This window comes from Crinia signifera, chromosome 1 (genome assembly GCF_055691185.1).
Source record: "Crinia signifera chromosome 1, ASM5569118v1, whole genome shotgun sequence".
Classification (NCBI taxonomy): Eukaryota; Metazoa; Chordata; class Amphibia; order Anura; family Myobatrachidae; genus Crinia; species Crinia signifera.
In genome coordinates, this window is record NC_139217.1 from 314,894,795 (window position 1) to 315,038,973 (window position 144,179).

The 144,179-nt window shown below is 44.1% G+C and overlaps 1 protein-coding gene across 1 annotated transcript; it reads right to left on the minus strand.

The window, feature by feature from the left end:
* Positions 1 to 11,974: 11,974 nt before the first annotated feature.
* Positions 11,975 to 80,996, minus strand: TUT7 (terminal uridylyl transferase 7). Its single transcript, XM_083186497.1, has 29 exons — positions 80,808 to 80,996; positions 73,532 to 73,991; positions 72,485 to 72,663; positions 65,180 to 65,296; positions 64,574 to 64,751; positions 64,395 to 64,483; positions 62,746 to 62,797; positions 61,058 to 61,127; positions 60,487 to 60,613; positions 58,523 to 58,642; positions 51,444 to 51,584; positions 50,822 to 51,002; positions 49,057 to 50,120; positions 42,012 to 42,162; positions 41,592 to 41,678; positions 38,545 to 38,645; positions 38,415 to 38,472; positions 35,387 to 35,490; positions 34,381 to 34,470; positions 34,116 to 34,229; positions 33,802 to 33,879; positions 29,848 to 30,025; positions 28,792 to 28,839; positions 28,614 to 28,705; positions 25,828 to 25,943; positions 24,443 to 24,762; positions 22,931 to 23,007; positions 20,277 to 20,334; positions 11,975 to 13,623 (listed from the first exon to the last, which is right to left on the minus strand). Exons 2-29 carry the CDS (start codon positions 73,977 to 73,979, stop codon positions 13,556 to 13,558), a joined length of 4,506 nt encoding a protein of 1,501 aa, XP_083042623.1. The 5' UTR covers positions 73,980 to 73,991; positions 80,808 to 80,996; the 3' UTR covers positions 11,975 to 13,555.
* Between the last annotated feature and the right edge of the window lie 63,183 nt (positions 80,997 to 144,179).

Genomic DNA, 144,179 nt, shown 5'->3' on the forward strand with positions numbered 1-144,179 from the left:
GTCAAGAATGACACCTAGGCAGCGAGCATGAGTGGTAGGAGTGATTGTCATTCTCAACAGCTATAGCAGTGGCGTAACTCCCGGAGGCAATGGAGTCTTTGATCAAAGCTCCATTAGGGGCAAAACATGTCCAAGGGTTGTCCGTGCAGTCATGTACCTAATGGCAATTTCAGTTACATTCCTTTTTAATTGCAGCAGGAGCCAGGATAGCCAGAATCTGGACTGCAGGCCAACTCTTTTACCAGCAGCAGCTGTAGCCTAACAGCACATCAGCACTGGCAGGAACCCTTCATTTCTACAGCCACCTATGTTAGTCATTTTGGCCAAGGAACACTGGCGCAGATGTATTAAGCCTTAACAAGAGATAAATGCAAGAGTGATAAGGAGAGATAAACGTCCAGCCAATCAGCTCCTTACTGACTTTTTTCAAACACAGGCTGTAACATGGCAGTTAGCGGGTGATTGGCTGGACGTTTATCTCTTCTTATCACTTCTGGATTTATCTCTTGTTAAAGCTTAATACATCTGCCCCATAGTTACCAGCTGATCCTGCATTACATCATCTGCTTTAAAAAATCAGCAGCTATTTTGGATTTTTTAGTTTTTGTTCATTCAGGCCAACATATTAGCTTATTTTTTATCTGCTTTTGGAATAATTGTCTATACAATTCCACGCAGTTTATCTGGATGTTTTTTTGAGCACACCTCACATGTATTCACAAGCAGAGCAGTAATCACTTCATTCTGCCAAAACCACGAGAAGATCTAATCTATACCAGGCATTTTATAGAAAGAAATACCCTACACGTATAAGTTCATAATTAGAAAAATGTAATTTCAAGCCTCCATCTTTTTATTTTTTATTTTGAACCGGGTATATTTGGGATAGCATAATGAACATCTGCAGCACCCGTTGTGGTTTTATTCAAAATTTATATTATCATCTATATGTATCTGTGTGTTACCAAAACACTGCCACATTAGCCACACATTACTAGCTTTCGAAACATTTGCAGGCTTGCTAGTATTTGTATGTACAGATGTGTCTCCATACAGCTTTGTTGCAGTCAAACAAGCCTTTTTTTTTTAGGCCAAAAATGGTAAATGAAGCCTACAATATATGTAGGAGACATGGGCATGTAACATTCAATGCTATTGTATAATTAAATGTAATGTTTTATATGGTCTCCAAGTGACTTTCTGCCATGGCCTCACAATTTGTTATATAGTGGCACACTACCGTACCTTGTTCATACAACGTATACAATATGGGTGGGGATTGGCACTGGCTGACTAAATGTAAAGATATGTAGTGGAAAGAATGTGATTAGACCAACATAAATACAGCTTAAACCAATATGATCTGCGGTGTCCGGATGGTGGTGCTCCCCAAAAAGTTCAACAACGAACTAATTAGTAGATGTGTCAAAGAGATGACTACAAAGGAAAAACGAAAAGGGTTTTTGGGGCACACTTAATGAATGATGATTTGAATGATTTAAAAATTTACTTTTATTAAATGGTTAAGCTAAAATAATGGTACAGTGGGTAAAAATAGGAAATCATATAAATAATAAATTTGTTACGATAACAAGAAATAAAAAGTTAAAGTGTAGTTTTGAAATGCGAAATGATTTGTGATTACTCCCTGAATCTAGTACACATTAGGCTCAGAAATTACACACAATGAAAAGCCTGCAAGGTTCCAGTATCATTCATAGAGCTTATCGATGCTTTTACTGGAGTAACCAATATATAACGCTCGACACAAAAATTAACCCCCATCCGTCCGGATTGACTGGTGTTCCTTGTAATAAATATATCCTCAATACGTGATAATCCTCCTGATTGTATACAGAAATAGCCATGGTCTAGGTCTGGGACAGCCAACTCCAGTCCTTGAGAGCTACCAACAGTTCACGTTTTCCAACTCACCTTGCAGGAACACAGGTGTACTCGTTACTCACTAACACATTTTAAAATATCCACAGGTGGAGCTAATAACTTCACTTGTGATTCTGTGAGGAGACCTGAAAAACATAAAATGTTGGTAGCTCTCGAGGACTGGAGTTGGATACCCCAGGTCTAGGTAAACTCTGGGTAGAAGAATGTATTGGAGAGAATTTTGAGTTAGAATTTTTAGATACGGTGCTCCTCCAACCAGGCAGTAACGTTTCTGCTGTCTCTGTATATTTACGGCTCCGGGTATTTCCCGTTGGTCCCCCAAACAGGTACTGGCCCAGCCAATCACTTTTTAGCTTCTGAGTTCGGATGGATTTCAGGCGAGCCAGTGATGTATGGTCGTAAGCCCCTTATAGATGAGAGTACCCCCTCTGCCCTTTATGGAGGAACTCAGATGTACTTCTGCTTTTTGTTGTGCGTAGCGCGAGGCCCTCTGATATCCAATTGTATTTCAGAGAAGTCACGGGAAACATGGCAAATGAGAGAGTAACAGAAAATAAGCATGTGATAGTGAAGAATATGGGAACTGGTTAGTCTCCCTTCTACTGTCCACCATCTATCAATGATATCGAATGGTGGATGAGAGTGACAGATTTCAGCAGTTGCCCACCATAAAGAAGACTCATATAAATTATTTTATTGGAAAAGGAGAAGATGTACCCAGGTCTCCAAGAGGAGTAATACATTTGGTGTCAACATAAATTTGGTTGCACATCAAATTGCATACAGGGGATATTTTTCTCAAGAGTGTACTGGTGAGTTTGAGAGGCATACACATCATTTGTCTAGTTTGTTTTACCCCCCAATTGTTTGACCAGGCTTAAACAGAAGTCAGGTCAGCACATTTACACATAAAATTCCAGCAGAAAAAGGTTATAACAGTTGTGTAATTAACCAATTGTGATTTACTTCAATAGTAATGTCTCTCACACACTAATTGTTACAATGTCCCTAGAGTAGAAAAGGGGATTTTTGTAAGAACTTACCGTTCGAACCCCTTTCTCTGAGTCCAGTCCGGTGACACAGCTTCACCTTGGGATGTAGTAGGGTCCGCAGGAGCCAGGCACCTATAGCTAAAGCTGTTCCCTTGACTGCAGGCTCCTCCCCTTCTGCATTCCCAGCATGCTCCAGTTCAAACTTAAAAAGCACACTAGGATACACAACTCAGTACAATGCTCAACATCTTAAATGCACAATCATCTTACCATAACATGACACACATGCACGGCATGACTTACTGAGCGTAGGGGAGGGATCGCTGTGTCACCGGACTGGACTCAGAGAAAGGGATTCGAACGGTAAGTTCTTACAAAAATCCCCTTTTCTCTTTCGTCCAGTCCGGTGACACAGCTTCACCTTGGGACGTTCACGAGCCGGTATTATGGGAGGGCACGCTCAGACCGCCAGTTCTCAACACTGTCCGTCCAAATGAGGCGTCCTCCAACGCGAACTCATGAAACCTGTAAAATTTGGTAAAGGTATGAACAGAGGACCAAGTGGCAGCCTTGCACAAATGCTCCGCTGTAGCCCCATGACGCACTGCCCAAGAGGAAGCAACTGACCTGGTGGTATGTGCATTAATCCTGGAAGGAACAGGTCTACCAACCTTGGTGTAAGCAAAGGAAATTACTGACCTAAGCCACCTGACAATAGTCTGCTTAGAAGCAGGCCAACCTCTCTTATGCACATCAAACAAGACCAACAACAGATCTGTCTTGCGAACATTCTTTACCCTGTCCACGTAGATTCGCAAGGCGCGAACTACGTCTCACTTTCTCAATTTGTCCCTATTTTTGCCCCCCTCTGGGGGGAAAAATACCGGAAGGACAATCTCCTGGTTTAAATTAAAGGAGGAGACCACCTTTGGCAAAAACTTAGGTACTGTTCTAAGCACAGCCCTATCCTCATGAAAAATTAAGTGTGGAGATTTACAGGACAACGCCCCCAACTCCGACACACGCCTAGCCGAGGCAATGGCCAACAAAAAAGTAAGTTTCCAAGTCACATACTTAAGGTCAGCCGACCTTAGGGGTTCAAACGTAGAACCCTGTAACACAGATAAAACTAAGGCTAAATCCCACGGCGCCACTGGCTGCCTGTAAGGAGGTTTTCAACTTGTCACACCCTGTAAAAAGGTCTGGACTTCTGGTAGAAAAGCTATTCTTTTCTGAAAAAATATGGATAAGGCAGAAAGTTGTACTTTCAAAGACTGCAGACTGAGTACCGAAGAGAATCCATCCTGTAGAAACTCCAGCAATCTAGCCACTCTGAACCTGGAGGTGTGTACCTTCTGACGCTCACACCACCTGATATAGATCTTCCACACTCTGTGATAATTTGCAGCTGAGACTGGCTTACGAGCCCGTAGCATAGTGTGAATCACTGCATCTGAAAGACCTTTCTTCCTTAATAAGGAGGTTTCAAAAGCCAAGCCGTCAAACTGAGCCGAGCAAGGTCCTGGTGAAGAAACAGCCTTCGTCTTAACAGATCTTGACGTAGAGGAAGAGGCCAAGACTCCACTGACAACCTCAGAACGTCTGAGAACCATGACCTCTTGGGCCAGTTTGGTGCAATCAGAATTGCACTCACCTGCTGTGACCTCACTCTCCGTAACACCCTCGGTATCATAGGAAACGGAGGGAAGACATAAACCAGGTGAAATGGCCACTGAACCGTCATGGCATCTACCGCCCAGGCGACTGGGTCCCTGATCCTGGAACAAAACTTTGGAACCTGACAATTGTTCCTGGACGCCATTAAGTCCACCTCTGGGAGCCCCCAGCGATGTACAAGTTCTTGGAATACCTCCGGATGCAGAGACCATTCCCCTTCCCGCAGGATCTCCCTGCTGAGAAAGTCCGCTTCCACATTCCGGATCCCCGGAATGAAGACAGCAGATAGAACCGGAATGTGGCTTCCGCCCAAGCAAAGATCCTTGAGACTTCCCGCATAGCCATCCTGCTGCGAGTCTCGCCCTGATGGTTCAAGTAAGCCACAGTCGTAGCGTTGTCTGATTGAATTCTTATTGGCAGGCCCTTCAAGCAATCCTTGGCCTGCAACAGAGTCTTCCAGACAGCCCGCAATTCCAGAATATTTATAGGGAGTCTGGACTCCTGCTGTGACCAGAGGCCCTGCAGCCGAAGATGAAGAGTGACTGCTCCCCAACCCCTGAGACTGGCATCGGTAGTCACTACCACCCAGTCCCAGGACCGAAGAGACCGCCCGAGCTGCAGAATCTCTATGTCCATCCACCAGATTAAGGATTCCCTTGTCTCCTGGGAAAGAACCAAACTTTCTTGCTTCATAGTTTTTGCATTCCCCGACCAACAGGATAGAATGTTCCACTGAAAGGTTCTGGAATGAAACCTGGCATATTGCAGCGTTTCGAAGGTCGCTACCATCTTGCCCAGCAGTCTCACTCCCTGCCAGACAGTGGGCCTCTGAGCTCTTAGTAAGAGAAGGACTAACTGGCGGATGTCCTTTGCTTTGGACTCCGGCAAGAAAACCCTGTGTAAATGGGTGTCCAGAATTACACCCAGAAACAACAGTCTCGGAGACGGAATCAGATGGGATTTGGGTATATTTAGCACCCAACCCATTTCCTGCAAGAATTTCGTTGCCACAGACAGATGTTCCAATAACTTGTCCTCTGACTCTGCTTTGAACAGCAGGTCGTCCAGGTAAGGGATAATCACAATCCCCTTGAGTCTTAGTGACGCAGCCATGACCGCCATCACCTTCGTGAATACCCTTGGTGATGTCGCCAGACCAAAGGGTAAGGCCTGGAACTGTAAATGGGTGTCCCCTATTGCAAATCGCAGGAGAGACTGATGCTCCCTGGCAATTGGAATGTGGAGATACGCATCCTGGATGTCCACTGATGCTAAAAATTCCCCTGGCTCTATGCTGCCAAGCACTGAGCGCAGTGACTCCATCCTGAAATGATCCACCCATAAGTGTTGGTTCAAGGATTTGAGATTAAGAATGGGTCTGACTGACCCGTCTGGCTTGGGTACTAAGAACAGGATTGAATAAAACCCTTTCTTGCGTTCCTGCTCAGGAACTGGGACCACAACTCCCTTTTCCCTGAGAGCCAATGCTGCCTCCAACAGGAGTTTGCGTGCTCTGGCCTCCCTTGGCAAAGGGGTAGGTAAGAATATCTTTGGAGGATTCCCCCTGAAATGTATCCGGTAGCCCTCTGTGACAATGGACAGAACCCACGGGTCGGATGTTGGGATGTCCCACAAGTCCCCATACTGCAAGAGGCGACCCCCCACTCTGATGCCAGAACGGGGAGCCTGAACCCCGTCATGCGGAGGACTTATCCTCTCCCTTGGCCCCCTGTTTCTTGCTGAAGGGACCAAATCTGGACTTGGTAGTTTTACCTCTACCTGACGGAAATCTACCTCTTCCTGCTTGCCCCTTTGCAGAGGCTCCGCCCCGAAAGGAGGAGCGAAAAGCAGGCTTAAACACCCCAAACTTAGAGCCTGAGGGCTTAGCGGCGGTAGGGAGAAAAGTACTCTTTCCACCCGTGGCCTGTTTAATAATGGCTTCTAATTCAGGACCAAAAAGAAGTTCCCCTTTAAACTCAAGGGTTTCCAGGGCCTTCTTGGAATCGCTGTCAGCCTCCCAAGCTTTTAGCCAAAGAGCACGCCTGGCTGACACAGAAGTGGCGGAAACCTTGGACGCCATTTTAGCGCCCTCCTCCCCAGCCTCAGAGATGTACTCAGCTGCACACCTGAGTTTTTCTGCTAGGATAAAGGCCTCAGAGTCAGGCCGCAGCTGATCTCCCAGGGCCTCAGCCCACTTAATCATAGCTTTTGCTACCCAAGCAGAGGCAATAATGGGGCGGAGCGTGAATCCCACTCCCTCAAATACTGCTTTCAGGCAACCTTCCACTTTTTTATCCACCGGGTCCTTAAATGCAGCCGAACCCTGTACTGGCAACGCTGTTGTCTTGGACAACCTCGCCACCGGGGCATCCACTAATGGGACTTTCTCCCACAATTTAACATGCTCTTCCGGCATGGGATACATGTTTGCATATCTCTTGGACATAGACACCTTTTTGTCAGGTGCTTTCCAAGCCTCTCCTAACAAAGAGACCATACCGGGGTCTGAGGGGAAAGTAACAGCTTTTCTGGGCATCCTTTTAAAAATGCACTGAGCCTGCACTCTATCCTCTTCTGACAAGTCTAAAGCCGGTCTAACAGCCTGTATAAGATCCTCAATGCCAGGAACCGAGACATCAGCCTCTTCCCTATGATCAGCAGAATCATCTGCACACACACCATCATCATCTGAATCAGCCAGCAAAGATGGTGCAGCAATCAGCTGCCTAGAGGAAGGACTATCAGGAGTTCTAGCAAACTTTTCCATGAGTGCATTCATTTTTTGCACCCCCTGAGCGGTGTCCTGAACAACCCGCAACAACATGGGGTCCCCTTGCGCAGGGGCAATGGACCCCACTGAACACTGGGAGGAAGAACTGGGACCAGGAGACCTCAAACTGTTCCTCTGCCTATTTAATGCCTCTACCAGGGCATTCATAGACCTTCCCAAAGACACAGCCCACGCTGGCTCGCGCTCAGCCTCTTGAGCAAGTGACCCCCCAGGCACAGACTTACAAGCAGGGCAGGCCACCCCTTGGTCCATCTGTTCACATGAGTAATTAACCCCGCAAATAGTGCAGTTTAAAGACATGTCCAGCGCTCCCCCCCCCCCACAGCAACAGCATCATCATCACACGTGTCAGCCATGACTAACACAGTGCAAAAGGTCGAGCAAAAGTACCCAGCAGTGTAAACAGTGGCACTTATCTGTCTGTTGGCTGTGTTCTGTGACTTTCCAAGTCTCAGCAGGGGCAGCGCTTCCAGGAGACGTCAGACTGTGTGCAGCAGCGTTCCAAAGCCAGTTTTCAGCTCACACTGTGTGGAGAAAGTGGCGCCTGCACACAGAGAGGAAGGGACCAAGTCCCTGCTTCAGCAGGGTAGGAAACCTTGTTTGGCGCCTTTACCCCCTTCAGCCGCTCCCCTAGTGCAGTCTCCTTACCTCCTAGTGCCTCCCCTTCTTCCTGGGATCACTTGGAGTCGTCCAGCAGCGCTGGACACCTGTAACAGTCTTCACTTCCCCGGAGGGATTTCAGACTATAAACCCTTTCAAGATGGCGGGCGCCATCGCAGGAGGTCCTTCCCCCACGATCCCCTTCTGTAAGGAGCCGGTTCCAGATCGCTCCCAGGGCCCAGGCAACCCCCAGCAAAGCTAGGGTTGAGCGCTGTGCAGTGAGTGCAGACAGACACCCCTGCACACAGAGCACTGGTAGGACACGCTTCTATCAGCCTCTGCTGCGCTCTCAGTGTGCTGCGCTTCTGTCAGAAGCCACACACTGGAAAAAACCTGCACTAACACTAAGTTAATAAAACAATAAAAAGCTCACTAACTAGTGAAAAATCAAGAAAAAAGCCGGCTGCAGCAGCAGCCTGTCAGCCAAGCACCCACTCCTGTGGGCACCTAAAACGAACTGGAGCATGCTGGGAATGCAGAAGGGGAGGAGCCTGCAGTCAAGGGAAAAGCTTCAGCTATAGGTGCCTGGCTCCTGCAGACCCTTCTACATCCCAAGGTGAAGCTGTGTCACCGGACTGGACGAAAGAGAAATAATGAATAAACCTCAATAGAGAGCCAATATGGTATCGGTGTAATTATGGGAGAGAGAGATATTTTGCAAGTTAGTGCTGGAAAGAGGGAAATCTATCTATTTAGAATGTGCATAGTGGGCTGCAGGGTAAATTGGCTTCGTCATCGGCTATAGCTAAGTCCCAAGGTAAAAATACCCCAGGTTATGCATGCACTAACATAAGAAATAACAGTGCTGGTTTTTAAAGCAAAACTTTATAGTACCTATTCCCCGTTGTCGGGATTATTAAGGGTAACCGCAATAAACATGGTGTCCGTTGCCCAGGGTATATGAACCGGAGGGGAAGGTTACCTGGAGCCGACCTTGATAGGGGAGGCTGTGAGAGATCCACCGTTCTAGCACCGTGAGGACAGCCTGCCCGAAGCCGAAGTGAGACGCGTCAGTAGCGGCACCCGCAGCCAGAAGTTGATGAATAGTATAGACCGAATTCTGGGAGGAAGTGCCGGACCGGGACTGGAGGGTAGGAGAGAGTCAGAGGCATCAGCTGACACGTGTTTCGCAGCGAGGGCTTGGTCACAGTGACCTCCTAGCTCTTCCTGTCCCATGGCGTGCAGTGGAGCTTCCCTCCCTCCAGCTTCCTCTGCATCCCCCCTGGAATGCTGGGTACAGGCTGCGGAGTTGCGGACACAATTTATAAGGTCCCATGGATTGCAGCCTACCTGCTGCATCCAGGCCGGGGAGTTGCTCCCGTAGCCGCTGACCTCTGGGAGTGGCCACGGCCGTAGATGTGACCCGGCAGCCACAAAACCTCCCCTCTACTGCCACTCCCCTGTCTGGGACCCCCACTGTCAGCACAGCTATCTATCAATGGTGCAGACCCCAAGGACTTGGCTCCGAAGCTCTGGCAGCCCAGGCCTGCTCACTGCATTACCTTCCGGCAACCATCTTGGATCCTTCCCCACACAGAGACTGCAGCCTCTGAAGAAGCCGACCGGCTGAACGCGCATGCGCAGTGAGCGCCGGGTCATTTGTTATGGCGGTACCACCATACTTGCACCACTGTATATACCTATTATTTAAGGACAATCCTCCCACAGTGTGACCCAGATGAATCAAGCTTCAAAAAATTATAAAGTGTGACAAACCAGCTCCTACCTGTCATTTTTCAAACCCATTCAGTTAAATGGCAGTTAGGAGCCCATTGGCTCGTTATCATTCTCCATTTTATCACTGTTTGAAGCATGAAATAATTGGCTTTAGTATAGCTAGGCCCCTTTATAGCTAATCAGATAACATTTTCTTTTAAATAGTATAAGTCTAATTATATATCAGTATAGTTCTAGGAACCTTTATCTGTACTATTGCCTTCCAATATAGTATAACTCCGTACACACTATAATAGGAGGGGGGCAGGATGTGGCCCGTGAACCAATCCTGCCTGGCCCGCTACCCTCCACCAGTGCGCAATGACAAGGCCTGACTGTCTGAGCCACTTGTCATTGCGCTACAACAATCACGATGCCGCTGAGGAGAGCTTCGACGCATCACGGGGACAACAGGGATTCCTTTTGTGATTTGGGTGTATGGGCAAAGCCAGAGTGTCTGCCTTTCTCCCACTAGCGCAGGCAAAAGTTTTCTTTTTTCTTTTCTTTTGATACAGACATCGTGCCAGTGTCCATAGCCCCGCCCCTTGCCGTTATTTACTATGATTTACAGGTTGAAGGAGAGGGGGTTGAGGCAATATGATGCACTTATCATGTAATTGAGTCATACTGTCCTCACCACAGACCCACAAATTGCAAGTCCCCCACCAGAGAATTGGCCCATCTTTAAGTGCTGCTTAAAGATGAAAAGGGCCTAAGCCCAGACATCAACGACTGTTGCTGTGGCATCCTCCATCATGATGTCAGTGTAAGTGTGTGCACTACATGTTTGTGTGTAGATCTGTGTTCTATTTATGTGTGTGTGTGTGTAAGTAACACAATAGTTGCCGACATCAGGCCCAGCGACAGGGAGGGAGGGGGTTCGAAGGGGACAGCTGCACCAAGATCTGATGATATGAGGCGCACAAAGACAGCCCCTTGTCATGTATTTAGACATACATGTTCATCTGACAGGGTAGGGGTGCTTATTGACTATGCTCAGGAGTGTGAATCTAACTATATTGAGCTATACCGTTTATATATATTTAAAAAAAACAAAAAAAAAAACAGAAAGCAGGTACCATTTGCAGCATGGGTGAGTAGCTTTTGCCATTAGGGGATGCAGACAAAATCCCGACATGGACGAAATCCCGACATATAGAATGTACAGGTGAAACAGTCAACATGACTTTCAGTCGACCGTTCGACATGGGTTTTTCAGTTTTTTGACCGACATGTGCCGACAAGCGGTATTTCCTGCCCTACCATCTACTAGGGCGTGGTGGGAGAATAAAATAGTGCCCGAAGCATAGCGAGCGCAGCGAGGGGCTGCGGTTCACTTCCAACTGTGTCCATGTCACCGTGTCGACATTCGGGTAAAAATAAAACTGTGAAAAAACCCATGTCGACCTCGCGACCGACAGTCATGTTGACCGTTTCACCTGTACATTCTATATGTCGGTATTTTGACCTTGTCGGGATTTTGACCCATTCAGGATTTCATACCGAATCCGCCATTAGAACCCTGGGCACCTGTCATACAGCTCTAACATTTCAGTGGAGGGGCAATAAGTGAAGGGGAGAGAACTTTTAAGAATGCAAGGTTAAAACAAGTATGAATAAAATTTCCCGTCGCTTAAGTTCCCTCACTTTTCAGCATATGTCATTAAGCACTTAATATATAGTATATGTGAATAAATTACGCTGGCACAAATAGATGATACGGTCACAAAGCTCGAGTTCCTACATTTTCATAGATTAAGACCACATCAGGAGTTTCCCTCCTACAAAAACATATATTATGAAGGGGAAAGGGTACTTGTGTAGTTTCACGGCGCCGTGCTACTTCCGGGTTCTATGCTCGGCAAACTATCTAAAATAAAGTAACTTAACTCCATGCCAAAGTGGATAGTTCATACCCCCACTATCCACGTTGGCATGAAGTTGATTTTAGAGCCACTGAGCCCACAGCCGCAAGGGGACTCAGGCGCACGGCGCCATGAAACTACACAAGTACCGGGGAAAGTAGCTTGGATTGATATGAAAATCCAGCACACTTATCAGGCATTGGCACAATTACATCCTTATCTACAATCACTATGTAGACAGCACAGAGTAAAGCATAAAGTCAGCCCTCTTCATGAATGTATAATAAAAGTTTTTATATATTTGTTACACATTACTTTCCTTATGCCATCTACTGCAATAAATTCTGGAAAAAAAAATATACAAAATGTAACTTATGAAGGAAGCACAAAGATTTAATCAGTTATTTCCCCAGACAGTTTTTTTTTTTCCTTTCAGCCAATGAAGCAAGATTTAACAAGAAAACTAGAAATGCAATTACAAATGTTCAAAATAAAAGTTATAGGGCATGGAGGAAAAAAGCAAAATTTTAAATAAAAATCTGTGGCTAGTTTCCAATAATGCACACAAATTTGGGGTACAATGTAACCAACTGTTAAGGCCACTGGTGATTGCACTTAAACTTTTCTGAACAGAAATCTGAAACAGCCCGCCTCAATTAGCTAAAAGATGGACATCTCCTGACCAGTTCTAGCCACTGCTATTTTAAAATAGGCTAAGCCACCCCGAGGCCATATTGCTAAAGAACAGTTGTAAAGGTTTGCATGCATTTTATTCAGTAGCAGCAAATGTGGTAATATTATATATATATTAAAAAAAGTCTTTAAAAATTGTACTTTTTTTTGTGGTGTTAAAATAGTGAAACCCCCCACAAAAAGATTTGGGTAAGAGATCTAAAATTAAATTGAAATAAAAAGGCCAGATCTAAAATTTGTATCTATAACACCACAATATATCATAGTTTTGTGAAATATTTAATGTAATAGTACAGTATCTGGGCGCCTATATTTCCACAGTACTACTTAAAAGGAGATAACGCCATGAAAGTTTGATTTATTGCATGTCTGACTTAATGAAAAGCTTCCTGCAATTGATTTAAGGTTTTCTCCATTTTATTTTACCCTAAACTACACGCCAATTTCTTTTGTCACATTTGATGGACAAATTAAAACAAACTAAAAAAATAAATTAGCAGCAACATTTAGGAACAACTCGCATTTAAGGTCACGCTTCATGCAAATAAATCGAGAGCACTTTGCAGGATGTAGAGAAAGGATACATACAAGAGAAATGATCACACCAAAGAGGGAAGAGGAATTGCAACAATTCTATCCAATGGGAGTATTTACATAAAAGGAAAAAAATAACCAAAACTATCCACAGATCATAATAAAATCAGGTTGTAAATACAGCAGCTGTCCACAAATTGTTTAAGCCTTAAACAATTTTACACAGATTCCCGACAAATCAATAAATATAATTTACCTTTCAAAAATATTTCATTTTTTTGTAAAAAGAAAACAAGGAATCTCTATTACATGGTGCAATATATGTAGAGCATGTTAAAGCTGTGCTGCAATTAAAATAGTGTAGGTGGTATGGGGCATCCCAAATTGTCCAACTTCCTCCTTGTATTTAAGAGTAAAGGATTCTGGGGCGGGGGGGGGGGGGGGGGGGTTGTTAAAATTCTCAAATAAAAATAAATTAAGAACAGGTGCCCATTAAAACACAAGGCTCCAAAACCTTTAAGTTTGTTTCCTATTGAAATTAAAAGATAAACAAAATTTAAAAGAAAATAGTTCCCAAATATCAGTCATGTCCAAAATCATTTCACTGCTGCTGTTCCGTGAACATGGATGCTTTCCTTGACGTAAACTTCATTTCAAAAACAAATAGAGAGGCATATACATGGACGGCCTAAGAATCCATCTCTGGCAGTATGCTTCCACTCTTACGATTCCTGTTGTGGCCTCTTCTGTGAGGCTTTTCCCTGAGACATGTATTTACTGGAAAGGCTGCCTGAGGATTACAGAAAAATTGAGGACATGCTTTGTTATCTGCATTTACAGGACGTAAGCTATACCGAGGGCTAAATACAATACGGTCAGAGTAATTCCAGTCTTCAATATATAAAAAAAATTGCAACTAGGTTTACACAATGGACCCGATTCTGGTTCACTCGCAAAAGCAAATTCTCTCTCTCTTAATGGACAAATCTATGTGCACTGCAGGTGGGGCAGATATAACCTGCGCAGAGTTCGATTTGGGTGGTTTTTTTTTTTTTTTCAAACGGATATCTATATTGCAGTGTAAAAATAAACTAGCGAGTATTTACTCTGTCAAAAAATTTTTTGGGGAAGAGGGGAAAGGGGAGTGAGTTCCGCACTGATATCCTTTTGGTCGCCTTTAGTAGGCTGTATCTGCTTTCTCTTTCAAATTATTGATTGGTTTTAATTATTTTATTCTTAACAAGAGTGGTGGTGCTACCCCTCTCTAAATTTTAGATATACAAAAAAAGGGGAAGGGAACAGTAGAGATTGGGGGGGGGGTGCACACTGCAGATAATTTGATTAAGGCGTCCAACTGATAATAAACATGTGTAAAAGTTAGCTTTTATTAAATATACATTAAAAGAGAAGTGGTATCCTAATTACTACTTCTCAATTTAGAACAATAGAAGTGAGTAAAGATTAGAAATAGTGGTTTAAAAAGATCGTGATGTAGAGGCTCTTTAGATTTTATATGTGATACTGTCTCCTAACTCCTCTCTGTTCAAGGAGAGAAGAAAAAACTTTACTAGTCAGTTGCCTGACTGATGTTTTTGCTCAGACCGATTGTACTGTATCTGGCTATTATTTCTTTTAATATGCCAGTAAGTCCTTACTGCACTGATTTAAATAGGTTAATATCTGGACACAAAGCACTGATTCGGCTGTGCAGATATATTATCCTTGGATTGTATTGGTGATACACACCAACCAATTTTCCTGAACTTTTCTTTGATATGCTGGATATCTCAGATTGATTCCGCACACTCCACTCTATTTTTATAATCCAACTTATCAGTGGGGTGCAGATGACGTAGTCATATAGTCCTTTAAGGCTTTATTAGTGTGTATTAAGTGTGATTTTTATTGCACTTTATTGTGTTTTGTGCATAGAAAAAATATATTTTTTAGTTTGGCGATTCTATATACGTGCTGGCTGGACTGAATGTTGATTGTGCACACTGTGCGCCAGACAAACGCTGGCTGTTCTTTATATTACAATAGAAGCTTATCTATTGAAGGATGGTATAATGTAACAGTGATTAATTGGATGGCATTTCTCTCTTGCACTGAATGCACATTATTTCCTTTTGACTCATCCAATTGTGCTTTTAAGCAGATTTCCGTGTCAGGTACACACTGATCAATTTTGTCGCATTCAGCCTCTAATTATCCAGGCAAGCGCCAGTCATTTTTTCTAATACAATAGAAGCTTATCTATTGAGGGATGGTACAGTGTAACAGAAATTACTTAGATGACATTTATCTGTTACAAATGGATACACACTGTTTCCTACTGACTCATCCACTTATATTTCATTTATTTCACACTTAATTGATATTATTTGCAGATAGATTTCCGTGGTAGATACACACTTTTCAATCTTACTGCGTTCAATCTGTTAATATCCAGAGTATCAGTGGTTTATTATTTTGTTATGTAGACATATACATTTATCAGGTGTTTGTTGGTGCGTACACTTTATACCGTATGTCCCATTTCACAGTATATTAACACTGTATTAAATCACACATGCATAGGTCTGAGTCTAGCTAATTCCTTTATAGTGTCCGGCACATTCAGAAAATTGTTATCATATTTTATCCTTTGTTCAATGTATATGACCTCTGCGGTTAAATGCCGCTATCTTATACTGTTATACTCAGCGGTCATATCATGCAGGGATAACGTATGATTACACTCCCCTCATAGTGCAGTTTATATGCACTTCGTGCTTGACGGGGATAATTGACAATTCTACACCCGCACGCCCGGCCAGATAATCTTAGCCGTGTGCAGTGTGAGCCGTGCAGACGCTGGCGGCTTCCTTAGTATTAGTCCTGCGGCACCAGCGTGTGTGTCACATTTGTATCGGAACAGCAAATTTATCAAAGAGACAGTTTTGTATCACGTTATTTACAAGGTAACATTCCTATATTGTACAGAGCTTTTCTACATCACGCGCCTATGCGCATTTCACCGGCATAGCCGGCTTCCTCAGGACAAGCCGAATTGTCCTTCAGAGAGGGTATTTATGCTACTTCCTTGGCGACCGTTGTCATGGGGCGTATCGTGGATTTTCTGATGTTATCAGCGATATCATTGTGAATTGGATCGTGTGTCCACATTAATTCCTATTTATTTGTTTATCATGGTAATAATGTTTTATTTCATTTGTGATCATTCTGAAATTATCATTTTATGCTCATGTATTTAGATTTATTTAAATCCATTTACTGCTTCATCTTTTTTATTATTCAAATTTATTATCCATTTGCATGTAATTTTTGTTTTATATATTTAGCATTTTAGGTTGTCACTTTATTGGTTATAGATGGCTCATTTCGTTTTCCCATGTTTTATCATATTATTCCTGTCATTCATTTCAAGGGAATATTTGTATTTTTACTATGTGTGTCCCTTTTAGGGGGAATATTTTAATGGTTCTTGTAATCCAGGTTATTATTTATAACTGTTCCCTCAATCCAGTTATTCAAGAGGGTCATTTAAGAATCTTTCATGCATTGAATAATCAGTAAATGAATTCATAAAATTGTATCAATGGAGTCCCATGTTAATCATTTTCCTATTTCCATTATGGTTCCTCCTTCCATACAATTAGAGAGTTGTGGGATCTTTTTAATTTTTTCTTTCATTTTCCATTATTGTGGAGCATGAATTTATTCTACATTGGAGTGATTTAGTGTAGTGATCAATACTTAAAAATCAAAAATTGGTGACAGTGTTAGGGTCTCCTAATTTGGTGATTCCACTGAGTGGTTTTCCTCATGGAATTGTTACTGTGTGTTAATATTTTGATAGCACTATCAAAATATTAACACACAGTAACAATTCCATGAGGAAAACCACTCAGTGGAATCACCAAATTAGGAGACCCTAACACTGTCACCAATTTTTGATTTTTAAGTATTGATCACTACACTAAATCACTCCAATGTAGAATAAATTCATGCTCCACAATAATGGAAAATGAAAGAAAAAATTAAAAAGATCCCACAACTCTCTAATTGTATGGAAGGAGGAACCATAATGGAAATAGGAAAATGATTAACATGGGACTCCATTGATACAATTTTATGAATTCATTTACTGATTATTCAATGCATGAAAGATTCTTAAATGACCCTCTTGAATAACTGGATTGAGGGAACAGTTATAAATAATAACCTGGATTACAAGAACCATTAAAATATTCCCCCTAAAAGGGACACACATAGTAAAAATACAAATATTCCCTTGAAATGAATGACAGGAATAATATGATAAAACATGGGAAAACGAAATGAGCCATCTATAACCAATAAAGAGACAACCTAAAATGCTAAATATATAAAACAAAAATTACATGCAAATGGATAATAAATTTGAATAATAAAAAAGATGAAGCAGTAAATGGATTTAAATAAATCTAAATACATGAGCATAAAATGATAATTTCAGAATGATCACAAATGAAATAAAACATTATTACCATGATAAACAAATAAATAGGAATTAATGTGGACACACGATCCAATTCACAATGATATCGCTGATAACATCAGAAAATCCACGATACGCCCCATGACAACGGTCGCCAAGGAAGTAGCATAAATACCCTCTCTGAAGGACAATTCGGCTTGTCCTGAGGAAGCCGGCTATGCCGGTGAAATGCGCATAGGCGCGTGATGTAGAAAAGCTCTGTACAACATAGGAATGTTACCTTGTAAATAACGTGATACAAAACTGTCTCTTTGATAAATTTGCTGTTCCGATACAAATGTGACACACACGCTGGTGCCGCAGGACTAATACTAAGGAAGCCGCCAGCGTCTGCACGGCTCACACTGCACACGGCTAAGATTATCTGGCCGGGCGTGCGGGTGTAGAATTGTCAATTATCCCCGTCAAGCACGAAGTGCATATAAACTGCACTATGAGGGGAGTGTAATCATACGTTATCCCTGCATGATATGACCGCTGAGTATAACAGTATAAGATAGCGGCATTTAACCGCAGAGGTCATATACATTGAACAAAGGATAAAATATGATAACAATTTTCTGAATGTGCCGGACACTATAAAGGAATTAGCTAGACTCAGACCTATGCATGTGTGATTTAATACAGTGTTAATATACTGTGAAATGGGACATACGGTATAAAGTGTACGCACCAACAAACACCTGATAAATGTATATGTCTACATAACAAAATAATAAACCACTGATACTCTGGATATTAACAGATTGAACGCAGTAAGATTGAATAGTGTGTATCTACCACGGAAATCTATCTGCAAATAATATCAATTAAGTGTGAAATAAATGAAATATAAGTGGATGAGTCAGTAGGAAACAGTGTGTATCCATTTGTAACAGATAAATGTCATCTAAGTAATTTCTGTTACACTGTACCATCCCTCAATAGATAAGCTTCTATTGTATTAGAAAAAATGACTGGCGCTTGCCTGGATAATTAGAGGCTGAATGCGACAAAATTGATCAGTGTGTACCTGACACGGAAATCTGCTTAAAAGCACAATTGGATGAGTCAAAAGGAAATAATGTGCATTCAGTGCAAGAGAGAAATGCCATCCAATTAATCACTGTTACATTATACCATCCTTCAATAGATAAGCTTCTATTGTAATATAAAGAACAGCCAGCGTTTGTCTGGCGCACAGTGTGCACAATCAACATTCAGTCCAGCCAGCACGTATATAGAATCGCCAAACTAAAAAATATATTTTTTCTATGCACAAAACACAATAAAGTGCAATAAAAATCACACTGAATACACACTAATAAAGCCTTAAAGGACTATATGACTACGTCATCTGCACCCCACTGATAAGTTGGATTATAAAAATAGAGTGGAGTGTGCGGAATCAATCTGAGATATCCAGCATATCAAAGGAAAGTTCAGGAAAATTGGTTGGTGTGTATCACCAATACAATCCAAGGATAATATATCTGCACAGCCGAATCAGTGCTTTGTGTCCAGATATTAACCTATTTAAATCAGTGCAGTAAGGACTTACTGGCATATTAAAAGAAATAATAGCCAGATACAGTACAATCGGTCTGAGCAAAAACATCAGTCAGGCAACTGACTAGTAAAGTTTTTTCTTCTCTCCTTGAACAGAGAGGAGTTAGGAGACAGTATCACATATAAAATCTAAAGAGCCTCTACATCACGATCTTTTTAAACCACTATTTCTAATCTTTACTCACTTCTATTGTTCTAAATTGAGAAGTAGTAATTAGGATACCACTTCTCTTTTAATGTATATTTAATAAAAGCTAACTTTTACACATGTTTATTATCAGTTGGACGCCTTAATCAAATTATCTGCAGTGTGCACCCCCCCCCAATCTCTACTGTTCCCTTCCCCTTTTTTTGAGTATTTACTCTGCACAGAAACAAAATAACACCCAAATGTAACTCTATACATTAGAGAGAATGTTTGCATTTGCAAGTGAACCAAAATAAGGCCCAATGGGGCAGATGTATTAAACCTGGCGAAGAGATAAACTGGAGAAAAAGTGGAAGGAGTTAACGCACCAGCCAATCAACTTCCAACTGTCATATTTCAAACACTGCTGATTGGCTGGTGGGTTATCTCCTTCCACTTTTTCTCCACTTTATCTCCAGTTTATCTCTTCGCCAGGCTTAATACATCTGCCCCAATGTATTCTTGAACCACAAATGTTCAATTATACAATCTACATTTTGGGTAGTGGGGGGTGGGGTGGGGGGAGAAAGATTTAATCCAGGATTTTGACTGTTGGAATGTCCCGACAGTAGGAGTCCCTGGGCGTTTTTAGATCAAGGATCAGTGAAATCGTCAATCTGCGTCAGTTTCTGACAAAACCGATCTGACTTTTTAAAAAGTTGAACCTGACACCCTTCACTGGTTACAACAGCACTGAATGGTTGTGTGCCGATATTTCCGCAGTGAGGCAAGATCGGCACAAACTGAAAACTCTCCTATATATCAACGGTTACTATGAACAGTCTTATGTCGATCTTCTAACTGTCGACATTCATCACGGAAACATGGCAAAACAACGTCAGGTTACACTTAACGGCATTGTTCCTGGTTGTCCAACAGTGTCTTCTGGGTCCCAATGGTTATTTGACAGACATTTCCAGCATTTTGGCAAGTATGTCTCAGCTATTGCTAACTATCCCTTCATTCTAGTGACTTACCCTAAACCTCCCCTTGCAGCCTGACCCTAATGTCAAAACATCCCTATAACTGACACCATAATGGACAATGTTAACATCATACCTGTCAACTCTACAGTGTCAGTATTCTGAATGTCAACAATGTTCTGCTTAACTTATTGACTACACCACCCATCTGTCACAAATTCAGTCACAATAGACTAGCTTACCTGATTGAGGACTGAAAGACATCTTCTGTTTCTTTTTTTCATCGTTTAGTGGTACAACCTGAAATAAAAGGGCACAGAAGTTAATTTTACACAGTACTATGGTTTTGTAATTTTCTTTTTTTCCAGTCTGGAGCGGAAAATCTGGTGATCTTCAACTCAGCTCCTAACTGCCATGTTAGTGTTGTGTGAAAATGGACAGTTAGGAACAGATTGGTTTGTAGTTGATTGATCTCAGTCAATTTCCCCGTGGAAAGGAGAGTAGAACCCCCACTTAACATTACTGATCTATGTAACTGATATCAGCCCCCCTGTACCAACCTCATGTGCATACAAGATTCCACATACCAGTAATGCCCAAGATAAGCCATTCATGTAATAAATGTGTGCAAATAAAATGAGCCTTGGGGTTTTGGGTAGGGCAAAGCTATACAATTATGGGTATTTTGAAAGGTGCCGGATGATGGCACAGCTGAATTTTGGAACAGCTGAATTAAATCCAATACACATCCATGACTGAGGAAGCTGTAATTTAATTGCTAAACAATTATAAAATCAATATACAAAAATACAATGGAAAACACATACCTAAAATATGACAAGAGTCAAGAACCAAGGTTCAAAAAGCAACTTGTTTTATGCAGATAGCAAACTGAACCATCACTGATAATGTTCTCAAGATTAAATTCAATGGCAATGGGAACATTTCTATTGCTCTTATACACAAAGAAAAAAAGCATGAAACAAGCGGCCAGGAAATTTCATGCAGTGAATTGTGCCATCCTAGCATACTGAGGAAACTGAATGATCACAGCCAATATATCAGATGGCACCAATTACCTACCTGATTCAGAGAGGTATACAAACCCAATGGTGCAGCATCTGACTGACAGGCTGCCACATTTGGGTACGGGATGTGGGCAGAGGTGGCCAAGTGTTTGCTAAAATGGGGAGTACACAGTTTTCTGAAAGTGGGGAGGGCAGGGTCTGCATCCTCCGCCACCAGTCAAGCTTTGGGCTTACTCAAATGATAGGTATTCACAATGGTTATCCCATGCTGCATCTTTGGACTCAGCGCTCTGATTGCGGATACTGTCAGGAGTCCTGCTTTATTCTAAGGGTGACTCCTGCTGCTTAAGGGTTTTTACACATCGCAGTTGTGGACCAAGATGCAGCAGTGATCTGTTCCGTATTCATCTCAGACCCGAAGTGTGGACTTTTAATATTCTCTGCTAATAACTTGCTGAATTAGGTTAATTGAGGTTTTCAGTTTCTGCCTTTGGTACAACTAAGGCCCTTATTCTGATCGGTGCGGATATTCCCGCATTCTTACGGTGCGGTCCGCACGCCACGGTGTTTTGCCGCGTGCGGCCATCGTCCGTAGAAACGCCCACGTGTCCTCCGCATTCGGACGGACTCACTCTTTAAGAACAGGGCGTGTTTACGGACGACATACAAAGCATGCGTGTGCGGGAGAAACACTCCGATTCGGCACGGTATTACAGAGTATTACAGAGTATGCTCGGGAATACCGCATCCGAACGGGAGCCAAGCGGTGCTACCGCACGTAAGCGGAGTATTTACGCCAAACAACCCACTATGAAGTATCTTCTGCTATACATCACATGACCCACTTATTCAATTACCTATCCTCATAAAAAACTGCTTATTTGGAACATGTCGAATACACATGTGTATTGCTAGTATTAATATTCTGTCATGTCCATTGTTAGCAGTTTTAAAGTGTCTGACAAGTACAGGATATGTGGGTGTTTAGGAAGGGTTCCTTGAAGCAGCAATGGTTTCAATTAAAGCACTGACAAGCGGCCTATTAGTGAGTAATGAGTAAAGGAGTAGATTCTATTGGGTTCAGGTGTTAATGGTTGTAGTCATTAGGCGTACGTTCGCCTAGCGCATGAACGAGTGGTGTCCGCAAAGCAATAGTACACTTGTGGACACCGCACATTTCTGCCCTTTTTGATCGCGTGCATTCGGAGTGGTTTCCGAATGTACGCCCCCCAACATAAGTGTACTCCCCCGTGTCCGCCCATGTTTCCTCCCCGTTTTGCCCACTTTGAAACTACGCCCATGTGTCATTCCGCATGACGCCCATAATACGCCCCTATTTCCCGAATGATAGCGGTGAACAGTTCTGGACGGGATCTGGCCGAACTGGTACCGAGTCAAGGCGTGGCACATGCGCGTTGCGTTCTCCACGCATGCGCAGACGCCGTAAACACGCGATCCGAAAGTATGCGGTAAAGTCCGCGTCAATCAGAATAAGGGCCTAAGTTATGATCACTGAGTTTTGCAGATTATCCTCAATGTTTCAAATTGCAGCTATATACAGTATACACATTCAATTACATTTGTTTTTCAGAAACTTCCCAACAATTTGAACCTTGCTGCTTGGCTTTGTTTTATTGTGAGAGTTTAATAATTATGAATATGACATATTTATGTATATTTGACAAAACAGCCACAGAGTTTTTTTGTATTTAGTACAAGTGCACAGTGACCAGCACTGTATAGTTATTACAATGGTTGGTTTGCCTAAGTAAACAGTCCAATCCATACTAAAAAGTACTAATACAAAGTGGCACAAGGGCTGTAAGATCTCCCCACATTTTTAATATCTGTACAGTATATTCCATTACCTGGATAAACCTTGCTTGTGGTTTCTGAGGACTTGAAGCAGATGGAGAGCCAGACAGTACATCAGACCTGGGACTACCTGTTAAAAACAAAACTATTTCATTACAGACACAAAATAGCTTGGTGCTGCATAAAGCCCTGTACACACGGACAACGCCACCTCAGTACCGAGCAAGATGCTTAAGATGTGAGGTGAGGAGCATTGTGCTAGGCCAGGGCTGGGCAACACCGGCCCTCCAGATGTTGATGAACTACACATCCCAGCATGCCTTGCTTCAGTTTAAGCATGGCCACATAGAAAAACTAATGCAAAGCATCCTGGGATGTGTAGTTCATTAGCATCTGGAGGGCCGGTGTTACCCAGCCCTGTGCTAGGCAATACACTGCAATCTAGCAGGACTGTGCATGCGGGATAGCGATGAGAGAGGCTGCACATGGCCATTGCTATGGGGCATACACACATCTCTAAGCAATCTAGTCAGATTGCTTAGAAATGAGGCTTAAATTGCCCCGTGTTTACACCCTTTCCTATAGAGATTCTATAAAAAGGACAGCTGGACACAAGTGACATCATCTGAGTGGGACTGGATGGGAGTACGCAACTCCGGCCTCTGGGTCCTTGACATCATTGCGTGGCGGACTTTTCTTTCCTTTAAAATGGTGAATCAATTTTGTTTCCATTTTACGCACTGTCACTTTGACTGTGCCCCGAAACGTTGGAATGTCCTAATAATACACATTAGAATTGGACTAGGAGTCCCTCGGCTTGCTTGCGTCTTGCAATACAATCCATAGGGTACCAGAACATTCTAATAATTATTTAATTAGTTGTGAGAAGTGCCGCTATGTACAGAGCTCTGTCAGCCCCATAGAGGTGAAGAGCAGTGGTAGGCTTTTATTATATAGGGGATATAGAGATATATAGATAGATATAATACACACACACACATACACACACACACACACACACACACACACACCCCCCCCCCCAGACAGGGTTGGATTTCACAACTGGTCCATCCGCCTAAGGTAACAATTAGGCCTTTATATAGCACAACAACAGACAGTTTAGCACTCAGTCTGTTGTGGTACTGTCATGATGAAGGTGATGCTTGTGTGGCCGAAATGTCGACCTGCTATGTATGTATCAAGATAAATGATTCTGGAGGAATAAAGAAACCCTCAGTTTTTTTATGCATAACAAACAAACCCCAGTGAGGGCAATTTTTACCTTGGAAGATATCTATACATATTTGTACCCGTTGCAGATTGGGTAAATTTCTTTACTCCCAGTTGTAAGAGTACAAAGAGGCCACACAGCTGGGTGTTATTTGGTTCTAAACAACAAGAATAGTTTCCAAGGAATCCATAATATAGCTTTTTGGTAAGCAGGTTTATGCAGCCCTGACCGTAATAAAGCTTTTGAAAGGATTCCACATGAATATGACCAATTCCTTTTCAGACGCAACGTGTCTAAAGATAAACTGTAACACAAAACCAGAAATTGGACCCACCTGTTGCCCCTTTGTATTGAGGGCAATCTTTCTTGATGTGACCTTCCTTTCCACAAATGAAGCAGCGCTTCTCCCTCAGCTCGCGGTCATCTTGCCTCTTCCACCTTTCAGTGGAAAGTCTAGGCGTCCACTCTCTGGCTTCATGTGGGCCTCTGACTCCCTGCTGGAGCTTTTTAGGAGTGGTGTACAGCGGCCTTCCCTCTATACCAGAGCCATCTCCTTCACTGCTCCTATTTGCTTCTTTATCCTCCATTTTTCTTTGTTGTCGGTTCTCTGGATATCTTTGGTTTATAGCATGTTCATTGTTCCGCCTCCTCACTCTGAAAATATGTAAAATAATGTAAGAACGGATGTATGCTAGTAACGTTTGAAGGCATGTGTGTGTGTGTGTGTGTGGGGGGGGGGGGGGGGTGAAAAGAGACCAAGTTTAACCTAACCGTGGAGTCCAGAAGGAAACAAAATCTAAGATTTCATAACAATCTAGAGCTCCACTTTTTTTTAGAGAATATGCCTTATGTCTTACTGGCCCATCTTCCAGCTGGCTTTAGATGTTGTTGCCTTGTCACCTGTACTTCTAGACAAGTGCTTTCATTAGACCAAGAGATCTCAAAACAACATGTACAAACTGATGAAGATTGCCTGATGAATAAGGTACTGCTAGGTCTGAAAGATTGATGACCGTACCATATATTCCAGATGTAGTCCCACCAGTAACTAATGTTTTCTACAGTGAAATAGGCTTCATTCTCAACACATTCCATCTTTCTTGCATCAAAGTCACAGCAAAAACCACTCTGTGCTAGAGACACATAGGGGGGTGTGCAATCTGGGATCACGGCTGTCGATCCCTGCCGACAGCCGTGATCCTGGCCCGCTTGCGGTCAGATCGACCGCATAACGACAGACTGGATTCAATGTCCCGCCTACCGATGGGCACAAAAGGGGCTTGGCCTCGAAAACGGCCGTGGATTGTCGATCTGCGGCCCAGATAATGAAAATCCATGGCCGTTGTCGGCAGAACGGGCCCGACAGTTTCTGAAGTCGGGCCCGTTCTGCCGTGATCCCGCATCAACACTGTCGTTAATGACAGCATTGAATAGGGACCCGCCGCTATTTCCCACGTCGGAAATAGCGGCGGCACATTACATATCCCCCTATGCTGCAATTTTAACTACACGACAGATCCTGGTGTGAGGAAAACCCGCAGGTGTGCATTTTGTACAGAAGGGCTCTACTGCAGAAATGCCATTGATTAATGTATGCTTGCAACGTAGTTTTTCTTATACAAATATATGGCAAATGCATCAGTAAGACAGGACACACCTGTATAAGTGCTCCTGTATTAGAATCCACAGCTGGTATAGAGCAACAAAACTAAGCCTTACTTTCTCCTCATAGGGCAGTCTTTCATAAAATGTCCAATTTTGCCACAAATTCGACAGCATCTGTCATTTGGAGCGACTTCACCTTCAGTCAAAACATCCGGATCAAAGAAATATTCCTAAAAGTAAAAATATTTTTTTTTTATTGGAAAGCTTGGAAAATACCATTATATATAGTGGTCTACTAGATTTCATAGAGATTTTTATGTAAACTATAGAAATGTTTTTTTTTTTCCAGTTTGTGTGAGATCTAGTTGTGACCTAAAGGAAAGTCAGTAACAGTCCTCTGCCTCAGTAGTTCACCAAACTTTGACCCACGGCATCTTAGATTAATCAAAATTTGTTTTCAAGGCGCCACAACATAAAAAGTAAAAAAAAAAAAAAAAAAAAAAAAAAAAAAATATCTTAAAATAAATTGTGCCTACATTCAGTTAAGTGATGGTGTACAGTTGTGCTTCTTATTGCCACCATGTTTTAGGATTAATAGCCACTAGCATTGTCTTTGCCTATAACTTTTTCCATTAATTTAATTTGGTCCTGGGCTACCAAACCAAGGCACCGATGAAAAGTTTAAACTTAAAAGCTTATTTATGCTTAATCCAAAACACTTTCAGGAGTCAACTGGTCAACAGGTTTTTGACCAAAAATCGGTAGGCATTGTATAATGTTGACCCAGGCATGTCCAAACTGTGGCCCTCCAGCTGTTAAGCTACACATCCCAGCATGCATTGCTATATTTTTAGCATTCCCTAATAGCAAAAAACTGTGGCAAGGCATTATGGGACTTGAAGTTTCACAACAGCTGGAGGGCCATAGTTTGGACATGCCTGTATAATTAACCAGTCCAAAGTAAAACCTGTACGAATGGAAGACACATCTGAAAGAATATCCTAAGACAATCCAAGGTAGTGGGAATAACAATGGGTGACTTTTCTCTTGACTGATAGGACATGTAGCAAGATGAAAAATGTGAAAACAGATCTGAAGCAGCCAAAACCACCAAACATCTGGTCAATAACCTAGTATGTATTGTGAAAACCATTAATTCCATGATGAACTTTTCACTTCTATATCTTAAAGTTACACTAATCTGCCATGGTCCATCAAAACTAGTAATGGTATTTCTACCTAGGAGTATCTCATTTAGCACAGCTGTTTATACCCAGTAGAGGCTTCAGAAAGGGGTGAGTTTCGGGGGGTGAATGGAGCACAGTTCAAAAATCAAATAGGGGAGGCACAGCAACTGCCATTTCAAAAGAACTTACTGGCAATTGGTGTGACTTCCCTATTTGTATTTTGGATTGTGCCCCACCACTGGAACAGCCACTGCTTATACCCCCTATTGCCAGGTTGACCCGGGTCGAAAAACAATCCAGAGCAGTGACTCTGGAATCCAAGCCAGGTAGAGAGCGTTACCGTGAAGCTGGTTGGTGGGCAAATATTTCTTGGCCAATGAATATACCAAGAACCTCTATTATTGATTGAATTTGATTAATAATATGGAGTGTGCATCTGCACCACATGTCTTTCTTTGCAGAACTACAAGTCCCAGCATGATAGCACCTCAGGTAAATCGGGTGTGCATTCTAAGATTCCCCCCCCCCCCCCCCCCTAAGCTAACATTGTGTACACCTGTACACCTGAAGGTTGGGACTCCTTCAACTTAGAGTAGCACCCCGCCCACCTGATCTGGACATTAGTTCACCAGTTTGGTCCCTGGTAGCCACAGACTGCAAACTGAGGGCACAATGAAGGTAAGACCTAAAAATTTACACTAATTGCTAGTCTTGGAGATGGATTTGGGGCGCGGCTCCCCTTGGGTTGGTGTAACCGAGTTGCTTTCGGGGTGGCACACCCTAACATTTATTTAGCACTATTTATTTTCACTAATATTATACTTCCTAGCACTACACTTTTTAACCTCTAGCTCCTGCTTCTTTCTTATTAACACACATTTATAGCTTAGTTTTTCACTTGTGTGCTGCCCTGGGGTGACTGGCTTATGCTGGCCTTTTTGGGGTTCCGTGCCCCAGATTCTTAGTATTAGGGACCCACCAGAAATGAGGTTACCGTAAAGCTGGTTGGTGGGCAAATATTTATTAGCCAATGAATATACCAAGAACCTCTATTATTGATTGAATTTGATTAAAAATATGGAGTGTGCATCTGCACCACATGTCTTTCTTTGCAGAACTACAAGTCCCAGCATGATAGCACCTCATGTAAATCGGGTGTGCATTCTAAGATCCCCCCCCTAAGGTAGAGAGCATAGTTAAATCTGCAGAAGGACTTTGGTAATGGGACACTTAACGGGTGACCTGGGTCATTGGACATGGATCACATGACATCCATATGGAGAGCCATAGGGTTAAATGTCATCTCCAAGTACTGGCCGAGGGAACGCCCAGCAGGAACCTAGGTCCAGGGTGCGTTGCAAACAGGGTTTCCAGCCACTGTGACACTACTTTAAACTCATGTCCAGTGACCCATGATATTAGTGTAGAAAGGTTGTTAACAAGGGAATGACCCTGTTATCAAGTGACAGGGTGGGTGTATCTTCCATCCCAAGTCCTCCCTCTGGTACACTACTAAAACTTCTCAGAAGGCATGAGTTAAAATGGTGATAGTGCCCAAACTGTTTAATCACCAACATCCCTGGGATGTTTAGCTTAGCGAAAAACCATAACCATTGAAATGTGTAGTAAGCCCCCTCCCCCCCAAAAAAAACAATACAACAAGCAAAAAATAAATGTACATTTACACTCTTATTACTAAAGAAACAATATTACCATTGTCGACGGATATTCTTTAGGGAATCCTTTTACTGGGGTGCCAAAGACACGTCTTCCATTAATAAAAGCTTTCATTATAAAATTTGTCACTATGAAGGAAAAAAATAAAAAATATGAAATCATACATTTACAAGAAACATTTCTAGAACACTGTGCAAGCATTCTGCACACTTACTCTTCCTGGATAACCCAGCACCAAGGTTGTGGTTCAAGTCAAAAGGATCTACATTTAGAAAATGTAAGAGAATAAAGCAATTATTTAAAATTTACAACAACTTTCCATTAATATTTTACAGAGATATATATAGATATATATATATATATATATATATATATATATATATATATATATATATATATATATATATATCCAATGTATAAAGAGCGCACTCACCAGACTTAGTACTCAGTTAAAACTTCAAGGCTTTATTGAATCCATTAAAAGCTTCATGGCATAGTCGACGTTTCGGGTCTACATATGACCCTTTTTCAAGACAGCAAGACGCCCGGTTCCCAGGGAACCGGGCGTCTTGCTGTCTTGAAAAAGGGTCATATGTAGACCCGAAACGTCGACTATGCCATGAAGCTTTTAATGGATTCAATAAAGCCTTGAAGTTTTAACTGAGTACTAAGTCTGGTGAGTGCGCTCTTTATACATTGGATATCTATGGCACACAGGAATTGTGGTCTGAGTTTTTGTCACCCCAGCAACTATGCAAAGGAGATTTGAGAGTGCTGCTTTCTTCTAATCAATATATATATATATATATATATATCCAGTTCTAAATGATACTAAAATGTAGGTTCAGGATTCTATTGCATTAACAATCTTGAGGATCAATATGGCCAAATCTTACATTTTTACATTTTTACTATGTACGCATTTCTAATTAAAGGAGCCCATACACGTTTTAGGCTCTGTTCTGTACGTTTAAAGTACACATCGTATCGGATCGCATGCATTGTGCATGCACTGCGATCCGATACAATGTGTAGCTAGTACAAAAAGTATGTGCAGCACATACTTTTTGTACCGTACTATGGAGCTCGCATCGCATGGTACAGAACGGAGTCAGACACAACGGAGCGTGTATGGGCTTCCTTAAGAAGCGATCAGACATGCACAACATAGCATACACACAACGTAACATTGTTGTGTTACTTTATTAGTAGACCTGACCAGTTAGCATATTAAGTTACTTTGAATAGACAAATATGGTGAAAAAAGTACCTTCGATAACAATATACTTTGAGGTCCATTGTTTTTTAAAAGTTGTCAACATGCTTTTCCTTCTGATAGAGATGACATGTTCTTTAAAATCAAAGTCTTCGGTATAAAAGCGCAGTAGGCCCAACCACAGTTCACCTACAGATTCCTTGTTTTTCCCATACTCTGGCCAATGCTTTCCCTTAAAATAAATATAAAATTACATACATGTATACACTAAAATCAATATATTTATCTGAGAATGGTTGTGATCACTTATACCTATGATCTAAGTAGTCCATGTACTAAGCCATGGACAAAGTTGAAACAGATAAAGTACCAGCCAATCAGCTCCTAACTGCTGTGTCACAGACTTTGTTGGACAAATGAGCGATCGACAAAGATCAAAGACCTGTGGCTATCCAGCTGTTGTGAAGTCCCAGCATGCCTTGCCACAGTTTTTCTCTTAGGGATTGCTTAACTGTAGCACTACATGCTGGGACTTGTAGTTTCACAACAGCTGAAGAGCGACAGGGTGTTTACACCCAATATAGACCATTAAGTCTTCAAATATCCTTATGATCGAAAAAATAAAAGCCTTTCCTCTACAAAATAATGGACACTCTCCTTGGTTTAGGTTGCCATCTCAAAGGACTATAGATAAGATTTGACACAATGAGGTAAATTTACTAAGATGGGAGTTCTATGTCAGATGGCATGTTGCTATGGACAACCAATCAGAATCTACGGTAGTTCTTTACTTTCACGGCGCCAGCATGGCGCTGCGCTACTTCCGGGTTACGCTCGCCACAAACTAAGTAAAATAAACGAAGTTAATGCCATGCCAACATGGATAGTTCATACCTCCACTATCCATGTTGGCATGGAGTTGATTTTAATTAGCGTAGCGAGCCACCGAGCCCGCAGCGTGGGCGAGCGAAGCGAGCCCCGCAAGGGGACTCCGACGCGCGGCGCCATGCTGGCGCCGTGAAAGTAAAGAAGTACCGAATCTACTTTAGAGGATAATAGATAATATTGAAGTGGCTGTCCATAGCCACTACCCCTCTAAAATAGAACTGCCATCTCATATGTATATGCGCAATAAATAAAATTAATAATTATTTTATTTTTATTTTTTAAAGGGTGATTACTGCAGAGTCCGTTTATCCCTGATACTCGGTAACCCCACGAATGCACAGAGTAATGCATACCTCTCCATTAACTGATTCCAACATGGTCCTGTTGCCGCAGGGGGGCCTTGAGTGATTTGAGGTTGGTTAGGATTTGATCAAATGCTGCATAGCAATGGGTGATCACTGAATAATCACTGAATAGATGCACATCATCTATACAGTGCAGGCAGGTGAGCCAGGGCTGCCCAGCCGCTCTGGAAGCGCTGACATACACCAAAAATGCAGAAAACAGATGCATGCCACCTCCCACCCAAAGCCAGACCCGTTCTGAAGAAGCATCGGTGCAAAAAATCCCAAAGGCTCCACAAGCTGGGAGGTATGGTGAGGTCTTACTGCTGGCTATAAACACACGAAGAGGGGGGTGGTGGAGCGCTGGATAATACAATTAAGCAGGTTATGACCGTTAGGGTAATACAATTAGTTTATTTTATCTGATAAAAAAGATATAATATTAGTTAAAAAGCAATTGCACATATAATAACAACAATATCATTGGTGTACAGCCTGATTGGGTCTCATACAATATGGAAACAGATATAGTACAATTTCTCACTTGTTCCTATGGTAACTCTCACGGGTGGATATTTCACAATCTCCCAGATGGTATTGGGGAATACTGGAATGGCGGGTGTCCATAAACCTGACCGGATAAACAGGACCTGATCCTGATGTAATTGGAATACTTGGTCTCAGTCCTTGGTAGGCAGTCCGGTGAATAGCAGGTGGTGGTGTCCCTGAAGATGTCCAGTTTAAGTTGTACCAGATGGAAAGGCTTGGGGAGTGGAGAGTTGGTCCAAGTGGAGATATTATTGTTTGGAGTCCAATTAGGAGGGTATCTGTTGGAGTCCCAATGTCAGACTGAAACACCTGGCCTGACGCGTTTCGTTGTCCACAGACAACTTTTTCAAAGGTATGGTGATATGAGTTTGGTGAGGGTTTATATAACTCTATACAGAAAGTAAAACATATGACCTTTCATCCTGTTACCCAATTGGTCAGTACAAATAATCATATAAAACATTCATAAAAATAGTCCTATCTTCTAGTGGACTAATAATAATCAATAGGAGGCAGTATTTATTTGTCAAAAAATTTCATCAGCAATATGTACATAGTATAAAAAGCGGTCAAAAAGGTGTTATGTATCTCACTTCCGGTCGTTGGAACGCACGCCGCGTCCAACTTCCGGTTTCTGTGGAACGCACGGGACGAATAAGTCCCAATTACATGGAGAGAGATATGAGTATATATAATGGAGTCTATTTCAATGCATGTGCCCAGATGAATAGGAAAGGTTAAGTTCCCCATTATGTGTGGTATAATGAACGTGTGTATATCGATCACGTATACAACAAAGCCCCGGACTTCCGGCCGCGAGTATGTCATTTGTATACGTGATAGATATACACACGATCATTATACCACACATAATGGGGAACTTAACCTTTCCTATTCATCTGGGCACATGCATTGAAATAGACTCCATTATAATTACTCATATCTCTCTCCATGTAATTGGGACTTATTCGTCCCGTGCGTTCCACAGAAACCGGAAGTTGGACGCGGCGTGCGTTCCAACGACCGGAAGAGAGATACATACCACCTTTTTGAACGCTTTTTATACTATGTACATATTGCTGATGAAATTATTTGACTAATAAATACTGCCTCCTATTGATTATTATTAGTCCACTAGAAGATAGGACTATTTTTATGAATGTTTTATATGATTATTTGTACTGACCAATTAGGTAACAGGATGAAAGGTCATATGTTTTACTTCCTGTATAGAGGTATATAAACCCTCACCAAACTCATATCACCATACCTTTGAAAAAGTTGTCTGTGGACAACGAAACGCGCCAGTCCAGGTGTTTCAGTCTGACATTGGGACTCCAACAGATACCCTCCTAATTGGACTCCAAACAATAATATCTCCACTTGGACCAACTCTCTACTCCCCAAGCCTTTCCATCTGGTACAACTTAAACTGGACATCTTCAGGGACACCACCACCTGCTATTCACCGGACTGCCTACCAAGGACTGAGACCAAGTATTCCAATTACATCAGGATCAGGTCCTGTTTATCCGGTCAGGTTTATGGACACCCGCCATTCCAGTATTTCCCAATACCATCTGGGAGATTGTGAAATATCCACCCGTGAGAGTTACCATAGGAACAAGTGAGAAATTGTACTATATCTGTTTCCATATTGTATGAGACCCAATCAGGCTGTACACCAATGATATTGTTGTTATTATATGTGCAATTGCTTTCTAACTAATATTATATCTTTTTTTATCAGATAAAATAAACTAATTGTATTACCCTAACGGTCATAACCTGCTTAATTGTATTATCCAGCGCTCCACCACCCCCCTCTTCGTGTGTTTATACCTTGTTTTCTGGGGGCTGACCTCCCCACGGTGTGAGCAGCCAAGCTTTAACAACTCACCCAGAAGCGCCTGAAATATACTTTTCCACCCAGGTGGTTCAGTATATATACACTTTTTCGTCTTACTGCTGGCGGCTGCGGGTAATGACAGCTTCTCTAAGTCTTCAGCAGCCCAGCACACAGGCAGAGTTTTGTGATCACTCTCCTGTGTGTAAAACAGCTGTAGGCAGAGTCCAGAGTTACACAGGAGGCTTCCTTATTCTGCACAGAGAAGTCTACATATGCTGTACTATAAAATTGCTCTAATAAAATGGTGAATACCTTTGCAAGAAAACAGACCGCAAAGTAAAATACAAGTTCTTTGAGAGTAGTCATACATACACTTACCAACTCTTCCAGCTTGGCAAAGAAATACACATTCCAGCCGTCAACAAGTATTTCAGGTTTATGGCCATCTGTGTAAATCTAGAATAAAGTGATAGGTTAAACGTGTTCAATATGGTTACTTTCAGAATACTTAAAAGATCTACAAGCAGGACATCGGGAGTCCATTGACCACTACTACAGAAGACTGCAAGCAGTCCTGCTTCTAATTTGCCAAGCTGAAGAGAATAAAAGACAAAGACCAGAAGGAGTCCTCACATTAAGGATGGAATTCAATAGCAGACCAAGATTACAGTATTGTACACATTTTGGCTCACCTCTTGGAGGACAGGAATAACAGGGGGGTTCCTCTGTTGGAGGTAGTACAGCACCATAAGTGTATATGCATATGAAGACAGACTGCCTCGTGAAGCATCTCCGATGTCACATATCTTCAGAAAAAAAAGGCAAACAAAAACTTAAGATTAGGAGAGGAAAAGAAAAAAAAACCACCACAAAGGACGGACATGTTGAAAGGAGAAAACAACAAAAAAAATAATAATAATAGTAATAATAAAAAAAAACCACAGAACCACCCTGTACCTTGGTGAACACTTTCATAATGTAACAGAGGTGTTTGACTCTAGGGTCAATCGCAGCATAGGATGCCAAAAGGTGAGTGTTGTGAAGAGCCTGCACAACAAGAAACACTGGTTACACCACACAGATCTACCCTTTAATTCAGTAAATGAAACAAACAGATTTGGTAAATGGGGAGAAAAAAAAAATAGCCACACAAAACCAGGCATCTGAAAACTCCTGCCAAGAGCATGTCATTATGTGAAAAAAAGACTACAAATAAAAAAGGCCACGTTGCTCATTCCATTTGTGGTGCCATCACCAGCCACCAGAGGGTGGCCCATGGAGCTTAGTTTGGGACAGGGACACACACTATGTACACTGCACCCTCCATATAATGCCCCTATAATCAAGGCAATGTCTCCTGTGTATATACTATGCTGCAACCTCAGGATTACTTGTCATCGCAGGACATGGAACAAATAAAAGCTGTAACCATGAAACCATCAGATGGTCCCACAGTGCTCAGAGCAAAGGCACCAGGGGACATGTATATGGGGCTGAAGGAGTATTTCAGGAAGGGTAAGCAGTGCAGTGTCTGAAAAGGAGGCAGCATGTGACCGGCTCAGATGCGCAACATATATAAAAGGTCAAGTACTTGCCCATCCCACACCCTGCACAGGCAATAGCCTGACCCGCCCCGCCCTATAATCTGGTCCTGGTGCCTGTGGATTTTGGTATAATCCATTACAAAATAACTAACAACCCTCAAACACCAGCACCATGAAATTAAGAAATAATGTCAGATTGAAGTCACCATATGAGAAAAGTTTAGGAATCACATACAACTTAAAATGGCAGTGTGAACAAAAGGCCAATTACGTCACCATAATTGTCTAACCTACTATTTGAGTTTAGAAGCTGTATATAGTGAGGTACATTCCATGTAAAAACATTCTAGCTCGAGATATCTGGAGAAGGTCACAGGGGAACCTTACTATTAAAATATAAATATACATATATACATTACCAGTGTGTTGTATAAACTGATGTCTCCTTCAAGGCTACTTCTTACATGATAAAACTTTACAATTGGCACTTTAGCTGTGGTAATGGAAAGGATATTCCTCAACCCTGTAAAAGCAAATGTGTAAGCAGAGGCAGCATTCTGAAACATTGTAAAAGTATGGACCTCAACAAAAGATTTTAGAGCCCAAATTATTTTTTGGGCACTTATATGTTAGTTGGGCGCCCACTAAGCTATTTGCTTAGTTTTCCGAGTCCGCTCGCCACGCTTCGGGCTCGGTGGCTCGTCACACTATACAAAATCAACTCCATGCCGACATGGATAGTGGGGTATGAGCGTACTTACTATAGTGGGCACCCAACTAACATATAAGTACCATTTTTTTTGTATAGTGGAATAGTGATCTCACCATAGCAGGCCGCCAACTATTTACTCAATAAATAAAACCAAGTGTATTTCAACTTATATAACTTCTCATTTAAAATAACATTTTTCACTTTGATTTGTCAACTTTCAAAAGAATATTGGCAATGATGTCAATATTTGGCTTTTAAGGGAGGAACACTTATCATGAGGTGTACTCTATGGCAAATCCTTAGTCCTATCTGCCTTATATCTACTGTAATTCAAACAATGGAGTGTATTTTAGTAACCGAAAAGAAGTTCAAAAACAGATAAACACTTAGGGCTGTATTCAATTGTTTAGTCGCGCCTTATCTCCTTTCTAAAGTGACAGGAGACCGTGAGGCAATATTCCAATTGATAATTTTATTTGCACTTATCGCACTCACTATGGTCAGGTTTAGCTGCGAATAGCTGCTGAACCAGATCAAACTAACTAGCATGACATGAAGAGTCCTGTTTGAGCGCTTAAAAGGATGACTTTTGTGAATTTCAGCTGGGAGTAGCAAGCGGAAATTATGTTAGAGCGCCCACCGGCAGAAAATTGAATACCGCTGTAAGTCGCGCATGGGAGTGGGTACAGACGGCAACAATCGAATACGTAATTAATTGTCATACTTGGTGGAAAGCCTATATCCAATAAAATAATTTTTGATGTCATTTTAAACATTGCCACACCTGGTGAGTGCCCATTCCTTAAAGAAACCTCCCCCCCAATTAATACCCATTCATGGGCAGAAGTTGTTGGCCCATGAACAGCCAAAAGCAGTTCAGAGCTTGTGCCGTCTACTAAAGCAAATGAGATCGTCGGAGGGCTGCTGTTCATCTTCTTTCGGTAATATTTTGCATCAAATATTTAAGGCTTTATTAAAAAAAACACCAAACGGTAAATATAAATAGGATTTATACTAGCGGTATAATGAGGTATTCCATGTATACATTATCCTGTGCACAAGCGCTCTCATCCGTGACTGCCAGAGCGATCTCTGAGTCGGGAGTTGAATTCTACACCAGCACCAGGGGATCCTGCAACCCGCTTAATGGGACTGGTAACTAAGGACCCCCTTCCTGCAGATCGGCACATTGCTATCCAAGTGCCGGTCATGTTATAAGTGCAGGGGAGCGGTCCTTATTCTTTCTCCTTTTCTCAATTTCACACTGCAATGATGGCAGCGGCACATGCTGCAGCTTGTATTAGTGAAAGGCTATATACATTTGCGCCTAATCATTTGTGGCATTATTTGTTGTAAAACTATTGTTTGGCGTTATTTATTCATTGAGTTGTACTACAAAATGAGATTTATATTAGTAGCTGACACATTGAATTCTAAATAGCAGGCAGCCGCACAAGTAGTTATTACCTCGGTCTTGTACATATCTAATTGAATGGTTTCTGACACCGTGTGCTCATTATTGGTGTTTGTCAGGACAGCAGTTGCTGTAGCAGAGAGATATGCAATTATTGGTTTCTGCGCTGAATTGGCGGTGGGCATATCTATCTAATTGAACATTGCGTCGCACCCTCAGAAATTACAAGTTGTAGTGTGATAATTACTGCTGAAATTTGGCATATACTTTGGTGAATGCTGTTCTGCTGAAATTGTGCCGAGTGAATACACAGCAAATCTGAATGATTCTGGCACGAACATGTGTACATTTAAATGACGATTCATAACTTATTACAAATTCCCCTCTCATACAGGGGACACAATATATCTCTCAAGATTCTAATTGAATGGTTACCATCTTGAAACGGTTTTCAAAGAAAATACATTGTTGCTAATCAGCCAAACTCAGGAGAAGCCAGCCAATTAGTATAGAATCACCAATAGGGGAACCAGATAGGCGCCACCTTGCAGTGACATTATAATTATAATCATGAGAGGAGATCTGTAGACTTGTTCAGTTGTATATATGTAAAATGTACATACTTTGTTGGTCTGTTTTTTCTGATTTATTATTTTGTTGACCTATGATTAAATCCTTATCTCAAATTGATTGAGTAAACACCTGTAATATCAATGGTGTATTGGTATGAAGGATATATGATGGTCAACCCAGTACAGAATTAACAAACCCATTAATACCTATACCAGTTTCACATTAATTAAACCAAAAATTTGCAGGGACTTGGGCACTTAAAATTATTTTGAAATCACACTGGACTGTATAGCCTCATAACTAAAGGTTCAATATTTAAGTTATTATACACGGCTTTAAAAAATAATAAAAATCTAAAATTAAATGTAAGCATCTTAATTGAGCAACTTCATTTTGGGGATTAAGAGTGCACCCCGACTTTCTTTTCTTTTCCTTCTAATTAAATGTGTTATAACTCGGGGGTGCACCACTGACCATCACACATACAATGTAATAACCAATGGTTCAGGTTGGGCTGTGATGCTAATATTGCATTAATTCTGTCAATAAAAGTCAGTTATGTCCCCAATATATCCAATCTCTAATTAATATTCTTCCGGATTACTTAGTGCAGCTTCCCCAAACCAACTCCTTTTTTGCTATTTATATGGTACAGCAGCCGACAACTTCCATAGAAGTTGGTGCATCGTCTATTTGTTACAATACTGAAGTCATTAGCAGGCATTCAGGTGTAAAAGATAGAACATACCTTGATGCTTTTTAAGATGTCTTGCCAACTCTTCAATAGTCCATATGCAATCTAGGTCCTATAAAAGAAGTGGTAGAGGTTATGGGTTTGTATATTACAAATTATATTTACAGTGCCATTTCAGAATTACCTCAGCAGTTTCAAGGCCATCAAATGTCATGCAGATATCTAGATCACTCTGTTTAAAACCAAAGCCGTTCTTTGATGACCCAAACAAGCTAAGCCTGGCACCTGTAAAATAAAAAATAAATGTAACAAAGAAAAACCCGCACACTTTTTGTGATCATGTTTTCTGTGGAAAGTATACAGTGCATGCAAGATATTAGCGGAGAACTGCCGGAGACAATGAAGTACGTTGCACAAAGTTAGTGAGCATGTAGCATCCACTCCCCAAAACATACCTACAAGGAAGCGCTGCAATTGCAGGGGGTTGGCTGTAAAGGCATTTTTATGTGCAGACGCTCCCCACCCCCTTAATAAAAAAAAAAAGCCAAACTGCATTGGTGACTGTGGGCTGCAGTATTATACAATGCCAGCGCATGGTGATCCTGGACTTTCACCTGCATGCTGAGTGGCGGGACTGAGCTCGTGGTCAGGGGATAATGCTGAGCGACCAGAGTGAGGAGCGGAAACTTGCCAGTACGCAGCCTAACCCTCCCCCTAGTGCGTAACCCTAATGTCCACCCCCACAGCCTGACCCAACAGCATAACCGTAATAACCCATCACAGCCTAACTCTCCCTCTAAGTGCCTAACCCTAATGACACCTCCAGCAGTAGAACATTGACATCCCCCATAGTGCCTTACAGCCCCTGCAGCCTAACCCTCCCTCTAGTTGCTAACCCTAAACCTTCTGTCCCACAGCCTAAACATCCCCCCCCCCCCCCCACCTGTGTTTTAGCTCAGATTCTGATCCATGGTCCCATGAGCATTGGTTCGGAGCCTGAGACTGCAACCTTGTATATATATTGGACCACCTAGGTGGAACAGTATATACAGGCGCTTTAAGGTGAGTCGCTTGGCAAGCTGCTCACATCGTGGGGAGGTCAGCCCCCAGAAAATGGAAGAAAACAAACAGGTGGTGGAGTGCTAACACAAAAATTGTATGTATGACCAATTGGGTATCACAAATATTTTATTTACTAATAAAGATTAAAAATATAATATAATATTCTTAAAAAGCAAGGTACTCTTTACCTAGCACGGCGCCCACGATGTCCATCGCGGTCATCGGGGGTAAAAAATCACGGGCATCGCGGCCATCGCATGCACTAAAAAAACGGGTGCGACGCGATGCCCGCGATTTCCCATAGGATCAATGTTAAAAGTGTGATTGGACGCGATTTTACTGTTCAATGCCTCAATGCCCGCAATTTTTCCATAGGAAACAATGTTAAATGGGCCACAGAGCCCTAATAGTCCCCCTGAAGTCTTAAATGGCCCCCACAATTGTTAACGCCACCCCACGATCAACGTGTACCCGAAGCGTGGCGAGCGCAGCGAGCCCGCGAGGGGCGGCGGTACGCGTCCTCCGACCTTTTCATACCCCCACTATCCACGTCGGCGTGGAGTTGAGAATAGAATAGTGTGGCGAGCGCAGCGAGCCACCGAGCCCGAAGCGTGGTGAGCGCAGCGCGCCCCGCGGATACCTGTGAAGCCCGCGAAGGGACGCGTTTACCTGTGAAGGTATCCGCGTGCGCTCGCCATGCTTCGGGCTCGGTGGCTCGCCACACTATTCTGTTCTCAACTCCACGCCGACGTGGATAGTGGGGGTATGAAAAGGTCGGAGGACGCGTACCGCCGCCCCTCGCGGGCTTGCTGCGCTCGCCACGCTTCAGGTTCACGTTGATCGTGGGGTGGCGTTAACATATGTGGGGGCCATTTCAGACTTCAGGGGGACTATTTGGGCTCTGTGGCCCATTTAACATTGTTTCCTATGGAAAAATCGCGGGCATTGAACAGTAAAAATCGCGTCCAATCACACTTTTAACATTGTTCCCTATGGGAAATCGCGGGCGTCGCACCCGTTTTCTTGTGCATTTGATGGCCGCGATGCCCGCGATGGGCGCCGTGCTAGGGTAAGAGTACCAAAAGCAATTGCGTATTTCAGAATGCAATAAAAGTATACAGCTTAGGATGGGATATACAGATTACTTAAACATAGATGTATGCAATTGGGGGTATCTCACTTGTTCCTAGGAATACTCTCCCCGGGTGGAATGTGACAAAGGTCCTTTGAAAAAGTTGTCTGTGGACGACGAAATGCGTCAGCCAAGCGTGTACAGCCCATCTTTTTGGGATTACAAAAAGGAACTCTCACTTGGACCAACTCTCCATTTCTCCACACTTCCAACTGTTGGACATTTACTGGACACTTTAAGGGACACCACCACCTGCCATTTCATCTGGAGCTACCGCACCAAGGACTGAAACCCAGGATCCTATAAAATCTGGATCAGGTCCCAAGAAACTCCAGCAGGTTTATGGACACCCGCCATCCCAGTTCCCATTCAATATATGTGGGAGATTGTCACATTCCACCCCGGGAGAGTATTCCTAGGAACAAGTGAGATACCCCCAATTGCATACATCTATGTTTAAGTAATCTGTATATCCCATCCTAGGCTGTATACTTTTATTGCATTCTGAAATACGCAATTGCTTTTAAGAATATTATATTATATTTTTAATCTTTATTAGTAAATAAAATATTTGTGATACCCAATTGGTCATACATACAATTTTTGTGTTAGCGCTCCACCACCTGTTGAGACTGCAACCTTGGCTGGGATAAGGTCTATTCCAGTGTCCCCTGCTAGATGAAGGAGAAACACTGTATGCAAAAGGACTGCATACAGTATCGTATGCAATCCCGCTGAGAAGTCGCATAATTGTATGGGGGTCTTAACCCTACACTCCCACTGCTTAACCTCTCTCTCTCTCACACAGCCTAACCTCACTAGTGCATAACTATAATCACCCTTCAAAGTAACCATACCCTACTGCAGCCCAACCATCCTTTTATAGAAGTCTCCAGATCTTTTTTTTCCCCCCAAATACCATACCGTAGGCATGTGAAAGTCAGCTGACCAGAGTGACTACTAGAAGAGAGCAGGAGAGTACCTGTGACTGGGGCAGGACAATGCCATGTAGGGTTATGTAGAAAATCTATAATTACCCTGAAATTCACGCCTGATGAAGTCTTCCAGATCCTGTCTTATAAGTTCACGGGCCTTATCTTCTAAAGTAGTAGGAGCAAAATCCTCTGCACAATAAAATGGAAAGAAATGGAAAGATGAGCATTGCTGAATTCAATTGCTTTGGTCTAAGCTTTTTGCAGTGTTTTCAGATGCACGCTCTACATTCTACACCACATCATAGCCAGCATAAGAACTTGTACTTCTAATTGTTTCCATAAACATTTAATATAAATACATTCACAGTTACTAGGTCAGCGTTTCCAAACTCCTATGTGATCCTTAAAAGTGAGCATTAAAAAGGTCCTTGAGAAATTGAGTTGGGAAACCCTATACTAGGTCCCTTTAAAAAAGACGAGCAACCATAGAACAAGCTCCAAAGATGTACCAAAATAATTTACCATAACACTGCATACAAACTTGATCCAAAAGCTGCCGGAATTTAGAGGTGAGGGATGGCAAAGGCTCTAGTTCAATCTTTTTGAAGTCTTCTGGACAATCTTTCTTTAGATGGCCTTCTCTTTTGCACAAGTAACACACAACTGTGGGTAGCTAAATTGAGGGGAGAAAAAAAGGAGGATATTCCACATCCATTGTATAGTTTTTTAATACACAAAAAAAATATACTGTTTATACACCTCTCAAAAAAAAAAATGTACGTTTTTAATCCAAGAGCAGGAATACTTAAGATTGTTCCTTATTTTCCAAGAGAAAATGAGATTTATGTCTTACCTGGTAAATCTCTTTCTTCGAGGACATCAGGGGCCACAGCGTTACAGTGGGTAGTAAGGAGATGGGAGAGCACCAGCACCCTAGAGGTTAAACTTGAACTGCCTCCCAGGCAGCCGGGCTCCTCCCCTCCTCTACCCCGCCTCCAGGCCAGGAAGCTCAGTTTTTTTTAACAAGCCAAGGCAGGAGACAAGATAGAAGGAAGAGAAGCACCGCACAGAAACACATTCTGAACATGTTAGTACCCTCAACCGAGGGATAATATAACATAATCATAACTTAACCATAACGGAAGTAAAGCAGGCGCGGCAGGGAGGGATCCCTGTGGCCCCTGATGTCCTCGAAGAAAGAGATTTACCAGGTAAGACATAAATCTCATTTTCTCCTTCGGGAGACATCAGGGGCCACAGCGTTACAGTGGGACGTCCTAAAGCAGCCACCTATGGGTGGGGACGCGCCTGTGCCGCAGCCAACACACTCTGGCCAAAGGCCGAGTCCTGGGAGGCAAACGTGTCAAAAGCGTAAAAACGCAAGACAGTAATGGCGGACGACCAAGTCGCCGCCCTGCAAATTTGCTCAACTTTAGCACCGCCTCTTACAGCCCAGGACACCTCCACAGACCTAACGGAATGTGCCTGAATCCCTGCCGGAACCGGGAGGGAGGTGTCCAAATATGCCTGCCAGAGCGACTCTAGCGGGCAGTAGTTTGCGTAGAGGCGGGCCACCCTCTCATCCGAACACCATATAGTACAAAGAGAGAGAGAGAGTCTGACTAGTGCAACAGCCTAGAACGGTGCACATAGCACATAAATACGCCCCGGCCGGACAACGTCCAAGGAGGACCAAGCCGTAGTAACAACAGACTGTCTAAATGCCGGAACAATAATGTCCTGGTTGACCTGAAAGCCGGACACCACTTAAGGTAGTTGAGAAGGGACGGTAGGAAAAACCGCCCGGTTATAACCAAGAACCAAGGACTTACAGGACAGAGCTGACAGGTCAGAGACTCCCCTGGCCAAAGCTATCGCCAACAAGGAAACAATCTTCCAGGCGAGTCAACACAGGTCCACCGACCGCAAGGGCACAAAAGGTGGGCCCTGAAGAAGTCAGGATTAGAGAGATCCCAGGGGGCAACTGGGGTAACTAAGGGAGGCTGGATATGCAAGACATCCTGCAGGAATGTACAGACATCCGTCGACAGGGCCACCCGTCGACAGAACAAGATGTGCAAGGCTGAAATCCGAACCTTTAAAGATGATCAACGCAACCCAGCCTCCAGACCCTTCTGCAAGTAGGACAGAACCCTAGCCAGGTAGTAAGTCCCGGAATCTGAAGCGTAGGGTTCGCAGCAGGAAAAGTAAGCCCTCCATATGCGATGGTACACCCCATCTAGGGAGGTTTCCTCGCCCTGAGCATGGTGGAGTGAAACCCGCTGGGTCTTACCCGGGAGGTCTCAACAGCCACCCCGTCAAAGCCAAGTGCCTCAAAGCCGAAAGAGAGAGGCGGACCATGAGAGCATGCCTGTGTCCAGGGGTAAGCGAATAGGAGGGGCTACTGACTGCAGATCCGAAAACCAGATCCGTCTGGGCCAAGGTGGAGCAACCAGAATCAATGTGCCGCCCTCCGGCTTCAGCTTGCGAGACATTCGCAAAAGGAGGAAAGTGGTGGAAAGGCGCCATCAGTGTGGACGGCCACGGAGCGGACAGGGCGTCTACCAGGCAAGCCCCCCCCTCCGGGTCGCAAGACCAGGACCCGCACAGTGGTGGTTTGAGGGTATGGCGAGAGGCTGTCAAGGCCACCTCGGTTGGGCCCCACCGTTGTACCAGCATCTGAAACATCACTCTAAGGAGGGTCAAGTCGTCGGCATCACAGGTCTGACGGCCGAGGAAGACCGCCACCCAATTCTGGACTACCAGGATAAAAATTTCTGAAAAAGCAGGGATCATCTCTGAAAGATGCCGGATGCTTCTGTCATAGTGGGCTGACAACTAGTGCCACCCTGGTGGTTAACATATGCCACCCTTGTCGCAATGTCCGACTGGACTTGCACCGGCCAACCCCTAAGTTAGGGTTCCGCCAAGCGGACTGCCCGGAAGATTGTCTTTAGTTCGAGGACGATGATGGAGGGCTGGGCCACTAGAGTGGTCCAGAGACCCTGGAACGACCTTTGAGAAGTGACCACCCCCCAAACACGGGAGGCTAGCATGCATGGCTCCAGTAGCGAGGTCCCGTCCAGAAGCCCCCAGGAAAGGGGGGCCCTGCTGGAGACCAGGCGAACTTCTGGGCATGGATATTGTGGGAGGAAACCGGAGTACCAGGAGTAAACCCATGCAAGTCTGGGGAGAATATACAAACTCCGCACAGTTAGGGCCATGGTGGGAATCGAACCCATGACCTCAGCGCAGTGAAGCAGTAATGTTAACCACTACACTATCCGTGCTGCTCCTTGGACAGTATTGTAGAGGGTTGGTATGGAACTGAGCCTATTCTGCCAATTCGAAGGCCGATCCACCAACCCCAGGGACCCCACGCAGGCATGCACAGACACCTGCCAGGGGGACAGGAGATGTCTGATCCTGGACTGTAGAGCCAGATGGCAATCCCCCAGAAGGGATATCCTCTGCCGAATGGTATCTAAACCGGCCCCCATATTTGGCACTGGCCCAAATAAAAAGGAACCCTCAAAAGGGACTTTGAGTTCAGGCCTTCCAAGAGCACAGACACTGGTATGTGTGTGCAGCTATGGCCGAGGGTGACCCTCTGGAGGCGATTGGTGTAATTTCCAGAGCCGTCACCCCCAGGTAAAGTGTCACCTGATACTCAATAGAAGGCAGCAGGGTTTCCTCCGACACCCCTTATGCAGCGTCCGCTGTGAGAGAAGTTGCTCACGCAACTAAGGCCTTAGCCACCCAAGCAGATGCCTGGGGCAGGAGTGCGTCCACTTTAGGGACAGTCTCCCAGGGGACTATGTCCTCCTGTGGAAGGGGGTAAAAGGAAGGGGAACCGCCGATGGCAAGCTAAACTTCCTGTTAGGAATCTCCCAACTGATGACCTTAGTCGAGTTCACAGATTTACAGAATAAACCCAGAAAACACCTAGGGAGACACCCAAAGGTGTAGGCGGCTCAGCGGGGTCGTTTAAGGTAAGGACCTATTTGACAGCTGAGACCAAGGTCGGCACCTCAAGACGAGGTGGGGGGGATTCACCTTATCACAGGCCCCCCATCTTCCATACCGTCGTCGACGGTCCCCTCTAGACAATGCTAATCCCGGGTGTCCTCCTCTCTGTGTCTGCTGACGGAGGAGTCTGGATGACGGGGGTATCTGCGTCTACCTGCAGGTACAGAGCGCTTCCACTGTGCGGGGAGCTACACCCGCCAAGGATGGGGACGGCATTTCTGGGGACCTTGTCTGGAGGCAGATAAGCACTCAGCCAAGGGATGAGGCTGCTACTGCTACTAGCTGCACCGGCAACGGAGTAAAGAACGTGGCCCAAGCAGGCTCCTGTTTTCTAGAGGAGGCTGTACCTGTGGGCATCGCCCAGGCATTGTAGCAGCCTGCGTATAAGCCGTACTGTACTAGTAATGGGGGCATAGGCCAACATTACAGGATGTACAAGACATCCGCGCCGGAGCCCCAGAGTCACTGGGACTGGTACTCCTGGAAGACGTTGCAGTATTATAGCACTGTGAACCGGCTGCTAAAGCACAGGTAAGACAATGTACTACAAGTATAGAAGGCATACAATGCCATAGAATAGGCGGGTAGCCTATATGGTACCGCTAACACAGTATTCTCTGACCAACAGAGATAGTGTTCAAGCCATACACCGTAAGCTGGTACTACGTATACCTTGCGGTGGCGTAGACATTTGGCCCATTTGTACGGCTAACACAGCATACTTCTGTTTTAAATTTTGCATTGTGGGAAGAAACCGGAGTACACGGAGTAACCCCACTAAAACACGGAGAGAACGTACAAACTCTGCACAGTTAGGGTCATAGTGGGAATTGAACCCACGACCCGAGCTGTGCTGCCCCCACAGTACGCAGTAAGCTAGTACTAGGCACATATAGCAATCATTGGCAGGCAGCCTTTCTGACAGGCAGTGATAGTGTTACACAGTGCACAGCCAGCCTGTGATATACATACAATGCAGTGATATAGACAGTGCAGTGATAAACAATAGACAGCTGTCGTGATATAGACCGGCAGTCTATACGGTACAGACAATGCAGTATGCATCTGAGCCAGCTTGTAATAGACATACAAAGCAGTGATATAGACATACAGTGCAGTTATATATACACAGGTGCAGTGGATATACTGGCAGTCTATATGATACAGACAACGCAGTCTGCATCTGACAGCCAGCTTGTATCTGACAGGCAGATAACTGCAGAGTTTGGGTCATGTTGGGAATCGAACCCATGACCTCTGCACTGTGATGCAGCAATGCTAACCATTACACCATCCTCTCTGTCCTTTATGCTTCCGACAGGCAGTGATGGTGTTAATTCACAGGATACAATGTTGCACTTGGCTCTGCTGTGCCCACAGTTTGAACTCTGTCTGCTCTGTAACCTGACTCCTGGAGGAGATTATTACAGGGGAGCCCAGGCAGTGAAGGAGTGGAACCCCAGACTGGCTTGATAAGCTCTCTGTGTCCCTCCACACATGTTAAGTCAGCATGACCTAACCAGCAATACATGGCCATATAGTACAGTGTAACACAGATTAAACTGACAGGCAGCTAAACTGTTAACAAACAATGCAGCATACAAGGGCAATGCAATTAATGGCACAAGGCTCCTTTCAGAGCACAGTACTGTACAGTATCCCGAAGGAGGGGTACAGGGGGGACATGCCCAAATGACCTGGCAGTGAAGGAGTGGAACTCCGGGTGGCTATGAGCTCCTCCGTGTCCCTCCTCACATGTCGCAGGCAGGCAGGAAGGGATCTCAGTGGCGGGAACTCTCTGTGTGATAAACACAGTTCCCTGCCTACTGTCCCCGGGTGGAGAGGCTGATGTGGGGGGAGCCTTCTCCCCCTGCTGACAAATGGCCCCCAGGGAGGTGTCCACATGCGGCGCAGGTAAAAATGGCAGGGGTCCGGCGCTACCGGGCGGCCCCGCATACCTGGCGCCGCTGCCCACAAACCGTTTCCCTGGTGGTCCAGCGGGAGCGGGTGGCGAACCAGCCGTCCGCTTGTCAGCGCAGTCGGCGGTCCCCCCCGCCGAACTGCTGCAGCCGCAATGCCCAGCAAGCGCAATCGCGCGCGCTCCCAGCGGGGAGCGCGTTACCTTTGTCAGGTCCCCGGAGTCCGGTGGCGGCTGTGGCTCCCCAGTGCCCGGGGGCCGCTGCAGGTCCCCACCCTCGAGTGGCGATGCAGCTCCGGACCCGGGTGATGGAGCAGCAGCGCAGGTGTCTGTGCAGACCCCCAGTGCTGCTGCTCTGTCACTGACACAAGTCAGTGTAAAAGAAAAATGAAAAATAAAATATAAAAATCAAGTTAGGCTGCTAAATAGCAGCCCCTCTATTAGGTGCATCTGGCTCCTGCCAGCACCCGAAAAAACTGAGCTTCCTGGCCTGGAGGCGGGGTAGAGGAGGGGAGGAGCCCGGCTGCCTGGGAGGCAGTTCAAGTTTAACCTCTAGGGTGCTGGTGCTCTCCCATCTCCTTACTACCCACTGTAACGCTGTGGCCCCTGATGTCTCCCGAAGGAGAAATTTGAGATCGCAAAAATGTAATCGCGATATATATATATATCTATCTAAAAACACACAGAAAGAGAAGGGGCGCTCTATGGTGCATGTAAAAGATTTTTAATAATGAATATATATATATATATATATATATATACACACATATATATATATATATATATATACATACACATATATATATATATATACACATATATACACACACACACACACACACACACATATATATACACACACACACACACACACACACATATATACACATACATACACATACACACAAACACACGCAGTACATAGCAATATAAACCGGGTAAGAAGAAGGGTTCCCGGTTTGTTGCAATGTTGCTGTGCAGTTTCAACGGGTTAACCGGGTCGAGCAACCTGCTTCACGTTCACACTATGTGCAACTGGAGCAGCGCAAGCTCTAAGCGCTGCCTCCTCCCCCACCCCCAATGATGCTCTGACACACCCCTACATGGCATCAGCAAACTGGCAATATTACCAGTTCGCTGATGAGATCTGAACAGACTGCAAATACATGGTCGCATCGGGACTGAACCGTTTCAAAGTCCTGGTGCAACCCTGCATTTGGGGTCTGAAAGCAGTATCACTTATTCATGAACCCATGTTTTAAAAGGAGTTTGTATATGCCAAATGGATAAAATACAGAAATATCCTCATACAGCTTTGCTTCAGTTATGCCAAACAGCCCCCCTTGGCACACCAGTTCGCATGAGAATCTCCTAGTGTCAAAAGTCTTTTTTCCCCAAAATGTGCCTTCGTCTTAAACCAATGTGACTAGGATGCAGAAGGAGACTGTTGATTAATGCGACTGAGTCTCACACTATATATGAAGTGCTACAATATAACAGCACCTTTTAATACATGTAAAAATTATTGAGAGAAGTATATGTACTCTGAAAAAATTTTAGATTACTAATTTTAACAACTAAAATTATTAATATTATGGAATTACCTCATATTACTCTTACCTTGCCTTTTGTGAAAGTCGGTTTATTGAATTCATAAAACAAACAGTTGTCAACTGCCATCAATATCTTAGGGTCTTCAGGTTTCAAAATGTCAGTGTCCAAAATATCTACTGTGCCTTCCTTTACAGAATAAGCAAAATCATGTCCAGTCTGATCATCTTCAGACAATACATCACCTACTGAGCCAGTGTAATTATGCTCGAGCTCCTCATCAGTTACAAAACTATCTAAATGCTCTCTGTGGTTCAAAATCAAACTAGTTTCTTCATCGTCTTCATCATCAGCAGAATTATTTACTGCTGCCAAATCTGGATTTGTGAACTCATTGGGCGTTTCCTCCAGTTCATCTGTACCTTCTGTGCTCTCTTGATCCAAATCAACCCTTCCAATATATATGCCACTGCCTTCCAAACCAAAGTCTTCACCCTCAGCCACAACACCACCTTCAAAATCAGACAAACTGTCTGTTTCTTCATTGCCCGCCACTGGTGCCTCTCCATTATCACTATCTTCATCAAATCCTTGATCAATTAAGATGAATTTGCTTGGTCTTTCATCCTCCCTAAAAGAATGGTCATCCTCAGAGTCTTCATGAGGGCTCTCTGGTTCTTCACAGCTATGTAATGAGTCCTCAGTGTCACCTAAAATAATTTCCTCCATTACACAATCGGCATCTTCATGAGTAGTATCTGGACAGGTTTCATAAACTAGTTTTTTCTTCACCATGTTGTCCAACACTTTATGACCTATACTACCATGGGCCTGACTAATGACAGAATGTCCTGAAGTGCCATCATGGTCATCCACGGTCAAGTCTTCCAGTTCTCTACTTATTTTCTCAGCCATGATTAAGGGTGGTGATTTTGTAGATGCAGTACCAGTTGGTGCACCTTCATGGTCAGCAGCTGTTCCAGACTCAGTAGGTTTCTTAGTGTTTGATTTCCCAGATTTGATTTGGGGCATGGCAAAATATTTATATGTTGCCTTCAGACAGTGAAGCATGTACTCATACACCAATTGGCTGTTCATGGATCTTGCAATATTCCGCTTTACAGAGTATGGATCTGCATTTCAAAGAAGAGTGTCAAATTTTGTACAATGTACATGGCAGCCTGATTCTGAGTCACATGCAATACCTGTATGCTTAGTACTAAAACCCCTGCAACACATGCATTATACAGGTGTACTCACAAAAGGCACTGTTGCAATAGGTACACAAAAGAAAGGAGGAGCAATCCTGGGCAGTGACTGGGTGGAGCTATTTATGCAAGAAAAAGTGGTTCATTCAGTGGGGGCCTTAAGTGAAGTGTCACTGGTGCGTTATTGCGAGCAGCTGCGTTCAGCTGCAGGCATAGGAAACCATTACTGGACTGCACCTGCCACAGGGGTGCCGCATCTGATGGTGGTGTATATATTGACATACTAATTAGTACAGGTGTTAAAAGTGGATGCATTAGTTATTGCATTCAGTCGCATGAATGTACAAAAGGGAAGGTGTAGGCATGTCCAACGTTGGCCCTCCAGATGTTTTGAAACTACACATCCCAGCATGCTTTGCAATAATTTTAGCATTCTCTAATAGCAAAACTGTGGCAAAGCATGCTGGGATGTGTAGTTTCACAACATCTGGAGGGCCAACGTTGGACATGCCTGGCGTAGGCAGGTCCAAACACTGGCAGACAATTGACTGACAATATACGCTAATGCTTTGCGTGCGACTCAAAATCTGGCCTCGTGTTGAAAAAGACAAGCTCAGCAATTTTACCTTCGATAGCGATTCTTTTCTTGGGCCAGTCCTTCAATTCTCTTAAAATCTTCTCTTTAACACGAATACTAATAACAAGGTCAGCCATATTGAACTCCAGGGCATAAAATCTTAGCAGATCAACCCACAGCTGACCTACAGAGGCAGAGCATTGTTTTTCTGCTTCAAAGACAAGTGGAGCCTAAAAAAGATTATATTAGTGTAGATGACATAAGTTGCCATGACAAAACAGGGATTTCTATTAAACATGCAATATGAAGAGAAGGATTACAAATACATTTACCCTTCAAACATTAAGCAGTGACTTTTGAAGTATCTGTATAAGCAGGTACTAATAGATAGATAGATAGATAGATAGATAGATAGATAGATAGATAGATAGGAGAGCCCAGATTGGAAGTGAATATTTGAGCTTGGTGCCAAAATAGAGCAAAGTTAACTCTTCTTAAGTTACAAAACCTTTATGTTTAATACATTAGAACAGATACTATTATATAGGAAATTATGCATACCAAAATATGTGACATTACCCCATTTTACAGATAATGGAATACTTACAAGAACTAAAAAGACATCATGCACACCTTCAGGAGGTTTTAACTTAAACATTTAAATTTCTCACCTTGCCCTTAGTAGAACAGTCTTTCTGAAGTACCTCGCCATGCCCTGTAGGTCCCGTAGTGCTGTGTTCCCAAATCACATAATTGCTCACAGGTTCTTGCAGGCTAAAGTTCCCTAGTTTAGAAATTGTAAATCCTTCCAGCTAAAAAAAAAAAAAAAAATGGTTTGGGGGAAAAGTGACCGAATCCCCATGGGTATAGGAGTGGAGGCCCTGACAACTTAAATTTAGATGCAAAAAGCACAGGCTGATTTCTGTTGTACAGGCAATAAAAGGAGTTAGGGGAGGAAATTCAATTCATGGAGATGAAACATTGGGAGTGATCAAGCTTCACACAAGGGATTCACAGTGCCTAATTACAGAGTACATATATAGGTAAAAAACAGGAAAGAGTGACTTACAGTAGAATACCATAGACAAGTGCAGGGTACATAAACATAGCTTAAGTGAAGCAATATAACTTCACGTAAGTACCATGACTAATTTTGGAGGGAACAATCCCTTCTCTCTCCTCAGTTCCCAACAGTGTGTCAATCTGTAATGGTGCCCATCACATCTAGTTCAAAACACATGCGCTGTGCTAGAGCAGAGTGCGTTTTGTACTAGATGCGATGTAGTACAAAAAGTATGTGCTGCTAGAGTGCACATCGCACTGGCAAAACACACCATGTATGGACACCTCAAGAGCTATGTAATAGACTAGATCATAGACCTGGCCCAGGTGGGCGCCACCGCCTAAATCTGAAGTGCTTGCAGAGAAGCACAGTGAATTGCCCGCTATCTCACTTGCTTTGCACAGGTGTTTCATTCTGTCCTGGGTATCAGATAAAATGGAGTAGCATTTGGAGAAGGTAAAAGCTCTTGCAATTGTCCCATAAAAAAAAAAAAAGCAGGAATAGCAGGATTGGACAGTTGCAACTGGAGAGGCAACAGACATGTCAGACTGTGAATTGTTCTTAGAAAAGGGGATTTTGTACTTACCGTTAAATCCTTTTCTCAGACTCCATAGGTGACACTGGAGAGTTACAGTGGGGAATAGAAGGCGACCACAGGGAGCTTGGGCACTTTAGAATAAATTAATAGTGACTAACTCCTCCCCTTCTACTTCCTCTCCTAGGCAGTTAAGTATGTGCCCGGAGGGAGCTGGAAGAAAGGAAAAACAACCCACTTCCGAGAGGAGGTCAAACATAACATAACAAGTCACACACACACTCACATAAAATGAACATATAGTTTGAAGAATAGCATTCATAACAGAATGAACTCATCCATAAAAAAACTTAGTAAAACTTAGAACTCAGACTGAGTATAGTAGTCTCTTTAACCTCAGGTAATTGACCAACCTGAAAACCAAACAGTAAACCGGAGAGACAGCGTCGGGTGGGCGTCCAGTGTCACCTATGGAGTCTGAGAAAAGGATTTAACGGTAAGTACAAAATCCCCTTTTCTCTTTCCTCCACTAGGTGACACTGGAGAGTTACAGTGGGGACGTCCCAGAGCTCCCAACACGGGTGGGATGACGCTGAGAACCCCTTAACACAGAACGGCCAAACCGCGAAGCGGCCGCCGCAAAAGTGTCAAACTTGTAAAAGCGGACAAAGGTCCTCTGACCAGACCACGTAGCCGCTCTACATAGATCCTGTATAGAAACTCCACGGGCAGCCGCCCAGGAGGTACCCACCGACCTTGTAGAATGGGCGGAAATTGAAGAAGGTGGCACCCTAGAGGAGGCCACATAAGCTTGACGAATTGTCAATCTGATCCACCTGGCCAGGGCCTGCTTGGAGGCTGGCCAACCAGGACGCAAGGAGTCATAGAGGACAAATAAGGCATCCGACTTACGTACAGACTCTGTTCTGGCCACGTAAATTCGCAAGGCCCGGACCACGTCCAGCGCCCTAGACTCCTGTGAGTCCTCCCGAAAGGCCGGCACCACAATAGGTTGGTTAATGTGGAATGCCGAGACCACCTTTGGGAGAAAAACACTAGAGGTGCGCAGCTCCGCTCTATCCTCATGGAAACGTAAGAAGGGTGCCTTACAAGAAAGAGCACTGAGCTCCGACACCCTTCTAGCTGAAGCCAAGGCCAATAGTATGACAGTCTTCCAGGTGACGTATTTTAGTTCCACCTCCTCCATGGGCTCAAATACAGAGGACTGGAGAAAAGCCAGTACCACATCCAGGTCCCATGGAGCAGTAGGAGGTCTGAAGGGAGGTTGCAGCCGCAACACCCCCTGGAAGAAAGTCTGTACCTGAGGAAGAAGAGCCAGCTTCTTCTGGAAAAAAATGGAGGGCGGATACTTGAACCTTCAAGGACCCCAGCCGGAGTCCTGAGGCCAAACCCTTTTGCAAGAATAGCAGTAATCTGGCCAGTTTGAAGTTCACCGGAGAAACCCTCCTGGATTCGCACCAGGCCACATAGGCCCTCCAGATGCGGTGGTAATGCACCGAAGTAACCTGCTTTCTGGCTCCTATCATGGTTGGAATCACCGCCTGCGGGATCCCTGCCTTCCTCAGGATGGACCTCTCAACAGCCATGCCGTCAAATGAAGCTGCTGTAAGTTGGGACAGGCGAACGGACCCTGTGTTAGCAGGTCTTCGCAGAGAGGCAGAGGCCATGGCTCGTCTACTAACAGGCCTGTTAGTACCGTGTACCACGACCGGCGAGGCCAGTCCGGGGCAATGAACAGCACCGTCACCGACTCCCGTCGGATTCTCTGCAGAACCCGAGGGATGAGAGGCACTGGAGGAAAGATGTAAATGAACTGATCCGTCCAGGGTGCCGTGAGAGCGTCCACAGCCACCGCCTGTGGATCTCTTGTCCGAGCGCAGTACCGGGGCAAATAATGGTTGTGTCTGGAGGCCATCATGTCTATCTGCGGACAACCCCACCGACGGGTCAGGGTCTGGAAGACCAGAGGGTTCAGACACCACTCTCCGTGGTGTACGTCCCGCCGGCTGAGGTAGTCCGCCTCCCAATTTTCCACGCCTGGAATGAAAATGGCGGACACGGCCCCTGCGTGCTCCTGCACCCAGCACAGAATCCTCTTTACCTCTCTCATCGCTGCACGGCTGCGGGTGCCTCCCTGCTTGTTGATGTAAGCCACCGCCGTGGCATTGTCGGACTGCACCCTGATGTCCCTGTTCCGGAGAACCACTTCTGCCTGGAGCATGGCGTAATACACTGCTTGCAGTTCCAGCACATTGATGGACATCTGTGCTTCCTCCGGGGTCCACAGTCCTTGGAAGTGTAGGCCCAGCGTGACCGCTCCCCAGCCCCTGAGGCTGGTGTCCGTGGTGAGGAGCGTCCAATTGTGTATGGCGAACCTCCTCCCCTCCTGCAGATTGCTGGAGTTGAGCCACCACGCCAGTGACGCTCGAGCCTGATGGGAGAGAGAGATCCTCTGCTGTAGAAACAGGTGTGAGCCTGTCCACTGGCGGAGCAGACACAGATGGAAGGGGCGAGATCGAAACCGCCCGTACTGCACCGCCTCGAACGTGGCCACTATCCTTCCCAGCAGCCTTGTGCAAAGGAGAACTGTGACTGTTCGATGCTGCAGCACCAGTCGAACCGCTTCCTGCAGGGACAAGATCTTGTCCATGGGGAGGAACACCCTTTTCTGGACAGTGTCCAGAATCATCCCTAGGAACAGGATCCTCTGCGATGGGGTCAGCTGTGACTTCTGGATGTTGAGCATCCAGCCATGGGACTCCAGGGTCCGACGTGTCAGGTGGATGTTGTGCAGCAGAACCTCCTTGGACGGAGCCTTCAGCAGAAGGTCGTCCAAATAAGGGACAATGGTAACTCCCTGAGCCCTGAGTATTTCCATCATGACAGCCATCACTTTGGTAAATACCCGAGGCGCAGAGGAGAGGCCGAATGGGAGGGCTCGGAACTGTAGGTGATAGTTCTGGACAGCAAACCGCAAGAATGCCTGGTGAGGAGGCCAGATTGGGATATGCAGGTATGCATCTTTGATATCGATGGATACAAGAAACTCCCCTGGTTCCAGGCCTGCAATGACAGACTGGAGAGACTCCATCTTGAAGCGAGTGAACCGCAAGAAGGGGTTGAGCTGCTTCAGGTTCAAGATGGGTCTCACTGAGCCGTCCGGCTTGGGAACCAGAAAAAGGCTGGAATAGAATCCCCTTGCCTTTTCTGGTTCCGGGACCGGGATAACCACCCCTTGATCCCTGAGCTTTTGGATGGCGGCCTGTAAGGCCCTGCCTTTCTCCTGAGAAGCTGGCAAACCTGTGGGAAAAAAACGTTGAGGAGGAGGCAACAAGAAATCTATCTTGTAGCCTACTGCTACCAGGTCCTTTACCCATGCATCCTTGCATGAACCGGCCCATACCTGATGGTAAAAAAGAGAAGCCGGCCTCCCACCCTGTGATCTGGACAGGAGCTGGGGGAGTCATGCTGAGGGCTTTGAGGTAACCTTTGCATCAAGTATTGGAGCATTGGCTGACCCTCTGCCTCTTCCTCGGAAGCCTCTGGAGCTAGTAGACGCTCCCCTAGACCTACCCCTGAATCTGGGGGTGGGCCGAAAGGACTGCCCTCCAGTAGTAGGAAATGACCTATGTGGGGGAGGGGCTGCAGTGGGCAGGAACTGAGACTTACCCCCTGTAGCCTGTGAAATCATTTTGTCCAGCTCTGGACCAAAGAGGGCCTCCCCAGCAAAGGGTAATGCCTCCACCGCCTTTTTGGAGTCGGCATCTGCATTCCACTGTCTCAACCAAAGAGTACGGCGAGCAGAAACTGAGAGAGCAGAAATACGGGCCGCAAGCATACAAACGTCTGAAAAGGCTTCAACCAAGTAACCTGCAGCCTCACGTATGTGTTCCACTAAGAGCAACATATCACTTGCCCCTGGGTCTAGAGAGGAGGCCACCTGGGATGCCCATACCTCCATGGCCCTATTGACCCAGCAACCCACCTGTGCCGGACGTTGTAAAAGACCAGCGGCTGTATAAACATTCTTTAAAGCACTCTCTAACCGCCTATCAGACACATCTTTAAGGGTAGAGGCACCTGGGATGGGTAACACTGTCTTTTTAGACAAACGTGATACCGAAGAATCAACAGCAGGTGGCGTCTCACATGACTTTCTAGCATCCTTAGGAAAAGGATAGGCAGTGAAAAATCTCTGAGAAACCTGAAACTTTTTGTCTGGGTGTAACCAGGCTTTTTGCAAGTGTTCATCCAGCTCCTCTGAGGCTGGGAAATATGCAGACTGTTTTTGCCTTTTAGCAAACACTGAGGGACGCGCAGCCGGTCTCACCTCCTCTGCTACATTGAGGGTTAACCGGACTGCTTGTATTAAGTCCTCTTAACCCTGAGAAGGGACATCAGTGTCCTGCATAAGCGGAGCATCAGGCTCAGCATCAGGCTGAGCATCAGGGTCATGAAATTCACCCTCCTCTAGAGCTGGCATGTCATCATCTGTATCATCTAACAGAGGGACCTGAGGAAACAGCCTACTAGCAGAAGCCAGTCTAGGGGGAGGGGGTGAAGAAGTGTCTGCATGCAATGCTCTAGACAAACTCTCCACAGCAGAGGTTAACTCTGCCTGCTGATCCCTGGCTGCATCCCTATCTTGTCTGGCAGAAGATAACTCAGAAGCTAGCTGAGAAATTACTGTAGACAACTGTGAAGCCCATACAGGAGGTTCCTGCCCCGATGTAGTTGGGGTGGGGGCTGGGGATGCAGTACATGAGGGACATAAAATGGCGCCCTCCGCGTGTGGCGCGAACTTATTGCTGCACTTTTTGCACGCAATCTTTTTACCAGCCATCATACACTCCGCAATCTTACACAGAAAGGAGAGAAAGATGGAATACCGGACAGGAGAGGAGGTATAGGAAAAGAGGCAGAGTCTGCCACGAGGCCGCTACGCGCACTGTATATAAATATAACTTGCGCCGGCTAAGGGACCTTTTTGGACACAGTCCAAGCTGCCCTGACCTCCTATGTCCCGCTGTGACTCACTGAACCAGGGTCACCGGCACTTCACAGACGCTTCGAGGGAGCCGCGGATCACGCTGCTGCTTCAATGGCCGCTGCTCCTACAAAGAAGGAGGAAGCGGAAGTACCCAGCATGCCGCGCTCTCGCTCCTCAGGAATGGCGCTGTATTTAAAAGTGCGCTGCCGCGGCTTTTACACTGAAGCCCCCGCTAGCGGGGAATCAGTGTTATACTTACCCCTGCCGTAGCTGTCGGGTGCGGCATGCTGAGTGGTCCTCGAGGCGCGCTGCAAGCAGCGGCGACGGGACCTCAGGATCAGTGGATCCTGCAGCCAGGTACCGGAGGCGAGCTGCATGCAGCTGCGACCGGACCTGCCGACAGCGCCCGCGTCGCAGGCAGGTAGGGACAGGGAGCTACCTGCCTGTCCTCTTTGCTGATTGTAGCATCATTATATTAAAAAAATCTATAAAGCTCAGGAGTGAGCCTTGAACGCACCCAGCTCCCGCAGGGCACATGCTAAAACTGCCTAGGAGAGGAAGTAGAAGGGGAGGAGTTAGTCACTATTAATTTATTCTAAAGTGCCCAAGCTCCCTGTGGTCGCCTTCTATTCCCCACTGTAACTCTCCAGTGTCACCTAGTGGAGGAAAGAGAAAAACCCTGCATCGCAAGGCACTACAGCATTACTACCCAGTGTGCAATGAAGACAGGGAGAACAAGCTGCTGCTCCAGACTGTTAAAATGGAAAATGGTTGGAGTGTTCCTGTGGGCTTGCCATATAGGACTCACACTATGGTGTGCATACCCAAATGCCCTATTGCTCAAAAAGCTCATGTATAACAATGGAAGACTAGTATTAGAATACTATTCTACACTCATTCAACAGCATCTCGGTTGACAATCTCAAAGACCTGGCATCACATAGATAGAAGCAGTAACCAGATTAGAGTATTATATGCAACTTGGCTTACTTGTCTATAGATCGTGTATGATCTTGGAAGACCATTTAAAAACAAACACTATGGAGTGGCCAAATTTCTTACACCGTCATTCTACTACAAACTCCTATTTCATACAATGTTAAGTACAGAATGATTTTGGATATCCGTTTGTTGCACATACCCATGAACCCAGATAGACTGGAAGAATGGGTTCCTTTCTTTGCTGCAGGAAGAACACAACCATGAGAGCTGCCGCGTATGGTGGTAAGCCACCTTCTTCGGGTCTGTCAATGCCGCACAACTGTAAACAAAACAACGTTTCAGTAGAACTCTTTAATTAGGAATTTTTAAACCTTCACATCACTTTTTTTTTTTAGGCCAATAGTAGAATATCAAACACTCATTTGACACATGCAACGATGCCACATGCGGTCATAGGAAAATTCTAGTAAAAGGGGACTACAGGCAACTTCAATAAAGTGTTTTACTGTACATGCTTAAAACCAAGTGTGTGTGTTAAGAGACTTGTTCTCAATTAGTGTCAAAGGTTATATGTATTAAAAAACCAAGATACTTGTATTTTTTGTTTTTATAGATGCGGTTTCCATGAATATAGTAATATCAATTCAGAAGCTGACCATGGGCCAGATGCACTAATCTTCAACAGTGAAAAAGTGGAGAGTGATAAACAACTAATCAGCTCTTAGCATCCATGTCACAGACTGTGGGTAGTATTCAATGAAAATATTCTCTATGTGCAGCGAATCCTGTGTAGGATTCGCTGCACATTTGCCGGCATTCTCCAGGCAGGAGGATTCGCTGCCAGCCCTCCCTCTCCCCCTATTCAATGCATCAGGGGCTCGCTGCCCCTGTTGGTGAATTTGTACCCCCCAGCGAATGCCGCAGTAATGCCGGTGGAAGGCAGGGAGATGGAAGCCTCCCTGCATGTGCCAGACACTGCACACAGCAGCAGGGGGGAGAAGGAGGGCTGGAGGGGACACAGGCAGCAGAAGCTGCCTCCCCAAGGAGATAGGGCAGGCGTTGTGGTTGAGGGAGCACTGCGCTGGTCCCGCTTGTGCATATGTAATGAGCGGGACAAGGAGCAGTGAATATTTATGAGCGGCTCCCCGCCCTGCTGACGTCATGTGAAAAAAATGTAATTGAATATATATATATTCAAATAGCAAGACCCTTCAAAAAAAAAAAAAAAAAAAAAAAAAACTTTTTAAAAGAACACATTCCAGTTCACCTTAAAAAGATGGTGAATGCAAAACGGTGAAAGCAGTTCTCCATTCTAGCATTGAATACACTCTCGGCGAATCACAGTGAAAACCCCATTGAAATACTCCAGCGAATTACAGCGAGCATGAAATGGAGAACTGGCCGGCATTCACGGTTCGCTTTCGGCGAACAGTGAACATTGAATAGGGTGAATCAGATTTTCACTGAAAAGATTCACTGCAGAGTGAAAACAGCCCGATTCGCTAAAAAAAAAAAAAGGTGAATCCTGAGCATTGAATACTGGCCTGTGCTTGAAAAATGGCAGGCAGGAGCTGATTTGTGAGTTTTTTTTTATCACTCTCCATTTTGTCACGTTTGAAGCTTAGTGCATCTGGCCCCATGTGTTCTCTTAGCAGGAAGTGACGGGTTTCTGAAGTCTCAAATCACTGATATATCAAGTACATGGAAAAATGCAGTTGGTGATGCATGAGTCGGATATTTGAAACACAAGATGGTGTAGGCTACAATGGGTCTTTTGCTTGTTGCAAACAATTCATTTAAACCAACATGATGTTACAAGTTGAAACTCACTCCTACAACATTTATGTATTCTAGAGCAGTAGTACAATGTGTATGTTAAACACATACTTGTAGGTTTAGCGGTCATCACACACTTACATGAGTTTGATTAAATAAAATGGTGATGATGTTGTAAGAATACATGCATGTATGACCCTTCTTACATTATAAATATAGTTTATAAAAACCTGTTTTACCGGGTTTAATCTAAAATATTATTCTACTTTAAGGCGGAAGAACTGACAAACATGGTCTACATTTTGAATATAAAGATTTGTAGAAACCTAAAGCCAAAGAACATGATTTTTTATCCTGGTACAGGAACCACGAGTTAAGCATATTTACCTTTGCCCAGTACCGGAACGCCACCACCAGAGGCAGAAGCCTTGACTCCAATGTGCCCAATATAGCCAGCAGGTTGGTGGTGAGACAAGCATTTTCATTGCCTGCACTCACTTTACACAGAAGGCCACTAATGAGAGGAATAAAACATAGAGGTTTAAGTACATATTTAAAACAGGTTAATTGTATACAAAAATAATAATAAAAAAGGTGTATAAAAAAGTATTACAGATTATAGCTTATCAAAGGTGAAAGCACCCATTCTTATGGCATCACATACTAAACAGTGAACTTGAGTATTTCTTGATTTGGTTCTCATCTAAAAATATCAGAGTTTTCAAAATGTATTTAAAGGTTTCCCATTTTCTAGGGCAAACATGCTTGTTACCTAATTATTCAATAATCATTACAGTGATTGACTGATTGACTGAGTGCACAGTTATTGTACCCAGATATCATTAAATGATCTATATAAAAAAAAAAAAAAAAATCACAATAAAAAAGGTTTACGGACATCCATTTTAAACTGGACATGATCAAAACCAAATGTGTGTGGTGCAACTACTATTCAGACCTTTGCTTTTCTCTGCAGACTACTACAGGCACTCTGGCGTGGAAATCAGCATCAAAATCAGTGAACAAATCTGAAAGAAGAAATATATCAGGAGAAGAGCAAGGAAAGCATATATATATGAAACGGTAGCTAGCAAGCAGCGGCACTCGACAGGGTTTGCTAATATGTCAAAAAGTGGTTTTATTGCTCCAACGTTTCGGGGCTCCAAACTGCCCCTTTGTCAAGGTGTACAAACACATATATATATATATATATAATTTTTTTTTTTTTTTAGAAAGAAAAAAGAGAAAAGACAAACAAAAATAATTAGAAATGAGGCATTTAGTATAAAGCTGGGTACACACTGGCTCATATGGGCTGTAGCGATATAGGTACAGATATCATGGGCATATCGTCCAGAGTTTATGGTGAACATAATTACCAATGCATGCGGCTGCGGGTGATTACCGACCCCGTTGGCTGTACATGCAGCTCAATCTGGCAATCGCGTCATGACTTGTATGTATGGAGCGTGGGGCGGGTGAGGTCACTGACATATCATTTAAGATAACGGTCAGTGTTTATGCACTGTATCGTTCTCCTGCGCCACCACCAATATAATTAACTACATTAGCAGTCACAGGAATTGCCCAGGGTGTACCCAGCATAAAGGTAACATTCACAAATTTCTTTACGATGGTAATTTACATTTAACCTCAGTGCCCTTCCAGAATAGAAAAGCCTTAAAATAAACTTCTTTACTTCAATGAAGTGTACAGCTGGTCAATGTTGTGACCATGTTGTATTATTTTGAGCACTCCTGAATATATTAAAGAAATTACCCTTCCTAGAACAAAAATGTGCTTCCTATACAAGCAACAGTCTGTTATTGTTGGCATCTCCTCCTTGTAAAAAACAAAGAAAACAAAACCTAAAACAAGTACATGGGGTGCAGTGTTGAGGATCAGTAGGTCATTGCTTAGTCAGCCAAACCTGGTGAAATACATTGGGTGGCCACCCACAGTTGGCATGGCAAATTGCTAGAAAGTTATTGCTGCTTAGTAATCTATGCCAGTTTCAGTGTCCAGAGACTGGCAAGATAAGCACTTCTAGGCTTTGGTTGGACAATAAATTGAAATATCTTTAAAAAAGTACGATACATTTAAAAAAAAAAAAAAAATCTGTGTTCCAGCTTCTCCAAGCAAGGATACAGACTGATTGATTACACATTCAGGAAGTCAAAGTTCTGTGAATTGTAAGTATGTAGGAATTTGGCTGACATTATGTACTAAGTAACGTGGCGCACTAGAAATGCTATTGTGGGTCATGTTTTACACTACTGAATTTATGCCCAACCTCTGAACAAGTAACACATTTAAATGGTTTGTACAATGGTTTTTCGTATTTCATCAAAAACAGAAATCAAGTTCCTATTTCAGATCCTTGAAAGGGCAACTTGCATACCCCCCATAGTAAACCATTATCAGTCTATATAGATATTGGTAAAGTTAAACCATTATAAGTTACCCAGACTCTGTTCAAAAACCCTATGGTCTTTTGCATTAGTCTAACACAGGAGGTGGATAGCCTGAAACCCTGCAGCCACAGGTCTGTTTTAGGTAAGAGGTATACTTTATGAAGCATTATAATATGATGGACTAATGGTTTGGGTAATGCCACATGTCGGAAAAACCGTAATGTACTCTTACCGCTTTGTTTCAGACTTTCTTGAACTAGCAAAAGAACATCTGGTTGAGCCATCTGTAAAGATAATCAGCAAAATACAGAAGTGAAAAAAAAAATCTAAATACCACAAGGATACAGTATGACCAACAGAAAGCATTTTCTCTATTAACCTTTATAAAACAAACAGTGTGGAACCAATGACATCAGCGCTGATGTTAATATAAGTGGTTTTCTTTAAGCTCGCCTGACCAGGGCACTTATTAGTTTATGGGACACACAATTAGCTGGAGTACCAAGAACCTACTGTAGTAGTGAATGTTCTGCACACAATACAAGAACAAAACATTGGTCATATTTGCACAAACGTGATAATTCCTACAATATCAAGCAGAACACATGCCCATTCTACTAAGGGTCCTGAAGCTAATTTGATTGAGCCTTTTTAGACCATGCTTTCTATAAGGTGGGGATTGGACATCTTGCAGCCTAGCAGAACTAAGTACTTTATTAGATTAATAATGTAACTTATGGTAGGCATTCACTCGTCCATTGTGCGATCTTTGTAATGACCAGGTTACTTTTGCCAGTGGCACGGTCATGAGGTGTAGCTGGGTATTGAGGAAATCAGCCTTAAAGTCCATACACACTGGGTAGTTTTGCCCATCGTGTATGGACAGTGATGGTGGTAGGGGTTGGAGAAAAGAAAAAAAAAAAGCTCAATGCATACACTGAGCGATTTTCCCGGGGTGGACGACTTTCCAAAGTAGGACGCAACAGAAAGCGGTCCACCCAGTTGCTCATCTGCTGGTGATACCAGCAAATGAGCAGCAGCCATCGCCAATAATGCGGTAGCGTGCATCAGTACTCACCACTGGCCCATACACACTGGGCAGCTTTAGAACTTAAAGCAGCTCAAAGAAATAACAGATAATAGTTTTCAGCCCAAAAATCTCACAATGGGCCTTTAGTTAGTACATGCAATTGGATCAGTAGGGATGTTAGCCTCCTGCCAAAGCACTAGCCTCAATGTGGCAACTTCAAAAAAAGGTAAAGGAAATGGAAAGAGTTTATCTATTGAAACAGAACATTCCTACAGAACGATCCTTACTGAAAAATGAATGATGCTACTTTAGTATATAAGAATGTTCAAATTACGTCAATACCCCAGGCAGTATGTTTCCTGTATATCATAACTATCACGTAACAATTTAAGTGAACCTTAACATTGCCATAATTAGAAAACTGTATTACTTCTGATCCAGTTCAGTAGTTGGATGATATTAAGTCTTTATACATACAGTTATGTTTCTTGAAAGTATGTATCTTTGGAGCATTGTATAGATAAGTACTAATTTATAGACAAACTATGAATAGAGGGAAAAGACCACCCATACCCACATGTAGTGAAGAGAACCACCATGTGGCATTAACCAATGGTCACGTGACTACAGGCCATTTATTTACATTGCACAGTAAATAGAAAATGCAATCTCAGTTATATGGATTATGCTTCCCCCAAACAGATAGAAAAAAAAGCTTTTTCTGTGTGTGCAAGAGAGATTCATTAATATTGAGCCAGTGAAATGCTTGCCCAAGAAGCTAGTCCATTATTTTACTTTGATATAGACATGCAAACCAAATGTGAACAAGCTCAACATTGCAATAAACTTACATCGGCAGGAAACTGAATATCTATGTTCAGGTCAGACTTTGTAAAACCCATTCTGCTGCAGGAGGATCCATAAAGCCTCAGAGAACATCCTATGAAGAGCAGAGATAATGTAGTTATTAACACATGTGGGAGGAACGGGTGACTGCCGGATGTGGAAAGTCTAGTGAAAATTACTTTACCTGGGAGTTTCTCTTTCATGAGAGATTCCATGGCAGTTATAATGGACTGTCTCTTAGCAAAGTCCTCTTCATGCAATCCATGCTCCTGTACTATTTTACTAATCGCAATATCTATTGCTTGTATCTGTGGCAGTGTTGGTGGCGGCAGAGTGGTCAGCAATTCCTCTTCCCTTTTATCCTGCAGGACAAGCCGTCTTAAATGATCATTTAACCAATACCTTTCACACATTTAATACAACAATAAAACATGTGTTAAATAATGTAAATCACAGCGATAAGAAAAAGTATTAATTAAAATAACACTGGCCACACCACCTGCAGAATGGCACAGTACATGTTCCAAATGTAATCTGTATACACGTGTGCTATTTTAGCAATATCTTACAGCTGACTTTTTTTCATTACACAGAGGCTATGTACAAGTCGACGTCAACTGTTTACTGGTGTAACAAGTTAGGCAAGAGATACTTTTTTTTACATTTTTTTTAAATACAACTTTAAAAATTGGTATACAGGCCAAACAGACCCCTCTATTTAGCATCAATACAGTGATATTTGGAATATCTACATACTGTAAATAGCAATGATGCAAGACCACAGACTCACCTTTAGATTTCTCTTGTGCCTCTTTTCTTTAATATGTTTATGAGCAGATGATATAGAGTCAACAAGGGCATCACAGAGCTTGCAGGTATAAGCAGCTGTAGGATACTTCCGAGGACGCTTAAGTTTGGAAGAAAAAAAAATTAAATGTACTGTTCACAAATATTAATCTGATCAACTACAATACTATAGTGATAACATGCCACAACAGATTCTCTGAATAGCAAATAAAATATTAAATCTATCAAAATAGAAAATCCCACCGATGCAAGCATTGGTAACTGTAAATTAGGCTTATTTTCGTGCTAGTCATACAGGAACTAAAAAATATTTGCTTGTGTTAGAATCTAAAAGTTATATGGAAAGGCCAACTACAGTGAAATTGTTATAGTTCACTAAAAAACAAAAAGCAGAATTCTTAAGTAGACACTGCTGCCAGGTAACAAACATACATAATTTGATGGCCAATTAAGAACCACTTGGCCTATCTAGTCTAACATTATGTATATATATATATACACACACACACCTCAAACCCTATTTGATATTTATTGATTTGCAAAGATATCCTTATGTCTCTATCCCAGGGGCATGTTTACATTGCTCTACTGTTAAGCCTCTACCACCCTTAGCACAGGCCATTCTACTTAACTACCCCATCTGTGAAGTAATGTTTCACCTGAACCTCCCTCCAGTCTCAGTGCATGTCCTCATGTTCAAATACTTCTCTTCCCTTGAAAAATGACTCTACTGTAAATCCATTTTGTCTTTGTAGCTTCCAATATATTGCCATTAATACTATATTTAGCCTTTGGATTTTTGGAGACACAAGAGCATGAATTTGTGATGTATTGGCATTAACTGTAGTTGCCACATTATTGACCATTCCTCTAGTCCACCAATCATTTGTTTTAACCCAGTCTGGTGTGTCTACCCCGTCTCATCTTCAAAAACGGCATACCTTCCCCCTTCAATAATAATAAAACTTGTGAATTTAATCGAGAATATTAATGTATAAAAGAATACCTGAACAGGTTTAAATTAATAGCGAATGCCCATTTATGGGGACATTCAGGTGAATACCTATGCAAAACAATTGTATATCAGGATACTTGCTTCTTGGATGCATGTGCTTTCAAGTTATTCCATTTTCACATGGCAAATGTTGGGTCACACCCAGGATTTGTACACGGGTCCGTCCCAGGAGAGACCCGGGCATTACAGATGGTGTAATGGTTAGTAGTGTTCATTCTAGCACCCGCTAACTTTGAAGACCCCTGCAGTTCCTCTTCCCTGCCTGGGGTGTCGCTGTCTGCTGTAGTGTTTCTAGCACAGTGTGGTCTGTATATCAGCACTGATATGCAAACCAGACCTGTGCTAGAAACACCACAGCAGACAGCGACACCCCAGGCAGGGAAGAGTAACTGCAGGGGTCTTCAAAAGATAGCGGGTGCTAGAATGAACACTAGTTAGCATTACTGCCTCACAGCACTGAGGTCATGGGTTCAATACCAACCATGGCCCTAGCTGTGCAGAGTTTGTATATTCTCTCCGGGTACTCCGGTTTCCTCCCACAATCCAAAAATATACTGGTAGGTTAATTGGCTCTCAATAAAATTAACCCTAGAATGTCTGTGTGCATGTACATGTGGTAGGGAATATAGATTGTAAGCTCCACTGGGGCAGGGACTGATGTGAATGGTCAAATATGCTCTGTAAAGCGCTGCGTAATCTGTGTGCGCTATATAAGAAACTGCTAATAAATAAATAATTTGCTATTATAAGCCCCCACAGCGACCCGGCAATGAGCCCTTTTGCTGATGTTCGAAAAAGGGCAGAGCGGTGTCGCGTCATGAGGGTCGGGAAGGAAGCAGTGTTTGGAGCTGATGCTTCCTCCTCCGGATTACCCATTTACCATGCTCAGAAACCTGGGTGCAACCCGGGGTTAACAGGTCAGAATGCTGGGATGCAGTAGTACGGAAGCCTCTGTATTTGAGTAGACTGCAGGAGAATTATAGAGTATGAAAACTCACGATGTTGGTATGAACTTCCCCAGTAAATGCTGAAATTACAACTGGGATAGCGTACTGGTAACAATGGTACCGTATGTTGAAAGGATCAGTGCCAGCTGGTGAGGAGTCTACCTATCCAGTAAATAAAGATGGTAACCCGATGCTCACAGCGATGGAAAGCCAACAGTCATGCTGGTATCATGTGCTGTGCATTGGGCATGAGGTAAAGCTTGAAAAAGAGGGTCACCATAAACAAACCTGCAGTCCTAATGCTGGGTACACACTAGACTTTCCTGGATCATGGCAGATGGTACAACTGATGGCATAATATGTTAGTCTCTAAACACTAGTAGTTACACTCTAAATTATATTTTGCTGCCATGCAATAAATCATACAGTTGCCACATCCCTAAGTATCTTCAGATGAAAAGATGTGAGGAACAATGCTCAGGAGCACACAATCGTGCATACACACTAGGAAATGTTGGACAATTTGTCATTCCAATTTGGCTCAAAGCAAATCTCTCAATATACTATATGATCTAATGCACAAGTTCTCGAACTCGGTCCACCGGACCCCACACAGTGCATGTTTTGCAGGTCTCCTTGCAGAATAAAGTAAAATAAATGATATCCACCTGTGGATCTTTTATAATATGCCAGAAAGTAATGACTGCACCTGTGCACCTGCCGGGTGAGCTGGAAAACATGAACTGTGTGGGGTCCTTAGGACCGAGTTTGAGAACCACTGATCTAATGGGTTTCCAGGTTAAGACCTTTGAGTGACTAATTTACAGGGAAAACAGGGATGAGCACACTAAAGATATTCTATCACAACAAACATGTATTATAATATTTGAACATGGGGAAGGGGATACTGGGACAAATAACCTGTGCACTAGTACCACATGTAGTTTTTGATATGGTATTTCCTATAGACATAATTAATAATCCACAATTTAAGTGTATCAGGTGCCTCGGCACTGGTAAATGTTGTGGAGGTGCTCCCCTGAGAGTAATTTATAATGCAAACGAAAGAAGATAAAGTACTCTCTTTTTTGGGGGGCACGCTTTCAATTAAAACTTAACGTTTATTAACAAATTTATTGTAAAAAGATTTTTAAATGACATAACAGGACGAACACACATTGAACATACAAGATAATAGAAGCTCTTTTATCGTGAGTTCTATATTAATTGTGGATTGGTCAATATTGGTAGGCTTACCAATCTAGACAAGTTCTGATTGGGAGCTGCCAATCACACAGAAAAAGAAAGAAAAAAAAAAGGGTGGAGGTACCACGATATTTAGAGTGGACCGCGAATATTTATGTTATATATTTTACAACAAATATAAGTGTTAGTTGGGGCCTTTTTCTCTTACGAATATATTATGAAGAGGTAAAAGAAGGAATTTCTTCTAATGGGGTAGGATTTAGCAATGGGATTTCTCTGAGAGAGTACTCTATGTAGCTAGAGGTTGGTACACCAAGAGACAGGAAACGGAAAGAAAAGAGAGAGAGAGAGAGAGAGAGAGAGAGAGAGAGAGAGAGAGAGAGAGAGAGAGAGAGAGAGAGAGAGAGAGAGAGAGAGAGAGAGAGAGAGAGAGAGAGAGAGAGAGAGAGAGAGAGAGAGAGAGAGAAAAATAGGGTTATTAGGTGTTAGTACATCCCTGCAGTTTGTTTGTTAACACGGTGACTGCTGCTAATTGCTCTATCCGGACTGGCTCAACCAATCCTTGCAATTGAGCGGGTCTATCCGTGTGACAGTTGCAGATTTGGGTGTGAAACAGTTAAGGTATTCAGTCACTCAATGTTAGAGTGGGTGACCCCCTGGTTGGCTAGTGCCCTTTGCAGGGAAGTCTATCCACAATCAAGGAGGATTCAACCTGAACGTGTATGTATAGGTTAAGAGCAGATATGTTGCACTATTAGATGTCCGTACACACTGCTTTCTCCCACGTGCTTTTCAGTATTGGTGGGCGATGAGCGGTGTACTATACCTTTAAGTGCAGCTGGAAAATATCAGGGATATAAGATAAAGAAGTGGGAGAAAGAAAGAGCAATGAGCAAGAAAAGATTGTAAAGTAATTACTGTACCAACAACAATAACAGTAGGAGTTCTTCAGTAAAAAATGATCCTATATAATTACAAGAAATGTACACCAAACATTCCTACTGCAAAAATTCATATAATTGCTATCAAACAGTTATCTTTCTAGTAATCCTCTCTGAGGATACTGAGGAAGCGGGACCTCCGCGAAACAGCTGTCTATCCCACATCCAGCTTACACCACTTGTCTTTGAGGAGGTACCAGACTCCTCACCACTGTTCTTCGGCCTTTTGAGAAGGGATCTGGGAATCCTTTTCATCTCAGCCGACAGATATCTCACTGGCTGAAACACAGCAGCAACTTGGGTAGTGGTAAGACCCCTAATAGGGACTGATTCAAATAACCATTTTTGAACATCACCCTCTTTTTCTGCAAAGTCATATTATGTATAAAAATGTCTTTGAAATTTATACTATAACAACAACTTGATTTATTTTTCTCAAAAGAGAGATAACCAACAATTACTAGAAAGATATCGGTTTGATAGCAATTATATGAATTTTTGCAGTAGGAATGTTTGGTGTAGATTTCTTGTAATTATATAGGATCATTTTTTACTGAAGAACTCCTACTGTTATTGTTGTTGGTACAGTAATTACTTTACAATCTTTTTTTGCTCATTGCTCTTTCTTTCTCCCACTTCTTTATCTTATATCCCTGATATTTTCCAGCTGCACTTAAAAGGTATAGTACACCGCTCATCGCCCACCAATACTGAAAAGCATGTGGGAGAAAGCAGTGTGTACGGACATCTAATAGTGCAACATATCTGCTCTTAACCTATACGTACACGTTCAGGTTGAATCCTCCTTGATTGTGGATAGACTTCCCTGCAAAGGGCACTAGCCAACCAGGGGGTCACCCACTCTAACATTGAGTGACTGAATACCTTAACTGTTTCACACCCAAATCTGCAACTGTCACACGGATAGACCCGCTCAATTGCAAGGATTGGTTGAGCCAGTCCGGATAGAGCAATCAGCAGCATTCACTGTGTTAACAAACAAACTGCAGGGATGTACTAACACCAAATAACCCTATTTTTCCTTCTCTCTCTCTTTTTCTTTCCCTTTCCTGTCTCTTGGTGTACCAACCTCTAGCTACATAGAGTACTCTCTCAGAGAAATCCCATTGCCAAATCCCACCCCATTAGAAGACATTCCTTCTTTTACCTCTTCATAATATATTAGTAAGAGAAAAAGGCCCCAACTAACACTTATATTTGGTGTAAAATATATAACATAAATATTCGTGGTCCACTCTAAATATCGTGGTACCTCCACCCTTCCCCCCCCCCCCCTTTTCTGTGTGATTGGCAGCTCCCAATCAGAACTTGTCTAGATTGGTAAGCCTACCAATATTGACCAATCCACAATTAATATAGAACTAACGATAAAAGAGCTTCCATTATCTTGTATGTTCAATGTGTGTTCGTCCTGTTATGTCATTAAAATTTTTTTACAATAAATTTGTTAATAAACGTTAAGTTTTAATTGAAAGTGTGCCCCCCCCCCCCCCCAAAAAAAAAAGAGTACTTTCTTTCGTTTGCATGTATTATAATATGTAATGTACAATGGAATACTGAAACAATTCTGGGGTAGAATATATAGTTGTTTACTATAGGATGAGCTACAGCAGGATGTCAGCCAGGAAAGTGGTGCACTGTGCTTCCCTGCATAGGGGAGCATGAACAGCACTTAGAGAGGCTGGACTGCCCCAAGCTCTACCCTCTCTAATTAGATGCCGTGGGCATGTACACAGCATCTCTTCATCAGCGATGGCCACTAAACAGAACTTTTTCTACTTGCGGGTGGGGGCGGCAGAGGGCAGGCTGTATTAGCAGGGTGCCAATATAGCAAAAAAAAAAAAAAAAAAAAAAAAAATCGGGCAGTGCGCAGCACAGCGCCCCACTGAAAAGGTTTATATTTGAACAGCTTATGACACAGTTTTTCATGCTAGACACCATTTGATCATGCATATTTATGCAGAGTAGCCAAGTCCTGCTATCTGATGAGGGTGGACAAAAAACAAAATACACTGCAAATTTTGCATCTCATACTTCAGGGAAACACCCTAGTCTCAAATAAGGCCATTAATAGGCTCTTTGTTTAAAGCTAAAAAACTACAGTACAATATTACAGTTACGCTTCAAGATCTAGAAGTATTACCGTATATACTCGAGTATAAGCCGACCCGAATATAAGCCGAGGCACCTAATTTTACCTAAAAAAAACTGGGAAAACTTATTGACCCGAATATAAGCCTAGGATGGGAAATGCACAGAGCAGTTACTAATACACTGGCCACAGGGAGATATAATGGTAGCTCAGGTCTCATTCTAGGGGCATAAGATAAAACCCATGACACTGAAGTGTCCCAATCACCAGATCATTGGGGTTCCACAGGCAGGAGTCTGTGGTACATAGTCAACTATGACCTCTTAAGAGGGAAGGGGAGGAAGGTCTGGGGCAGAGGAGGGAAGGAGATAGGCCCCAACAGGGACACTAGTACTCACAGTGACCTGGTTGCTCACTCCGGATCCTGCAGCTTCATAGTGCTGGTGGCTGCTGCCCTGTTTCTCCACAAGTCTTGGCTGTCCCCTCCTCAGGGTGGCCCTGTCGGCATTGCAGGGTGGCCCGGCCCCCAGAGCACCAGTACTAGTGTGGTACTAGATAGGGAGGCAAAGCTGCTTCTTATGCAGATATCGGCAGTGTAGGTGAGCTTCCATTAGCGGTGCTGGGGCTGCAGGATTGACGGATGTGGCACTGTGTACGCACAGTCAGTCAGCGTTTATCAGCCGCGCAGCTCCGGCACCGCTAATTCAGGCTCACCTACACTGTCAGAATCTGCAGAAGCAGCTTCTTCCTCCTCCCTACGTGTAAGCAGGCGGCTGTGACTTTATTTCCTGCCCCGCTCCCCACACTCCTTCCTGGCGCACGCACCGAGCTGTGAGAGGGCAGGAGAGACTAATTACACTTGCAGGCTCTAACCCCGGCACGGCAGCACTGATTTCAAACAAACTACCGTATACACCCGAGTATAAGCCGAGGAGGTGCTTTTTCAGCATAAAAAATGTGCTGAAAAAGTCGGCTTATACTCGAGTATATACGGTAAGTCACATGTATTCCTAAAAAACGATCACTGAGGAATGCAAGACTGTAATTGGTGCAATGCTTTTCTCACCCGTTTCAATCTGTAAATACAGTCCCGCTTCAAGCGCTCCTCTGCTTGCTGTAGCCCCAGCAGCTCCTTCTTGGATAACGTTGACTCATCTACTATTGGGCTTTCCAGGCAGTCTTCCTCATCTTGCACTTGCTGACGTGGAGATCTCTCCTGTTTTACTTTCCCATGGGTCAGTGAATCTGTAGGTAAGGCGTTACACCATGCAATTAAGTTAATAATGAATATTATGCGGTTATGAAAATTCTAAAAGAAGCATTTATGGAGAACTTACAAAGCCAGTAAGAGTTTTTATTTTATTGACTATGTAAATTCTGCAGAGAAGGCAAATTACCAGGTTTTAATAGTATCTTTGGATATTATTAGTCAGAAAAAGGTCAGTGGCTGGTGCCTAGTGGAAGGCCTTGTACCTTCAGAAAGCTAGGAAATATGTATACATAAACGTTACTTTCCACTGTTTTTTTTCTGGGATTGTACCCATGTGTGTTATTTACTTTACCTTACTGTGTTTTTAAAAGTATATGATGTAAACTAGATAGGTTTATATGATTTTCTAGCAGTGCATAAGTAGGTTGTATTGAGCCATTGGTCAGGGAACAGTGGTAAATTACCCCAAAAAGGGTTAAAATCAAATTCCTGGGAGTAGTGGACGGTCGCGCTGCAGAGACACAGCCGCGCATGCATATGAATCTATATGCATGCCCGTCTGTGTCTCTGGTGCACAACAGTCCATTTCCCCCAGGAATTTATTTTCATTGCATATAGGTAAATACAGTATATGGTACGTCTACTGGCCAGCAATGTATATATTCCTGGCACCACTGCCCACCAATGATTATTTATTAGCCAGTAATACACCCATTGCAGAGAGAGAGCCTGTTTGCAGGCTCCGTACGGCTCCCCTACCCTCTGGCTTGTGCTTCACCCCTTGAACCCATTTTACATATGCCTATGAATAGGGGAGATAACTCAATCCTCCTAGGGGTGAAGTAGGCACTTTTCCTCATGTCTGTGCAAATCTCAGTATACTGTATGATAAAGTGAAATTACCGGAGACTTCAGGACGAACACCATGAAAATCCCTAATGGCAGCATCTTTGTGATTTTGTCTTCGTCCAACTTGATTACGTCTCTCGCCAAAGTCCTGCCGCCTGCTGCCATCTCCTGGCTCATTAGTCGAATTGTTCCTTGATCGGTTATAGGTTTGCCGTCTGAACTCCCTCCAGTTATCACAATTGCCTCGCTGCTCTTGTTTGACACTATCCCTATGATTAGTGCCCTCTCGCCCACCAGGGCTGAAATTTTTGATTGCATTCTGATGTGGCCCGTTCCTTGGATTGCTGTAAATTATTGGGATAGGTTTTGGCTTCGGAGGGTCTCTTTCTAGCTTCTTTCCATAGCCATCATGGCCCAAATAAGACGGCTTGGCAGGACTTCTCTTTAAGTCATCATCAGACATTGTTCCCCTGCCTCTGACTTGCTTGGCAGAATCTCCCATTTTCACAAGTTCCTAGTAGAAAAGGGAAGAATAATAAAATAAGAAGCTTGTTCATATCTATGTACTCTTTACAAAGGAAGACACAAATGCTTAGCAGCAATGTTTCATTTTTATGGCATTTTAGAGTCAATTTAATGACATTTAAACCACACCACTGTTTTAACACATGGAGCTGCTCTCACCTGTTAAACATTTTACGAACGAAACAAAAAAACAAAACAAAGAACCTTGAGTTGATGCAAGTCCGTAACCTGGAATGGTGTACAAGAAAAGGTTTGTTGAGCTACTTCCCTATAAACATTACGGTTCTTCAAGCAAAGGGGTGAACTGAATACTGTTCGCAGAGAATAGCACCAGAAGGGAGCTCCCGCAGCGATCCTAATCAGCACGCCACTAACACGGACTAGTGGATTTCTGCTTCACCCCTCCTAGGGTGCGAGCAGAAATCAGACAAAACTAGGGTTGCGATGCAGTTTTATGCTCTAGCGCAGGACAAACAGCAACAACGCAGGCACTAAAATCAGAAAATGCCATTACACACAACTAAACACCTGCGAGTACCAGCATTGTCCCACCTAGCAGCACGCTGATTAGTATAGCGGTGGTAGATACAATTCGGCAGTCCGCTCCCACGATGAGCACCTGGTGCAATTCAGCTGCCTAAAAATGTGTGATCCTGTGAGATTCAGTTTACCAAAAATAATGCCTGCATACTGTTCCTACATATGGTAATTCCCCAAGTAACCCCGAGACACTAACTGGTTCTGCTCGCATGTCAGGGGGGTGAGAGAAGAAATCTGCAGGTCATGGATTTACCCCACAAGTGCAAACATGAGTGTTTAAAAAGAATTGCATTGCGAAAGGAAAAAATTGTGAATATATTATATTATATATAGCCATAGTTGTCAAACAAGTTTTGTTTCTGCTTAAAGCTATGCTGCAACATAATGCATATATTTTGCCAAATCCACTAAAATTCTGGACATAGTATGAGAGTACATGTACGAAACACATTCTTCCATAAAGGGACATACACACGTAGTCATTTCAGCTCATTTTCTAGGCAATCTGACTAGATCGCTTAGAAAATTGAGCACTAATCACTGTGTGTATGGCCAAGAACCACAGCGATGTGCATTCTTGTGTGTTGCCATCGCCCGCTCAGATCTTGACTAGTCAGATCGCATTAAATTAACTGAGCAGCTCAGCTCACATCATTGCTGGTGCATAGCATGTGTGTCAGCTATGTGTGTGCTGAGCAATCTGTGCTAAACTGAAGTCATCCCATGTGCATGGGGGGGGGACGGACGACTTTCTAGTGTGTATGTTTGGTAGAGAATTAAGCTTTAACAATATCCAATTAGCTGCAGTAAACTCCATCAGCTAATAGATTTGTTTGGGGGTATCTAATTACACCCAATAACCCAGCACTTATTGTGGATTATGCGATCCCCTTTGAACGAAGGGGATAGCACGATAATGACCATTGGTCACATATACAGCTATCAGCCTTTTTTTTCTTCGCCGCTGGAATTTGCATAGATTTTGATGTTGAATCTCAAAAGGGTGCTTAAAATACTACGATCTACCCACGATAAATGTAATGCCTGTATACCCAAGGCCAGATTAAGAAGAGACAGTAGGCCAGGTACCCTGGGCACCCCTCTCCATACCTCCCAACATGACCCATGCCAGGAGGGACAAACTGCTCTGCTGCTGGACTTTCCTCTTAATGTATGATTGCCATCACCTGTTTTTGAACAGGTTAACTCAGTGGTCAGGGAACTTGGTCCTCATTACCCCACGCAGTGCATGTTTTGCAGGTCTCCTCACAGAATCACTAGCGAAATAATTAACTCCACCTGCGGACCTTATAAAATGTGTCTGAGTAATTAGTACACCTGTGCACCGGTTGGGTTACCAGCAAAACATGCACTGTGTGGGGTAATGAGGACCGAGTTTCCTGACCACCGGGTTAATAAAAAAGGTGTTTCTCCACAGGTGATAGCAATCATAAATTAAGAAGGAAGTCCAGGAGCAGAGCAATGTGTCCCTCCTGGAGAGGGTCATGTTGGGAGGTATGCCCTCTCTGAGAGTCCCCCACTGCCGCCATATTAGATCATTATCACCAATCCATTAGACTGGGACGCACAAGCATCTCACACGCACGTGTGTCCCAGTCAGTGGGCGGCAGGACCCTCCGCTTAGGGGAGGTGGTGGACGGCAGTGGGGAGCGTGCGAGCGCCTCATGCGCACCCTTCCGACGGCTGGCAATCCCAGCCCCTGCAAGCATGTGAACAATTAAGATGGGGAGTGGGGTATAATGGTATACAATGCAATTGTGAATAAATAAAACAGTAGTTCATATTGTACACCTTGGTGAGGGTGTGTGCTAGAGCAGATATTAATGCTGGGTACACACTATGCCTACGGATCCGCTGACTGCTCCATATTACCAGGTCACTCTATATGCCCATCAGATATGACAACTGTGCAGGCAAATGAATTTGCCCACCTACCAGTGACAGTCATTAGTTCCTCCAGCCAGCATATGATAGTCGGCATAAACACAGCCAGACATATGTGCAAAATATCAGCATCAGCTGTGCTGCTGGGCCAACCCAATGTCTGGATAACATAGATCACAAACCAGTACACAGCTGACAATCAACTAGATATATTTTTGGACAAACAAATATTTAAGTGTGTACCCAGCAGAGAGTAACCCCCCCCCCCCCCCCCACACACACACACACACACACATACACACACACACAAAAAAATAGATGAAAAGTGCTTATTTGAAATGGTGAATGCTGTCTTAAGTGTCCTTACCCATCCAAATCCTCAAGGTGTGTACACATGGTAGGATTCTGGCTCCTGCTCTGATTTTGACTGCGAATGTACACATAGACAGTCAAAATTGCCTTGCCTGTACAGTCTCTCTCTGCTTGCGATACCAACCTTGCTACACCGCACATCAGTATCACATGCTGGGTTAACGCAATTTTGGCTAACTTACTATATACGATTTTGATCTAGTCAGCCAAAATCACACCATGAGAATACAGCTTCCCCAGCTCTATGTATATGTTTTGCGCTACACTCCTTCCTCTGTATAACTGGGGATTCTAGTTTGCTTAGGAACCACTTAGCACCAACTGAGGGGTAGATTTTCATAGCGGCGCGTTTACTTCCCGTTTCACCTCATTAGCGAGGCGAAGCAGGAGGGGAGACTGACAACATGTATTACCATCTTGTCCACCAAAGCGGGGGAGCGCTAACTCCCCTCTCCGGCGATGTCCCCTCCTGGAGACAGCGCCATCTCCTTCCCCCCGGGCTGGCTCACTGCGCATGCGTGGGATCTCGCTACTCACGCGCGATCCCCAGTGCAGCTCAGAGCCAGCAGCAGGGACAGCGCTGTCCCTTCTGTGGTCATAGGGCATCGCCGCCTGCAGCGGTCAAAGCTGCAAGGGGTGGAACGGTCAGCAATGCAGACGTTCATAAATTAGGCAGGTGCGCTGTACAAAATATTGTCCCTGCACTATGCCTCCACACCGCCGCACGTTAGACACCCGCTCAGCAGGTGTCAGATCAGGGGAAGCGCTATCCCCTGCCATAATGCATAGGGATAGCGCATATTCCCCTGATTGCCAGGTCATAAATCTACAGAGTCACTCACAGACGCAGCTGTGTCTTATGCCACTGATTTTTCTGTCGTTTAAATACTGAGGCACCCGTTGCAGAGTCTTGGTGCTGTGAATTTCTATTTTAATTTGCCTTGGGGCATATCCCCATGGTAGGTGCAGTTTCTCCCTCTGACCATAGCCTACTGTGTGAATAGTAATGTGCCTTTGTACGCCACCTACAGCGGCTGTTTAGCAACCCCGTTAACTCCCAGGAGCACAATCTAAATACTGCAGACCCAGAGACTAAATCTGTCCTGCATGTGACTCAAAATCCGCCCCAGCACTCATGAATGCCACAAGTAAGCGGCATCATTTAGGTTATTTGCAGTATTGTGATTATTGCAATAAACTGGTTATTTGGAACAACTTGTACTCACACTTATACTAGTATCAAATTGATGACATTGATGTACTGCAAGTCAAAAAGTAGAGCATCCAATCATGGTGCATTTCTATTATGAGGTGAATGGCCGGTTTATGGGTGATCACATGGGAACTGGGATAAATTCACAAGCATATAATAAATCCTGTTTCCCTAGCAGATATAAGTGAGTATTAACTAATGCTGTGTACACACGGTGAGATTTGACATTAGATTGATTATATAGTCAAAATCGTATGCAGATCGCACAGGTTTTTTACCTTGAGAGCACGATGCGTGTTCCGGGGACAGCACAAGTCGAAACCCAGATAGACAGGGCTGCAATGGCTATATAGTGCAGATCTAATGCAGATTGTATGAATTTTATGTAAATAGTACAGAGATAAGATTCAATTGCTATGCAATCTTTGCTAAGTTGAATAGCAAGGGGATCTCAACGTGCGTACATACCAGCTGTTTACTGTAGTTCATTTGATACATGGACTACAGTAAATACTCCAATGATCATGTGTCACAACTGCAGTCCAGCTTGCAAGTGTGAAGATTTGGCTCAGATTATAGTCAAGGTCTAGACAATTTCTAGCTCTCATGGTATGAAAATCTATAAACCCCAGCATGACTCCAACTTTGCAGGGAATGCTGGGATTCATACCTATACCTGGAGAGCCACAGGCTGCCCATGCCTACTTTAGTCATGCACCTTAAAATTTCCATTTAACGAATAAGGACAGATCAAAAAGATGGAAGGCACAGATGTGTATTGCTTAGCATTACTGCCTCACCGGCCCTAACCAGGGATTTCCCAGAACGACCCTAACTGCGTGGAGTTTGTATATATTTCCTGTGCTTGTGTGGGTTTCCCCACATAGGACCTTATTCTAGTTGACTCGGACGGATGCGTATTTTCGGATGGCCACAGAGTGTTCTTAGCCCCGTCTACCATACGGATCGCTCACACCGCCCGAATGCGGTAAGATGCCGAGCGAACGGACCGCGAGTGGATGTTTCATGTGAACAACTCCCCCATCTATGGCAACCTCCCCCATCATCCGATGGTCGCCAACCATCGAATGATGGACCAAGAGGTCAGACAGTGCCGAGTGCTCCAGGCCACTCAGACATTTCTCCGTGTGAAAGCAGGGATATGGGCGGGCAGCTGGCATCCGCTATGTCAGCTGTCCGCCCCCCAAACTTGCGTCACAGCCGAATTACCATACGTACGCCCTGCGTTTTCATAAGAACGCCCATGAAATGCAGGGTGTACACATATGGTAATGAGCCCAAACAGGCCTTCAAGCCCCTCTCCACCCCCTGCTCGGATTGTTCTGACCGATCATTTTCTGTACGGAATTCACGCCATATTCGGACGTGCGTGGCGTTCGCAGAAACGTCTCTGGACAAACACAAAACATTGGCCGTCCGACTCAATCAGAAGGGCCATACTCCTAAAGCCCCGTACACATGGGGGAGATATATTGCTCAGCCATATATGGCTCAGTTTCTCCTTTTCATCAGTGACAGGAGATGGTCGCTGATGAAAGGGAACCTCTGCCAGCGGTGCCGCAGAGGTAATCAGCTGGTCGCACCAGCGATTAGAAAGGGGCTGAAAATGGGAACGCGCACCCGGCGATTTATCGCCGGGGCACACTCCCATCACTGGCAATATGGTCGCCTGCGACCATATTTCCAGCGATTTCAGCCCCCATCGCCCCCGTGTGTACACAGCTTAAAAGATATTGGTAGCATAATGGTTCCCCACCCCCCAGGTTGGAGATTGTAATCTCCACTGTGGCAAAAATGTGAAAAAGGTAAATAATCCTCGGTCAGTAAAGATATTGCAGATATATAGCACATCTAGGCATTGCCCAAAGTAACTGGACACTGGCAATGCTGTGGTACCATATTCTACTGCAACCTGCACAGCTACACACACACCACAGAACAGTAAATAGAGGCAGATTGCAACATTGCATATTGGAGGCGTCTCTTGCTCTTCAGGGACCAATGATGCCAGCTGTTCTATCAGCAACAACTAAAGTCTTAAAACGATTCCCACTAGAAATACCAGCTAGCAATGGCTTATTTCTAATTGCAAAGAAAACCTCTGAAGTGCAGATAAAGCACGGGGAATGGATGTATGCCACACAATGTGTTAGTATGATGCCAACCTGCTTGTTAGGGATAAATACAAGACAAAGATAGGCAGAAAATACTTGAAATGTAACCACGTAACAGCAGTTACTGGGGATATAAGCATGATCCATGGATCACACAGGGCTTCTCATAAGAACAGTGCAGGTTTAAGGATATGCATATTTGAGCAGTTATTTGAATCTGTCTGATCAAGGTACTAATTAGGCCACTTGCGCTTTCCTTAGATATCCTTAGACCCTGGACTGTTAGGGGGCATATTTATATACTGTATGAGGCTCTGCACGGACTGTCTGAGACCTAGGTTGACCAGGTCTCCGGGATAATTTGCAGCTATGATGGCTTGCAGCCAGGGAATGTGTATTGAAGAAGGGGAACGTCCTGGGGGCTCACAGCACGGGACAGGGAGCAGCGGCGGGTGTCCCTAGGGAACGGGCAGCCGCTCACCCATTGTGCCTGCTGCACAGAGCCTGTGCCCGGCTGAGAGGCAACCAGAAGCAGATAACAAAGGGGAGCAGCCAGGACGGGGAAACCGGGGCACTGCGGGGCAGGCACCTGGGAAGCGATATCATAGCGTCAACAATCACAACGGAGTACCGCACTGACCGGGCCGATCCTCCGCCGCTCAGTTGCCTGACGGCCCCGCTGCCCTTCCTCTCCCGGCCGGCTTTTATTTGCTTCTGCCCCCCTTCATCGTGCACTTCGGCTTTTTTCCACCCGGAAGGACGCAGCCGGTGACACAGGAAGAGCTCCCGGCGTCTGCGCGTCCTCCTTATCCCCGGCCGCCGCTGTGCGCATGTGCGCCCCCTGCTGTACTACTACCCCGTACTACGTGCAGTGCGCGGCGGCGGCATGTTTTGTGTGTGGGCTGTGGGGGAGTGGGGGGAGAGGTTTACGGCTGTTGAAACGCCTGTGTGTAGCGTGTAGCTATCTGTCTGCCTGTACCAGAGTAAAATGCAGGGGCTTCGTTTCTGGGTTGAATAGATTTGTCTATTGGGGTTATTCAGACCTGATGGCTGTTGTGCAAATTCACACAACGACCGATTATCAAATTACTTCGCAATGTCTACGAATCTCAGTACACATGCGCAAAGCTAAGCAACAACAACACAATTCTGTGATTTTATTTTTATAATAAAGGTGTTTGACAGGAAGCATTTGGGGCTGGCAACCAGACATTTTCTGGGAGTGTCAGGGAAAACAAAGGTGTGCCCAGGAGTTTTCAGGGAGGGCATGCGACGCCCGCTTCGGCCTCTATCTGCTTGTTTATATTGCACAGGTAGAGTAGGTTCTGGGTTATGTACAGACTGGCAAAATCGATACTTTCTAATCTTTTGCGGCCACAACTTACACTATGGAACGTACGTAGCGTAACCCGCACCTGGGTCCACGCCACCATCTATTACCTTTAGTAAAGTTGTGGTGAGTGGAGTGAGCACCAAGCCCAAAGAGTGGTGAGCCCGCGAGGGGGCGATGATGCTATTAAAGCAGCTAATGTAACTGGCATAAGCTGTGGCTGCAAAGATGAGTACCTGAAAATCATTCAGTGGTGAATGAGTTGCATATGGATTTGAAGTTGGTCGCCAATCAGCGTGATTTCTGCAAGCCAATCACAGCCTTACAGATACAATAAATACGTTCAAAATAAGGTTGGACAATCATTTATTGGATAAAAACATCCATGGGTACTAATATGAATCATATTCTGTCTTTTACAAGGGATAAGCTATTAAAACATAGGTTGAACTCGATGGACGCAAGTCTTTATTCATCCTTATCTACTATGTAACTATGTAGCCTTGCACAGTGTGAGTTTTAACTCTGGCATGGTGGCGGTTATCTGACCACAGGCTCTTCAATTTTGCACAGCAGCAATCCTGTTTTTTGGGGGCCTCTCCTGAGGCCGGTATTGTCCCATGGTTGGGGGTGCAGTTGGGAGTCCCCCCTGCCTTGTGTTGCAGAGCAGGGAATAGACTTTTTCACATTGTAATTATGGGGTATTGTCTGTACATTTGAGGGAAAAAATGAATTTATTCCATTTTAGAATAAAGCTGGGTACACATATATACAATCTCATTTTTCTTGCGACCGTTCGATCGACCATATACACGTTCGACCGTCCAAAAGCCACGACCGATCTGCGCGTACACACCTGTCCAATTTTACTTGCGACGTCCGACGTACTCCCGTCCAAACAATCGCAAGAAAAAGATTGTACCACCGTACACACTCTCCCGATCTGGCTATTCACACGAAAAAAATGTACACAAAATTATCATAATGGGCTGGATTAAAAGAGCATACCAAAACAAAGAGGCGTGATCACAGAACAAAAGAATCGTTCGTGTAGTACAGTGAATAGAGCCGTGACTATTCAGATCATTGCTAGCTGTACAGGTATACGTACGTACGTTCGTCTATCGGTGCATTTGGCCCTTTTTACAAACAATTTCATTATCAGCTTGAGGAGAAGGAAGGCTTGTGCGTGCATTTTTGCTGCTATGGCCACTAGATTGCAGGCTATTAAAAAAAGAAAAAGGATCAAGAATCGGAGCTGCTGGACCAGGGACTGGCTTCTGAGGAGAGACACCTTCTCCCACATGCCATTGCTACAGGAGATACGGGAGAACAACCCTGATGACTTCAGGAATTATCTCCGTATGGATGACGCCACCTTCATGGAGCTGCTGGCACTCTAAATAACGAGGGATGGGTGAACACTTCCTGTTGTTTACATGCTGCGCTGTTGGAGGGATGACGCAGCTAGTCTACGCCCAGATGGGCGTTCAGGTTTTGGTAGTATGATCGCAGGAACGGCCTGCATATCGATCGAACGTGCGTACACACGGCACTTTTGTTCCGATATGTAGCCGTCCTGTCAGATGATTTTTAAGCAGCAAAGAACCTTCGACCGACCAACCGTGGATGGCCAAGAGCGTTTTTGGCCGTTTATCGATCTCACAGAAGGAATCGGGACTGCGTACATACATATACAATCAAACGGCCGTTCGTCCGCAGAACGGAAGAACGGCCCGACGATTGTACATATGTGTACCCAGCTTAAGGCTGTAACCAGGACCGGATTTCCCACTAGGCACGTGCCTATGGGCGGCACCTGCTGGAGGCAGCATGGCACAGACAGACCCCTGCACCCATTTGAAAAACTTTTTTTTACAGTGAGGCCCACGTGAGTGGTCTCCTTATCTGCTGCCGGTGTATAATCTGAGCACTGAGCAGGAGACAACCCACACACACACCCGCAGCGCCTTCATCGTCACCATGCTGCTGGTTGTAGCACTGAACTGAGCTCTCCCCTGATCGAGAGACATGGGTGGGGAGGACGGGGACACACTGTTATTGATGGCAACCCCTTCCATCGCCACTAACCATGAGCACCAGCGGGAGGGGGGGATTTTGCAGCTCCTTCCCCTGGCACTGGCCCCAGCGCTGATCGTATGACACAGCAGTGGGTTTAGCGGCTCCCTCACCCAGTGCCAGCCCCAGCGCTGATTCTATCCTGATTATGGACACCAACTTGGCGCTCCCCCCTCCCCTGGTAGCAGCACTCATCATCCGGACCTGGTCCGGAGCTTCAAATAGCAGCACCCCGAGCGTCCAGACTAAACGGTATGTGACAACCACACAGGATATGGCTGACACAGGGAAAGGGAGACATGGCTGACACAGGGGAAGGGGGACATGGCTGACACAGGGGAAGGGGGACATGGCTGATACTGGGGGAAAGGGGACATATTAATGATTATAACCTAATAATACTAAAATAAATTAAAATAGGTTTGGGGGGGGGGGGGGGGGGGGGTGTCAAAAATGTTGTGCCTATGGGCCGCATGACACCTAAATTCACCCCTGGCTGGAACAACAAAATGTTGAAAAAGTGAAGCATAGTTGCCTACCCTCCTGCATTCTGCAGGAGACTCCCTGAAATAGCACCAATCTCCCTCTCTCCCTCATTCCTTAGCCCACATTACACTGTTACATTTTTTGGGGAAAAAAGGAATGAGAGATAGATACATTTACATTGAATCATCAGCACCATTTCCCAGCACTTTACCAAGTATAGTATCTCTTACTAGCTGCTTTGTGGCTCATCTACATTTGTCTATAAGTAATTTTAAAATATTCGTCTCAGATGTAATGGTACACACCCAAGCTTGTAGGTGCCACCTTCACAATCTCCCCATATATGGAACTAGACACGCCCTTTGGGAGGAGCAGGACACTCCCCCTCAATGGGGAGCTGTGCAAAATTCTATTACAAACTATAATCTCCCTGAAACTAGTTTTCAAAAGTAGGCAAGTAGGATAGTGAAGTTCTATGAATAGTTTCTGGCTGCACTGTATATGGCCTTCCCCTAACTCCACTGTGTATGTGATTACTGTGCCCACCAGAATACACTTACTGTCTGTCTGAAGCTGGGGAGTCCATTAAGTGGAGTTTGCGTTCATCTGGTTCACACTTCCTACCACCAAACAAAGAGTAAAGGCCCCCATACACTAGCCGATTTTGGTCAGATTTCAGCCAGATCAGTCGGATCTGGCCGAAATCGGACCAAAATCGGCTAGTTTTGATGTCCCCTCAGATCCGATGCGCGGTCCCGTGCGCATCGGATCTGCGTCGGGTGGTCGGACCTGCTGCACGTCCGACCACCCGACTTGGGACCTAGTGGGGCGGCGCGGCGGTGGAGGGAGCAGGGGGGGCTGGGGACGCTGCGGGGGACACGTCTGTGTCCCCCGCTGCTGGGGACGCTGCGGGGGACAGCGTCTGTGCGGCGAGAAGGTAGAGGGAGCAGGGGGGGCTGGAGACGCTGCGGGGGACACAGGCTGCATAGAGCCGGGCAGGGAGAGCCGGCCGGGAGCTGTCAGTAATGAATAAAAAAAAAAAGCCCATACAATGAATGGGCGGCCTGTGATTGGCTGAGCGCTCTCTCAGCCAGTCAGCAATTGGCTGAGAGAGCGCTCAGCAGCCAATCACAGGCTGCCCATTCATTGTATGGGCTTTTTTTTTTTTCATTACTGACAGCTCCCGGCCGGCTCTCCCTGCCCGGCTCTATGCAGCCTGTGTCCCCCGCAGCGTCTCCAGCCCCCCCTGCTCCCTCTACCTTCTCGCCGCACAGACGCTGTCCCCCGCAGCGTCCCCAGCAGCGGGGACACAGACGTGTCCCCCGCAGCGTCCCCAGCCCCCCCCCCCCCCCTGCTCCCCGGGTTTTTTACATGTGATAAATCGAGACGATTTATCACATGTAAAAAATGGCACATCAAGTGCCAATCTAATCAAGCTCCCCCGGGGAGCAGCCGGGGAAGCTCAGGGGGAAGTCGGGGGCGACTTGTCCTAAGGACAAGTCGCCCTAGTGTATGGGGGCCTTTAGGCAAGTGGCTTGTATCCTTTCTGCCTGTGACTCTGCCCCACAGCTTAAGTCCCCCAGGGGAGGAGAGTGGAAGAGCAGCAGGTTACCTACCCTGCAGCCCACCAGCTGTTATGCCATGCATGCAGCCTACCAACTGCCACCTGGTCCAACTGATGCCGTCTACAAGCTGATGTGGTGCCATTACAATGTTGAAAGATTTTTATAGATGTGTCATTTTTACCAAAAACAGCAGGTTTTCCTATTTATGGGAAAGTATTTTCACCACAAGAAGCAAAACCTTATTATCACCTACTAGGAGCATATGTAGAGGCTGTAATACTTGCGGCATCACAATGTGCACCAGCCCTATGCTAGGTGTAGCTTCTGTCTGAGTATGGCCTCCATATTATTATTTCATGCTTATTTCCATTATACAGATATGGGAGTTGATTGAGAGGTGGGTGCTAATCACACAACAGCTGTGCAAAGTTTTACAAAAGCTGCCTTAAGTAAAAAAAAAAAAAAAAAGCTCAGTGCCAGCTCTTCTCATCCACTGTCGTGTACAAAGACACAACCAGCGCCACCCACCCCATACCCCTCCCTTGTGGAGGAGTACAACTCTTTTCTCACAGCCATGGGATCATAAATTAATATTGGACATCTCAGTAACATCAAGGTTACTTAGGACGTCCTTTAAATTCAGCACGGAGCAACATCTCCCTCCAGTGGTGGACGCATTACTACTGGGCCTAGCACGGAGCAACATCTCCCTCCAGTGGTGGACGCATTACTACTGGGCCTATCTAGAGTGCTGATGAATAAATTTACATTCAGTGGAATACCCATCTGGGGTTGCATACCAAACCGAAGACTATTCATAGGATCAAGCGGGACATTTGTATGGTTATTGGAGCACTCATTGGCCCATATTCTGGTTCACTCGCAAGGACAAATTCCTTCTCAAATGGGCAAAATCATGTGCACTGCAGGGGGGGGGGGGGCATATGTAACATGAGCAGAGAGATTTAGATTTTGTTTCTGTGCAGGGAAAATACTGACTGCTTTATTTTGACACTGCAATATACTGTAGATCTCACTTTCACTTATGGGGCATACACATGGAGAGTTCTGTGCTTACTCTCTAAGCCAGGCATTCCCAACCACGGTCCTCAAGGCACACCAACAGTGCAGGTTTTGTAGATATCCAGGCTTGAGCACAGGTGACTTAATTAGTACCTGAGTGATTCTGATTAACCCATCTGTGTTGAAGTCTGGATATCACTAAAACCTGCACTGTTGGTGTGCCTTGAGGACCGTGGTGGGGAATGCCTGGTCTAAGCAATCCAGTCAGATTGCTTAGAAAATATCACAACAGCGCTTGTGTGTATGCCCCTTAAACCCCACCCAAATCCAATTCTCTCCGCACAAGTTACACCTGCAGTGCACATGGTTTTGTCCATTTGAGAAGGAATTTGCCTTTGCGAGTGAACCAGAATAAGGGCTATTATCCATTCCTTATTGTGCCATTACATTTCATATTGTATTGTATACTATTGTTTTTTTGGTACTTGTTTCCTAGCACGGCCACACCGATTTACATCGGGGTGGTCGTGTCGGAAAAATCGACGCGACCGACCCGATTTTTTGATTGAATGAAATGTAAATCGGGTCCCTGGGACCCGATTTTACATTGGATTCAATGTAAAATATTCCCAACCCCCCCAAATTTAACGGCGTAAACCCCACCCCACGATAGACGCCAACCCGAAGCGTGGCGAGCGCAGCGAGCCCGCGAGGGGCGGCGGTGCGCGTCCTCCGACCTTTTCATTCCCCTACTATCCACGTCGGCGTGGAGTTGAGAATAGAATAGTGTGGCGAGCGCGAAGCGTGGCGAGCGCACGCGTATACCTGTGAAGTTATACGCGTCCCCTCGCGGGGCTCGCTGCGCTCGCCACGCTTCGGGCTCGGTGGCTCGCTGCGCTCGCCACACTATTCTATTCTCAACTCCACGCCGACGTGGATAGTAGGGGAATGAAAAGGTTGGAGGACGCGCACCGCCGCCCCTCGCGGGCTCGCTGCGCTCGCCACGCTTCGGGTTGGCGTCTATCGTGGGGTGACGACGGGGACATCTATAATGTGAAATGGGTCATATTGGCCCATTTCACATTTTTCACATTTTCTCACGATTTCAATGTTAAAAAATATTTTAACATTGAAGCCTACGGAAAAATCGGGGGCATCGCGTCGGGACCAATGTTAATGGTCCCGACCGACGCGATGCCCCCGATATTTTACCTTTCCCGACACGATTTCAATGTTAAAATATTTTTTAACATTGAAGCCTATGGAAAAATCGGGGGCATCGCGTCGGTCGCGTCGGGACCAATGTTAATGGTCCCGACCGACGCGATGCCCCCGATATTGTGTCTTAGCCGGCCAAATGGACCTGATTTCAAAGGAAATCGGGTCCATCGTGTGGATCGTGTACCTTAACTTAAAGGTACACGATCCATAAGATTGTGGCCGTGCTAGGAAACAAGTACCGTTTTTTTAAATAATTTTATTAGATGTATATATAAATCAGCATTCATTGATTATTTGATCCCAGATGTGTCATTAAAAATTTGCGCTACTCATATTCTGTTTTTTTTTTTTTGCCATTGTATATTGGGTACTGTCACTTCCTTGAGTTTGCTGCTTGATAACACATCCCAAAACAAGCGCATGATACCTTTTTTTAGGTAAACACTTTTATTGGTACTGTCACCTAGAGAGGGCCTTATTCAGACCTGATCCCTGGGCTTCTAATTTTTGGACCCTGTGGTCAGGTATATGCCGCCCGCCCTGTGCAAGCCAGCGATGTCCTTAGCAGGTCTTGTCAGCCAGAATAAGGGAGATCATGGCCAGTGACGCAATATCACTGTGGTACAATGTCTGCCTGGTAAAGCCTCTTCTGTAGATCCATACTGTAACTGTATGAACAGCATCAGGATGCATGCGTAGTACATTCGCACAGACTAAGAACACTTTGGGCCCAACAAAACAAAACACACATTGGCCCTACAGAAAAAAACACACTGGCCCCCACAGAGAACAATAAAAAATAAATTGGCCCCCACAGGAAATTAAACATGCATATATACATACATACACACACACACATGGAAAAAATAAAAAGACCGGCACAATAAAATAATTAATGGGATGGATAGTGTATAACTCTGGGTTGGGAGGGTACTGTGTCTAGGGGGCTGAAAAACTGAAAGACAAGTTCTGACACACTGACACTGACACACTCAAATGCTTACACACGAAAACAGACAATGTGCAGCAGCCACTGGCAGCCCTCCAACAGAGGCCAGCATCTCCCCTCTCTGACGCCCTGCTAGCAGCCGGAAACCCCATCTCTTTAAAGCCCCGTACACACGGGGGAGATATATTGCTCAGCAATGTATTGCTAGCAATATATTGCTCTGTGTCTCCTGTTCATCAGCGACCAGAGATGGTCGCCGATGAAAAAGAAACTGCCGGGGGAGCCCGGCAGTGGAAATCAGCTGGTCGCAGGAGCATGTTCCTGCGACCAGCGATCACTATGGGGGTAAAACCGGGAGCGTGCACCCGGCGATATATCGCCGGTGCACACTCCCATCGCGGGCAATATGGTCGCCAGCGACTATATTTCCAGCGATTTCCGCCCCTATCGCCCCCGTGTGTACACAGCAGCTCTCTTTTCTCTGCAGCTGCTGGCAAAGCCACACTCTCTTCCCTGCAGTACAACATAGAGCAGTTGCAGGCAGCGTCACTCATAATAGTGGGCAGCAGTTTGTATACATCGCTGGCCCTGGGCGCCATCAGGTTTACTGTGTCCGCACTTCTGACACTTGTTACCTTGCTTTCCCACCTACTGGTAGGGATGCCATCAACCATCTATGATTTAAATACATCGATGGTTTATGGCCAATGTTGATACATCCGGGGAAACACGTTGAGATTTTTCCAAAATTACCCCCAACTGGCATTTATCATCCACTGATTGCTGCTTTTGAGAACTCCTAATACGAATTGGACACTGCATGTGGGACATTTGCTTTGCCCCTAATTAAACAGTATACAGGGTTTCTGTTTCTCAAGGACTCCTGGCATAAATTAAAAGCGCTTATATGAGGATACAAGGGATACGTTTACGAAACGCGCATCGCATTGCACGGTTCTATCGCACCGTGTATGGGCACCTTTAGTCCAGCAGCATACTTCTTTATCGTGGATTGATAATAATCCCATTCAGCATTACACCCAGTTGGAATTGTGTGACTTCTTACACACTAACAGCAATTCATCTTCAGATAATACTGAATTTTATTATATTATATTACGTATGTTGTAGTATTTTTATTATGTTTTGAGATGTACATTGTGGTATATTTTATCTAGATTAATGTTTTTTTTTTATTCATTAGAAATTAAAATGTCTTACTTTTAACTAACTGTCTTGTAAACCATTCAGCCAGCGCTGGCACATACCTTTTTCTATTTGGAACATTGAATTTTGACTATCAAGTTACTGTTGAATGAGACAAAAATAGCCTGGGATTCTGACTGATGGGACGTAATCCCATATTTATTAAATTAGTAAATGTATCCCTGTCTCACAACAGACTCCATAGTCAAGAAACTGATTTAAACATATAAGAGTTTTATGGGGGAAATTTTCTAAAATAGGAGCTGTATTTCACATAGGATGTTGCCATGGGCAACCAATCAGAATCTACTTCTTATTTATTTAGCACATTCAAGAAGATAATAGATAGAATCTGATTGGTTGCCCATAGAAACTTCTCATGTGAAATACACCTCTCATCTTAGTAAATTTCCCCCTATGTAACAAGTGGTTTATGGTTTCCTCCCACAATCCAAAAATATACTGGTAGGCTAATTGGCTCCCAACAAAATTAACCCTAGAATGTCTTTGTGTGCGTGTACATGTGGTAAGGAATATAGATTGTAAGCTCCACTGGGGCAGGGACTGATGTGAATGGTCAAATATGCTCTGTAAAGTGCTGCGGAATATGTGTGTGCTATATAAAAAACTGGGATACTTGTTTCCTAGCACGGCGCCCATCGCATACCATCGCATACCATCGCATGCCTTAATTAGTGGTATGCAATGGGACCCGATTTTCGGGTCCTAAGAGCCACACTGTACAATTTTAAAATCGCATCGCATGCCATTAAAATGGCATGCGGTGCGATCAAAACGATGATTTCATTGTACAATCGCCCTGATGGGTGATTAGTATGTTATATGCACCCCCATCGTTAACGCCGCTATTAACGCCAACCCGAAGCGTGGCGAGCGTCGGCGGAACGCGTCCTCCGACCTTTTCATACCCCACTATCCACGTCGGCGTGGAGTTGATTTTATATAGTGTGACGAGCGGACGCGGAATACATGTGATGTTATCCGCTACGCTCGCCACTCTATATAAAATTAACTCCACGCCGACGTGGATAGGGGGGTATGAAAAGGTCAGAGGACGCGAACCGCTGCGCTCGCCATGCTTCGGGTTGGCGTTAATAGTGGCAGTGGGGTTAACAATGGGGGTGCATATAACAAACTAATCACCCATCAGGGTGATTGTACAATGAAATCATCGTTTGTAATGCATAGATCACATCGCATGCGATCTGGTCGAATGCGATGCGATCGATGCAATCAAAATTATGTCATAAGATTGAAATCGTGGGCGCCGTGCTAGGAAACAAGTACCAAAACTGTTAATAAAGAAATAATAATGCAAGTCTCCAATTATCGTCACCATGGAGGTATATGTAACAACAGGAGGTTTATAAAAACAGCTGGTTATTGTCAGCATAAGGGTATATTTAATTTAATAATTAACAGTATCTTATAGTGCACACATATTCCGCAGCGTTTTACACAGAATATTTAAACATTCACATCAGTCCCTGCCTCAGTTGAGCTTACAATCTATGGGCCTTATTCAGATCTGATCGCAGTACAAAGTTCTCAAAATGGGAAAAACCATGTGCACTGCAGGTGGGGCAGATGTAACATCTATAGAGAGAGTTAGATTTGTGTGAGTTATTTTGTTTCTGTGCAGGGTAAATACTGACTGCTTTATTTTTATACTGAAATTTAGATTTCAGTTTCAACACACCCCACCCAAATTTAACTCTCTCTGCACATGTTACATCTGCACCACCTGCAGAGCACATAGTTTTGCCTATTTTGAGAACAAATTTGTACTGCAATTAGATCTGAATAAGGCCCTATGTTCCCTACCACATGTACACACACACACACACATTCATTCTATATGTAACAATATGTGATTTATGAAAGCTGACAATCATTGTCAGCTTTCATCGATAGTTTTAAAATGATTAAAGGAATGAATGCTAAATCAGGGTTAGAGATCGATAATGAGTAATTGTGGTTTTCATAAACTGTCCGTTAAACTATTTGACAAACTCCCATCAGAAAATATCCCCTATAATTTGTATCTATTTCAAAATAGAAAATAGTGTTTTAGTTGCCTGGTGTGCTGACATCTTCAATGTGTTGGACCTGACAATGATCCTCTGGACAGGGCCATATTAAGTCTAGAGGGGACCAGGGCACTTAAGACATCGGGCCTGGGGTAAGCAGAGGTGTATATTCAACATGACCCAGTCCAGGAGGGACAAAATGCTTTTTCTGGACTTTCCTCTTAATATAATTGGCTTCACTTATGTTGAACTATTTCATTAATAAAAAGGAATTTCAACACAGGTGAAGAATAAATTATAAATAATATTAATAATAAATTAAGAGGAAAGTCCAGCTAGAAGGCATTTGTCCCATCTGCAATGGGTCATGTTGGGAGGTATGTATTTTGTATATTAAATTTAAACCAATGTTCTATATTATATTTGAACTAATAGTTTAATAATGGTGCACAAAGGTAATGACAGTGCAGATGGTGCGCTAAGCAACAGATCAGCACTACACCATTCTAAGGGGTTCCTCTCCCCCTTCGCCAGAAATACTAAAATTGAAAAATGGTGTTTTAATTAACCGCGCTATGAAATGTTATAAAGTCTCATAGGTCAACTCCCAGTAATGCACTGCACACTTGTGCAGTCAGTGTGCCTTGGCTCCCGATGCTCAGCACCATTGTCACATTGGCAGATAGGTGAAGCTGCAGCACTACCATGCACAAAACCTTTAGCTAAAAAAAATATATGCGGACCACAGGGGGCCCTAGATAGAGGGGGGCCCAGTGGTACTGACCCCCTGAGCCCCCCCTTAATCTGGCCCTGTCTCTACCCCTTCCTATCTCTTCTCTGGAAAGGTAGCACCTTTGGTACAGATGAAGCAGCTCTCATTAGAGCTGCTCCTGGTGATTAAATTGCTAACCGCCGCTGTTCGCCATCCGCCAGAAGGGGGCGTGCGCGCATGAGATGCTCTCCCCCCTGCTCCCTAGTAGCTGCCCACACACCCTACTAACCCTGCCCGTCTCCCTGAAGCGGAGCTGGACAGGGAATCTGCTCCCCGCCATCATGTGATGGGGGCGCGTCATATGGAGCGCCTCTCTGCCAGCCTGCACCAGCTTAGTGATTCCTTGAGTTGGATGAGAGGCGCTGCATCTGTAGCTCAGGAGACCTGATAATACTGTGTGTCTTGCATACACGTGTCAAATGTGTCATGACTAGGAGTTTCATACCCTCCAACACAACCCATTCTATTAGGTACAAAATGATCTGTTTCTGGACTTCCCTGCCAGTGGCAGTTACAGAGGTGGGACTGCACCACTGTCCAATATTCAAAAAGGGGAGCCACACCTACTGCCACCTCAAACATCACTGTGCTGGACTCACTGACAGTTGATGTGACCTCCCCTCTTTGAATATTGGACTGTAACTGCCACTGGCAGAGAAGTTCAGGAACAGAGCATTTTGTACCTAATGGAATGGGTCTTGTTGGAGGGTATGGAGTTTGTGGACTCAGTCGTGACCTCAGTGGTCTGTGGTGGATACAATGTCTGCACATAAACTAGGTAACAAGGGTGTTGACAGAACTTCCTAACAGAGGCGCGGGGTCTAACTGACCAGCGGTTTTCATTAGGGACCCCCGCAAGGAAGTTTAGACTCAGCTGCGTCTGGTCAGCAGGTCGCAGCCCTCTGCAGTAAGTACCCTCTGTTAACCTACAGTAGTGTATGAGGAGTCAACTGAATGGAATTCCTGTCTGAGAACTTGATCAGAAAGATACAGGAACACTGGACTCGAACAACTGAGGAAAGTCTCTAGGTCAGTGGTTCCCAAACTGTGTGCTGTGGCTACCTGGGGTGCTGCAGCGCAGTAACAGGGGTTCCGCGGCTGGGGGCTCTATCACGCAGCTTGACAGCTGCATATCTTTCTTCCCGCGTCATCTCCAGCATCCTTGTCCCCGGACCTCCAAGCTCCCGCCGCCCCCTGGATGAGGTCACACTGGCGCAACAGCTTAGGAGGCCCAGCCATTGCCCAGCTACCCGACGCCCTCGCTCCTGGCATCCCGACAAGTGGCGATGCAGTGGTCTCCGATCAGGGCACGGCTCAGCGAAGGCCTCCGCAGGCTGCGTCATCTCTGGCTTCCTGGTCCCTGGACCTCCGTGCTCCCATTGCCCCCCGGATGATGACCACATGCTGGCTCAACGGCTCAGGAGGCCCAACCGTTGCCCAGCAACCAGACGCCTATGCTCCCGGCTACACATCTCCTGGTGGTGGTGCCCCGTGACCTGTGGACCTCAAGGTGAGGGGGCTTCTGCCCCAGGAGGCCCCATCGGCTGCCCCAGACCCATCGCTGGCCTAGCTTCGGCCCTCGCCAGTCCCCCCCCATAACGGAGTGGTACCCCAGGTCCGTCGCAGCAGCTGCACCCCCCCACCCCAGGTCAGGCTGTGACAACCCTCTAAAGCCCTGGAGGGCCATGACCTAGCCATGAGGGGGGGGGGGGAGGGAGGGAAAGAGATTCATAGGAACCCAGTCATACCTGAACTGGGGTGGGGAAGGGGTAGAGATATATGCACATAGGGATGCCTGTCTCTGTGTCTCTCTCTCTATTCTCCATCTCTCTCCACTCTCCATATCTCTCTCCGCTCTACATATCTCTCTCTCTCTCCGCTCTACATATCTCTCTCCACTCTCCATATCCCTCCCTCCGCTCTCCATTACTCTCTCTTTCTGCTCTCCATCTCTCTCACCTCCATTCTCCAATTATCTCTCGTTCTCTCTCTCTCTCTATGTTCTCCATCTATTTCTCTCTCCACTCCTAAGTGGCGGCTCCAGAGGGGTGGCTGTAGTGCAGTCCAAAATTCAGATAGAGGATGTACACCAACTGCCACTCCAAATACTGCCACTTAAGGTGCCCATACACGGTGCGATGATTGTATACAATTTGGACTAGATTGCATCGCATTGTATAGGTTTTGCAATACAATGAGATGAGATCTAATACAAAAAGTATGTGCAGCACATACTTTTTGAGCTGTGCGATGAGATGTGTGGCGGGCGCGCGCATCTCATCGCACCCAGCAATTGTACCCTGTATGGGAACCTTAAGTAATGGCCGGTGATGTTTGGCAGTGTTTGGAGTGGTAGTTTTGGTAATCCTCCCACCATCCTTTTTTAAATCAAGTTATCTTATAATAAGTATTTTTTTCCTGATCTAAATGGGATACAGTCATTTGGTCTACAGTATGTTGGTCGACAAGCATTCGGTCGACATCATTATGTCGACATGGGTCAAGGTCGACATGGGTCAAGGTCAACACAAGCATTAGGTCGACAGTGTCTAGGTCAACAGTCAAAATGTCGACATAGGGTTTTTTCACTGTTTTTTTGAGCCGACATGTGCTGACCTGTAGTATTTCATGCCCTACCATCCACTAGGGCTTGGTGGGAGAATAAAATAGTGTGCCAAGCGCAGTGGCGCACCATGCCCGAAGCATGGCGAGCGACGCAAGGGGATGCCGTGCACTTTCAACTGTGTCCATGTCGACTGTGTCGACATTCAGGTAAAAAAATCTGCGAAAACACCATGTCGACCTTTTGACTGTTGAATTAGACACCGTCGACCTAATGCTTGTGTCGACCTAAATCCATGTCGACCTAGACCTATGTCGACCAACATGCTGTAGACCAAACGATCCCAACCCATCTAAATACTAATCTCATTATTTTGACCCAGCAACTTAAAAAAAGGCACAGTTATTATTTTGGCTTGAGGGTGCCTTGAAAGAATCTTAGAGACCCAAATGGTGCCTTGAACTAAAAAAGTTTGGGAACTCCTGCTCTAGGTAAAACAACAGAAGTATGCCTCTTTGGCAATAACAAAACTAGTTAAACTAAGGATTAATTTAAGATGCCCTCCTTTGTGAATAACAGCAAACAGGGATACAGGATAACTTAGAGATAGCCTCCTCGGAAACAACTTAAATAGACCTGACTTGGCAACAAAAGCATTACCCAGATACTCTGGAAAGCTAGGTGCTCAGGACTAGAGACTTGAATGCGGCTCTGTGGCTGAAGGTCTGATAAACAACTGGACGCAGCAGGATAGCATGTTAATGGCACTGATGGCCTTATTCTAGTTCACTCTTTCTGACAAAATCCTTCTTAGATGGACAAAACCATGTTCACTGCAGGTGGGTTAGATGTCACTTGTGCAGAGAGAATTAGATTTGGGTGGGGTTTTACTTCATAGTGAGATCTACAGTATATTGCAGTGTAAAAATAAATCAGCCAGTATTTACCCTGCACAGAAACAAAATAACTCACTCAAATCTAATTCTCTCTGCACATTTTACAGCTACCCCCCTGCAGTGCACATGGTTTTGTCCATCTAAGAAGGATTTTGGCAGAAAGAGTGGACTAGAATAAGGTCCTGAGTGACTAGATGGCGAAAGCCAGCTGGAAACCTGATGACGGCTGTGGACTGGATAGTAGCAGGTTACCAACAGTGACTGGGAACAGGATGCTGAACTGTGCCGGATCACACACAGCTTCTGGATAGCTGCTGAAAATGGGGTCACGGCAATAGCGATTAGAAACTGGATTGTGGTAATTTACCGGAAAGTGGTTTAAAAGTGGAGGCCACGGTTGCAGCTTGGAAGTCTGGCAAGGGCTAAGTGCAGGTACCAGCTTGAAGTACAAACAGGAGCCACGAATAGGAGCAAAGTAGCAGCAGAATTGTTGTCTGATAGCAACAAGCATCCAGAACAGGTGTCAGGAAGACGAGCTTGTACAGCGCTGAGAATATGGAACATGCAGCAAGTAGACAAGTTGCTGAAGGTAGTTTCTGTGTCTGTGAGCTGGATATTTAGCCCCCCCCCCCTCCCCCGCTTTGCCTTGATTGGAGGAAAGGACAGAGGGAAATCTGCAATCTGAGGCATGAATCCAGGAGACTTTAGTCTGAATTAAAAAGTTGAGTGACAGGGAACAGGACAGCGAAGGGTTACAGGTGATTTCAGCTTCAAACTGGATTCTCCTCAGGTGCACAATCGATGAGCCAGCAATGCATAGACTGACTGGCAGCATGAAAGCAGACAGAACTGATTCAGACTGACTGAGAAACAGCAGAATCACAAGTCATGTAAGCTTGAATAAGCAGATCCGTCACACACTGCATACTGTCCTTTTTGCATTCTGGCCCGCAGTGGTGGGTGCGAGCGCCTGGCGAACACATGCGCAGATAAAAAACTTTGCCCTTTGCGAACAGACCATAATAGCTCCCTAAATGTACCTGAAATGTTTTCTTTTGATATTTTATTATGCTCATTCTTTTTATTTTATTTTAATAAAACATATAAAAAACTAACACTAGATGGCAGTATGTTCATTTGTAAAAATCCTTCTCTAAGCAGCAACTACTGAGTGTTCATTCTTTCTCTTAGAATTATTCAAGCAAATGTTACTATGGCCAACAGAAACAGAATAAGGGGTGTGGTATGTCGCCGTTATGAATTTTGAGGTTATTATGTCAACATGTTCAGAACATTAGCATATCATTTTTCACTTTTTAACCTCATTCTGAATCTAGGATTGATCCTTTGAGTGCCATGTGAATTTGTCAAAATCGGTGTCAAAATTTCCAAGAAAACATTTTTATTCAGCATAATGACCTGTAATGTTTACCTTATATAGGAAATATAAAAATCTTTTCTTTATACCACATTTTTTATTTGAATTTATACAACAAATGTGAGCGACACTCGATTTTATCGGATATTTTGAAAATATCTCATAGAGATGTTGACCTCAAAGGGTTAAAATACCATTTTGACATTTTGATTGTTGACATGCAAAATGTTGACATAATAAATATGTTGTCATTTTTGTACATTGACAAGTCACATGTTGCCTCAACGTCCATTTGATATTCTGGTGTCAATTTTCTGTATGTTGACATTGTGGCCAAAAAAATATAAATATTTCTTTTAGCATAAAATGTTTACAAGAAAACAGATCATTTACAAAGAAGCAAGATTCATGCTAAGATTAAAAACTGTGTAGATCACGTTGTCTGAATTTTTTTTCTCTGTATCCCAGGAACATCTTTTTCTTTTATTTCATCAGTATTGTCAAAAACTTTTACATTAAAAAGGAAGTGGAAACTTACAGGATGTCATACCTCCCAACTTTTAATTGCAAGAAAAGAGTGCCCGAAATTATGGGCATGGCCTTGAGGATAGTAGGTGTGGCCACGATTGCAACATTTTCCACAAGGCAACACTTCCCACAAAGCCACGTCCTTGTTTCGCTGATGAGGGGGCACGGCCAGCGCTCTATGAGCTGGTGGCATGCCCCCTGTCCCTCTCCCCCAGTGAATAGATGCTGTGGCAAGGGGGACTCCACAAAAACAAAAAACAATGTGCTTATCTGAAGAATACTTAATTTTCTCAAAGGATTAGAGCAGGGGTAGGCAAGTAATTTTTAATGGAGTCTGTATATTTCTAATTATTTTGATCACGGTATATGTATGTGTACTTGTATATTTATTTATTAAGGTGGCACAATACTCCCTGAGATGAACTACAGTAGTGCTACTTTGAAGAGACCCCCCCCCTCCCCATTCCCTTCCCACAGCATAGCTTCCATTAATAAAACCAATACTCTCATCCTATATTAAATCTCACAGGGAGTTGGCTGCCACGATCCCCGCTGCCACGGCTGCTCCCGATGGGTCCTCATGCTGTCACTGCTCCCTACTGCTGTCTTCTCGCAGCGCTGTGGCAGCCTCAACACATGGAGCTGACTGATCTCCTCACTAGCTGCGCCCGGTTGCGAGGTGACATCACCCGCGCACCAGCCGCAATGCATCCCTGTGACCACTGCAGCCGCTGGTGGACTTTAGATGGTCCGCTTTTCTATCCTTTGCAGTCCAGAGATGGACCGCGGTCCGCCAGTTGCCGGACCCTGGATTAGAGGATACAGGTTTAACATAAATCCTCAATCTTCCGTCACTTGAATGATTTCCCCCTGAAGATTATTATTTAATGTATTTCAATAAATACTAAAGTTTAATACTTTTATTATTTATCAAATATAATATTTAACAAATGCATCAATAAAAAAACTTTTATCCAAAGGGTGCCATGAAAGAAATGCTGATACTATAGGGTGCTGTGATTCAAGAAAGTTTAGGAACCCCTGTTATAAGCAAAGGCATAGCATGGAGCCATGGCAAATGGAGCAAACCCATGTCACTTCACCCTCCTCCATACATTACATACACACACACATTGGGCCTAGTTTAGACTTGATTGCAGGGCAAATTTGTTCTCAAAATGGGCAAAACCATGTCACCTGCAATTGAGGTAAATGTAACATGAGCAGAGAGAGAGTTAGATTTGGGTGGGGTGTGTTAAAAATGAAATACAAATTGCAGTGTAAAAATAAAGCAGCCAGTATTTACCCTGCACAGAGTACCAGGGTTAGGATTAGGCTGCGGGGGGGGTTAGTAAGTGCATCAGCATGATAGAGCGCAGGCTGCACAATGAGGGAGCGCATCAGTGTTATAGAGCGCAAGCTGCACAATGACGGAGCGCGCCAGTGTAATAGAGTGCAGGCTGCACAATGAGGGAGCACGTCAGTGTGATAGAGCGCAAGCTGCACAATGAGGGAGCGCGTCAGTGTGATTGAACGCAGGCTGCACAATGAGGGAGCGCATCAGTGTAATAGAGCGCAGGCTTCACAATGAGGGAGCGCGTCAGTGTAATAGAGCACAGGTTGCACATTGAGGGAGGGCATCAGTTTGATAGCAGTGTGATAGAGGGCAGGTCACACAGTGAGGGATTGTGTCAGTGTGATAGAGTGAAGGCCACACAATGAGGGAGGGCATCAGTGTGATAGCAGTGTGATAGAGCGCAGGCCACACGATGAGGGAGGGCATCAGTGTGATACATAGAAACATAGAATTTGACGGCAGATAAGAACCAATTGGCCCATCTAGTCTGCCCCTTTTTTTAAACATGTTACCTCAAACCATATTTGATCCTTATTTTTTTGTAAGGATATCAATATGCTTATCCCAAGCATGTTTAAATTGTACTACTGTATTTGGATCTACCATCTCTGATGGTAGGCTATTCCACTTATCTACTACTCTTTCTGTGAAGTAATTCTTCCTCACATTTCCCCTTAATCTTCCTCCCTCTAGTGCTCCTCTTCCTGTGAAGAATGTCTCCCACCTGTACCTTGTTAAAACCCTTGATATATTTGAAAGTTTCTATCATGTCCCCCCTTTCCCTTCTCTGCTCTAAAGTATACATATTAAGATCTTTTAGTCTTTCCTGGTACGTTTTGTGATGTAGGCCATGCACCATTTTAGTTGCCCTTCTTTGTACAGTCTCTAATGTATTTATATCCTTCTGGAGATATGGCCTCCAGAACTGAACACAATACTCTAGGGCCCTTATTCTGATTGACGCGGACTTTACCGCATACTTTCGGATCGCGTCTTTACGGCGTCTGCGCATGCGTGGAGAACGCAACGCGCATGTGCCACGCATTGACTCGGTACCAGTTCGGCCAGATCCCGTCCAGAACTGTTCACCGCTATCATTCGGGAAATAGGGGCGTATTATGGGCGTCATGCGGAATGACACATGGGCGTAGTTTCAAAGTGGGCAAAACGGGGCGGAAACATGGGCGGACACGGGGGAGTACACTTATGTTGGGGGGCGTACATTCGGAAACCACTCCGAATGCACGCGATCAAAAAGGGCAGAAATGTGCGGTGTCCACAAGTGTACTATTGCTTTGCGGACACCACTCGTTCATGCGCTAGGCGAACGTACGCCTAATGACTACAACCATTAACACCTGAACCCAATAGAATCTACTCCTTTACTCATTACTCACTAATAGGCCGCTTGTCAGTGCTTTAATTGAAACCATTGCTGCTTCAAGGAAACCTTACTAGTCCCCCACATATGCTGTACTTGTCAGACACTTTCAAACTGCTAACAATGGACATGACAGAATATTAATACTAGCAATACACATGTGTATTTGACATGTACTCATGAAACCACACATTTTGGGTAAAGTAAACACATTTATTTATATTCATGTCACAGTCAATGCCAGTGTGATGCAATGACCATAAAATAATACATACAAACAATAAACAACATGGCAGGAATGCCGCAAAATAAATAATAATACAAAACAAATATAATTGCACACAGATGGACTCCAGCACCTCCTATGTGCCACTGCACATGCAGCCAGTGGGAAATGAGGAGGCTGCTGGCCCTTCTACAGCAGGGCAAGCTGCACCTGACCATTCAACAGCAGGGCACCCTACACCTGGCCCTTCTGCAGCAGGCCAACCTGCAGCTGGCTCATATGCACCATCAGCAGAATCATTTGGAACACAACCGGGGACTTCACAAGATAGTACCATGGCCATCACTTCAAGTACAGCTGACAGTAATGGCAGGCAAAAGAGGGCAACAGGGGAACCACAAAGGACATATGAAGCAAGGGCTCAGCTGGTTACCCTCAGCACGTGATTGGACACAAGAAGCTGACACACACAGCACAATGGAAGATTTGGGAACACATAACGGCGGAGATTAATGCAGCCACAAGTTCATTTCCGACCACGTTTGGCCTTGGTAGGCTCCTTGGCCTGTGCAGCAGCTCTTCGGGGACGGCCAGATGCTGGGGCAGGTGGAGCAGATGATGTGGAGGGGTTGGCTGGTCTACCCCTCCTGCCAGCAGGGAGTGTTGCCGGTGGTAATGCACCAGAAACGGATGCCATTAGGACCCTGTTGCTGGTAACCAGCTCCACCATAAGCTCATTATGGTGGAGGAGGAGATCATTTTGGCGGGTGGCTTGCTCGGCCAGCACCTGAGCACTTGCAGCCATGGCCTGCATGCTCGCAGCCATGGACTGCTGGGTGCTGACCAAGCTCGCCAGGATCTCCTCGGTCCTACGCACCCGTTCTGATGCCAAGTCTCCCTGCTGGTTGATGTCCCCAAGCACCTCGGCCAAGGCGGCCAAATCGGCTTGGGCCGATGCCTGCTGCTGCACAGGCCTACCTCTGGGGCCAGGTGGCACGGACTCCTCCACCTCCTGAACAGAGTCGTCACCAAGCGGTGGGGTGTCTGTGGGAAAAGATAAACACAATTAGGAGACATTCTACGATAATTACTTGCACAAGTTTATGGCATGACCAATATTTACCTTCCAGAAAAGACGCAAACACTTCAGCTGGGGCCTCGCTATCCATCGTGCTCACCCCCCTGATCTCCTCAACTGATATACAGCTCTCGGCCATCACCTCCAGGGGGGTGAGCTCTAGCCCTGATGGCATGGGGCCGGCCCCAGATGTCTGGCTGTGGTCCCACCGCTTGGTCATCTTCCTCTTCAGGTTGGTTTTGAAGTCCTGCCACCTGCAATGTAAGTTGACATATTAATACATGTCACTCCCAATGTTAGCTGTTGCAGCCATTGCTCTGTGCTACATATTACAACATGTGATTAATGTCCCATATATAATATTACATGCAACTATGATATCAACCGTTACAATACACATTCACAATCACCCTACTCTAACTCTCAACGAAATAACATGGCAATAATGTATGTGTATCGTAACAACCTCACGGCCCATTTGCTAAATGCATCTAAGCATCAATTCAATCATTACTTGGCTATTACTGCCCACATGTATCACAAAACAACTTGCCTCTTCTTCACATGGTCCGTCTCACGAACTTGTGGCGCTACTTCATTAATCTCTGCCGTTATCTGTTCCCAAATCTTCCATCTGCGTGTGTGTGTCAGCTTCTCGGATGGACACTCTATCCAATCACGTGCTCGGGGAACCAGGATGGCCAGCTCCTGTGCTTCATATGCCTTATTTTTTTTGGGTGGTTCCGCTGTTGCACTGGCTCGCCCCTTGCCACGTCCCTGGCCACGCCCCCTGGCACCAGTCGCTGCACTTGAAGTGCTGGCCATGGTACTACCTTGTGAAGTCCCCTGTTGTGTTCCAAACAATTCTGCTGATGGTGGATATGAGCCAGCTGCAGGTTGGCCTGCTGCAGAAGGGCCAGGTGTAGGTTGCCCTGCTGTAGAATGGTCAGGTGCAGGTTCCCCTGCTGTAGAAGGGGCAGCAGCCTCCTCATTACCCACTGGCCGCATGTGCAGTGGCACATAGGTGGTGCTGGAGTCCATCTGGTCAAATAGTTGCTGCAGCACTGGGTCCACCTCTGGTTGGGATCCAGACATGTTAGCAACAACATTGTCACCTTCTAATACACCTTTATATACTGTTTGTGTAATCTGTTTGGCGGACATCAGCGGCAGCTGCGTTCCGTGCGTGAGCGTACGTCGCTGTATTTTCGCGCCGCATACGGTGGCGGAAATTACATTGTGTAAAACCTGGCGAAAGTTCTACATGAAATACTGGTCACCAATGCTAACATTGCATAGAATCTTCTGATACACCTGTGACTATTGCACAATACACATGCTATTTGCTAGCATGACATGACATTTCATTCATGACTACTGTGGTATTGTGGCGTTTTAGTGCAAGCTAAAAGTAGCCCAATCCCTTAGAGAATCCAGCCCACAAGTCATGCAATACTCATCTCTACTGTTATAGACCACACATGTGAGAGCCCTATAAATAGTGACTTCCTGCTAGAATCATTTTTCTCCAGATCTGGACTTGTCAGGGTCTAAGGTAAGCTCTTCCATGCTCCTTGTAGATATGATATCCATTAACAATGTAAGTGTATGAATGTATGCACCATTGCCTCACTGACTACAGATTGTTGGGCCAGCAAAGTGGTGTATCATTATTGCAACATGTCACATGTTCACTATTTCACTCACAGGTCTTCAACCTGTGTGGGTTCATCTATTGCAGGACAACATGTCCCAGCAATAGATGAAATGTGTCATAGTACATGATGTCGGCAAAAAATGCTGACACCTTTATCTGTGTGTTTTGGACGGTGTGTATTGAGTTCATATTATTGTGTCATCATTAGAGAGTCAAATGGATCTGCGGGATTTCACGGGGCGGCCATCTATTGTACGTATTGAAGGCTACAAATCTATTTGTAGTGGGATATGGCCATTATGTGCATAGGTGCATCAGTATTTATGTTCATTTCTTTATAGGTTGCTGAAGCTATTATGCGCTACATGGAGAGGAGGCTAAGGGCACTTGCGGCTCTCCCCACTCGTCGGCCAAGGAGGCCAGGACGTGCTAGAATCTATCGCACACGGGTGACTCTGTTTGCTATGCCCGATGATGAGGTACTTACTAGGTACCGGTTACCGCCACATGTAATTCTGGATCTGCTCACCTTAATTCAGAGCGATCTGGAACCTCTACACGGGATCACGACAGCAATTCCGCCTCACACACAGCTGCTGGCGGTGTTGCATTTCTGCGCCTCAGGATCATTCCAACAAGTAGTGGCAGTACTTGCTGGAATATCTCAGCCGGCCTTCTGCCGAATCCTGAGGCGTGTGACGTCGGCCATGTTCAGGCGCAAGGGGCACTTCATGGCCATGACATTTGCCACCGAGACCCTGCGCAGAAGCCAGCAGGCCTTCCATCAAATTGCTGGCTTCCCTAATGTGATAGGGGCTGTGGATGGCACCCATGTACCATTTGTGCCTCCATCTCGAAGTGAGAAGATATATAGGAACCGCAAATTGTTCCACTCACTGAACGTGATGGTGGTATGTGGCCCATCCATGGAGATTCTCGCCTTCAACTCGAAGTTTCCCGGAAGTGCCCATGACTCTCATGTCATCCAACAAACCGGGATATGGCAAAGACTCCAAGAGCTGGAAGGCCGTGATGCGTGGGTTCTGGGTGACTCCGGTTACCCATGTACGCCCTGGCTACTTACGCCGTACAGCTACCCAGCACCGGGCCCACAGGAGGCATTCAATCGGGCGCATGTTGCCACCAGGCAAGTGGTGGAGCGCTCAATTGGCCTTTTAAAAGGTCGATTTAGAGTGCTCCACCGCACTGGTGGTGACTTACAATATGCGCCTGAAATGGTGTCGAGGATCGTGGGCCTGTGTATATTTTTCCACAACATTGCTGTGCGGCGTGAGATACCCTTTGATGAGTGGGAGGTACCATCTGAGCCGCAAGATCCGCCCATGCGCCCATCCCGCGCCCCTGAATGCCGGAGGGGATACCAGCTGCGGGACTCTGTGGCGCAAAGATACTTCAGGTACATGTTATCGAGTTGACAGAACACACCAATTATTGTAAAAATCACTCCTTCAAATAAGTACAGTGTGTTAGTTGTCAGTGTTACAACACGAAAATTAGCCAGCCTGCCCTCCTAATGGCAAAGAAATAGGAGATATTTATCATATGTGCTTAGTTTTGGGGGAAGTTAAATATAGGTGCTAATTATTATACCTTGTTCAAGGGATCTTATGTGTTTGTTATATCTTCATTATTGTAGTTGATACTATCCCTGATGACTGGTGAGTACATTGATTTATTCTGTAATGTGTTTGGGATTTTTTCATGTGTTGATGTCTGATTTGTTTGCAGATATATATATATATATATATATATATATATATGCTATTCGAATTTATTCACATGTTTCAACATTTCAAGGAGCAGGCAGCCAGGCAGGCAGGCAGGCAGCCAGGCAGGCAGGCAGGCAGGCAGGCAGGGCTGGTGTATAATGCTGGTCTCAGGATACCTGCAAGTGTGTGTATGTGTCTTTTACACATAAATGTACGCATACACATAGATGCATAGAGTAAATAATGCTAAGTACAGCTAGGCGTTGCTAAGCTATAGCACGCGTTGCTTGGCGGAGCGAGGCGTCATTGGATTTGCTAAGTGCATACACACTGTGTTTTATATATATCAGATTTGTTCATTGCCATACATCAACACTACTGTTTTGAAGGCATGCGAATTTGTCACCATTTGTGTTTGCGCAGACACGCTGTTCATGTAAAGATGAACAATAAAGTTATTAACACAAATAACTGTGATCAACCAATGCCACCACCTGATTGGTTGATAGATGCCATTGTCAACATGGCGGAGACACGAAGGGCAGAACCCTTCACACATGCGGAGCTGAGGGTTCTTGTCTCCGTCATGGAGACAAGGCTGGGCCGTGCAGGGCCCTTTATCACGAACCGGCATAAGCGGAGGGCCTATGCTGCGGCAGGGCGCCGAATTTACGCCCGCACTCGGGTGCGTAGGTCCCTCGGCCAGCTGGAGAGGCGGTGGTCGGACCTCCGCAGGCGCCAGCCCCAGCTGCTCCAGCAACTCAGGGGCGAAATTGCTGATTGTGAGTATTTTAGCTATGAAATTTCGCACTTACAACATAGCATATATAAACAATAAAATGTGTCTCATGATAAGTGGGTGTCCATGGGTTTAAAAGTCCATAGACTGTTATGTGTGCTTCTTCCTGGTTAACATGCAGTCATGTGGCTTTTATATGTAATGCCATAGCATTGAGGATTATGATGCATACAATGTGCCAGATCTAATATGTGTTACACATTGATAAATGCCTGGGTTGTAATGTGTGAACAAATTACTACCAATCACATACTAATTTAAATGTCACAATTTGGAATCCATTAACAGTAAGGAGCTACTTTCTTGCATCGTTTGCCATCATTATCACCCTTCCATGTATGTCTTGTTATGGATTAATACATGTGCCCCAATGACCCCACATTGACCATGATGTTTTTTTCTACCACACAGCACGAGCCCAAGCACGACAGGCCCGTGAAGAGGCGGAGGCAGCCCTGGGCCAGGAGGAGGCCCAAGACCCGGAGGAGGAGGTGGCGGCAAGGGTGGAGGAGGAGGAAGTGGAGGAGGAGGAGATGGTGGTGGAGGAGGAGGAGGTGCGTGAGGAGGTGGTGGAGGAGGATGTGGAAGCGGAGTTGGTTGCGGAGGAGGAGGTGTTGGTGGCGGAGGAGGAGGTGGAGGAGGAGGTGGTGGTGGTGGTGGAGGAGGAGGAGGAGGAGGAGGAGGAGGAGGAGGAGGTGGAGGAGGAGTTGGAGGAGGAGGTTGTTGTGGCAGAGGAGCTGGCGGAGGAGGGGGCTGAGGAGGCCACGGTTGCCCCGGAGGAGTCGGATGACGATGGGGAGGAGGCGTGCCAGGCCCCGGAATACCAGCAGATCGGTATGTTAACATAATGCATCATTCATGAAGTAGTTGTACTGGTATTTGTTATGTTGCACTGGTGATAAAAAATTTTTGACCCATACTATTCATATAGACCCCAAAGTGGGTAGCTACAGATACAGGTACGGGTTAGATGGGGTGTCCAAGGCATCCCTTTCATCCAGGACACCTCTGAATTACACCGGTTTGTGGGATGGCTTGGAGCTCCATTTTGACTGCCACATAACCGTTGTAGTTAAACAGGATCCTGGAGTAAAGGGATGAGTGGATCATTTGTGGATTAAATTCACCTGCTGCAAGCGTTGATTATGACCCATCAAATAGTGGAATCTATATTGTTGGTGAATGTTATTTATAAACTATAGGATGTATGCTATAAATGGAGTATGGCCCGGCCTACCTTGGAATGGAGTCAGAAGTTGCCAGTGTCCCAGGAGCCTCCTCTACCTAAACACCCCCTGTAGTTCTGATTGTTTTTTTGCCCTCACAGAATTGTAGCTTGGTTTAGACAGAATTATGATTTTGAGGATGTGTACTGTGCATTCCTGACATTTGCATAACTCCCATGCCACGAACCATCACTGAACTTAAACTGAGCAGATTGTGACAAGTTCTTATTGACGGAGGCCATGACCTGGTTGTCATTGGTTAGTCATGGGTGGGTTGTGACTGAGAAGAAACAATATGACTGTTATGTCTTATGCAGAGTAAAGGGTATAGGCCAAAAAATACAGTATGTAGTAAATAAGTTAGCATGTATGTATATATGTATGTGTCATATCTATTTATCTATGTGTGTCTCTATCTCTCTACATCATGGGTCCTCAAACTGCGGCCCTCCAGATGTTGTGAAACTACAAATCCCGCCATGCCTTGCCACAGTTTTAACACTTCCTTATAGCAAAACTGTGGCAAGGCATGCTGGGATTTGTAGTTTCACAACATCTGGAGGGCCGCAGTTTGAGGACCCATGCTCTACATAGATATATATATATATATATACACACATGTCACCTAGCATTTGTGCAATTTATGTCGCAGTATGTGAAATGTATGCAAGAATAACATGACTAATTTTTGCCCCTTTGACATGCCCACAGATGACACCACACCGGCAGATGAGGGGGTGCGTGGGGCCCTCCTGCGAGCGGAGCACCATCTGCGGCTCCTTCAAGCAGACCTGCAGGACCTCAAAGACCTGCTTATTTAATTTATAATTTTATATTTTTTTATTGATGTTAATTGTCTGGTTAAATAAATTCTTTATGCAAGTTCACAGTTGTTGGTTTTATTTGCACTTTAAATAGTATATGTGTAGATTGGTTATAATCTTTTACACAGGGTGTAATACAAACCATTGCACTTACATTGCTGTAAGGGTTAATGTGTGCAATGCATGTGTTAGGCATGCTTGTAAGGATATATTGGAATCTAATTGATTCCAATTCCAAATAAGCAGTTTTTTATGAGGATAGGTAATTGAATAAGTGGGTCATGTGATGTATTGCAGAAGATACTTCATAGTGGGTTGTTTGGCGTAAATACTCCGCTTACGTGCGGTAGCACCGCTTGGCTCCCGTTCGGATGCGGTATTCCCGAGCATACTCTGTAATACTCTGTAATACCGTGCCGAATCGGAGTGTTACTCCCGCACACGCATGGTTTGTATGTCGTCCGTAAACACGCCCTGTTCTTAAAGAGTGAGTCCGTCCGAATGCGGAGGACACGTGGGCGTTTCTACGGACGATGGCCGCATGCGGCAAAACACCGTTGCGTGCTGACCGCTCCGTAAGAATGCGGGAATTTCCGCACAGATCAGAATAAAGGCCCTGGTGAGGTCGTACCAATGACCTATACAGTGGCATTATTACTTCTTTCTTTCTACTGCTGATACCTCTCCCTATGCAACCAAGCATCTGACTTGCCTTCTTCATTGCTTTGTTACATTGCCTACCTGCTTTTAAGTCCCCTGAAATAGTGATACCTAGATCCCTCTCTTCCTCAGTAGTTTCCATTTTAGTGCCATTTATACTATATTTAGTCTTTGGATTTCTGAGACCCAAGTGCATGATTTTTCATTTTTTGGCATTAAACTGTAGTTGCCATGCTCTTGACCATTTCTCTAATCTACCTAGATCCTCAATCATTTGTTTTACCCCTCCTGGTGTGTCTACCCTGTTGCATACCTTTGTGTCATCTGCAAAAAGGCACATTTTACCCTCAATTCCATTTGCAATATCACCAATAAAGATATTAAAAAGCACCGGTCCAAGTACAGATCCCTAGAGTACTCCACTTGTAACCTTTCCTTCCTTTGACTGTACTCCATTTACAACAACTCTCTGTTTTCTGTCCTGCAACCACGCTCTTATCCATTCAATTATCTTAGAATCCAATCCCAAGCTTTCAGGTTTATTTAACAGTCTGCGAAGTGGGACAGTGTCAAAAGCTTTACTAAAGTCTAGATAAGCTACATCTACAGCCCCACCTTGATCTATTACTTTAGTCACCCAGTCAAAAAAGTCAATAAGATTTGTTTGACATGATCTTCCCCCAGTAAACCCATGCTGTTTTGGATCCTGTAAATTGCTGGTTTTGAGATATTCTACAACTCTTTGTTTTAAGAGTGTTTTCATCAATTTCCCTACTACTGATGTAAGGCTCACTGGTCGATAGTTGCTTACCTCTTCCTTGCTTCCACTTTTGTGCAGTGGGACTACATTCGCTGTTTTCCAGTCCTCTGGGATTACTCCAGTAGCTAGTGACTGGTTGAATAATTCTGTTATTGGTTTTACCAGCTCCCCTTTAAGCTCTTTTAGTATACTTGGATGTATCCCATCTGGCCCCATTGATTTATCCACTTTTAGTTTTGAGAGTTCTGTGAGGACTTTCTCCTCTGTAAATGTACTTGTCTCTCCCTCAGTTTTCTGACTATACTTGCAACTTAACTGTGGCCCCTTGCCCTCTCTTTCAGCAGTGAATACTGAGCAGAAATAAATGTTAATATTATCTGCTATTACATTGTCCCCCTCAAGAAAACTTCCACTCTCTGTCTTCAGTCTAATTATTCCACTTTTTGTTTTTCTCCTTTCACTTATATACCTAAAAAAAGTGTCGCCCCCTTTACCCACTGACTGGGCCATTTTCTCTTCAGCCTGTGCTTTTGCACATCTGATTACCTTCTTAGCCTCCTTCTGTCTGATACCCCTTTTACACCGCCGAAAAATCCGGGTCAGCTGCGGGTCAGACCCGGATCATCGGCGGTGTAAATGGGGTATATCCGTGTCCATTTACACGGGTCCTCTACCCAGGTCCTGGCCTGGGTAGAACCCGGATAGGACCCGTGTAAATGGCGGTGTAAATGGTCCCGCTGCGGGTGCAGGCACCCGCAGCGGTCCACAGCGTGCAGCGCTGGGGAAGATGTGCCCAGCTGCTGCGGGAGGAGGGGGGTCCCTGCGGCTGCTGAGGGGAGGGGGGGTACCTGTCCTGTCAGCCTGCGGTCGGAGCTCAGCGGAGGGGATGATGTGCGGTGCTGCTGTACCATCCCGGCAGCCGGTCCCTGCGGCAAATGGACAGTCAGTGTCGGCGGTCCCTCCAGCGCATAGGAACTAGTACTAGTTCCCATGCGCCAGAGGGACCCCCGCCACTGACTGTACATTCGCCGCAGGAACTTCGCGGCTGCGGGGAGTGGTACAGCAGTGGCGCACATCATCTCCTCCACTGAGTGAGCTCCGACCTCAGGCTGACAGGTACCCCCCTCCCCTCAGCAGCCGCAGGGACCCCCCTCCTCCCAGCACCCGGGGACAGCACTCCCCATCTACCCCCTAAAAAACACTGAACCTGGGTCAGCCCTGCCTTAAATATTATATATATATATATATATTATTTATAAATATATATATATATATATTATATATTTCTATAAATATATATATATATAAATATAATATATATAATATATTTATATAAATATAATATATATATATATTATTTAAGGCAGGGCTGACCCAGGTTCAGTGTAAATGGGGTACAAAGCAGTGTCAGACCCTGGATACTCCAGCATTCAAAGACCAGGGTCCGACCAGGGTTTTTGGTGTAAAAGGGGTATGACAAGATACACCTCTTTGTCCTCATTCTTCTGCGTCTGCTTAAATTTCTTAAAGACCAACTTTTTTGCTTTCACAATACTTGCTACTTCTTTTGCAAACCACAATGGCTTTCTTTTTCTTGTGTTTTTCCTAACTCTTTTGACACAAAGTTCTGTTGCTTTTAGAATTGCACTTTTTCATTTTTCCCACTTATCCTGCACTCCTTCCAAGTTCTTCCACTCTGCCAAAGAATCCCTTACAGAGTTTCCCATCTCTACAAAATCAGCCTACCTAAAATATAACACCTTTGTTTTTGTGTGCGATGAGTCAGTCTCTGTCTTTATTTTGAACCATACCGTTTGATGATCACTGGATCCCAGATTTTCACCCACATTTATGTCAGATATTCTGTCACTATTTGTAAGTAGACCTATTTGAGATAAATCAACACAGCGGTGGATCTCTATGAGCTCTTGGCCTGAAATTTGATATAGATACTGAATTACGAGCTCTCAAAAATTGCTCACTGAAGAAGGGACATAATGTTGAGCTGCAGTGCATATTTTAAACTTTAATTGTGTAATTTAAATATATATTTTTGTACTAATTTATATTAATCTAAGACTATTAAAGGCTAAGTTTTAAGCAATATCACATTTTCTACAGCCCCTTTTTCCTTGATTCCTTGATAACTATAGATACCCATATTTACAAATACACATGTAAATACCTTAAGAGTGCCCCCACCACGAGTCTTCTTTTTCTCCATGTGACCAAACAACCATTTGTAAGTATTAAGTCTAATATTGCGTCCTTACGAGTAAGCTCCCTCACCAATTGCTGGAGGGATGCTCCTTGCAAGGAATTCAGCATGTCCCTACTTCTGGTGGAACTTGCAACAGGCAGCTCCCAGTTTACATCACGTAGATTAAAGTCTCCCATAATTATCACCTCTCCTTTTAATGACATTTTATTTATGTCCTGCAATAGGCTCTTGTCTAGTTCCTCTTCCTGACCTGGTGGTCTGTAGATACCCCTATACGAAGAATCGCCTTCTCCCCTGTTTCTATGGTCACCCAAAGGACCTCAGTTTTTTCTTCAATACTTTGTATTAAGGGAGTCTTTATATATTTTTTCACATATATTGCAACCCCATCTCCAATTTTTCCCATTCTGTCCTTCCTAAATAAAGTATATCCTGGTATAGCTATGTCCCAGTCATGATTTTCATTGCACCATGTCTCTGTAATAGCCACAATATCCAGTTCATCCCTTGTCATTATTGCAATTAGCAGTCTGATAGCAGTGTGATAGCATGCAGGCCACATGGTGAGGGAGTGTGTCAGTGTGATAGAGCACAGGCTGCAAGATAAGGGAGTGCGTGAGTGTAATAGAGTGCAGGTCGCATGTTGAGGGAGGGCATCAGTGTGATAGCAGTGTGATAGAGCACAGGCCCTGCGGTGAGGGAGCACATAAGTGTGATAGAGCACAAGCCACAGTGTGAGGGAGGGCGCCGTGTGATAGAGGGCTGGCCATACGGTGAGGGATTGCGTTGGTGTGATAGAGTGCAGGCTGCACGATAAGGGAGTGCGTCAGTGTAATAGAGCGCAGGCCACACAGTAAAGGGAGCACATAAGTGTGATAGAGCGCAAGCTACAGTGTGAGGGAGGGCATCCGTGTGATAGAGAGCTGGCCACACGGTGAGGGATTGCGTCTGTGTGATAGAGCGCAGGCCACACGGTGAGGGAGCGCATCAGTGTGATAGAGCGCAGGCCGCAGAATGAGGGACCATGTCAGTGTGATAGAGGGTAGGCCACACAGTGAGGGATTGTGTCAGTGTGATTGAGTGCAGCCAGAGGGAGGGCATCAGCGTAATAGAGCGCAGGCCGCACAATGTCCAGACCCCATCCCTCACCCATGCCAAACCCTTTATCTGCCCCTCCAACAACCACACCACTTACATACGCCACCCCTGCACCTGCAACTCCACTACCCACAACACATCCACATGCGCCCCTCCCACACCCACAGCACCCCATACACACTCCCCTGCAGCAACCCTGCACCTGCCACTCCCCCCCACCATGGTAAAGATAAAACCACACACCCGCACCTCCTCAACGCACATGGTACATCTGCACCCAGCCAAAACAACGCCGCACCTGCCCATCAACACCTGCAGTACCCATGCACTTATCCCTCCCCCACCCACCCACAGCAGGGAATCCTCCATATAATACAAACCATATTTCACACAATAAAGGCGTTCATAGGTTAAGGGGGAGGAGCCCCTTGCGACGGTGTGAAGAGCACCCGTAGGGCGCAATGAATCACCTAGTGTTTTAATATTTTAGCTTTGGTTTTGTTATACAGTATGCCATTATCTTACGTAATGTCATAATGTGACTACCCTGACTCACTAAGCTTTCATACGATTAAATGGGGCTGTCAAAGCATTATCTGTCTAGTCTAGTCAAGCCACTACAGCTCCAGATGATGTCATACCACGTAGGTTAATGATGGGAAGAAGCCATTTTAAGGTATCCAATTATAAAGGTTCAGTCAAAATCACTATTGCTCTTTGCTGTTCCTGGCACATTGTAAACAAAACGAGATATACTCATTTGAAACCATGTAATTGTGATGACCTTCTATGCATGACCTTGCTAAGGAAAGAGAGTGCTATGTTGGTGCAATAAAGGGATCAGTGGCAAGTGAAAATATCACAGCTATAGCCAGGTGTTCCGCTGGTGCTGTGGGAAAGAAGGTATGTAATGCAATAACAGTGGGAACAGTGTTATATGTAATATAACCAGTGGCTGAAGATCTGTGTTCTGTAAGTCTGTGATATATATTTTTTAAACGGTCAGGTCTGATTATACACAGCAGCTGCTAAATTATATTGAAACTGTTTTTTTAAATCATCACCTCACTCTGAGATTTTTTCCGTACACTTGCATTGCAAAACTAATATTAATTTCTCCAAGCGTTGCCAAATGTATAATGACGGAAATGTATTTTATTTGTTTTAACTCAAATAATTCTGAAGGCATATCTTTGGAGCATACTTGCCTACTTTTGAAAACGACTTTCAGGGAGATTATAGTTGGTAATAGAATTTTGCAAAGCACTTCCGTTGAGGGGGCGTGTCATGCTCCACCCAAAGGGCGTGTCTAATTCCATATATGGAGAGATTGTGAAAAAAGATTGTGAACGTGGCACCTAGAAGCGTAGGGGGTGTACTGCTACATCTGAGAGGAATCTTTTAAAATGACTTATATACAAATGTAGTTGAGCTGCAAAGTATCTCTTACCAAGTATTCTAACCAAGAGATTCTATACTTGGTAAAGTGCTGGGAAATGGCGCTGATGATTCAATGTAAATGTATCTCTCTCATTCCATTTTTCCCTAAAAATGTAACAGTGTAATGTGGGCTAGGTGAAATGAGGGAGCTTGCAAGACTAATGAGGGAGAGAGGGAGATTGCTGCTATTTCAGGGAGTCTCCTGCAGAATGCAGGAGGGTCCAATGCTTTGGAGTTGTTTCTAGCAGATGTGTAAACAATGCATTGTGTTCCTCTCATCTTTATTTACTAAGCTAAGGAGGGATATTATCAACTGCAAAATGTATGGACTTGCATTTCTATTTGTACCTCATTTCCCCTCTTGTACATAAGAAAGATCACATACATTTCTGCATCTCTCAGCAGCCAATCAAATATGTATAGAATCCAGTCTCTTTCACCTTTCAAGTACAAGTAATTGGTTTCCTCCTCAGACAGAATGGGTCCAATTCAGACCTGCTCGCCAGGCTGCGTGTATTCAGAGCTAGCACCCGCAGAGAGGAGAAATCATTTGATGGAGCAGCCGATACGTGACCCAGGAGTAATTTGGTGACTGCTGGCCGATAATACTGACCGTTGGAATCCAGACTGTTGGACCCTCCTCCAGCACCCGTGTGAACATCGGCATTGTGTACAAATCTGAATTCAGCTCTAGGTTTTTAGGAAGTAGGCTTAATACCTGTGTCACATTTAAAGTAAATGGACTGCCTACATACAGATGACACGATTCTGTGTGTCCAAGCAGTTTTTATCCTATCAAAGAACATCAAAGGTTCTTTGGGAGTGTGGGCAGTTCCATGTGATGTCATGATGTCACAATGTAGTCATGCAATGCTCCTCTAGAAATTTTTTGCATGGCCAGGATATCTTTATGGGGTCCTATGGGATCTGCTGGGCCCTAGGCAGGAGCCTATGTTGCCTTGTGGAAATTTCACCCTTTTCATTCCCTTTATTCACCATCCAACTTTTTTTTCTCTCTCTTCCTCTTTTTCACTCACACGCTTTTTTCAGTTTCTACTTTCATTTGCATTTTATAATTAATTTTATTTTTATAGATAAAATTGACATATAGTTCATATTTTGAATTACTATATTTAATGTACATATTTTGTGATTATTTATTTAACATTAAGTATATGTACTGTGCAGTCTATTATTTCTAATTGCACCTAACATATCCCATAGTTAATGCCGCAGTTAGCATTCCATCATCTATGTGCTAATTATATACCCTACAAATCATAACTATAATTAATTGTAAGTATATCTATATATTGCAGCATATAGTGAAAACATTAGGCATCAGAGTACTGTACAAAAAATAATCCTTGATAGGTTGGATTTTTTTAAATGGGTCTCTTCTAAGATAGTGAATATGAATGCTAATGTGGATGTTAATACCCCGCTTATACTCTAAGCTGGGATGCTTTGGGATGCTATTGCGGCATGGAAGTCACAAATATTTGACCCATGGGCACCATCGGTATGCCACAGACATAGAAAAGGGGGGAATACTCATGGTATCGGGCCATACATTTATTCTTTCTTCCTCAAATTGCGTGTAACACTGAACACAGTAAACAATCCCAATGACCCTATGAAAAAAAAAACTGATAGGAGTACCACACAACAACACTAACATATTAAGGGGCTCATCAGTCACATTTAAACTGTGGTCGTATTCCGGAAAATTCATCCGCAGTCTAAGTACTGGGGGGGGGGGGGGTGCGTTAGCGAGGCAGCTTTAGGGTGGTGTCGACACAACAGTGGGGAGGGGGGGGGGGGGGGGACATGGTCCAGAGAATGGAGGCATTTCCAGATTGTTTGTGGGGCGAGTCGCTGCAACTGCTTGACATCGTACACAGCCACTGCAACGGTAAAAATGATGGTCCGGTTACTGCCTGCCTATACATTCATCGTTTTCAACCAAAATTGTTATAGAATTCCTGGCACTAAGTGGTTAAAACTTAACTTATCCTGTTTGGTATCTGCTTAACAGCAGAACAGTGTAATGCTCTGTCAGCAGCATACAATGGAAATCTTGCCAACCAGATTGATTTTTATTTTTATTTGTCCTTTAGGAACATGAATTCTTTCCCTATTTTCCTTGCTTGTAAATGGTATTGCATTACCCTTGGATGGACTTTTTTCCTGAGCTATGGTAAATATTGTGTCATTTTACCTCCCTTCCAGCTGACTGCTACAGATGTTTAGGTTGGTTGAAAGATTTTATTAGTTTACATTTACTAGGCAGTTTTATAGTCTTGGCTGTTTCATGGTTGTCACATAATTATTACGTGGAAATAAAAATAAATGAAAAACGCTAATCTAAAACTATTCCAAAGTCTTTTTTTTTTTTTTTACTTAACACTCAATTTGCAGTCATTTGTGTAGGTTACAACATTGCATGAAAAAGAAAGTATCTACTGAATATAGATAGCAGCACAAACGGTGTAATGATTAGCAATACTGCCTCACAGCGCTGAGGTCATGGGTTTGATTCCTACAATGACCCTAACTGTATGGAGTTTGTATATTCCTTGCTTGCATGGGTTTACTCCGGATACTCCGGTTTTCTACCACAGTCCAAAAATATACTGCAAGAACAATTATAATCAAAATACATAAAAATGTATTGACCAATTAAAATAAATTCAAATGATAAAAACATATATAAATTTCCGTATGGGATGTCACACATCACAGCCACAATCCACTTATACACCAAATTAATGGAGTGCAATTTTAAGAGTAAGAAGAATGTTCCTTATTCCAGTTTTTCTTCCCCTTTAAATATTAGGATTGATATATGTGCATATTATATAAGGGAGAGCCCAGTATGAATAGTTACCATCAGTGATCCTGCTTTAATTGGAACCAATTGTGCTCCTCTTATGTCCAGGCCAAATATTGATTTTTATCCAAGCAGCAAGCTTGATTCCCGTCTGCACCTCCTGGTAAGCGTTATTTGAAACATTTTGCTCATATTGCTCATTGTCCTTCATGCACAGACAATGGAGCAAATCGTTAACGAGGGCGGCCCCTGTTCCCCCTCTGTCGCTCCTTCCCACCGGCTTTGGCAAGTGTGCACTTGCCGATGCTGGCGCTCTGCCGGGTCCCAGCTACCACCAGTATTGCTGGGTACACACTTTATGTAGTGTGTACCCAGCTTTAGACTAACCTATGCCGATTAAACCACATGCATAATGTTGTTTGACGATCACTGCATTCTCAGGGGTTTATTTACTAAAGGTAAATTTTCATCAGTTTTTATTAATTTCAAAATCTATCTAAATCATTGTTGGGTTTCAGGGGCTTAAATACATTTTCTAACATTTAAAAACTAGGTACTTGTTTCCTAGCAGGGCGCCCACTAAGCAAATTGATAAGTGGGCGATTCTGCGTAGGAAAATCGCATCACATCGGCCATTTTAGTGCGTGCGATGCAATGCGATTTTATTCATGTAATTTATTCAATGCTGTGTTAGCCCCGGGGGATCGCATCGCACCTCACGCAAAATCGCATGCGATCGCATGCGATTTTATAGGGTGCAATACCATGCCATTAGCTATACACTTGTATGAGATACAATGAGGTTTTTTTTGGGAACCCCCTCACTATCCATGCCACCCCGAAGCATGGCGAGCGGTGGCGGAACGCGTTCTCCCGACCTTTTCATACCCCCACTATCCATGTCGGCGTGGAGTTGATTTTATATAGTGAGGCGAGCGCAGCGAGCCACCGAGCCCGAAGCTTGGTGAGCATAGTGAGCCCCGCGAGGTGACGCGGATTTCTTTACATGTATTCCGCGTCCCCTCGCGGGCCTTGCTACGCTCGCCACACTTTGGGCTCGGTGGCTCGCTGTGCCCGCCACACTATATGAATTCAGCTCCATACCCATGTGGCTAGTGGGGGTATGAAAAGGTCGGGAGGACATGTTCCGCTGCGCTCGCCATGCTTCGGGGTGGCGTGGATAGTGGGGGGTCAGTTAAACCTCATTGTATGTCATACAACTGTATAGATAATGGCATGGCATCCCACCCTATAAAATCATATGCAATTGCATTTGATTTTGCGGAAGGTGCGATGCGATCCCCCGGGGCCAACACAGCAGCGAATAAATTACATTAAAAAATCGCATTGCTTCGCACGGCACTAAAATGGTCCATGCGATGCAATTTCACTACGCTAGCGTAGGTAGGAAATCTGGGCGCCCTGCTAGGAAACAAGTACAAAAAACTAATATAAACATTTTCTATAAAAAATTTGCATTTTAGGGGCATAGTTATTACAGTCTACATCTCAAATGTGGATGGGATGTGATCAGAGCCGGTTTAAAAGTTCCAGGAGTCCAAGGCTAATACACATGTAGCTCTCCTTGTAATGCTGCTAAACACATGTGTTTGGGCACTCAGGGACTCACCAGTCATACTGCTCATGTGCATGTAACAAAGGTTATACAACTGGCATGTACGATATAATACATGTGGCATATAAAGGAGACTTTGGCTTTAAGCCGCCCTTCTGACACTGTAGCACAGTGGTTCCCAACCCTGGTCCTCAAGTACCCCCAACAGTGCATGTTTTCCAGGTCACCCGGCAGGTGCACTCATTATTCAGGCACATTTGAAAAGATCCACTGGTGGAGCTAATTATGTCACTTGTGATTCTGTGTGGAGACCTGCAAAACATGCACTGCTGGGGGTACTTGAGGACCAGGGTTGGGAACCACTGCTGTAGCACAATGTACATAAGTTAATGGCACTCAGAAACATGGCTGATCCCAGGTTACAAATTGAGCACAGCTTTCACTGCAAGCAGGAAGATAAGCCTGTGCAAGGGTTCAAGAACCAGGGAGAAGCCCACATAAAGCTATATCAAGATAGCATTATTATCACAACACTCCCTGCTGTTTTTTTTTTTTTTACTATTATTATTTTTGAAATTCAAGCAGATCGTATTTCCCCTATTATAATCTGCCCAAATTTGATCTGGAATACGTATTTAAAGGTTTGAAGGAAAATCTTGCTTTTTTCCTGTCAATTGCCATTTAGTAAATTCCTGTGAAGGAGTCTGAAAAATCTGTTGAATTGTCTGTTATTTTAGACTCCTCCCATCATTTTGTGCCTCCACAATGCTGCCATGTATGTGCTGTCTGCTGACTACACATGTGATGTGATGACCTTCTGCAGTAACTTTCAGGGGTCCTGGAATTATTTTTATTGTCTGATAGGGTCCCAGAGCAAAATAGTTTGAGGACCCCTGCTCTAGATTAAAAGTTGTATCTGCTGAAATTGGAGATATATATTTTTTTAAGTTGAATGGAAACCCAACAGCAAATGTGTTTTGCCAAGTGAAGCAAATGGTTGAGTCTATAAGTGTATCGTGTATGCATTGCTAATATACACAGAGTACATACGCTTATGGTGTAGAGCTGGACTACATTATGATGAAGCGATGAGTAAGCCTGCACCTAGGTGTATAAATACTCTATTTTTATGTACTGCTTTTAAGTGTAGATTACATTGACTATGAGTCCAATACAACATCAGCCTAGTGCATCTACTGAATGTGCTTAAATAGATTAGTTATTGAAAAACATATATACAGTTTTGTACATTAATACTATGTATATAATACAGACATAAAATCCTCCTGCCTCGCAATAAACTGTTAACTTCATTATTTTAAAAGATGCAGGTGTTCAATACAGCCTAGTAAAAAGCATATATTGCAACATTTCTCATGAGACCATACCTAGAAATGTAGAATAGTTTTTGCATGAGGCATGTCTAATTTAATATAATTTGAAAGCAACTAGACATGCTGGTAACAACCTGTGGATCAAGGCTTTCCCATAAATCTAGAGAGAACCTAATAAAATGTTTATGTAGCCTTGTAAATCTACAGTCTAGTAAGAAGCATTGCATCATATGTCTCATTACATTTGGGCTTGGATACAACATTCAGTCACGTTTGATAGAGCATGGTGCTGCTCAGTTGCTAAAGTCAACCTTTTCATTGTATCAACATTTCACAACAGCTGTTTACATACATCACTCTACAAGACAAATAGCAATCCAACAACACAGGATGAGTAATAATATTTATTTTTAAATTTGATATTATTATTATTATGGTATAATGCACCCTCACTGTGACTATGGGGTGTATTCACTGGCAGACGGAGGCCGAATATATTCCGCCAGTTCGCTTGTCTGGCGGAATATATTCCACCAGTTTGATATTCCACCTATTCAGGATTCTTTCCTAGCGGAAAGCATCCTTGCGGAAGATCAAACAGGCATTTCACCTGACAGCACCCTGTCTGCCACCATGAGCGGATCTGGCTCGCAGTGAATATTTATGAGGGGGTCCAGCCACATAAGCAATGAGCGGGGGACCCGCTCATTAATATTCACTGTGAACCGTTCCTGCTCATCAGCTGTCAGCGCCCCCGGAGAGCTCCCCCCGCGCCGCAGTGTTTTTCGGCCAATGATATATGGTTAATCTCAGCACTAGCTGGAGGGTATGTGTTGACCCATATAATTTTATCCTCAGCCTTGTTAACATTTGTTTTAGATGCTAGAGAATATTCTCTAGAAAAGGACAAAACTTTTCTTTTGGTGGCTTCTAAATCTGACATATCCCCGTTCAGTGAATTTATCGACCATTGAAGAGAGGACTCTCTCAAGGTCCTCAGATTCACTGGTATTGCGGCAAGCCGGCTGCATAAGGGAAAAGGGAAGTCCCCTTTTCAACAGGGTGGGAGGAAAGCTGGAGAACAATAATATATTGTTTCTGTCACTCAGTTTAATGTATAGTGACATAGTAAGATGTCCATTGTTCACACTGATGTTGACATCTAAATATTGGACAGATTTAGTAAATTTAATGGGTGAATCCTTGGCATTATGGGAATCAATGAGTAGTTTAAACACATCCATATCGCTAGACAAAAATACTAAAAGGTCATCTATATAGCAGGTGTACATCACCAAAGAGCTATTGACCAAAGATTTATTGGTGAACAATGCCTATTCTACTGTAAACATATAAGAATTTGCAAACAATGGGGCCACTGAGGACCCCATCGCACGCCCTCTTAATTGGAGGTAGAATTTACCATTAAACATAAAATAATTAAGTTTAAGGGTTAACCTGAGTAAACATTGAAAAAAAGGTATTGCCAGACCCATATATAATGGGTTATTGGTAATCAGAGCACATACAGCAGCTAAGCCTGCATCATTCGGTATGCACGTATACAAGCTAGACACATCAATAGTGCTCAGTACACAATCGGGGGGCATTTGCTCAATTGCTAGGAGTTTAAGCAATAATGCATTGGTATCTTTAAGGTAAGAACTGTCACCCTGAACACAGGGTTTCAGGAAAAAATCCAAATAAACAGAAATTGCCTGATAAAGAGACCTCCGGGCAGATATAATGGGTCTGCCCAGGGGTTTCACCAGGCTCTTATGTATTTTAGGTATTAAGTATAACACCGGTATGATGGGGTGCTGAACACTCAATGTCTCTTTAGTGGATGTACAGTATTTATAATACCGTAAATGACAACTTTATCTAAAATCAAGTCCAGTTCTATTTTATAATGTAGGATCTTGGGCCAAGGGGCAATAGGTGTTAAAATCTTTTAGCTGGCCGGTCTTATGGTGATAGTTTGATCATTGTTAAGACTTTTTAGTGCCTGCCATTCCTGGGTGGAAAAGTTTGGTTGTACCAATGGAGGGGAGGCAAGTAGGGAAGAAGTTTCCTGCTCATTCAACCTGCAGAATGTCTTAATGGCTGATCAAACTTTTTTCTTTAATGAATTAGGAAATCAAGAAATCTCTATAGGAGTTGGATTATTCATTTGTTTATCCTGGAAGAGCCCTCAAAGTTTTAGCTGACTATTTCATTTGAATTGTTCAACCTTGATCTCAAAGAGGTCCGTCTTGGTTATAGGCACAAAGTTCAATCCTTAAGACAATACTTGAACTTCAGTTGGTGTCAAAGCATGGGAAGATAAATTAATTATTATTTCCTTTGCTGCTGCTGAGGTTGAAAGTGTGATTTGATGCCGTGTCCTTTTGTTCTGGCTCCCCCTTTGTGTGTATTTTCTGAGCCATGACCTGCTTGGGTTCTGATATGTGCATTGGAATCCGCATCGTTGGTAGAAGATTGGTCATCTTTGTAGGACTCAGTGTCCAATCCTGCTCTGTTGAATCTAGAATCGGACCAATGGTTCACCCGCTGTGAGCCAGGGATATACTAAATGCTTCTCGTAGTCATAATTGACTCTGTCCCTCTTATTCTTCTTATATAGAATTGTATTTCTCAAATTGAGAAGATAATTTCTCCATCCAGTTGGTTGACACATCATTAGACAAAGTTTGTGTTTGCTTTCAAAAGTATAGTATGGTTATGTTGCCACACTGATCTTCTAAGCTTGCACTGTTGAAATATTCATGATTCTCCGTATGCAGACATGCATTGAGAGTTCGGCGATTGTGAATAAGAGAGATTTGTTAATTCACTTGTTCGCCCAGCTGGCATATTATGACAAATGCACGCATTCTCTGGTGTTTATATTTATGTATTTTTTATTATTGCTTTTTTATTATTGTGTTATGGTTTATTATTGTTTTTGGATGTGGCTAATGTAGATAGAGGTATGTCAATTCTCATCTGGCGTATCTGGTACAAATATCCTGGGGTGTAGCTGTGAAGAAAATATTATTACTTAAATGTAAAGGGCACAATCTAAACAGCTACACTTAGCGACACTTCCATATTTATGTTGCTGTTTTTTCAATTGGTAATAAAAATTGTATTTATTTAATGAGGGTTCTGGTGCCAGTGAAAAGACATACATGAGTTTTTTATGGTAAATGAGGCAGGACATGATAAGGAAACGAGTGAATAGAATAATACCCCTTTTTTCATTGCCGAAAGAAAACCCTGTGATTTGACTCAGGGAAAATCTATTGACCTGGGATTTTAATGAGCAGCGTTTTTAGTGGGCAAACCCTGCTATCAGTACAGCGGAAATGGCTTTTTCCTGGTATTTTATACATAAATTCAAAAACCACTGATTGGTCCATCCAGGGTGCTTGCTACTGACGTAATTAACAAGAGACCAGAGGAGATGTACACATGTTGGGAGAGGCGGTGTTTGAGAGCTGGTACTGTTTAGAAGGCAAGTTGGACACACACAGGCTGGAGATCTGGGCACTGGGCACACAGGCCACAAAGTGCATAGATAAGGAAAAGAAAATCTGAACCCCAAGGTGCGCTCAAATGGTGGCCACCATTCTACAGGTGTTCATGGGGTAATCTCCTATACCCGTAAGTAATGATGCCAATAGAAAAGTAAGTGCTGTCCACTGTAGTTTGGTGCCTCCGTAAGTTACAAGTAATTTGTGCAAATATTTAATTGCTATAACAGTATGTAATTGCATATATCCCTGTATACTGTATATTATTCCACTACTGACAGTAAGGGGTAAATTTACTAAAGGAAATTTGTAAAATATAGGTGTATTTGTATCCAGAAATACACTTATTTTTGACATTTACTATCCCGAAAATACGTCAATTCGTATTCGTCTTGATGTGCTATCAATATGAATACGAATTTCCGTATTTTTGGGATAGTAAATGTCAAAAATAAGTGTATTTCTGGATACAAATACACCTATTTTTTACAAATTTCCTTTAGTAAATTTCCCCCTAAATTTCAGGTGATCGTAGTGTCCTAATATTCCGTCCTCTCTCCAACAAGATAATCATATAAAACGGAAATGGAATATTGCATAGTATAATAAAGTTTTAATACAACAAATATACACACATAATAGCAAATAAACAGAAGAATCCACTCCCAACAAAAATGTAAAAATAATGGAAAGATGGTAAATTACCAACTTAAGTGGTGGACTGTCATTAGAAATGGCTTATCTGGAGTCCTGCAATTTTCCTTCGAGGTAGTTGTCCATGCAGTCTGTGATAGTGTGCGGTGGAAGGGTCTTAACTGTGCTGTACCAATACATTTCCACCACAAATGTGGTCTTTATCAAGGCATATAGTCCAAGTCCGTTTAATCTCCTTTTAAATAGTACTAACAAAAATCATCACACAGAGCAGCTGTGTGTGAGATCTACTATGGCCTATCGTCAGATGTCCGATGGTCACGTGACTGAAAAATCCCAAAGATGATGAGGTGTGTGGAAAATCGCTGCATCGTGTGATTGGGTTCCCCGCAGTCACGTGAATTATATTCCGTGGAGGGAAGTGGCATATGAGTACCAATAGCCGCGTCATGTGATCTGGATCCCCGTAGTCGTGCACATGTCTGCAGTACTGGAGAACCGGCATGCAGAGAGGACCTGGAATGAGATCTCTTCTTTGTGGTCCTGAATAAAACCTATTTTTAATGACATCCACAGGTTTTCCTGGGCTTTCTCAGGTTATCCTGGGGTCTGTGGAAACAGAGACAACTTGGTAAAACCCAGGACTACAGTTTAGTGGAAACTAGGTCTAAGCCAGGTACAACCCGGCAGCATACTGGGTCAAAAATCCCATGACAGACCCAGGATTTTGGTGGAAAAGAGGTATAAGGAGAAGGTGGATATGAAAAAGGAGAAAGGAGCAAGTGATGTAGGAAGTAATTAGTGTTAGGATGTATTGATTATACATATTTTTTCCCCATAATTTATCTTCTGTGATGAAGCAAGTCAAACCTAAAGGACGTTATGAGCAGAATCTGACTCACTATTTGGTAATATTGTAATTGTGATAGTGATGTGCTGCCACACGGATACTTATGTTGCAGCAATCGGCTGATGTTCCTATAATCATTTACCCTGTATTTGTCCTGTATTGTCTTCAACTGTAAGTTACTGTTTTCCAGTTTGATTATGTGTACTCTGTAACTGGGCGCTGTGGAACCCTTGTGTGGCCATATAAATAAAGGATAATAATAATAGGGTAATTTTATTTAGACAGCGCACAATAATATTGTTTAATATAATTGAGGTATGTTTTCATTGCCTACAATATTTTTTATTTTTCTATGCTTATATACTGTATAACCCAATCCATTTCAAAGTTATTCTTTTATTTATGTTTACTTTCTTATTTCCATGGAACAGATAAAAATAAGCAGTAATTTGGGCATTCAGAGTGGTAATTAAATAGTAATATTTTCTTAAATTTGTGAATGATCTTCATATCGTAAGTGTGATTGAACAGATATATTTTTTTTTACTTCTGATCAAAACTATAATAAATGGTAAATAGCATTTGAATTAGTAATTTTAATAACAAAGGAATAAGGAGGGAGAGGACTTTCTCTACCTTCTGCCTCATGTCCTGACCATCCCTGTCATCCTCACTTCTTGCCTCAGGTCTCCTTACCTGCACCTGGTGTTACCTGTCTGTCTGCCCCTCCCTCTAGACTGTAAGCTCCTTGGAGTAGGGCCCTCTTCCCTCCTGTTCTCACAGCAGTCTTCTTGCATTTCAGTTACAGCTCTCTAATACCCCTTTTAGACCAAAACGCCGGGTCGCACCCAGCTTTTTGGACCCTGGTTGAAGCCGGGTGCGACCCGGCGTTTAGGGGCATTTACACCGGACGGGCATAAACGCCCGCACCCCCTCCCGCCCCTTCCCGGCGCTTGAAGATGACAGCGCAATGTCATCTTCAAGCGCCGATCGACGCCACCGTACCCGGAACGCTGCTGGGGGCAGCCCAGCACTAAGGTAAGCTGCTAGGCTGCCCCCAGTCCCCGCACGCACCCCCCCATTGGACAGGAGGTGAATGGATGCCGCACACAGGCATCCGTTCACCTCCCTCCCCCGCCGCCGCTGCTGTCTGCAGAGTATAGTCAGACTGACAATCCGTCCAACCTGCGGACGCTGTGGTCCGCAGGTTGGACGTTCCCCATTCATGTAAATGGGAGCCGGGTCATCCGACCCGGCGTTCCCATTTACACCGCCCTCTACCCAGGTCCTAGCCGTGTTCTACCCAGGTCAGGACACGGCGTTAGGGATTTACACCGCTGAAGATCCGGGTCTGACCCGCCGCTGACCCGGATTTTTCGGCGGTGTAAAAGGGGTATTACTTACCTACAATCTATAACTGCATCTATTATCATTCATTTCCATACATGTCAGCTTTATTGTGTACTAAGAATTGTGCTGCTAATTGTTACTTGTGCTCTGTTTTTAGGTCTGTTGCTGTTATGTTTATTTGTGTACCCTGTACTGTTCTAATGTGTGCTATATGTTCGGCGCTGCGTACCACTTGTGGTACCTTATAAATAAAAATGTAATAATAATAATCTGCATGATGTAGTAATAGTTTACTGCAGCACATATTATATAAAGGAAAGTGTTATAATAAATATATCTATATCTAGGCATAAGCAGCTATGAACAAATATAAATGATCATTCAACACTACTGAACAGTGTAGAATGATAGTAGATCTGGTATGGGATGAAGTGGATTAGTTAATTCTAGGAAAAGGATACAGCTTTCTTTCAGCTCTTAAAGCATTGTGGACACAACTAATTCGCTAGGATTAAGCTCTTAGCGATTTTACATTTTCCTACTTATATACATGCGCTTTGTAGTGAGTGGGTTTGTTAGCAGGATCATTTTTGCATACTATAGTAGCAAACTTTTTGTTAAATCATACCTCAGTCTTGAAACCAGCATGGTATTTTATGGGCAGCTGCCTCTCACTTTACAGCTGATTTGATCTAACACAGCGAGGGCAAGGTAATAGGCTCCCAGGTTACAAAACTGTAGCTTGATTTTGCCGTTTAGGATATTTCCTGGAAATGCCTGTGGAAATATTGGCACTTTAAATCCCACCGTATGGTTCCAAAGATTTGTGAAATTGGATCCTATTACCCTATTTTAATGGGATAAAAAAGAATTAGGCCCCAAGGTTCTGAGAGGCTCAGGGGCTGTAAGCATGGCTGTGGCATTGTAGCATCTGGCAAAGGTTTATAAAGGCAGGGCCGGCGCCACCACTAGGCAGCATTAGGCATTTGCCTAGGGCGCCGGCCACTGGAGGGCGGTAGACGGGAGCAGGGACCCCCCCCTGGATGGAGGTGAATAGCTGCTGTCACTCCCCCCCAGCAACCTCGGTGGCCACCACTGCATCACCCCCCTGTGGAATGACTTGGCAGCATCCCGGCCGCCCGCCCGCCACCCAAACCCTGCTGTCGGGAGCACAGACCCCCCCCCCTGGATGAAGGTGAGTGGCTGCTGTCACTACCCCCAGCAACCTCGTAGGCCGCCACCACATCGCTTCCCCTCCCCCCGTCGAATGACTTGGTGGCATCCCGGCCGCCCACCCGCCACCCCAACCCCACCGTGGAACAATGCAGCAACAGCGGCCGCATCACACCCAGCAACCCAAGCCACCACTCCCCCCAGTGGAGCGACCGCGTCACCCCCACCCCTGTAGCGGCGCGGTGGCTGCATCGCAAAGCCCCCTCCAGTGGAGCAGGTGGGCGCCGGGGCGCCCCCCTGCCTGGGGCGCTCCGGTGCCTAGCACCGGCCCTGTATAAAGGCCCGCACGCCTGGATTTATGGAAGGTAACATACTTGGATCCCCTTCCAGTAACCCGCCCTTGGCCTGGTCACCCCTTCTGGCTACCCGCAATAATGAGTTAAGTGACATCACGCGATGCACCAAAATGCAAAAAGCATAATGCTGCACCCTCCCTTCTGCCCTTCCCTATTAAATTTCATAGTGAATATTCGTTTTCTTTTTGTTGTAATAATAAAAAAATTCAATATGCAATGTAATAAAAATCCGCTGCTCAAGGTGGCAGGGTTGGGGGGGGCACCAGGAATATCAATGTACCGGCCCCCAAGAATTCTGTTGCTGACTCTGTACACAACCCAAGTTTTTCATGGTTTTTAAAATCAAATGATTTTATGCTACTGCAAGAATATGCTTTTGTATCCTAAAAATAAATCCTTCCCCACAAGTGCATATGGAATACTGTCCGACACTACTACTTACTGTATACATCCGCAGCAGTGATCATTAGTATCAGGAGTTACACTAGTCCCTTGCTGGATCTGTCTGAAACAGACATCTCATTGGCTTGGCTTGATTGGTGCAGTCACATGTGCCGCTCAGTGATCAGCCATAAACTCCCACTTCAAGGAAAATGTAATTCATTCACAGATGAAGCAATCCATATACACTAGCAAATCCAAATATGCCAGATCCGTGTGCATTGAGACTTGCATGCGCATCATCCCCATGATGTATTTAGGAATTCTTGAAAATTAAAAAACATTTACCTGTACATAAAAGTAATATAATTTGGGGCATTCAACCAGTGTCACATATTTACACACACTGTGTATATATATATATATATATATATATATATATATATATATATATATATATATATATATATATATATACATATATATATATATATATATATATATATATATATATATATATACTATATGTAAGGTTCAGTGCTTAAGTAAATTATCAAAGGAACCTTATATGTGTTGGCCCCTGTGGAGCTGTGCCATCAGCATTATCTCTGCATAGTGGTGGAGCCATTCAGTCTACCAAAGTGACAAAATACCTCCTATTACAGCACACAGGTCACAGCAGGGTTCCTGGATAGAGCAGATGGACTGAGGTGACTGTCAGCAAAAGTTTAATTTACCCTTTTGCTGGTTGACTCACCCAGTGAGTGGTACTAACCATAACCACAGCAATAGTATATTATATGATTTTACGAGATCCAGTCATATGGAATGGAACAGTCAGAGCTCCTGCACATGCCCAGTTCTATCTTCTACTGATTATATTACACTAATCATTTCATTGCCAAATCAGAGCCCCTCAAGTAAAAGTGTGAAAGTGGCATCTTAGAAGTTCCACATCTGACACCTGCATTGCGTACAACAAGGATACCTTTCTCATAAACTGCCTTCATTTTGTGATAGGCAGACTTGATGATGCCCCCCAGATGCTGGCGTCCTAGGCAGCTGCATAAGGGTAGAACCGGCCCTGGGCTGATTTCAAATATGACATTGGTTTTGCTAGAGAGTTATAAGTACCTTCAGTTAAAATGTGCATGGTTCCAATGCAAGAACAATTCAATTCATGAGTAAAGTGTCTGACTGCAATGTGGTAAGTGATGGATACAGTTCCCGGGTATGACAGTATTTTGAAATGTGCACTTTAAATAAAGAAGGAAGTGACTGTAGGTGCACATATGAATAGGTCCAGGGCATGATTCTAGAGAGCTGGGATGCGGAAACATCATTTTTATGGTGTGTGGCCTAATTGCTGGAGGTGTGGCTATGCCCCTTATGCAAATACGTTTTTTCAGCAGAGGTTTGTATGGCGCTACTGCACACTCAGCCAAGGGCAAATACAGAGGGGACATGGATCAGTGTGATTGCACCATCAACCCCCGCCCCACAGCCTAACCCTAGCCCCCCATCTATGGCGTAACAATAACCTACTCATTACTCACAATTAACCATCCTGTCGGGCAGGATACTGGCACCAGGATTCCAACTGATGTCAGGATTGTGGCGCCGTCTCTCGACAGTAGTCGGGATTGCAGCACACACACACATTAATATATATATATATATATATATATATATATATATATTATATATATATATATATATATATTACACACACACACACACACACACACACACACACACCACACACACACACACACACACACACACACACACACACACACACACACTGTATATATACATGCACATAAATACATACCTGGAACCTATGGTTAAGGAACCTTAGGGTTAAGGACCCTGCGTTGACCCTCCTGTTGAGACAGAGATCCAGTGAAGTAACTGGACCAGACTGATATTGTCTCACTATTCACACAGTTTGTTTAAATAAACATCAATTCATTTTACCAATCACCTTTCCTCCTGGTTTGTCAAAACCACACTACACACACTTTTTTTAAATTTCTCATCTATAAGTGCGCCATTCCTGCTACATTGTGTGTACAAAGACTCCCTCTGATGCCAAAGTTTATGCAAAGTAAACAATTGTGCTTCATTTCACATGTTCATTTTGTACACGCTCCATGTACAAAAATAAGAAACCGCTATTTTGTCTTCCATAAAGTTTGGAGAATAGTCTTATAGTGAAAAAAAAAGTTAAATAATACATTTTACTAAACTGTATGTTATTCAATATTCAGTATAAGGACATTGAATATTAGATGTTATAGGTAAAACTACACTAAAAGAAATACAGAAATATAAGTATATTGTTGCAAGTTCTTCATCTTGATTGATTTGAACATGGAAATGCTTCTTATTGCGGTATATGTGGCCCATGGACCACAATTTTACAGCCTTGGTTTAGAGAACCACATAAAACACACAGACTCATAACTGTAATTGTAATTCACAGCTTAGCATAATAAATAAGAAAAGCAGCAACATTTGATTACCTCTAGATGGCAGTGTGCGCCTTAGTATTTGTCATGGTATCTCCTTTTTCTCAATCGACAAATGCAGAATAGTCAATTCAATTTTAACATTAAGAGGCCCATCTACTAACATTATTTCTACTAAAATAATGTTTAAAAGGGTGTTTTTACAACCTTTCTGCATTATTTTAGTTTCACCTGAATATATTAAAGGGCTTTTGGAGCATTTTCCATAAATCACTGCTCCAATCCCTTTAATTTACACTTTTTTTTTAGTAAGCAGATCGCATTTCCCATACTTATGGCTGAAAAAAATGTGAAAAAAAAATCACAATGTGAGAATTCGCACTGTGAGGAGTAAGCAGCCACCTCCGGGAGAGGGCAGCCAATTCAGTGCGGCAGGGTGGGAGGTGCCTCTGATGGGGCAGAAAAGTCGTGGGACAGCCAGTGTGATAGGGTCCTCTGGCCACGCCCCCCCCCCACTGTGCAATGTGGGTATTATAGGCATTGCACAGCAGGGGCAAGGCTACAATGATGCGATTCACGTCATTTGCTCCCATGGACCCCCCCTCTGAGGGGGGAGGGGGGTTTGACGGAGACTGCCCGCGATCCGGAATAATTGCCCCCCTGGGAGGGGGACCCAATTTCCAGGACCCTGGACTGAGACAGAATGGAAGTGGTCATCGCTGACCTCACAGACCCTCCTCATAAACGCCTGGGTATGCCTGCAGTTTTTCCACCACCCCCAGAAAACAACAGGTTTCCACCCCTAAACACCGGCTTCCTGTCATTCAAACTGAGATACATATGCATTTTTACTATATCTCTTTGCTCTTGTGCAATATATACAGTATTCATGCGCAGACATTTGATAATTGTTTAATTATCAAATAGCCCATCAATACGACTACGAATTGCCGTATTTTCGGGATAGTAAATGTCAAAAATAAGTGTATTTCTGGATACAAATACACCTATTTTTTTTACAAATTTCCTTTAGTAAATTTCCCCCATATTGTCTTCCACTAAATGCCTTCTGCCCAGAAATTGGAGAACAGTTAATATACCCCATATTATGGACATAGAAAGGGCTTGTTTGCATTTTGAATTTGAACCTGCCGGTGTACCTTTTAATCCATTAATATTTCCACTAGAGATGTGCACCGGACACTTTTTCGCGTTTTGGGTTTTGGGTTTTGGGTTCTGATTACCTTCAGGTTTTGGGTTCTAATGGGTTTTGCCAAAACACCCCCTAAAGGTTTTGGGTTTTGGGTTTTGGGTTCTGATTTTTTTGAAAAAAGCATAAAAATGGTTAACATTGCATAATTTAGGTGTTTTTTTGCTCCTATGCTATTATTAACCCCATCAGCTTTCTTCTCCACTCATTTACAGTCTATTCTGAAGACCTCACACCTCACAATATTGTTTTTAGGCCAAAATGTTGCACCGAGGTAGCTGGATGACTATGATAAGCAAGACAAATGGGCGGCACAAACACGTGGCCCATCTAGGAGTGGCACTGCAGTGGCAGATAGAAAAACTAGGCCCCAAAGAGCACATTATTCAAAAGAAAAAAAGAGGTGCAAGATGGAATTGTCCAAGGGCCCTCCCACCCAAACTAGGCCCCAAAGAGCACATCATTCAAAAGACAAAAAAGAGGTGCAAGATGGAATTGTCCTACGGCACTCCCACCCAAACTAGGCCCCAAAGAGCACATTATTCAAAAGACAAAAAAGAGGTGCAAGATGGAAGTGTCCAAGGGCACTCCCACCCAAACTAGGCCCCAAAGAGCACATTATTCAAAAGACAAAAAAGAGGTGCAAGATGGAAGTGTCCAAGGGCACTCCCACCCAAACTAGGCCCCAAAGAGCACATTATTCAAAAGACAAAAAAGAGGTGCAAGATGGAATTGTCCTACGGCACTCCCACCCAAACTAGGCCCCAAAGAGCACATTATTCAAAAGATAAAAAAGAGGTGCAAGATGGAAGTGTCCAAGGGCACTCCCACCCAAACTAGGCCCCAAAGAGCACATTATTCAAAAGACAAAAAAGAGGTGCAAGATGGAATTGTCCTACGGCACTCCCACCCAAACTAGGCCCCAAAGAGCACATTATTCAAAAGACAAAAAAGAGGTGCAAGATGGAATTGTCCTACGGCACTCCCACCCAAACTAGGCCCCAAAGAGCACATTATTCAAAAGACAAAAAAGAGGTGCAAGATGGAAGTGTCCAAGGGCACTCCCACCCAAACTAGGCCCCAAAGAGCACATTATTCAAAAGACAAAAAAGAGGTGCAAGATGGAATTGTCCTACGGCACTCCCACCCAAACTAGGCCCCAAAGAGCACATTATTCAAAAGACAAAAAAGAGGTGCAAGATGGAATTGTCCTTGGGCCCTCCCACCCACCCTTATGTTGTATAAACAGGACACGCACACTTTAACAAACCAATCATTTCAGCCACAGGGTCTGCCACACGACTGTGGCTGAAATGATTGGTTCGTTTGGGCCCCCACATCACAAGCTGCCATTTAATATGTCCCTGCACAAACTGGCTCTACAGAGGCAAAAGGTCGTCCTCATCCTCATCCAGCGATTCCTCACCACCATCAGTATCTTGTTCTTCCTCACCCTCACAGAGTATTAATTCGTCCCCGCTGGAATCCACCACCACAGGTTCCTGTGTACTTTGTGGACGCTGGTCTTTCTCGTAGAATTGATAATTCATTTTTATGAACATCATCTTCTCCACATTTTTTGGAAGCAACCTCCTATGCTTATTGCTGACAAGGTTCCCAGCTGCACTAAAAACTCTTTCGGAGTACACACTGGAGGAAGGGCAACTGAGGTAATATAGAGCCAGTTTGTACAGGGGCTTCCAAATTTCCTTTTTTTTTCTGCCAGTACTGGTAAGGACTCTCTGACATGCCTACTTGGGTGCTGTCACCCATATAATCCTCCACCATTCTGTCAATGGTGATAGCATCATAGGCAGTGGAAGTAGACATGTCAGAAATTGTTGGAAGGTCCTTCAGCCCAGACCAAATGTCCAAACTTGGTCCTTTATCACCACCAGCGGGGGGTTTAGGAAATCGCAGTTGTTTCCTTGCAGAACCAGTTGCTGGAGAAAATGAAGGAGAAGGTGCTGCTGAGTCACTTTCCACTTCAGAAGATGACAGTTTTCTAACCAGCAGTTCTTTGCACTTCTGCAGGCTTGTGTCCGCCGGAAAGAGTGACACCACGTAGGCTTTAAACCGAGGATCGAGCACGGTGGCCAAAATGTACTCCTCTGATTTCAAAATTTGTACCACCCTCGAATCCTGGCAAAGCGTATGAAGGACTTCATCCACAAGTCCCACATGCTTAGAGGACTCGCTCCGTCTCAGCTCCTCCTTCACTTTCTCCAACTGTTTCTGCAAAAGCCTGATGAGGGGAATGACCTGACTCAAGCTGGCAGTGTCTGAACTGACTTCACGTGTGGCAAGTTCGAAGGGTTGGAGAATCTTGCACAACACTGAAATCATTCTCCACTGTGCTTGAGTCAGGTGCATACCCCCTCCTTTGCCTATGTCATAGGTGGATGTATAGGCTTGAATGGCCCTTTGCTGCTCCTCCATCCTCTGAAGCATATAGAGGGTTGAGTTCCACCGCGTTACGACCTCTTGCTTCAGCTGATGGAGGGGCAGGTTCAACAGTGTTTGCTGCCGCTCCAGTCTTTGGCATGCAGCCGCCGAATGACGAAAGTGGCCACAAATTTTTCGGGCCACCGAAAGAGTCCCCTGCACAGCTCTGTTGTCTCTTAGAAAACTCTGGACCACCAAATTTATCGTGTGAGCAAAACAGGGCACATGCTGGAATTTGCCCTGCTTTAATGCCCGCACGATATTGCAGGCATTGTCTGACACCACAAATCCCCAGGAGAGTCTAAGAGGGGTAAGCCATTGCCCAATGATTACCCTCAGTTTCTGTAAGAGGTTATCGGCGGTGTGCCTCTTACGGAAAGCGGTTACACACAACGTAGCCTGCCTAGGAAGGAGCTGGCATTTCCCAGGTCCTACTACTGGTGCTGCTGCTGTTGTTGCTGCTGGACAAGGTGATTCATCTACCCAGTGGGCTGTCACGGTCATGTAATCCCTAGTCTGCCCTTTTCCACTTGTCCACATGTCCGTTGTTAAGTGGACAGTGGGTATGACCGCATTTTTCAGGGCACTGAGAACACTTTTATGCACTTTACTGTACAGCTTCGGTATCGCCTGTCTAGCGAAGTGGAATCTTGACGGTATTTTGTAACGGGGACACACTAAGTCCATCAATCGTCTAAATCCTACTCCAGCAGTTATGGACACCGGAAGCACATCTAATACAATCAGATCTGCTAAGGCCTCAGTTACCCGCTTTGCCATTGGATGACTGCTGTCATACTTCATCTTCATGGCAAAGGACTGTTGGACAGTCAATTGCTTAGTGAAATAAGTGTTCCGACTTCCCCTCCGGGATGATGAATGACTCCCAGCAGCAACAGCAGCAGCGGCAGCAGTAGGAGGCGTAGCAATGCAGGATCCTCCAGAAGAATCCCGGATAGGAGAGGAGTCAGTCAGGCAAGTAACATGGCCTATAGGACTACTCCCAATCCTCATTGAGGAAGAAATTGACGAGGAGGGACTTTGCGGTGTAGTTGGGCACGTGGACACAACAGGACAAAGGGATTTAGTTGTCCCTGGACTGTGTACATTCTTAGCCACAGTTTCTGAACTAAACAGCAACTTATGAACGCTCTTCAAGTGACGTAGAAGGGAGGATGTCCCTAGGTGGGAAACGTCCTTACCCCTGCTTATTTGAGCTTTGCATAAGCTACATATGGCAAAACAATTGTTGGACGGTTTGGGATAAAAATAATTCCAGACCGAAGAGGTGGATTTATTGGTCTTCTGTCCAGGCATGGTGATGCCCTTTGGGATCTCACGGACAACAACTGTCTTGCCCGGTGCCTCATTTAAGCAAACCGCATCAGCATCGTCCTCCTCGTCAATTTCTCCCTCAGCACCAGCTTCATCAATATCCTCCTCCTGGTGTACAACACTGACACCTTCATTATCGACATCTGCAACTGCACTGTCTGTGATCCTTCCAGCACATGCAGAGGGTGTGCTGCGAATGCTGAAAGGAGCATCCTCTTCCCGTACAGTGATGGGAAGGTCAGGCATCGCAACCACCAACACCCTTGGACTCTCCACTGGGATTTGTGATACCATGTCTTCTTTGGAAGGCAGAGTTGTTTGCTGGATTTTTGTTGGTGACACCTTAAATCTCTTAAATTTTAAAGTGGGAGAAGGAGGAGGAGGAGGAGGAGGAGGAGGAGGAGGAGGACTTTGATCATCTTGTGAAGCTGAGCCACTAGTCATGAACATAGGCCATGGCCGTAGCCGTTCCTTGCCACTCCGCGTTGTAAATGGCACACTGGCAACTTTAAGTTTCTCCTCCAATGATTTGCTTTTTCTTTTTAAGGGCCTTTTACTCAACTTTGGCTTTTTGGATTTTACATGCCCTCTACTTTGACACTGGGCATCGGCCTTGGCAGACGACGTCGATGGCATTTCATCGCCTATGTCATGATGACTAGTGGCATCAGCTTCAGAAGCACGACGAAGTGGCTCCTCATCTTTTCCTTTTTTTTTATCCTCCATATTTTGGATATCTAACGGTAGGCAGCGGTGTCAGCAAACTGGATACCGAGATATCAGCTGGTTGTTGTCACTATCCAGTGACAACAGCAGCAAGATACAAAAGTGGATATATATCAGTAACACAACAAGTGGCGTCAGCAAACCAGAGTTATTTACTGCGATATATGTAACGGCAGCGGTGGCAGCAAACTGGATACCCAGATATCAGCTGGTTGTTGTCACTAGCCAGTGACAACAGCAGCAAGATACAATATTTATTTTGTGGATAGTTACACTGGTAGGTAACACAACAAGTGGCGTCAGCAAACCGGAGTTATTTACTGCGATATATGTAACGGCAGCAGTGGCAGCAAACTGGATACCCAGATATCAGCTGGTTGTTGTCACTAGCCAGTGACAACAGCAGCAAGATACAAAAGTGGATACACTGGTAGGTAACACAACAAGTGGCGTCAGCAAACCGGAGTTATTTACTGCGATATATGTAACGGCAGCAGTGGCAGCAAACTGGATACCCAGATATCAGCTGGTTGTTGTCACTAGCCAGTGACAACAGCAGCAAGATACAATATTTATTTTGTGGATAGTTACACTGGTAGGTAACACAACAAGTGGCGTCAGCAAACCGGAGTTATTTACTGCGATATATGTAACGGCAGCAGTGGCAGCAAACTGGATACCCAGATATCAGCTGGTTGTTGTCACTAGCCAGTGACAACAGCAGCAAGATACAAAAGTGGATACACTGGTAGGTAACACAACAAGTGGCGTCAGCAAACCGGAGTTATTTACTGCGATATATGTAACGGCAGCAGTGGCAGCAAACTGGATACCCAGATATCAGCTGGTTGTTGTCACTAGCCAGTGACAACAGCAGCAAGATACAATATTTATTTTGTGGATAGTTACACTGGTAGGTAACACAACAAGTGGCGTCAGCAAACCGGAGTTATTTACTGCGATATATGTAACGGCAGCAGTGGCAGCAAACTGGATACCCAGATATCAGCTGGTTGTTGTCACTAGCCAGTGACAACAGCAGCAAGATACAAAAGTGGATACACTGGTAGGTAACACAACAAGTGGCGTCAGCAAACCGGAGTTATTTACTGCGATATATGTAACGGCAGCAGTGGCAGCAAACTGGATACCCAGATATCAGCTGGTTGTTGTCACTAGCCAGTGACAACAGCAGCAAGATACAAAAGTGGATACACTGGTAGGTAACACAACAAGTGGCGTCAGCAAACCGGAGTTATTTACTGCGATATATGTAACGGCAGCAGTGGCAGCAAACTGGATACCCAGATATCAGCTGGTTGTCACTAGCCAGTGACAACAGCAGCAAGATACAATATTTATTTTGTGGATAGTTACACTGGTAGGTAACACAACAAGTGGCGCCAGCAAACCGGAGTTATTTACTGCGATATATGTAACGGCAGCAGTGGCAGCAAACTGGATACCCAGATATCAGCTGGTTGTTGTCACTAGCCAGTGACAACAGCAGCAAGATACAATATTTATTTTGTGGATAGTTACACTGGTAGGTAACACAACAAGTGGCGTCAGCAAACCGGAGTTATTTACTGCGATATATGTAACGGCAGCAGTGGCAGCAAACTGGATACCCAGATATCAGCTGGTTGTCACTAGCCAGTGACAACAGCAGCAAGATACAATATTTATTTTGTGGATAGTTACACTGGTAGGTAACACAACAAGTGGCGTCAGCAAACCGGAGTTATTTACTGCGATATATGTAACGGCAGCAGTGGCAGCAAACTGGATACCCAGATATCAGATGGTTGTTGTCACTAGCCAGTGACAACAGCAGCAAGATACAATATTTATTTTGTGGATAGTTACACTGGTAGGTAACACAACAAGTGGCGTCAGCAAACCGGAGTTATTTACTGCGATATATGTAACGGCAGCAGTGGCAGCAAACTGGATACCCAGATATCAGCTGGTTGTTGTCACTAGCCAGTGACAACAGCAGCAAGATACAATATTTATTTTGTGGATAGTTACACTGGTAGGTAACACAACAGGTGGCGTCAGCAAACCGGAGTTATTTACTGCGATATATGTAACGGCAGCAGTGGCAGCAAACTGGATACCCAGATATCAGCTGGTTGTCACTAGCCAGTGACAACAGCAGCAAGATACAATATTTATTTTGTGGATAGTTACACTGGTAGGTAACACAACAAGTGGCGTCAGCAAACCGGAGTTATTTACTGCGATATATGTAACGGCAGCAGTGGCAGCAAACTGGATACCCAGATATCAGCTGGTTGTTGTCACTAGCCAGTGACAACAGCAGCAAGATACAATATTTATTTTGTGGATAGTTACACTGGTAGGTAACACAACAAGTGGCGTCAGCAAACCGGAGTTATTTACTGCGATATATGTAACGGCAGCAGTGGCAGCAAACTGGATACCCAGATATCAGCTGGTTGTTGTCACTAGCCAGTGACAACAGCAGCAAGATACAATATTTATTTTGTGGATAGTTACACTGGTAGGTAACACAACAGGTGGCGTCAGCAAACCGGAGTTATTTACTGCGATATATGTAACGGCAGCGGTGGCAGCAAACTGGATACCCAGATATCAGCTGGTTGTCACTAGCCAGTGACAACAGCAGCAAGATACAATATTTATTTTGTGGATAGTTACACTGGAAGGTAACACAACAAGTGGCGTCAGCAAACCGGAGTTATTTACTGCGATATATGTAACGGCAGCAGTGGCAGCAAACTGGATACCCAGATATCAGCTGGTTGTTGTCACTAGCCAGTGACAACAGCAGCAAGATACAATATTTATTTTGTGGATAGTTACACTGGTAGGTAACACAACAAGTGGCGTCAGCAAACCGGAGTTATTTACTGCGATATATGTAACGGCAGCAGTGGCAGCAAACTGGATACCCAGATATCAGCTGGTTGTTGTCACTAGCCAGTGACAACAGCAGCAAGATACAATATTTATTTTGTGGATAGTTACACTGGTAGGTAACACAACAAGTGGCGTCAGCAAACCGGAGTTATTTACTGCGATATATGTAACGGCAGCGGTGGCAGCAAACTGGATACCCAGATATCAGCTGGTTGTCACTAGCCAGTGACAACAGCAGCAAGATACAATATTTATTTTGTGGATAGTTACACTGGTAGGTAACACAACAAGTGGCGTCAGCAAACCGGAGTTATTTACTGCGATATATGTAACGGCAGCAGTGGCAGCAAACTGGATACCCAGATATCAGCTGGTTGTTGTCACTAGCCAGTGACAACAGCAGCAAGATACAATATTTATTTTGTGGATAGTTACACTGGTAGGTAACACAACAAGTGGCGTCAGCAAACCGGAGTTATTTACTGCGATATATGTAACGGCAGCAGTGGCAGCAAACTGGATACCCAGATATCAGCTGGTTGTCACTAGCCAGTGACAACAGCAGCAAGATACAATATTTATTTTGTGGATAGTTACACTGGTAGGTAACACAACAAGTGGCGTCAGCAAACCGGAGTTATTTACTGCGATATATGTAACGGCAGCGGTGGCAGCAAACTGGATACCCAGATATCAGCTGGTTGTCACTAGCCAGTGACAACAGCAGCAAGATACAATATTTATTTTGTGGATAGTTACACTGGTAGGTAACACAACAAGTGGCGTCAGCAAACCGGAGTTATTTACTGCGATATATGTAACGGCAGCGGTGGCAGCAAACTGGATACCCAGATATCAGCTGGTTGTCACTAGCCAGTGACAACAGCAGCAAGATACAATATTTATTTTGTGGATACACTGGTAGGTAACACAACAAGTGGCGTCAGCAAACCGGAGTTATTTACTGCGATATATGTAACGGCAGCGGTGGCAGCAAACTGGATACCCAGATATCAGCTGGTTGTTGTCACTAGCCAGTGACAACAGCAGCAAGATACAAAAGTGGATACACTGGTAGGTAACACAACAAGTGGCGTCAGCAAACCACAGTTAAAAATTTAATTACTGAGTCTGCGATATCTAACGGCAGCCAGTGGTGTCAGCAACAACAACAACTTAATTATTTTTTTTTATATTTTTATATATTTTTAATTTTTTTTTTATTTTTTTTTATATACTCTGAGAGGTAGGTACAAGGTAGTGGCACTGGCAACAACAGAGGTGACTGCCTGGTAGGTGTTTACAACCATATAACAGGTAGCCAGGCAGCACAAAAACCCTCTCTGGCAGCACAATAAAAATTATTAAACCCCCCTCTGTCTGTAGTATTCTGTAGCAGGCTAGCAGCAGCAGTGACACAATTAGAGATGAGCAGGCTATAGCAATATAGAAAGAAAACCCCCTCTGCGGCAGTACAATAAACCCCCCTCTGTCTGTAGTATTCTGTAGCAGCAGCAGTGACACAAATTACAGATGAGCAGGCTACAGCAATATAGAAAAAAAAATCACTCTCCAGCAGCACAATAAAAATGATTAAACCCCCTCTGTACTTGCAGCTCTTTAGCAGCAAGCAGCACAGTGACACACACAACGCTCCAGCAAACCCCCCTCACGGAGCAATAAATAAAACCCCCCTCTCTGGCAGCACTGCTGCCTGCTCTGCGTCACCCCACAGAATGAAGATGGCGGCGGCGGGTCCCGGCTTTTATGTAATCCGGATCTCGCGAGAATCCGACGTCACCAATGTGACGTCGGGCCTCGATTTCGGCTCCGGGCCTGCGCGGGAGTCCGCGGACGTCCTGGATCCGGATTCGGATTCAGGACGTCCGTGTGGATCCGGATCTCGGAGATCCGGACCCGCTCATCACTAATTTCCACCCGTGACTAAGAAGTGGCTGCCTTGGACTGAATATCAATCAGCAGTTCCCCAGAAAGTATTAGACAAGCCTTAGTATAGATGCTATTTATGTAATTGGGCTTGCTGGGAAATCAGACCGTTTATAAGGATTTTCTTATTCATACATCTCTTACTCTAAAAAAATGCTATAATGTTGTACTGATGTCATACTCACCCCCCCCCCTCTCTTTGTTTTGTACCTACCCTTCCCCCACACCATGCCAAAATTTCGACAAATTGGAGCATCCATCCCATCATTTCAGAACGCATCTTAGAGAGGAACCCCACAAGCTAGTAAGTCCACCGCGGACTGGGACACCTCCAGCGATCCATTGGGACTACAAATTGGACTCCAGCTGATTCTCACTTCACCCACGTGTTGAGATCCACCAGAGCAGGTTATATAATAATAACAGGTCCACATATTGGTTTTAGTTTTTTAGTGTATGTTTTGTGATATTAAATTAAATATTTCTTTTATTGTGCTAATTGGTTGAGTCATTAAAATTCAAGAGCGCTGCAATATCTCTCTTTCTTCCATTTCGATTATTCAGGGACCTGACTAGTCCCCTTTTGCAGCTGCTCGCCCTGAGTAAACAACCCCACAACTACTGGGCAGCTTTATTTTTACACTGCAAATTTAGACCTGAATTTGGACACTTACTTTCTCTGCACATGTTAAATCTGCCCCATTGGCAATACAATATGGTTTTGCCAAGTTACACAGTTTCTTATTTTTTATTTCTTTACTTTCACCTAAAGTGTATTGAAGATTACAATGCATCTACATATTTCAATAAACATTTACTTAAAAAGCGCAATTGGAATATGCTGCGCTATATAAGAAACTGTAAATAATAATATTAAGTCCTAAATGGTGCAGAGCATAAATGCACATATACTTTTATGGGTCAGTGCATACTGCACTCCGCCATTGAGCATACCATGCACTAGGGTGTGGAGGGAGAATAGAATAGTATGGTGAGCGTAGCAAGCCATGTGAGGAGACGCAGTGCACTTTTTCCTTGTCTATGTCGACTGTGTCAAACTAATGCATGTCGACCTTAGTTTCGTCAACCTATTGATCCACACCCCACTATTGTATGATCCAATAAGTAAGATTGATGTCTGTATCTGTCTAATTTATCTTACACACGAGGCTGCAGGTTTACATGAGAATTTCTGCTTTGGATAGGAAATTATTGATGGCCAAATGAAAATATGTACGGGCTTGTTCATTATTGGGGTACGAGTGATTATCCATCTCGCCGGAAAAAGGGGAGGGGGTACAACTCATTGCACAATATCAGGGTGAGGGTCCATAATTGGTATATCATTCTTATTTCTAATCTAGCCAGGGATTCTTCTATATTCTACGTTCTCCAATTCCCTTTGTATGGTTTAATACCTCAAAAACCCTTAAGCAATTTAGATTTACGCCGACAGGCTTTTATAATCAAGGTCTTATAAGATTCCCTTGCATACGCCATTTGTTGTTTTTCCTCCTGATTTCAACACAAGAAGATTTATCACACTGGACAGCCATGCAGGAACCTATTATTGCCCTCTCCCCCGTCCTCTGCCAATTTGGCCTTCAACTTTTGACTTCCCTTCCTACTGACTTTAGCTAAATGTAAAACTTAAAAAAACAAACGTTTGAAATTAATGTAACTTTTGGGGGAAAATAATAATTTTTCACATAAATAAAACAGGAATTTTTAAAAGGGAAAAAACTAAAATTTTCTATCAGCAAACAGGGTTTACATAACATTTTCTGGAAAAACCTGATAATACTGTATGTATCAATCTGTATATAGTATGAAATATAGTCCGTTGTTATGATAGAGCATTAGTGGTTTAGGAAGCGTAATCCAAGAAAGCCCGAGCATTTATTTCTGTGCCTTGCTTCGCTAAAATCATTACTGTTTGAAACATATATCTATGACAAAAAGAGTCACATGTAAACCTTCCCCGGCAAATGCTTTATAGAATTGTAAAAACCGGAAAACAAAATTCATCCAGTTTTTCTCAAGGTTTGCCGAACAAACAGACAGGGACCTACCAGGGACTTTATATTATACTGTGTAGAGATTTACAACAAAGTCTGTGTGACTTGTGGTTTACCGTATTTGTTCCAAAGTCAAGAATTATAATGCAATATCTTAGCAATAATCTGGAATTTAGAAAAAACATAACATATTGCATGATTTTCATTAATTTATGAAGTTAATTGCTAGTTTATCAACCTATAAAGTATGATTTATGCTGTCAGCACTGAAGAAGCTACAACCTGTTTTACTGTCTACTGCATGTAGAGACATGGCATTTAATAACTACTGTAGTGTGCTGGAGGACTCATATCAATCTTGCTTAAGCAGCAAGAAAATAAATGGGTGGGCACACTAATTGAGAAGAATGAGAATGTT

Excerpts from the sequence above, each read along its gene's own strand:
- TUT7 (XM_083186497.1), bottom strand. The coding sequence starts at position 73,979 with ATGGGAGATTCTGCCAAGCAAGTCAGAGGCAGGGGAACAATGTCTGAT. Across the intron at positions 35,491-38,414 it reads ACATCTTAAAAAGCATCAAG|GGTTGAGGAATATCCTTTCC; the intron begins GTATGTTCTATC and ends TTGCTTTTACAG. Across the intron at positions 20,335-22,930 it reads CACAAGCAAGGTTTATCCAG|GTTGTACCACTAAACGATGA; the intron begins GTAATGGAATAT and ends CTTTTATTTCAG.